We start from the raw sequence: 144,179 nt of genomic DNA, 5'->3' as shown, positions 1-144,179 counted from the left end.
TTGTGCCTTTTTCTCTAGAAAACTCTCCCCGGCAGAGAGAAACTATGATGTGGGAGATAGGGAGTTGTTGGCCATCAAGTTGGCTTTCGAGGAATGGCGCCATTGGTTGGAGGGGGCCAGGCACCCTATCACCGTTTTTACCGACCATAAGAATCTGGCGTACCTGGAGTCGGCCAGGCGTATGAATCCGAGACAGGCCAGATGGTCTCTGTTCTTCTCCAGATTTAATTTTGTTGTTACTTTCCGCCCTGGGATCAAGAATGTGAAGGCTGATGCTCTCTCTCGCTGTTTTCCGGGAGGAGGAAACTCCGAGGACCGGGTCCCATTTTGGCGGAGGGGGTAGTTGTTTCTGCTCTATATTCCGATTTGGAGGCCGAGGTCCAGGCTGCCCAGTCTGAGGCACCTGCCCGTTGTCCCTCCGGGAAGTTGTTCGTGCCTCCTGAGCTACGTCACAAACTCTTTAAGGAACATCATGATACAGTTCTTGCTGGTCACCCCGGGAGTAGAGCCACGGTAGATCTCATTGCTCGGAGATTTTGGTGGCCGGCTCTTCGTAAGTCTGTGGAGGGTTTTGTGGCGGCTTGTGAGACGTGCGCTCGCGCTAAGGTCCCTCGTTCACGACCTTCAGGTTCCCTTCTCCCGTTACCCATACCTTCCCGTCCTTGGACACACCTGTCCATGGACTTTATCACGGATCTTCCTCGTTCCTCGGGGAAGTCGGTGATCCTGGTGGTCGTGGACCGTTTTAGCAAGATGGCTCATTTCGTTCCTTTCCCTGGTTTACCCAATGCTAAAACGTTGGCGCAAGCTTTTGTCGATCATATTGTTAAATTGCACGGCATTCCCTCTGAGATTGTTTCCGATAGAGGCACGCAGTTTGTGTCCAGGTTCTGGAAGGCTTTCTGTTCTCGCCTGGGGGTTCGGCTGTCCTTCTCTTCTGCTTTTCACCCGCAGTCGAATGGTCAGACTGAGCGCCTCAATCAGAATCTGGAGACATATTTGCGCTGTTTTGTGGCAGAGAACCAGGAGGATTGGTGTTCATTTCTCCCTCTTGCTGAGTTTGCTTTGAACAACCGTCGTCAGGAATCTTCTGATAAGTCACCATTTTTTGGTGCATATGGGTTCCATCCGCAGTTTGGGACATTCTCGGGAGGGGCTCTTTCTGGTTTACCTGAGGAGGAGAGATTTTCCTCGTCTTTGTCTACCATTTGGCAAAAGATTCAGAGTAATCTCAGAAAGATGAGTGAGAAGTATAAGCGTGTGGCTGATAAGAGACGTGTGCCTGGTCCGGACCTGAATGTGGGTGATCTGGTGTGGTTGTCTACAAGAAATATTAAACTGAAGGTTCCCTCCTGGAAATTGGGCCCCAAGTTTATTGGGCCTTATAAAATTTTGTCAGTCATCAATCCTGTTGCCTTCCGCCTTGATCTTCCACGGGTTTGGAAGATACATAATGTTTTTCACAGATCTCTCTTAAAACCATATGTCCAGCCCACGGTACCCTCCTCTTTGCCTCCTCCTCCGATTTTGGTTGATGGCAATCTGGAGTTTGAGGTTTCCAGAATTGTGGACTCTCGCATTGTCCGCGGTTCTCTTCAGTACCTCGTTCATTGGAAGGGTTATGGTCCTGAGGAGAGGATGTGGGTTCCGATGTCGGACATTAAAGCCACTCGCCTTATCAGGGCATTTCATAGGGCTCATCCTGGGAAGGTGGGTCCTGGGTGTCCGGAGTCCACCCGTAGAAGGGGGGGTACTGTCACTACCAGAGCTTTGAGACGTTCTCAAAGCTCTGTGTCTCCACCCCTGTGATGATGTCACTTAGGGTTGGAGGTTTTCTCACTGTTCTGTTTCTCCGCCCCTGTGATGAGGTCTTACTCCCAGCTGTCTCTCCTGCGTTTGATTTCTCTGCCTTTAAATCACCCCTCCTCCTATTGCAGGGCGTGGATTATATTTCTTCTTTCAGTTGTAGCTCTGCCTTGAGTATCTTCACTCCTTTAGCTACTAGTTCTCTGGACCTGTGTTCTGCTGCTGCAAGCACTCCGGATATTGCCAGCGGTCCTTGGATCCGTCTTCTCTACGGCTGCAGCTCCATCAGCTAAGTGTGCAGACTTTGTTATGTACCTGGTGATTTCCTGACTGGATCTGAGGTGGCCCCGGTTCCCTCCTTATTCTGTGCAGGGCATCGGAGGCCGTGCCCCTTCCACTATTGTAGGGGTTACAGGGCTCATCAGTCTAAGGTACGCGGGCATGCCTCGTTCCACCATTTGGATCCGGGCATGTGCTTTAGCAGCAATAGGGAGAGTGTTGAGGGTCTGACAGGGGTCACCCTTTCTCTTCCCTAGTTTGGGTCCGGTCAGTAGCTCTTTTTACTGTGTATACTCTTGTTACCCTTAAACAGCCGTGACATAGACTGGATGACCCAAAAGGTTATAAGTACGCCCCACAGGAAAAGCACAGTGTGCAGCACCAAACTGCACGCAGATTCCTGACACTCGTCCAGTATTATTAAGTAAGCTCCGAGTGGTGAACTGCTCCACTGATGATGGCTTTACACAGGAGTCTGTTCACATTAGGAGCAGACTGAGCAGCCGCGGCTATCCCTCATGGATGCTAAATAGAGCAGAGAACATAGTGAGATAACATTGAAGGGATTGGTTATATTCCAACAGATCAGTCACTGCACAGGACGGTAAGACTGCTAGACCGGTGCATTTCTCCACCCCATACAGCTGTGAATTTAAAGCAATCAGTGGTATTGTGAAGAAATATCTACCGCTGCTAAACATGGATCCTGGCTTCTCAGAAGTCATCAAAGGTGGCGTTCAATGTATCCCAAAAAATCTAAATCTCTGGCCCAGATACCGTCCCCCATCTGTTTGTAGACAGGGCCGGTCGCTCTGCTTAGCCCACCTGGTTACAATACAATGGCTCCTGTTTCCTACCATATTCTCCATGTGAAGGTAACAGTTCACACTTGGAGGTGCAAGGTATTGAAAAGGTGACTCTGCCGGTCAGAGGTGGAGATGCACACCGCAGACCAATAAATGCTGAGGCCAGAGGGATATTCAAACTGCAAACCCGTGCCCCTAATGGACTGAACCCCAAGCAAGATTGTATATTACATTACTGAGTTTGTTTGACCTGTTTTGGTGTGTTTTTGTTTTTCCTCACTTTAGTTTTTCCTATGTATATGGCTGGTTGTGTCCGCTGTACCTGAGGTTAGTGGGGGTCATTCACTGTGAGCTGTTGTCACACATGTATTACATTTTCTAATTAATTGAATTCAGCTCCACCCCAACCCCAGATATAAGCAGCACCAGTATTCACACCACCGGCCGTGTGCTCCCCGCATCACGGATGCGGACCCATTCACTTGAATGGGTCTGCAATCCGGAGCTGCGGTGCAGAACGGAGGCACGGAACCCCACGGAAGCCCTACAGTGCAGTGCGGACGAATCACGGACCCATTCAAGTTGGGCTGCCCGCATGGATGTTGCCTGTGCAAATTGCGGTCCTCAAAGCACGGAACGGCCACACAACGGCCATGTGCATGAGGCCTAAGGGTGTTATATACATCCGAAATGTGTCACATACCTGGTTTTTGTTACTATTTTTAATAAAGAATTCTTATTTAGTTTTCTCCGTTTTATCTGGAATGAACTTTTTCTTCAGCATGCATTTGTTAGAGTGCCATGCAATTCCCTCACCTGGACCCCTGCATTGGAGCTGGATGTGATTATATTTTGCAGTATTATAGTAGAAATTTTCTTGTACATAGGAGGCAGTATTATAGTAGTTATACTCTTGTACATAGGAGGCAGTATTATAGTAGTTATACTCTTGTACATAGGAGCAGTATTATAGTAGTTGTATTCTTGTACATAGGAGGTAGTATTATAGTAGTTATATTCTTGTACATAGGAGCAGTATTATAGTAGATATACTCTTGTACATAGGAGCAGTATTATAGTAGTTATATTCTTGTACATAGGAGCAGTATTATAGTAGTTATATTCTTGTACATAGGAGCAGTATTATAGTAGTTATATTCTTGTACATAGGAGCAGTATTATAGTAGTTATATTCTTGTACATAGGAGGTAGTATTATAGTAGTTATATTCTTGTACATAGGGGCAGTATTATAGTAGTTATATTCTTGTACATAGGAGGCAGTATTATAGTAGTTATACTCTTGTACATAGGAGCAGTATTATAGTAGTTGTATTCTTGTACATAGGAGGTAGTATTATAGCAGTTATATTCTTGTACATAGGAGGCAGTATTATAGTAGTTATACTCTTGTACATAGGAGCAGTATTATAGTAGTTATATTCTTGTACATAGGAGCAGTATTATAGTAGTTATATTCTTGTACATAGGAGCAGTATTATAGTAGTTATATTCTTGTACATAGGAGCAGTATTATAGTAGTTATATTCTTGTACATAGGAGGTAGTATTATAGTAGTTATATTCTTGTACATAGGGGCAGTATTATAGTAGTTATATTCTTGTACATAGGAAGCAGTATTATAGTAGTTATATTCTTGTACATAGGAGCAGTATTATAGTAGTTATATTCTTGTACATAGGAGCAGTATTATAGTAGTATATTTCTTGTACATAGGAGCAGTATTATAGTAGTTATATTCTTGTACATAGGAGCAGTATTATAGTAGTTATATTCTTGTACATAGGAGCAGTATTATGGTAGTTATATTATTGTACATATTAGCAGTATTATAGTAGTTATATTCTTGTACATAGGAGCAGTATTATAGTAGTTATATTCTTGTACATAGGAGCAGTATTATAGTAGTTATATTCTTGTACATAGGAGCAGTATTATAGTAGTTATATTCTTGTACATAGGAGCAGTATTATAGTAGTTATATTCTTGTACATAGGAGCAGTATTATAGTAGTTATATTCTTGTACATAGGAGCAGTATTATAGTAGTTATATTCTTGTACATAGGAGCAGTATTATAGTAGTTATATTCTGTACATAGGAGGCAGTATTATAGTAGTTAGATTCTTGTACATAGGAGGCAGTATTATAGTAGTTATATTCTTGTACATAGGAGCAGTATTATAGTAGTTATATTCTTGTACATAGGGGCAGTATTATAGTTATATTCTTGTACATAGGAGCAGTATTTAGTAGTTAATCTTGTACATAGGAGCAGTATTATAGTTTATTCTTGTACATAGGAGCAGTATAGTAGTTATATTCTTGTACATAGGAGCAGTATTATAGTAGTTATATTCTTGTACATAGGAGCAGTATTAGTATATTCTTGTACATAGGAGCAGTATTATAGTAGTTATATTCTTGTACATAGGAGCAGTATTATAGTAGTTATATTCTGTACATAGGAGGCAATTTTTATTAGTATAAAACAAGCAAAAATACAATAGTACATTCCGAAATGAGAATGAACAAACAATTATTAACTGAAATCATACATATCATCAAAATAATAAGTTTATAATAACTTTAACTTAAGAGTCCATTGCAAATAAATGGGAGAAAAGATGAATAATAAACATAATTCCAGGATACATGAACCAGAAATTACTCCAAATATACATTCTTCCATAATTTTTCATTCTCGCCCTTTCTCCTAACTTCTATAGATCTGACCCACCTTAGCTCCGACAGGATGAGGTTTACGGCTTTCTCATGATTGAAGGGCTCACTGTGGATGGACACTCTTGTTCTTGTCTGCCAGTGATAGTATTTAACGATGGTAATAATCAAATGCAAGGTCCCCCGGTCAATGTCAGCTACCTGTGATGTCACACCATATACAATGTCTGGGTAGGTCAGAGACTGCAGCCTTGGGATTTTTAGCTTGCTGGCTATCTCCTGCCATATCTGTCGCCCTCCCCAGCACTCGGTTATAAAATGTTCCATAGTCTCCTCCTGCTGACAGCCCAAGGGACACATGCGATCTAGAACACTCAGGAACTTTAAATTGCCTCTGACAAAAAGCTTCCCATGGAATGACAGCCAGGCAATGTCAAACAACTTTGCAGGAAGCCTTGGTCCGTTGAGGAACCTAAGACTTCCCTGCAAGGTGGCCGTTGTACAGTCTCTCAGTGCTGGCTGCAAGTTATAGAAGGCCCTACAGATCTTTATATAGAGATCCTTCCTGGTCTTAGTCTCCAGATACACCTTGTCTATTCCCCATTTCTTCACACACTTTAGACCATATTCCAGGTACTGGGGGAGGAAGCCACGAGTAAACCGACCCCTCTTGAGACTGCCGCCTCGCACCCAAGACTCTGCAAAAGGCAATATCCAGTCCCTGACACTGTTCGCCCACAGGGAGCTGCTGTTTGAGTCCAGGCAACCAAAATTAACTTTCAGAAACATGGAGTCAAAGAACACCCTTGGATTTAACATATCCAGCCCACCCTCTCTCCTCTGTAGGTAGGTGATCCCTCTTTTTATTGGGTTCAACCTGTTCCCCCACAAAAGTTGGAAGAACAGGCTAAAGAGCCTAGCCGAGAAAGGTTCTGGCAAAGGAAAGACAACAGAGACGTACAAGAAGACGGGGACCAGGTAAGTCTTCAACATAGTAACCCTTTCTCTATAGGTCAGCCTCCAGTTCTTCCATCGCTGAACCTTTGCATTTCCGGAATCCAACTTTTCTTCCCAATTTAGTTTGGCATTATCTTCCCTCCCAAATTTGACCCCAAGGATTTTAATATAGGTGGAGGCCTTTGCAAATTGTGGCAGATCAAAGTCTGGATCAGTACTTAAAGTCCAGAGAGCTTGACTCTTCTCAAGGTTGACTAGAGACCCCGAGGCCTCCGAGTAGCTTCTGATGGCTGCAGACAACATCTGCACCTCACGAGGCTCAGATATCACCACAGTCACATCATCCGCATAGGCAACTACTTTCAAAGGCAAGCAGTGGGGGACCGGCACCCCCTGAAAATCGCACTCCTGCAGTGACCTCAGGAACGGGTCCAAGGCAAACACATACAGCAGTGGACTCAAAGGGCCTGTCTCACCCCTGCCTCTACTTCAAAAGTGTCCCCTTGCCAACCATTGATTAGAGGAAAGCTCTTCGCCTCACAATATAAAGTTTTCAGCCAATCTACAAATTGTCCTGGAATACCGTACTTTGACAAAGTGGCCCATAGATACTCGTGATCCACTCTGTCAAAAGCTTTAGCCTGGTCCAGACCTACAACATATCTCCCACACCTCAGAGCTTTACATCTCTCAAACATCTCCCTTATCGAGATGACTGCTCCAGAGATGTTCCGCCCTTTTACTGTGCCAAACTGACAGCCTGCCAACAGTGCCCGGGACAAACAGACTAACCTAGAGAACATGATTTTTGCCAGAATCTTCCTGTCAACATTCAAGAGGGCAATCGGCCTCCAGTTCTTGATGTCACTAGGCTCCTTACCTTTAGACAGCAGAATTAGCGAGGACACCCTCATGGACGGAGGCATCAGGTGATTTTCTAGACAATTTTTGTACACGTCCACGAGGATTGGGGCCAAGTGGTCTACGAACTTCTTATAGAATTCTGCTGTTATACCATCTGGACCTGGTGCCTTCTTCAGATGTAACTGATCAATGGCCACTTTAACTTCCTCCACCGTTAATTCTGCTGTCAAAGGAGAAAAGTCCACATCATTAGTATCAGGACCTGGAGTTGCCTCCAAGAATTGAGTCATCTTCTCTTTATCCAAAACCTTCTTCTGAAATAAGCCAGCATAGTAAGATCTCACCACCCCCAGGATACCCTCCCGAGATTCCTGCAAAACACCCTGGGAGTCAGTGAGACCTGCCACCGATCTATTATCCACACGTTCCCTGCAATTCTCAAAGGGATCAGGAGCCCCTAAGGTCCCATAATCCCGTTCCAGAACCAGGGAGGTGTACCTGCTGTACTGATACTGACTTATCTCAGATTTCAGTTGGTCGATCTTTTGTTTTTCATCCCCACCCGCCGAATACAGTGACTCCAATTCTTTCCGCAGCCTGAGATACTGGCTATACTTACTCTTCCCTCTTTTAATTGACAGTCCCTGTAAGAGGGATCTGATCTGCACCTTGACATCCTCCCACCAGTCGGCCACGTTGTTATAAAAGTCCACTCTCTGAAGCTGAACCTGGAAAAGAGAGTGGACACAATCCTGGACATAGACATCATCCAGGAGGCTAGAATTAAGCCTCCATAGCCCTCTACCAATATCAGAGCGTCTAGTGGCTCCCAAGCAAAAAACCAAAGCCAGGTGGTCAGAGTAGGGGACGACCTTCTCACTTATCCCGCTAACAGTCTCTGTGGGGTTCACAAACGCCATGTCAATTCTACTGCTTCTGTCAGCACAAGAATATGTGAAGTTTGGCTTTCTGCCACCCCATGTGAAGACATCACTTAGGCCAGCCTGCGATATTATATTACTTAAGACTCTGGAGTCTCTGACCACCGCCCTGCCCGAGGACCGGTCACCTGATGACAAAGTGACATTAAAGTCCCCCGCCATTACTACAGGTATAGAGGTGAAAAGATACTGCTTCACATCATTAAACAGCTGGATTCTCTCAGCCACTGTCTGTGGGCCGTAGATGTTAATAAAGCGGAGCCGTCTACCATGGATGGTCACTTCCAGCACCAGGCACCTTCCCATAGCTACCTCCGTTAACCTGTGCACAGTCACGTCATTTGTGTTAAACAATATGGCCACCCCGGCATAAGGCTCCACAGCCAGCGACCAGCAAGAAGGACCAGACCGCCATTCACTCTCAGCCTCACGTAGATGCCCCAAGGTGTTCAAACGTGTCTCCTGCAGAAAGATGACATCTGCATCCAGGTATCTGAGGTGATCGTATACCGCGTGTCTGGTCCTTCTTACTTTGATGCTGTTCACATTGCTCGAAGCAACTTTTAGAAAAAACCCAGCCATCACAAGACAACATAGAAAGAGCAGATAAGTGACTCCCATCAACATAGGTCAGGATCAGAGGCTTCCTGCCTACCACCGGTCTCCATATCTGACTCTACAAGGGCTTCTACAGGAGGGGGCTTCTTCTTTGTTGGGGGGTCCCCTGTGTCTGCCTCACACTCATTATCTATTCTCTGTTGCTCTTCCTCATAATCCCCATCAGACTCTGATAACGCCTCATATCTGTTTGATAGGACCATGACGCCTGCACCGGTACTGACTTTTTTCCTGGTGTTTTGGCCCAGGTTATGTTCCTCCTCAGACTTACGGGAAGACTTATCTTTTTTCCTCCTTTTGTTCCTCTTGGCCTCTTCATATACAGACGGTGATACAGAGGCGGCTGCCTGAGACTGGTCCTGAGTGACCACCTCCATGGTGCCCTGTGTGCTCTCTGAAGGCTGAGGTTCGGGTGTTGTCTCACTTGACCCCTGTTGTACCTCGTGCCTCGTCAGTATGGTCCCTGACATCAAAGCCTCCTCCTCTATAGCGTCTGCGACCTCCACTTATTCTTCATCTGGAAGCTCCCTGCATACGTTATGCCAGGCATCTGGGCAATCCTTATGTGAGTGGCCAATCTGCCCGCAGAGATTGCACCTAACGTTCTTACATGTGGCACTCAGATGGCCAAGCTCACCGCACAGGTTGCACTTGAACACTGTGCACACATTTGCCACATGACCGACTTTGCCACACTTGAAGCACTTTCTAGGTTGCCCAGGATAAAAACAGACGCCCTTCTCTCTACCGATAAAGAAGGAGTTAGGGAGATGTAAGGTGATGTTATTGTGCTGGCGCAGCTTCACCAGCACCTTCCACCCTCCAGTCCAGACACCATCATCGTCCCTGTTCTTAGTGAGATCGGACACGAGGTCACAGTGCCTCCGGAGCCACACCACAATGTCCTGGGGAGGAACAGATTCATTCCAGAAGATGACATTCACAATAACAGTGTCTGGCTTGGAAATGGGAATGAAAATGAACTTATTCCAGCCCTCGGTGTCTCTAACCCTGGCAAAGTTTGCCCAGAACCTATCCAGACTAGACATAAGCTTAAAGCTGACATCATAGCCCTGCCTGTCTGGTAGATTTATCACCGCCAGGATGTCTTCTGGAGCAAACCCCATCTGGTGGCACAGGAGTTCCCTCACCACAAACCTCCTATCGGGGAGGTCTTCTTTGGTGCCTCGGTGCTTAAACCTTACCACGTTCCTCCTCTTAAACGCCTGGCCTGTATAGCCTGCACTGGAGGTGAAGGATGGAGCGCCGCGGCTCCAGGCATTTCTGGGAGGATCCTGACGGGGCTCACTACCTTGAGTATTGGGCCGCGCGTCTGCACTAGAGAGGACAGTCTCATCCGACGTGGGTTGTGTTAAGGGGGGGAAATTACAGACATCATTCCGTACACCCTCCTGACCACCATCCACCTCTATATCCCACACAGACTGTACAGTATCCCCAGCCCCCAACCCCTCAGGTACAATATCAATGTCCCCGGTCTGTGCCCCAGTAACAGAGCTCTCCTGCGTCACCGCATCACCCTGACCCATGGATACATGTCCACTGTCCTGCTGTTGGGCTGGCTCTGCTGGGACTTGTGGTGCCACATATCCAGGATGTTGCTCAGGGACAGCTGAAGGTTCTTGCTGCTGCACTTGCCCACCTCCCTTCTGGAAAGAGAAACTTTCAGGCTTCAGTATTGGTTGTGTCACTCGCCGGGCCTCATCTGGGGACACGGACCCTGATTGTGCTCCAGAGTCACTGTTCTGTCTCTGCTGTGAGAAGCGTTCCTGGTTCCCGTAGGACTCGGCCAGGGGCCCCATCCTCTCCAGGACACAGTCCATCTCCTTCACCACCTGTGCCAGCTCTATGCCCAGTGAGTGCAGCTTGGTATCATACAAGGTGTTACTATCGGGGTGTGCAGTTTTCAGGTTATATATACAGTCTATCTGCATCTGTAGCAGTTGTTTGTGATGCTTTAACTCCCCCATTCTCCTTACCAGTGCCGGGATGTCCTCCGCCATCTGCAGCTCAGGTGCTCTCGTGGTTTCCTTCACCTGCTGTCCTGGTCGGGGCAGGGGTCCAGGCTGTTTGGATTCACCGGTCTCCTGCAGCTTTGCCTTCCCAGCTTTACTGCTAGTACTTGCGGTTGCATCTGCTGAGGCCTGTTCACACTTTGCAGTGTTTGTAGACATGGCATTCCTGGTTACCTGTAGAGGCATTGCTGCAGATCTGGTGCGGCCCTGACAGGCCATGCTGGAAGCCACAACTTGCTGTTTCAGGTTTTCTTGCAGTGTTTGTTTCTCCAGTGATGTCCGTCTCTGTCTGTGTGCAGGATGGGGGAGCTGCTCACCTGCTGCACGGCCTGTGCTCATCACCCCTGCACCTTGCTGGCCGGACTTGGGATCCGCTTGCATCTTCACTGCACTCACCTTCCTCTCTTCTTCTTTCTTCAGAACAACAATATTTCCTTCATCCTGCTGCTGACTGGAAACTTTGGGATTAGTATCCACTTTAGGAATGGTTTGGGAGTTTTCTCCCAGTGTAGGCCTGGAAGCCTGGGCCTTGCTGAGGGAAGTTCCCCGCCCGGGCTGGCCACACCCTGGGCTCTGGACAGACATCCACAGGCTCAGGAGAGCTACTCACACACGTCCTCACAGCTAGGAGGCAGTATTATAGTAGTTATATTCTTGTACATAGGAGGCAGTATTATAGTAGTTATATTCTTGTACATAGGAGGCAGTATTAATGTAGTAATATTCTTGTACATAGGAGGCAGTATTATAGTAGTTATATTCTTGTACATAGGAGCAGTATTATAGTAGTTATATTCCTGTACATAAGAGCAGTATTATATTAGTTATATTCTTATACATAGGAGTAGTATTATAGTAGTTATATTCATGTACATAGGAGCAGTATTATAGTAGTTATATTCTTGTACATAGGAGCAGTATTATAGTAGTTATATTCTTGTACATGGAAGGCAGTATTATAGTAGTTATATTCCTGTACATAAGAGCAGTATTATATTAGTTATATTCTTATACATAGGAGTAGTATTATAGTAGTTATATTCTTGTACATAGGAGGCAGTTTTTTAGTAGTTATATTCTTGTACATAGGAGCAGTATTATAGTAGTTATATTCTTATACATAAGAGCAGTATTATAGTAGTTATATACTTGTACATAGAGGCAGTATTATAGTAGTTATATCTTGACATAGGAGGCAGTATTATAGTAGTTATATTCTTGTACATAGGAGGCAGTATTATAGTAGTTATATTCTTGTACATAGGACCAGTATTATAGTAGTTATATTCTTGTACATGGGAGGCAGTATTATAGTAGTTATATTCTTGTACATAGGAACAGTATTATAGTAGTTATATTCTTGTACATAGGAGGCAGTATTATAGTAGTTATAATTCTTGTACATAGGAGGCAGTATTATAGTAGTTATATTCTTGTACATAGGAAGGCAGTATTATAGTAGTTATATTCTTGTACATAGGAGCAGTATTATAGTAGTTATATTCTTGTACATAGGAGCAGTATTATAGTAGTTATATTCTTGTACATAGGAGCAGTATTATAGTAGTTATATTCTTGTACATAGGAACAGTATTATAGTAGTTATATTCTTGTACATAGGAGCAGTATTATATTAGTTATTATTCTTGTACATAGGAGCAGTATTAGTAGTTATATTCTTGTACATAGGAGCAGTATTATAGTAGTTTATATTCTTGTACATAGGAGCAGTATTATAGTAGTTATATTCTTGTACATAGGAGCAGTATTATAGCAGTTATATTCTTGTACATAGGAGCAGTATTATAGTAGTTATATCCTTGTACATAGGAGGCAGTATTATAGTAGTTATATCCTTGTACATAGGAGGCAGTATTATAGTAGTTATATTCTTGTACATAGGAGCAGTATTATAGTAGTTATATTCTTGTACATAGGAGCAGTATTATAGTAGTTATATTCTTGTACATAGGAGGCAGTATTATAGTAGTTATATTCTTGTACATAGGAGCAGTATTATAGTAGTTATATTCTTGTACATAGGAGCAGTATTATAGTAGTTATATTCTTGTACATAGGAGCAGTATTATAGTAGTTATATTCTTGTACATAGGAGCAGTATTATAGTAGTTATATTCTTGTACATAGGAGCAGTATTATAGTAGTTATATTCTTGTACATAGGAGCAGTATTATAGTAGTTATATTCTTGTACATAGGAGCAGTATTATAGTATTTATATTCTTGTACATAGGAGGCAGTATTATAGTAGTTATATTCTTGTACATAGGAGCAGTATTATAGTAGTTATATTCTTGTACATAGGAGCAGTATTATAGTAGTTATATTCTTGTACATAGGAGTAGTATTATAGTAGTTATATTCTTGTACATTGGTGGCAGTATTATAGTAGTTATATTCTTGTACATAGGAGCAGTATTATAGTAGTTATATTCTTATACATAGGAGCAGTATTATAGTAATTATATTCTTGTACATAGGAGCAGTATTATAGTAGTTATATCCTTGTACATAGGAGGCAGAATTATAGTAGTTATATTCTTGTACATAAGAGCAGTATTATAGTAGTTATATTCTTGTACATAGAAGCAGTATTATAGTAGTTATATTCCTGTACATAAGAGCAGTATTATAGTAGCTATTTTTTAACATAGGAGACAGTTTTATAGCAGATTTTCTATGAGCTTCATCTTTAGACATGATAAATGGGAAACTTGAAAGAAATATACTCTCTTGAAATTGTGCCGTCGGTCTTTTGTGGAGGACAAACTTGGTTTAACAGATTTTACAAGTTTTGGACTTTTTTCCAAAGCTGGAATGGATTTTATAGACATATAAATGTTATTTCTTAGTTACTTCACAAAATTGTGTGTCCTTAAAGTAGTGGCTTTCTTTTATGACTTAGGAAGATTGAACATGTTTCTTTATACAAGATGCCCCCTCCTGGATGATGGAGACCTGGTGGTTATAGCATGAGGAGTATGTGTATAAGATAAAATATATATCCGCTGCATCTGAAGGCCATAAAACTCAGTATAAACATCTCAATTTTTACTGTAAATAGGAAAAAAGCTTTTTAAAGGTTACATCGAATTTCAGATTTCAGCACATTTCCAATCGGCCAAACCTTCGTCTAATTACAAGAAGAGGGAATTTGGAAAGATTTTTTATTTCATTTAATTTAAAGGTCTGTCAGTAGTTACGACCGGTGGAGATTCTCTGGGAGATGGATGGTGCTGATCTCACACTACGTGCAGGATGACGGGGCCTCCATAAAGGGACCTTGTTGTCCTTACAAAACACCAATTAAAATCATAAAAGAATTAATGAACGGTGCACGGGACAACAAAGCCATTTCACAGAGACGACCCTCATGTATTATTCATAAGAAAGATATGGCAGGTATCAAGAGTCAAGAAGTGAAACTACCAAATGCAATAATGCAAATATGGTACCAAACAGGCAGGCAGTGGGGATACTGTGGGGCCCCTGGAGATAGGAGTCCACCTTTACTTAGGACCATCTTCTTTCTCTAATGACGAGGTGCACAGCGCTGCCCTCGCTAAGGGTTAAAAATGAGCAGAAGATAATAGCCAGATTAAGGTTGGTGAAAGCCCTCTGGGACTCCCATTCACTGCATGCATGTATGTGAGAGGTTGGAAATCAGCCTCGTCCCTGGTAGAAGGAAACCATATCTTTTACAGTAACTGTTTCTGTAGGTTTCCACTTGACCCTGTTCCGTGGCGATGCCACCTAGCTGAGCTTTTAAACTGCAATATGACTGTTGCTATAACCTTGCATTGCAATGCTATGTCCGCACATGCTATTATATGTCCCAGCACTTGCAGCTACAATGATATGATATGTGATTTACTATATACTGTGGATTTAAGCCTCTGCGAGAATCCAGCGAGATAATGGTGAATGTGTGTGCACTACTGCGGGCGAGACACCCCAGAAGTATCGAGATCATGGCAGGAATATAAAGTGACGATGTCACACTCTGATGGAGTCATATATCTTGGACAGGATGTGTTAGGCATTACAAAAAAAATTAAAACTAATATATATATTGTGGGGATTCGCTCTGGTAGTTGGGATAAGCGGGTGCAGCACAGAGGCAAAGTACAAGTTCGTAATTCAAATGTCCGTTTTTATTCACACAAAAGGTCAAACAAAAACACTCTTTGCAGGGCTGGTGTTTGTTCACACTGAGTAGAAAGTTCGTGCATAACAAAAAACGTCACCTTGTCGGTGGTTCTGCCTCCAGCAGTCCAAATGCAGGCTTTACAGACTAGCACACGGCTCAGTACCCACACCAGCGATTGCCAGAGCTCCTCTGTCAGCGAGAGGTAATCACTCACAGCTGACACTGCCGGCTGTTTTTATTATAGGCCAGTCAAGACCCGGCCTGGAACGTGGGGAGTAGTCACCCACCCAGTACTTCGACTACTCCCAGTAAGAGCCGTCCCGGATCAGCTATACAGCCATACTAAAATAGCAAAGTGTCAATCAGCATTAGCAGCCGCTGACACCTGAAAATACCGGCGCTTACTTCCCTGAGGCCAGGAACATTGGTGACACATGCCTTCTGTCAACGATGGACCCTTGTGCCTACTATATATATATATATATATATATATACTGTCTGTATGATAACTTGCATGTTTGTATTCTGAAAGTATGTGTAACACTGAAGCTCTGCTGCCATTTATTCAGTAATTGTTTTATCACAGTTGAATAATACTACAAGGGATGATGCAATGCATTTCTATTCACCGGTAGCATGAGGTCTTTGTGCTGTAACATTGTTACCAATCCAAGGAGGCCAGCAGGGGTGGATTAGGAACTTAAAGTGGCCTTGGAAATACTGCTGCCCTCGACACATCGGTCCACCAGGACAGGAGCAGTATTATAGTATTTATATTGTTGTACATAGGAGCAGTATTATAGTAGTTATATTCTTGTACATAGGAGCAGTATTATAGTAGTTATATTCTTGTATATAGGCGCAGTATTATAGTAGTTATATCCTTGTACGGAGGAGCAGTATTATAGTAGTTATATTCTTGTACATAGGAGCAGTATTATAGTAGTTATATTCTTGTATATAAGAGCAGTATTATAGTAGTTATATTCTTGTACATAGGAGCAGTATTATAGTAGTTATATTCTTGTACATAGGAGGCAGTAATAAAGTAGATATATTCTTGAACATAGGAGACAGTATTTTAGTAGTTATATTCTTCTAAATAGTAGCAGTATTTTATTAGATATATTCTTGTACATAGGAGCAGTAATGTAGTAGTTATATTATTGAACAGGGGAAGTATAATACTAGTTATATTCTTGTACATAGGAGCAGTATTATAGCAGTTATATTCTTGTACATAGGAGCAGTATTATAGTAGTTATATTCTTGTACATAGGAGCAGTATTATAGTAGTTATATTCTTGTACATAGGAGGCAGTATTATAGTAGTTATATTCTTGTACATAGGAGCAGTATTATAGTAGTTATATTCTTGTACATATGAGCAGTATTATAGTAGTTATATTCTTGTATATAGGAGCAGTATTATAGTAGTTATATTCTTGTACACAGGAGCAGTATTATAGTAGTTATATTCTTGTACATAGGAGCAGTATTATAGTAGTTATATTCTTGTATATAGGAGCAGTATTATAGTAGTTATATTCTTGTACACAGGAGCAGTATTATAGTAGTTATATTCTTGTACATAGGAGCAGTATTATAGTAGTTATATTCTTGTACATAGGAGCAGTATTATAGTAGTTATATTCTTGTATATAGGAGCAGTATTATAGTAGTTATATTCTTGTACACAGGAGCAGTATTATAGTAGTTATATTCTTGTACATAGGAGCAGTATTATAGTAGTTATATTCTTGTATATAGGAGCAGTATTATAGTAGTTATATTCTTGTACACAGGAGCAGTATTATAGTAGTTATATTCTTGTACATAGGAGCAGTATTATAGTAGTTATATTCTTGTACACAGGAGCAGTATTATAGTAGTTATATTCTTGTACATAGGAGCAGTATTATAGTAGTTATATTCTTGTACATAGGAGCAGTATTAAAGTAGTTATATTCTTGTACATAGGAGCAGTATTATAGTAGTTATATTCTTGTACATAGGAGCAGTATTATAGTAGTTATATTCTTGTACATAGGAGCAGTATTATAGTAGTTATATTCTTGTACATAGGAGCAGTATTATAGTAGTTATATTCTTGTACATAGGAGCAGTATTATAGTAGTTATATTCTTGTACATAGGAGCAGTATTATAGTAGTTATATTCTTGTACATAGGAGCAGTATTATAGTAGTTTTACAGCAAGACACGGAGGCTCATATTGCTATCTCCTTCTTTACTTTCCACCAATAGCAGCAAAGAAGAAATTTACATAATCATAACAATAAAGGCCCCTCCCCTGACAGATCCTATAATAAGCAGTGTCCTCTTTAGTAACTTCCTCTTTCTTTGCTGCTTCCACCAAGATAAGTGACTCTGTATTTTATGGCTGTTTATCGCTTGTTTGATGTGTCACAGTGGGTTTTATTACCCTGTGTTTTATTACTACTCGCCTATGCTCTCATAGCTTGCTGGCCGTATTTGCATGGTTTCTTCCCCTCGTTTTATTAGTGTTCTTCCTGGACCGTTTTGTTACCCCTAACGCATAGTGCGTTTCTCCTTTGGGGGTCGCCCCCCCCCCTTGTTTCCCCCCTTCCCTCCTTCCCTCCTGTGTTCATCCCCTGCGTTCTTCTCCTCATTGCTTCGTTGTTTTTTCCTCTTGGGGTGTGCTCTGCGTCCCCCCTCCTCTCCCTCCTCGCTTTACCTGCGATCCTCTGCTGTTTCCTCCCCGCTGGCTCCGGCGGTATAGGTTTGTTACAGGTCCCGCTTGCGCTTCCCGCGGCTCCGAGGTCTCGCGAGATCTCGGCGGCCATCTTGGGGAGCTCCCGCCCGTCCTCTCGCGGGATTTCGGAGGACACTCAGTACAGCTTCGGTCTCGCTCGGCTCCGGATCGGCTCCTACCCTGCGGCGTTTGGGGTGATTAACCCCTCGTTAGGTTAGCTTCTGCCCAGCTATAATAGCCCTTACTTTAATAGGCACCCCTATTAGGTTCTCTGCCCTAGAGTATTTAGCTATATATTTTATTACTACTCTGGATCATGTCTTCTGACCGCTCCCCCTCTGGGCCTAACCCCCCCCATCCACTGGGGACCCCAGCATACCAGCTATTAATGCGCAGGCCCTGGAGCTACAACGCTCGGTCTCTAGCGCTATTATTGAGGCAATGGGATCCATGTCCTCTATGATCTCCCAAACCATCTCTCAGGCCCTAGCTGCCCATGCCCCTGGCCCCTCTACTCAATCGCCTGTGATTACTAGACCGCAGCCTGCCATTGAACCTCCTGCACCCCAGGAGACTATGATTGGTGTGATTCAAGCCATCCATGATAGCGCGCTTAGATCGCGCAAAAGAGCCTTGCCGCGCCAGGCAGAAAGGGCGCGAACGTGGAAATGTGCTAGAGCACAAACTAGCGATGTGGATTCGGAAATAGAATCCGATATGGAGGCTTATGCGGAGGCGAGCGGCCACTCTGAGGGAGAGATAGAGATGGAGATGGAATCTTGTCTTCCGGGTACCTCTGGCCCTAGGCCTTCCACCTCGGGGTCCGTGGGCGCATCCGCCACTGCCCCTACCACGGCTTCTACCTTAGTGGACCCCTCAGGTAACCTGTGATTTGGGGATGCGTGGTACAGGCAGAAGTTCGGCACTGCAATGGGCACGCCAGTGTCATGCACATTTGCAAACCTTTATTTGGCCAAATTTGAAGGTAGGTATGTATATACTGTGTTAGTGGCGTCGCTAGAGGGGGGCGAGGGGGGGCAATTGCCCCCCCTATGTTGTTCCTTGCCCCCCCAGGTGCCCCCCCGCTGATTCCCCCGAGTGAATACTAATGAGCGCTTCCATTATGGAAGCGCTCATTAGTACAGAAGGACCAGGAAGTGGTGAACGCTCTGTACTCACCACTTCCTGGTCCTCGGCTGTCGGCTGTGCAGGGCTGCGCACAGCGTGAGGTCGCTCTGTGACCTCACGCTGTGCGCGCCAGTTTAGAGCACAGTCGACTGAGGAGGGAGAAAATGGCAGGCGGCGTCCGTCCAGGAGCAGGAGAGGTAAGTGTTTTTTTATTTTATTTTATAAAAAATGTGGCTGCTGGGGGCATTATGGGGGCTAATAGGAGGCATATGGGGGCTAATAGGAGGCATATGGGGGCATTTGGAGGCATATGGGGCTAATTGGAGGCATATTTGGGGGCTAATTGGAGGCATATTTGGGGGCTAATTGGAGGCATATGGGGGCATTTGGAGGCATATTTGGGGGATAATTGGAGGCATATTTGGGGGCTAATAGGAGGCATATGGGGATAATAGGAGGCATATGGGGCTAATAGGAGGCATATGGGGCTATTTGGAGGCATATGGGGCTAATAGGAGGCATATGGGGCTAATAGGAGGCATATGGGGGCTAATTGGAGGCATATTGGGTCTATGGGGCTAGTTGAAGGCATATGGGGGCTAATTGGGGGCTAATTGGAGGCATTTGGGGGCTAATTGGAGGCATATGGGGTCTATGGGGCTAATTGGAGGCATATGGGGTTAATTTGAGGCATATGGGGGCTAATAGGAGGCATATGGGGGCTAATTGGAGGCATATGGGGGCTAAATGGAGACATATGGGGGCTAATTGGAGGCATATGGGGTCTATGGGGCCAATTGGAGGCATATGGGGCTAATTGGAGGCATATGGGGGCTAATTGGAGGCATATAGGGGCTAATTGGAGGCATATAGGGGCTAATTGGGGGCTAATAGGAGGCATATGGGGGCTAATTGGAGGTTTATGGGGGCTAATTGGAGGCATATGGGGGCTAATTGGAGGCATATGGGGGCTAATTGGAGGCATATGGGGGCTAATTGGAGGCATATGGGGTTAATTGGAGGCATATGGGGGCTAATAGGAGGCATATGGGGCTAATAGGAGGCATATGGGGGCTAATAGGAGGCATATGGGGGGTAATTGAAGGCATATGGGGGCTAATTGGAGGCATATGGAGCTAATTATAGGCATAATGGGGGCTAATTATAGGCATAATGGGGCTAATTAGAGGCATAATGGGGGCTAATGAGGCATAATGGGGGCTAATGGGGCATAAGGGCTTATAATGGGGGCTAATGAGTAGGGATGAGCGAACTCGAACTGTATAGTTCGGGTTCGTACCGAATTTTGGGGTGTCCGTGACACGGACCCGAACCCGGACATTTTCGTAAAAGTCCGGGTTCGGGTTCGGTGTTCGTCGCTTTCTTGGCGCTTTTGTGACGCTTTCTTGGCGCTTTTTGAAAGGCTGCAAAGCAGCCAATCAACAAGCGTCATACTACTTGCCCCAAGAGGCCGTCACAGCCATGCCTACTATTGGCATGGCTGTGATTGGCCAGAGCACCATGTGACCCAGCCTCTATTTAAGCTGGAGTCACATAGCGCCGCCCGTCACTCTGCTCTGATTAGCGTAGGGAGAGGTTGCGGCTGCGACAGTAGGGCGAGATTAGGCAGATTAACTCCTCCAAAGGACTTGATTAACTGATCGATCTGCAGCTGTGGATCATTGAGCTGCTGATCCTCAATTGCTCACTGTTTTTAGGCTGCACAGACCGTTTGTCAGTCTCATTTTTCTGGGGTGATCGGCGGCCATTTTGTGTCTTGTGGTGCGCCAGCACAAGCTGCGACCAAGTGCATTTAACCCTCAATGGTGTGGTTGTTTTTTGGCTAAAGCCTACATCAGGGTGAAGCTGTCACACCAAGTGCATTTAACCAGCAATAGTCTGTTTATTTTTTGGCCATATCCCAGTCTAATTCTGTCACTAAATCCATACCGGTCACCCAGCGCCTAAATACTAGGCCTCAAATTTATATCCAGCTAAATCTGTCCCTAGTGCTGTAGCTGGGCGAGTTATTTAGTGTCCGTTCAAGCACATTTCTTGTTCTGGGTTGAAATACAATTCCCAATTTAGCAATTTCATAATTTAGTGGTTCCTGCTATATCAGAGCTATTTGAAATCTATCCCAAAAAGGGTATATAATATTGAAGGTGCACATAGGGTCATTCAGAATAACTTCACACACACGCTTCTGTGCATTTCCAAGTCTAATTCTGTCACTAAACCCATACCTGTCACCCAGCGCCTAAATACTAGGCCTCAAATTTAAATCCCTCTAAATCTCTCGTTACCGCTGTACTGTTGTTGCTGGGCAAGATATTTAGTGTCCGTCAAAGCACATTTTTTGTTCTGGGTTGAAGTACAATTCCCAATTTAGCAATTTCATAATTTAGTGGTTTCTGCTATATCAGAGCTATTTGAAATCTATCCCTAAAAGGGTATATAATATTGAAGGTGCACATAGGGTCATTCAGAATAACTTCACACACACGCTTCTGTGCATTTCCAAGTCTAATTCTGTCACTAAATCCATACCGGTGACCCAGCGCCTAAATACTAGGCCTCAAATTTAAATCCCTCTAAATCTCTCGTTACCCACCGCTGTACTGTTGTTGCTGGGCAAGATATTTAGTGTCCGTCAAAGCACATTTTTTGTTCTGGGTTGAAGTACAATTCCCAATTTAGCAATTTCATAATTTAGTGGTTTCTGCTATATCAGAGCTATTTGAAATCTATCCCTAAAAGGGTATATAATATTGAAGGTGCACATAGGGTCATTCAGAATAACTTCACACACACGCTTCTGTGCATTTCCAAGTCTAATTCTGTCACTAAATCCATACCGGTCACCCAGCGCCTAAATACTAGGCCTCAAATTTATATCCCGCTGAATTTGAATACAATACATTGGGCCAAATAATATATTTGTTGTTGTGGTGAACCATAACAATGAGAAAAACATCTAGTAAGGGACGCGGACGTGGACATGGTCGTGGTGGTGTTAGTGGACCCTCTGGTGCTGGGAGAGGACGTGGCCGTTCTGCCACATCCACACGTCCTAGTGTACCAACTACCTCAGGTCCCAGTAGCCGCCAGAATTTACAGCGATATATGGTGGGGCCCAATGCCGTTCTAAGGATGGTAAGGCCTGAGCAGGTACAGGCATTAGTCAATTGGGTGGCCGACAGTGGATCCAGCACGTTCACATTATCTCCCACCCAGTCTTCTGCAGAAAGCGCACAGATGGCGCCTGAAAACCAACCCCATCAGTCTGTCACATCACCCCCATGCATACCAGGGAAACTGTCTCAGCCTCAAGTTATGCAGCAGTCTCTTATGCTGTTTGAAGACTCCGCTGGCAGGGTTTCCCAAGGGCATCCACCTAGCCCTTCCCCAGCGGTGAAAGACATAGAATGCACTGACGCACAACCACTTATGTTTCCTGATGATGAGGACATGGGAATACCACCTCAGCATGTCTCTGATGATGACGAAACACAGGTGCCAACTGCTGCGTCTTTCTGCAGTGTGCAGACTGAACAGGAGGTCAGGGATCAAGACTGGGTGGAAGACGATGCAGGGGACGATGAGGTCCTAGACCCCACATGGAATGAAGGTCGTGCCACTGACTTTCACAGTTCGGAGGAAGAGGCAGTGGTGAGACCGAGCCAACAGCGTAGCAAAAGAGGGAGCAGTGGGCAAAAGCAGAACACCCGCCGCCAAGAGACTCCGCCTGCTACTGACCGCCGCCATCTGGGACCGAGCACCCCAAAGGCAGCTTCAAGGAGTTCCCTGGCATGGCACTTCTTCAAACAATGTGCTGACGACAAGACCCGAGTGGTTTGCACGCTGTGCCATCAGAGCCTGAAGCGAGGCATTAACGTTCTGAACCTGAGCACAACCTGCATGACCAGGCACCTGCATGCAAAGCATGAACTGCAGTGGAGTAAACACCTTAAAACCAAGGAAGTCACTCAGGCTCCCCCTGCTACCTCTTCTGCTGCTGCCGCCTCGGCCTATTCTGCTGCTGCCGCCTCGGCCTCTTCCTCCGCCTCTGGAGGAACGTTGGCACCTGCCGCCCAGCAAACAGGGGATGTACCACCAACACCACCACCACCACCTCCGTCACCAAGCGTCTCAACCATGTCACACGCCAGCGTTCAGCTCTCCATCTCACAAACATTTGATAGAAAGCGTAAATTCCCACCTAGCCACCCTCGATCCCTGGCCCTGAATGCCAGCATTTCTAAACTACTGGCCTATGAAATGCTGTCATTTAGGCTGGTGGACACAGACAGCTTCAAACAGCTCATGTCGCTTGCTGTCCCACAGTATGTTGTTCCCAGCCGGCACTACTTCTCCAAGAGAGCCGTGCCTTCCCTGCACAACCAAGTATCCGATAAAATCAAGTGTGCACTGCGCAACGCCATCTGTAGCAAGGTCCACCTAACCACAGATACGTGGACCAGTAAGCACGGCCAGGGACGCTATATCTCCCTAACTGCACACTGGGTAAATGTAGTGGCAGCTGGGCCCCAGGCGGAGAGCTGTTTGGCGCACGTCCTGCCGCCGCCAAGGATCGCAGGGCAACATTCTTTGCCTCCTGTTGCCACCTCCTCCTTCTCGGCTTCCTCCTCCTCTTCTTCCACCTGCTCATCCAGTCAGCCACACACCTTCACCACCAACTTCAGCACAGCCCGGGGTAAACGTCAGCAGGCCATTCTGAAACTCATATGTTTGGGGGACAGGCCCCACACCGCACAGGAGTTGTGGCGGGGTATTGAACAACAGACCGACGAGTGGTTGCTGCCGGTGAGCCTCAAGCCCGGCCTGGTGGTGTGTGATAATGGGCGAAATCTCGTTGCAGCTCTGGGACTAGCCAATTTGACGCACATCCCTTGCTTGGCGCATGTGCTGAATTTGGTGGTGCAGAAGTTCATTCACAACTACCCCGACATGTCAGAGCTGCTGCATAAAGTGCGGGCCGTCTGTTCGCGCTTCCGGCGTTCACATCCTGCCGCTGCTCGCCTGTCTGCGCTACAGCGTAACTTCGGCCTTCCCGCTCACCGCCTCATATGCGACGTGCCCACCAGGTGGAACTCCACCTTGCACATGCTGGACAGACTGTGCGAGCAGCAGCAGGCCATAGTGGAGTTTCAGCTGCAGCACGCACGGGTCAGTCGCACTGCGGAACAGCACCACTTCACCACCAATGACTGGGCCTCCATGCGAGACCTGTGTGCCCTGTTGCGCTGTTTCGAGTACTCCACCAACATGGCCAGTGGCGATGACACCGTTATCAGCGTTACAATACCACTTCTATGTCTCCTTGAGAAAACACTTAGGGCGATGATGGAACAGGAGGTGGCCCAGGAGGAGGAGGAGGAGGATGAGGAAGAGGGGTCATTTTTAGCACTTTCAGGCCAGTCTCTTCGAAGTGACTCAGAGGGAGGTTTTTTGCAACAGCAGAGGCCAGGTACAAATGTGGCCAGCCAGGGCCCACTACTGGAGGACGAGGAGGACGAGGATGAGGAGGAGGTGGAGGAGGATGAGGATGAAGCATGGTCACAGCGGGGTGGCACCCAACGCAGCTCGGGTCCATCACTGGTGCGTGGCTGGGGGGAAAGGCAGGACGATGACGATACGCCTCCCACAGAGGACAGCTTGTCCTTACCCCTGGGCAGCCTGGCACACATGAGCGACTACATGCTGCAGTGCCTGCGCAACGACAGCAGAGTTGCCCACATTTTAACCTGTGCGGACTACTGGGTTGCCACCCTGCTGGATCCACGCTACAAAGACAATGTGCCCACCTTACTTCCTGCACTGGAGCGTGATAGGAAGATGCGCGAGTACAAGCGCACGTTGGTAGACGCGCTACTGAGAGCATTCCCAAATGTCACAGGGGAACAAGTGGAAGCCCAAGGCCAAGGCAGAGGAGGAGCAAGAGGTCGCCAAGGCAGCTGTGTCACGGCCAGCTCCTCTGAGGGCAGGGTTAGCATGGCAGAGATGTGGAAAACTTTTGTCAACACGCCACAGCTAACTGCACCACCACCTGATACGCAACGTGTTAGCAGGAGGCAACATTTCACTAACATGGTGGAACAGTACGTGTGCACACCCCTCCACGTACTGACTGATGGTTCGGCCCCATTCAACTTCTGGGTCTCTAAATTGTCCACGTGGCCAGAGCTAGCCTTTTATGCCTTGGAGGTGCTGGCCTGCCCGGCAGCCAGCGTTTTGTCTGAACGTGTATTCAGCACGGCAGGGGGCGTCATTACAGACAAACGCAGCCGCCTGTCTACAGCCAATGTGGACAAGCTGACGTTCATAAAAATGAACCAGGCATGGATCCCACAGGACCTGTCCGTCCCTTGTCCAGATTAGACATTAACTACCTCCCCATAACCATATATTATTGGACTCCAGGGCACTTCCTCATTCAATCCTATTTTTATTTTCATTTTACCATTATATTGCGAGGCTACCCAAAGTTGAATGAACCTCTCCTCTGCCTGTGTGCTAGGCCTAAATATATGCCAATGGACTGTTGCAGTGGTGGGTGACATGAAGCCTGATTCTCTGCTATGACATGCAGACTGATTCTCTGTTACGGGACCTCTCTCCTCTGCCTGTGTGCTGGGCCTAAATATATGCCAATGGACTGTTGCAGTGGTGGCTGACGTGAAGCCTCATTCTCTGCTATGACATGCAGACTAATTCTCTGCTGACATGAAGACAGATTCTCTGTTACGGGACCTCCCTCCTCTGCCTGGGTGCTGGGCCTAAATATATGCCAATGGACTGTTGCAGTGGTGGGTGACGTGAAGCCTCATTCTCTGCTATGACATGCAGACTAATTCTCTGCTGACATGAAGCCAGATCCTCTGTTACGGGACCTCTCTCCTCTGCCTGTGTGCTGGGCCTAAATTTATGAAAATGGACTCTTACAGTGGTGGGTGACGTGAAGCCTGATTCTCTGCTATGATATGAAGACTGATTCTCTGCTGACATGAAGCCAGATTGTCTGTTACGGGACCTCTCTCCTCTGCCTGGGTGCTGGGCCTAAATATATGCCAATGGACTGTTGCAGTGGTGGCTGACGTGAAGCCTCATTCTCTGCTATGACATGCAGACTGATTCTCTGCTGACATGAAGCCAGATTGTCTGTTACGGGACCTCTCTCCTCTGCCTGGGTGCTGGGTAGTGTTGAGCGCGAATATTCGAAAAGCAAATTTTTTTCGCGAATATCGCAACTTCGCGATTTCGCGAATATTTCGAATATAGTGCTATATATTCGTAAAAACGAATATTCGTTTTTTGTTTTTTTCCCCCCCCCCACAAAATTACAGTACACATATAATTGATTGTTTCCCAAAGGTCCAACAGCTCAGATCTTACTCACATTGCCTAGAAAGTGATTGAGGCGCGAATCTTCGTAAGGCGATTTTATTAGCGCACATGCGAATATCGGCACGTCCCAGAACAGAGGCAAAGGGCTTTGCATTCATACATTAGTGAATTGAGTTGCGAATCTTCGTAAGGCGATTTTATTAGCGCACATGCGAATATCTACACTTGTCCCAGAACAGAGGCAAAGGGCTTTGCATTCATACATTAGTGATTGAATTGAGCTGCGAATCTTCGTAAGGCGATTTTATTAACGCAAATGCAAATATCTACACTTGTCCCCAGAACAGAGAGGCAAAGGCCTGTGCATTCATATAGTATAGCACCATATTCGCGAATACGTAGAACTTCGTAAAATTCGATTTACGAATATTCGTATTTTTTATTTTACTTTCCACCTTACAGATTACATTGATCTGTACTCTGTCAACTACTGTCATCACCCCCCACTGTATCTCGATTGATTCCCAAAAGTCTTACATTCCCTAGAAAGTGATTGAGGTGCGAATCTTCGTAAGGCGATTTTATTAGCGCACATGCGAATATCTACACTTGTCCCAGAACAGAGGCAAAGGCCATTGCATTCATACATTAGTGATTGAATTGAGTTGCGAATCTTCGTAAGGCGATTTCATTAGCGCACATGTGAATTTTGCATAGCATATGTATTATGCGATGCGAAAATTCGAATTATCGCATATGCGAAATAATAACGAATTTGAATAATGGCGAATATTTTACGAATATTCTTTCGAATATTCACAAAATTTCGCGAATTCGAATATGGGACATGCCGCTCAACACTAGTGCTGGGCCTAAATTTATGACAATGGACTGTTGCAGTGGTGGGTGACGTGAAGCCTCATTCTCTGCTATGACATGCAGACTGATTCTCTGCTGACATGAAGACAGATTCTCTGTTACGGGACCTCTCTGCTCTGCCTGTGTGCTGGGCCTAAATATATGCCAATGGACTGTTACAGTGGTGGCTGACGTGAAGCCTCATTCTCTGCTATGACATGCAGACTGATTCTCTGCTGACATGAAGCCAGATTCTCTGTTACGGGACCTCTCTCCTCTGCCTGTGTGTGTGCTGGGCCTAAATATATGCCAATGGACTGTTGCAGTGGTGGCTGACGTGAAGCCTCATTCTCTGCTATGACATGCAGACTAATTCTCTGCTGACATGAAGACAGATTCTCTGTTACGGGACCTCTCTCCTCTGCCTGGGTGCTGGGCCTAAATATATGACAATGGACTGTTGCAGTGGTGGCTGACGTGAAGCCTCATTCTCTGCTATGACATGCAGACTGATTCTCTGCTGACATGAAGCCAGATTGTCTGTTACGGGACCTCCCTCCTCTGCCTGGGTGCTGGGCCTAAATATATGCCAATGGACTGTTGCAGTGGTGGCTGACGTGAAGCCTCATTCTCTGCTATGACATGCAGACTAATTCTCTGCTGACATGAAGACAGATTCTCTGTTACGGGACCTCTCTCCTCTGCCTGGGTGCCGGGGCCTAAATATCTGAGAATGGACTGTTCCAGTGGTGGGTGACGGGAAGCCAGATTCTCTGCTATGGAACCTCTCTCCAATTGATTTTGGTTAATTTTTATTTATTTAATTTTTATTTTAATTCATTTCCCTATCCACATTTGTTTGCAGGGGATTTACCTACATGTTGCTGCCTTTTGCAGCCCTCTAGCTCTTTCCTGGGCTGTTTTACAGCCTTTTTAGTGCCGAAAAGTTCGGGTCCCCATTGACTTCAATGGGGTTCGGGTTCGGGACGAAGTTCGGATCGGGTTCGGATCCCGAACCCGAACATTTCCGGGATGTTCGGCCGAACTTCTCGAACCCGAACATCCAGGTGTTCGCTCAACTCTACTAATGAGGCATAAGGGCTGATATGGGGGCTGATATGGGAGTGATGAGAGGCATAATGAGGGCTAATGAGAGGCATAATGTGTCATCCACAGATCCCCCATAACAGTGTGTCTTCCACAGATCCACCATAACAGTGCGCCTGTGCACTGACGAGAGACAGAAAGAAGGGGAACGAATCCGTGGAAGCAAGCAGAGGATGGCACAGCAGATGACTCAATAGCTTCTTTTGTAAGTAAATTGTTTTATTATAACTGTATCCCTGCAGACCGCAACTCTCTCGTATTTTGTAATCTTATTTCTATATACTTATTTTGTTTTTGCCCCCCCATTTTTGACTGTGGTATCTTTGTGCCCCCCCTATATATTGTTCCTAGAGTCGCCACTGTACTGTGTCAAATCCTTTTGTCCAGTATATCCACACTTACCTTAGGTATATTGATGATGTACTGATTATATGGACAGGGACAGAACCAGATTTTTTAAGATTCGTAAAATATCTCAACGAGGTGAATGACATGAATATGTCATTCACATATAAATTTGGGGGGGATCGTTTGGAGTTCCTAGACATGGAGATCTCAGTAAGGGATGGTGAGTTGGTGTCCGAGGGCTATCGTAAGCCCACGGCCACCAACTCTCTGTTACATTATTCCAGCTACCACGACCCAAGTGTCAAGAGGGCGGTACCCTATGGCCAGTTCGTGCGATTACGGCGCATAAATAAGTTTGAAATCGACTATCAGCGCCAGGCCCAAGATTTGAAAAACAGATTGCTGGCAAGGGGGTACCCCCTCAGATTACTTAACCAGGCCATGAAGAAGGCCGCACGAGTAAAACCACAAATGTGCCCTATACCCAGTGATAATGGAGGCCCGCAACAGACGCCCATAGGGAAAGCACACCCCTTTGTCTTCTCTTTCAAGTATGGACCAATGGCCCCCCTCATCAAGAGGGTTATAAGGGACAGTTGGTCCATACTTGAGGGAGACGAGATTTTAAAAGAGGTGTGCAGCACGATGCCCATCATAGCCTTCAGAAGATGCCACACCTTGCGAGACAAGCTAGTCCGCAGTAGATTTATAGAAAAAAAAACCGCCACATGGCTGGAAAACTGGGGCCCAAAAGGCAATCGCAGGTGTGGGCATTGTTCCTGTTGTAAATTTAACCCCCAATGGAAGGTCTTGGAATTTGGTGGGGTTCAACATAAGGTCACTTCTCTCATCACATGCAAAAGTAGGTATGTTGTATACCTCCTGAAATGCAGTTGCGGTAGGTTCTACATAGGAAAGACGATTAGGGGCCTTCATGAGAGAATTAGAGAACATCTAAATTCACTGGCCCAGATTCAAGAAGCACTTGCGCGGGAACAAGTGTGATTTGCGCCGCGCAAGTACTGATTTGCTCCTATGCAAATTTGCGGCTGATTCTGTAAACCAGTTAAGCCTGAAATGCGGCCATTTTCCCGCGCACGCAGCCTAGCTGTTCCTGCGCAATTTTCGTGCAATTTTGCGCGGGGTGTAAGTTGCGCCTTCATGGAATTCCCTCAGCGAATATGCAAATTAGGTACTGCCGATGATTCAGAAACATGCGCGTGTGATGCGCATCTTGCGCTGGAAGCGTGCAAGCTTTTTTCCCTGGGCAAACTTGCTCCTGTTAAAAGCAGGGGCAAGTTAGCAAAAGATGGCCAAATGTCATCTGAAGGAGCGCGCAACTTCAGCAGCACCTAGACAGACGATCTGAACAAGCAGAGCACCCACATGGGCACCATATAGGCAGGGCCGGTGCTACCATAAGGCAGACCAAGCGGCCGCCTTAGGGCGCACCCTGGGGGAGGGCGGAAAAATGTGACATGGAGGGGGAGAAATGTGACATGGGGGTCTGATGGCTGACATTGGGGGCTGATGGCTGGGGGATGATGTCTGACATGGGGTTCTGATCTGAGGTCTGATTAACATTGGGGGTCTGATTGGGGCTGTGAGCTGAGGTCTGATTAACATTGGGGGTCTGATTGCTGGTCTGACCTGAGGTGTAATGAAAAATATTTTTTTCTTATTATCCTCCTCTAAAACCTAGGTGTGTCTTAGAGGGCGAAAAATATGGTCCTTAAACCAGCCATTGTCTGAAGCAGACAGAAGATACCAGGACCACAGAGAGGAGAAGCGTGGGGGGGGGGGGGGGCGCCAAAATGTAGCTTCGCTTGTGTTGGCAAAAATCCTTGCACCGGCCCTGCATATAGGACTTCCTTATGCTGCTGGAGTGCAGCAATCAGGATGTCCATCTCTGCAGCCACAAAGTTGGCCTTCCTTATTTTGGTCCCTTTGGGAGGTGCCATGTCTTGCAAAAGGGCTGAATTTCCTTGCTCGGGGGGGGTAGGAAAAAGCAGGATGAAATTCAGCAAAGAACCTGCGCAAGTCTGCTCCTATTTATTTGCTCAGTGCAAGCAGCTGAGCAGGATTTGCCCTGAAATTATGCTAGCAAACCTCTGCTGAGCCGAAAATTCCTCATTTACATAGGGGCACACCCACTTTGACTTGCACGGCCTTGCGCCCTCAGCTTTGCCTTAAACAGGAGCAAATTAAATGAACAAACGATTCCTGAATCAGGTGGCAATTTGGCAAAATTGCTCCAGCGCAGAGAAATTCAGCTGAGCGGCTCAGGTGTAAGTAATGGGCAAATCTACCTGAATCTGGGCCACTGTCTACAGGGAGAGGTTGCATGCGTTTAATAGAACATATGAGAGAAGAGCATGCAGGGGATAGCGCAGCGTTAAGCTTTGCAGGTATAGAAATATTATGTAACTTACCACAGGGAGGTGACAAGCAAAAAGAACTCCTCAGACGGGAGAGCAGATGGATTTTGCGCTCCAACGCAATGGGACCCCTAGGGTTAAACGACAAGATTGACATGAGCATATTCCTGTAAATATCTGATGCTCATTTAATATGTGTTACATATGGCTATAGTATTGAAACATTGTTTTTAATTGTTACATGTGATTCACTCACTCAGTTGGGACGTGGCTAGTAATGACGCATACTGGTAAGCGCCGTTAAGGTGTAATGCCGGTCAGGCGCATACATTTCCACGTCACTCACCTGATTGTTTTAAAAAGACCAGGTGAATTGAGCACATGATTACGGGCCAGAGGAAGCACTTCGGTGCGAAACGGCCGTCGCCCATTCACCTGGTTGCATTCCGATGTCTGTGTCCGCTCACCACTGCTAATAAAGAAGTCTTGATTCAGCGCAAAGAAGGGGTGAGTGCCGTCCTTTTCTCTTACTTGTATTAACCCGTTATTTGACCCTGATGCCCTCCACCACCCTAGGTCGGCGGAGTGGCTGCCGGTGGCTCATGTGAGCGATTACCTTGAGCATTGGGTGCGCCGTCCTCTGAGCAAAGAGGCGCGCAGCAAGCTCCGATCTAAATGCCCCAGACCATTGATCCCCAACAAGGTCTGTGAGACGCCATCTGTGGATCCCAAAATGACACCGTTTTTGGCTAAAACCGTCTGGAATCCCCGTAAGGGGTTGGATTCCGAACTTAAGAGTTGTCAGGATAAACTCCTTGACATATTTGGCCCTCTCGCCAAGATCTTCGAAATGGCCAAATCGGCCAGAGCGGACGGCTCTCCAATAGATCCGGAGGAGCTTACGGGCTGGATTCAGAGAGCCATTTGCATTGCTGGCAGCACCAACTCCTCCCTGGCCATTGAACGGCGTAAAGCCATACTTTTCAAGATTGACCCGAAATTGGCCAACCTAGCTCTCACTGAGGCAAGGAAGGATGCACAGGGTCTGCTTTTCGGGGATTCCTTCATTAAGGACCTCAGCAGATATGTTGGAGCATTTACTGCCCTGGACAAGGCCCAGTCCTCCATGCGTAGGGTCTTTCAGGGACGGGTCTCCATTAGGGCTGGCAGTAGTAGGGGCCGCCTGTCCGGCCGTTCCAGTTTCCAGGCCCGCAGCTCGGGCAGAGGCTCCTTCACCCAGAGACCACCCTTCCAGGACCAAAGGAATCCTCCTCCGTTCTTCCCGGCCAGAGGCGGTCAATGGCGGTCGAGATCCGTTCGAGGAAATCCCAATTTCCGAAAGTCCTTCGGTAAGTCCTTCCCCAGTGGGGACTTCTTTGGTTCCTTGTGTAGGGGGCAGACTCCGTCTTTGTTTCCACGTTTGGTCCAGCATTACATCAGACCCATGGGTGCTGACCACTGTGCGGGGATTCCACATAGAGCTCACGGAATCGCCAAATCGCGTCCCGTCTCCCCCACCACTGCCCCTAGCCCTGCCAGACAGGGAGCTCGTGGACTTAGAGCTGTATTCCCTTTTTCAGAAAAGGGCGATAGAAAGGGCCCCTCCCACTCCAGGGGGCGTGCTCAGCAACATCTTTCTAGTTCAGAAGAAAGGTGGACAAATGCGTCCGGTTATAAATCTCCGGGCCCTGAACTCCGTGGTGCGCTATCGCCACTTCAAGATGGAGGGTATTCACCTCCTTCGGGACTTACTGATCCCAGGGGACTGGATGGTGAAACTGGACCTCAAAGATGTCTATCTGACGGTCCCAATTGCCTGTTCGTCCAGGGACCTCCTGCGTTTCCTGTGGAGGGGCGAAGTGTGGCGCTTCACTTGCCTCCCGTTCGGCCTTACTTCGGCGCCATGGTGCTTTACCAAGCTCCTGCGCCCGGTCGTGGCCTGGCTGCGGAGTCGGGGTGTACGTCTAGTCATCTATTTACACGACATCCTCATCATGCATCAATGTCAGGCGACGCTGCTTCAACACCTCCAGTGGACCTCGACCCTCCTTTCGGCTCTTGGTTTTCTGCTGAACCCCGAGAAGTCCTGCCTCACGCCGTCCTGACGGATGGAGTTCCTGGGCTTCACGGTGGACTCTGTGGCGGAATCTCTCAGTCTCCCATCGGAGAAGTTGCGGACGATCCGCAAGGAATTGAGACATGCCCTCTCGGCTACATCCCTATCCCTGCGCCACCTGGCTCGCATCATTGGCCTGCTGGCCTCCTTTATCCAGGCGGTGTTTCCCGCCCCTCTCCATTATCGAGCCCTACAGCGCCTGAAGATTGCCCACCTTCGTGCCGGGGCCTCATTCGCGGACGCGGTGGTTCTGGATCAAGAGGCTCGGGAGGAACTTCGTTGGTGGATATGCAACTTGGAAGCCTGGAACGGCAGAGCGATCTTCGGATTTCAACCGGAATTTACGGTTGAGTCGGACGCGAGCCTCCAGGGCTGGGGCGCCCACTGCGAGGGTATTTCCACAGGGGGTCGATGGTCGGAGGCCAAGAGCCATCTTCACATCAACGCTCTGGAACTCCTGGCGGGCTTGTTTGCCATCCGCAGTTTCTCCAATGGTGTTGCGCATGCATGCATCCGACTACGCATGGACAATGTGTCGGCGGTCCGCTATGTCAATCACCTGGGCGGCACCCAATCGGCTACCTTGGCTCGACTGGCGAAAGAGTTCTGGTCCTACTGTCTTTCCAGGGACATCATGGTGCAGGCGGAGTACCTTCCGGGTCTACACAACTTCCGGGCGGATCGGAGTTCCCGATGCTTCGCGGACGGCAGCGACTGGAGGCTAGCACCGGAGATGTTCTCCACGATCTCGGACACCTGGGGTCCTTGCGCCATAGACCTCTTCGCGTCGCGGCTCAATACTCACCTTCCCACGTTCTTCAGCTGGCGCCCGGATCCGGAGGCGGAGGCGGTGGATGCGTTTCTCCAGGACTGGTCGTCGGCTCTACACTATGCATTTCCACCTTTTGCCATGATTCCGAGGATGCTGCTGCAGGCTCGTCGTCAAGTTGCGGAATTGGTGGTGGTGATCCCCTTCTGGGGGACTCAAGCATGGTACCCGATCCTCCTGGAACTCCTGACGGACGTGCCTCTCCTCCTTCTGGGTCGGACAGATCTCCTCCAGGGCCCTCTGGGTGTTCCTCACCCCCTGCTGGTCAACGGCTCCCTTCAACTTCTGGCGTGCCGGATCTCCGGACTCCCGGAGAGGTCGAGGGCATTTCGGAGGCAACTAGACGCCTCCTGGACAACGCTTGGGCTCCCGGCACCCGAAAATCTTACCGGGCAGCTTGGGGATCTTGGGTTAGCTGGTGCGTGGAACGAAACCTTTCGGCGCCTGTGACCCATTTATTGCAGTTCCTTACGTCCCTTTTTGAGGCGGGAAAGGCTTATCGGACCATTAATTTGTTCCGTTCGGCAATTTCTTCAACTCATCAAGGTTTAGATGGCGTTCCGGCGGGTCAACACCCTTTGGTGTCACGCCTACTACGTGGATCACGCTTGGCTCGGCCTCCTCGGCCACGCTTCACCACTACGTGGGACGTTTCCCTGGTCCTCTCTTTTCTCTCTGCGTGGCCTGAGAACACGGCTCTTTCCCTCCGGCAACTGTCGGCCAAGTTGTTGACCCTCTTTTGTCTCATTTCTTGTAAGAGGGTTTCCGATGTCAGGACTTTGGATCATGACGCTAGGTCCTTTTCTCCCGAGGGCGTCACATTTAACATTACGCGGCGCACTAAGACTAATATTCGGTCTGTCTCTTATCCCTGTTTCCCGTCTTCCCCGGCGCTCTGTCCGGTAGCCTGCTTGCGGGAGTATGAGTCGCGTACTCGGACTCACCGCTCTGCGGACGTTCCACAGCTGTTCCTCTCCATTCGCCATCCTTTTGGCCCGGTGTCTAGTCCCACATTGGCGCGTTGGATGAAGTGGGTCATGTCCCTGTCCGGGATTGATACGGCGGTCTTTACCGCTCATTCGGCCAGGGGCGCGGCTGCCACTGCCCTGGCCGTTTCGGGGGCTCGTTTGGAGGACATTTTGCGTTTGGCTGACTGGTCTAGGGCCACGACATTCAGAGAATTTTATTTTCGTCCGCCCCCTCATGTGTTTTCATCGATTATTGATCAGCTTTGAACTTGCAATATGAGCCTCCGTGTCTTGCTGTAAAACTAAATGATTTTCCTATTTCATGACGTAAAGTCATAGTTTTATTAAAGACACGGAGGCGAGTATTGCCCGCCCGAGGTTTTTCCTGCCCGCCCCTTTTGTGGTTTTAATTTATTGGACTGTTTACATTGTCGTTTATGGTTATTTATTACGTATAATTGTATAGTTGTATTACTGACTGTTTATGGTTCTGTTTTCAGCGACCTTATAATGTACGACCGTTTTCCTGGGTCGGTTTTGTTCAATTTCTGCCTGCCTCTTACACTGGCTATATTATTTGCTTTGTTTCAGGCTGAAGGTTCCACGACGTATGGACTTCTGCGTTGTTCCCGTTTTCCGGAGGTGTTAGCCATGTTGGTTTGAATTCTACAGTGTGATGGACCAGATTGTTTGTCGTTCTCGGGTCCAGTTCCAGTTTCCGGTTGCGGTTCCAGTTACGGTTGTGCAGTTGGTGTCTCGGTTACAAAGAAAGAGGAAGTTACTAAAGAGGACACTGCTTATTATAGGATCTGTCAGGGGAGGGTCCTTTATTGTTATGATTATGTAAATTTCTTCTTTGCTGCTATTGGTGGAAAGTAAAGAAGGAGATAGCAATACTCGCCTCTGTGTCTTTAATAAAACTATGACTTTACGTCATGAAATAGGAAAATAATTTAGTTATATTCTTGTACATAGGAGCAGTATTATAGTAGTTATATTCTTGTACATAGGAGGCAGTATTATAGTAGTTATATTCTTGTACATAGGAGCAGTATTATAGTAGTTATATTCTTGTACATAGGAGCAGTATTATAGTAGTTATATTCTTGTACATAGGAAGCAGTATTATAGTAGTGTCAAGGAACCATGAACCAGACGTACAACAAGAGATAGTGGAAATAAGAAGGCTTTATTGAAAGTCAAGCCGTAAGGCAAAAGTCCAAGCGGATGGCTAAACCGAAGCAGGGTCTTGCGAAGCCAGAAGTCGGGAACCAGAAGGGTAGTCAGACGAAGCCTGGATCAGGAACCAGCAGGGTAGTCAGACGAGGCCAGGATCAGGAACCAGAAGGGTAGTCAGACGAAGCCAGGATCAGGAACCAGAAGGGTAGTCAGACGAAGCCAGGATCAGGAACCAGAAGCAGCAGCAGTCTTAGAAGCATGTGAACACAGGAGGACCAAGCAGGGAACTGAAGCCACAGACCTCCTATATATGTGAGCTAGGCATCCAGCTCCTCCCAGTGGGAAGGAGAAGCCGCAGGGTGGGAGGCTACAAAAAACCCAGAAACCAAGATGGCCGCCAGCACATGTCAAACGAAGGAGGACAGCAAGAAGGTAAGACCATGACAGTACCTCCCCCTCAAGGGCCCCTCCTCCGTGGAGTAAAGAACGGTTTCTGAGGGAAGCGTGCGTGGAAGGCTCGGAGCAAGGCAGGAGCATGGACATCTGCGGAGGGAACCCAGGAACGCTCCTCTGGACCATAACCACGCCAATGGACCAAAAACTGCACCCGACCGCGGACCAGGCGTTAGTCCAGGATATTGCTCACCTCATACTCCTCACGATTGCCCACTTGGACCGGACGAGGCCGAGGAACCGAGGAAGTGAAACGATTACACACCAGTGGCTTCAACAGGGAGACATGAAACACGTTGGAGATCCGCATGCCAGGAGGAAGCGCGAGGGCATAGGCTACCGGGTTTACCCTGCGAAGCACTCGGAAGGGACCAACAAAGCGAGGCGCCAGCTTGGGAGTGGGCACTCGAAGGTTGAGGTTGCGGGTGGACAACCATACGCGGTCTCCGACCTGGTAGGAAGGAGCGGGCGCTCGTCTGCGATCAGCCTGGAGTCTCTGGCGCTGCGCAGAGACCTCAAGGGACCTCTGGATCTGTACCCAAGAAGCACGTAGGACGGAAAGGTGATCCTCCACAGCCGGAATATCCTGGGGAGAGAATACCTCCGGTAACACGGCAGGTTGGAACCCATAATTGGCCATGAAGGGAGACGTCCCAGAGGAAGAGTTCACCGCCGTGTTCCTGGCAAACTCAGCCCAAGGCAGGAGGTCAACCCAATTGTCCTGGTGATCGGAGACATAGCAACGAAGGAATTGCTCCAAGGCCTGATTGGATCGTTCTGCGGCCCCATTGGACTGAGGGTGGTAGGCCGAGGAGAAAGAGAGATGAATCCCCAACTGGGAGCAAAAGGCGCGCCAGAACCTGGACACAAACTGACTCCCCCGATCCGACACAATCTCCTTGGGCAAACCGTGCAACCGGAAGACCTCCCTGGCAAAAATCGAGGCCAACTCTTGTGCAGAGGGTAACTTCTTGAGAGGAACACAGTGGCACATTTTGGAAAACCGATCCACAATCATGAGAATGACCGTATGGCCTCGGGATGCAGGGAGGTCCACAATGAAATCCATCCCCAGGTGTGACCATGGACGCTCCCCGGTGGCTATGGGTTGCAAAAGGCCCAACGGAAGGTGCCGAGGGGACTTACTCTGGGCACAAACGGAGCATGCCGCTACATATGCGGCGATGTCGGAACGTAGAGAAGGCCACCAGAACAGACGTGAAACAGCCCAGGACAGCTGATTCTTTCCAGGATGCCCCGCGGCCTTGGAGTTATGGTAGGTTCGCAACAACCGAGTGCGCAACTCCTCAGGCACAAAACATCTGCCGTTGGGTCTCCCAGAGGGAGCACCAGATTGAGCCGCCAAAATCTGCTCACCCAGGGGAGAGGTCAGGCTGGTGCGAATAGCGGCCAGGATCTGATTCGGTGGTATTACCGAAGTCGGAATCGACTCCTCCCCGGACAGCTCGGAGTACTGCCGTGATAAGGCATCCGCTCTGATGTTCTTGGAACCGGGTAGGTAGGAGACCACGTAATTAAAACGTGACAAGAACAGAGCCCATCTGGCCTGACGTGGTGTCAATCTCTTGGCCTCAGAGAGGTAGGTCAGATTCTTGTGGTCCGTCAGGATGAGAACCGGAACCACCGAGCCCTCGAGCAAGTGCCTCCATTCTTTAAGGGCCTGCACGATGGCCAATAACTCCCTGTCACCAATCTGATAGTTGCACTCCGCGGAAGACAGTTTCCGGGAGTAAAACCCACAAGGAAGCAGAGGACCCTCTGGTGTTCTACGCTGAGACAGGAGGGCGCCTACTCCCGTCTCAGACGCGTCCACCTCGAGGACAAAAGGCAACCCAGGGTTGGGATGCGACAGAATCGGAGCCGACACAAAGGCGGACTTTAGAGCCTCAAAAGCTCGGATGGCCTCGAGCGGCCAGACCTGGGGATTACTGCCCTTCCTGGTCAGATCCGTGAGAGGCTTGGCTAGCATGGAAAAGTCCCTGATGAACTTCCGATAATAATTGGCGAAGCCCAAAAAGCGCTGCAGGGCACGAAGCCCACTGGGCTGGGGCCACTGTAAGACAGCCGAAACCTTCTCAGGATCCATGGAGAACCCCTCAGCGGAAATGATGTAACCTAAGAAGGTTACCTGGGATCGGTGAAATTCGCATTTCTCAAGCTTACCGAACAGCTTGTTCTCTCGTAAGCGTTGCAACACTCGTCTGACATCCAGAATGTGGGCCTCCATGGATTCAGAATATACCAAGATGTCATCCAAATAGACCACCACACACTGCTGCAACAGGTCACGGAAAACATCGTTGATGAATTCCTGGAAGACTGCGGGCGCATTGCACAACCCAAAGGGCATAACCAAGGATTCATAATGACCGGTCCTGGTGTTAAACGCGGTCTTCCACTCATCGCCCGCCTTGATCCTTACCAGGTTATATGCCGCCCTCAGGTCGAGTTTGGTAAAGACCGTGGCCCCTTTGAGGCGATCGAACAGCTCGGAAATCAAGGGTATCGGGTAAGCGTTCTTGATCGTGATGCGATTGAGACCCCTGTAGTCGATGCAAGGCCTCAACTCACCGCCCTTCTTTTTCACAAAGAAAAATCCAGCCCCTGCCGGGGACGAGGATTTGCGAATGTGTCCGCGTGAAAGCGCCTCCCTCACGTACTCCTCCATGGCCTCATTCTCCGCTACCGACAGTGGATAGACTTTGCCACGAGGAGGAACGGCACCAGATTGTAACTCTATGGCACAATCGTATGGGCGGTGCGGAGGTAGGGCAACCGCACGCACCTTATCGAATACATCCCGGTACTCCTCGTATTCAGGAGGCAACAGAGAGTCCGAGGAAGTACACAGCAACTTGACAGGCCCATGGATGCAACTAGCCCCACACTGCGGTGACCACGAGAGGATCTCGGCCGATCTCCAATCGAAAGTCGGATTATGCTTCTGGAGCCAGGGGTACCCCAAGACCACCGAGTAGTGTGGAGACGAAATAACCTGGAGACAGACCGACTCTCTGTGAACGGCACCAATGGCCATCCCCACTGGAAGGGTCTCCTGAGTCACGTGTGGCGGCAGAAGGGGTCTGCCGTCTATCGCCTCAAGAGCCAGTGGGGAACCTCGAGGCTGCAGAGGAATGGAATTGGCGGCAGCGAACACACTATCAATGAACAAACCACCAGCACCAGAGTCCACCAACGCCTGGGTCGTCACCGAGCCCCCGACCCAGGAGAGGACAACAGTAATCAGTGGTTTGTCAACACGGGAAACCGGGGACCAGGAGACTCCACCCAAGATCTGCCCCCGACAGGATCTCAGGTGCGAGCGTTTCCCGGACGGTTCGGGCATGCCAACCGAAAATGCCCACCGAGACCACAGTACATGCATCGGCCCTCGTGTCTCCGGAGTACCCTCTCCCCCTCGGACAGGCGAGCAAACCCCAGCTGCATGGGTTCACCCCCAGACAAGTCATCCCCAGGAGGCGTGGGAGGAGAGGGAGGTACGGGTGGGACAGCAAACGTAGGCGCCAATCTGTTAGAAGACCTCCGCAGGCTTTCCTTAAAGGAAGGTCTCTCCCTGAGTCTGGTGTCAATCAAAATCAGGAAAGAAATAAGGGACTCGAGCTCCACTGGTAGGTCCTTAGCTGCAACCTCATCCTTCAAGGCATCCGAGAGACCATGAGAGAAAGCAGCGACCAGAGCCTCATTATTCCAGCCAACCTCTGCTGCCAGGGTACGAAACTCAATGGCGTATTCAGTTACGGATCGTGAACCCTGTCTGATGGACATAAGGAGCTTCGCAGCAGAGGCAGCACGAGCCGGCACATCGAATACCTTCCGAAGAGAAGCAACAAAACCGGAAAACTCGGCAACCACCGGATTGTTGTTCTCCCATAAAGGGCTGGCCCAGGCCAAGGCCTTGTCCGAGAGCAGCGAGATCAAGAAGCCCACCTTTGATCTCTCAGTAGGAAAGGCATGTGGCAGCAACTCGAAATAAATGCCTACCTGGTTAAGGAAACCTCGGCACTGAGTTGGCTCTCCCCCAAAGCGCTGTGGAAGGGGGGCAGAACCGATCATACCCCGAAACACCGCAGGCGCAGCAACAGGTGTCGAGGTAGACTCTGGCGCAACAACCGGAGCGGCAGTAGGAGCGGGCCCAGGAGCGACAACCGACCCATCGGCAACGGAAGCGAAATGAGCCGTGCGTTCAAGCAGGGTTTGCAACGCCACAGCGAACCGACCCAACAGGTGATCCTGCTGATCAAGTCTGGCAACCAGCGTAGGTAGCGAGGATGGCCCTGTACCGTCAGAATTAATGGCTTGGTCCTAATGTCAAGGAACCATGAACCAGACGTACAACAAGAGATAGTGGAAATGAGAAGGCTTTATTGAAAGTCAAGCCGTAAGGCAAAAGTCCAAGCGGATGGCTAAACCGAAGCAGGGTCTTGCGAAGCCAGAAGTCGGGAACCAGAAGGGTAGTCAGACGAAGCCTGGATCAGGAACCAGCAGGGTAGTCAGACGAGGCCAGGATCAGGAACCAGAAGGGTAGTCAGACGAAGCCAGGATCAGGAACCAGAAGGGTAGTCAGACGAAGCCAGGATCAGGAACCAGAAGCAGCAGCAGTCTTAGAAGCATGTGAACACAGGAGGACCAAGCAGGGAACTGAAGCCACAGACCTCCTATATATGTGAGCTAGGCATCCAGCTCCTCCCAGTGGGAAGGAGAAGCCGCAGGGTGGGAGGCTACAAGAAACCCAGAAACCAAGATGGCCGCCAGCACATGTCAAACGAAGGAGGACAGCAAGAAGGTAAGACCATGACAAGTAGTTATATTCTTGTACATAGGAGCAGTATTATAGTAGTTATATTCGTGTACATAGGAGCAGTATTATAGTAGTGATATCCTTGTACATAGGAGCAGTATTATAGTAGTTATATTCTTGTACATAGGAGCAGTATTATAGTAGTTATATTCTTGTACATAGGAGGCAGTATTATAGTAGTTATATTCTTGTACATAGTGGGCAGTATTATATTAGATATATTGTTGTACATAGGAGCAGTATTATAGTAGTTATATTCTTGTACATAGGAGGCAATATTATAGAAGTTATATTCATATACCACACATTAGGGCCCCTAGAATGCCAGGGCAGTATATTTACCCCACAAGTGACCCCATTTTGGAAAGAAGACACCCCACGGTATTCCGTGAGGGGCATGGCGAGTTCCTAGAATTATTTATTTTTTGTCACAAGTTAGCGGAAAATGATTTTTATTTTTATTTTTTTATTACAAAGTCTCATATTCCACTAACTTGTGACAAAAAATAAAAAATTCTAGGAACTTGCCATGCTCCTCACGGAATACCTTGGGGTGTCTTCTTTCCAAAATGGGGTCACTTGTGGGGTAGTTATAATGCCCTGGCATTTTAGGGGCCCTAATGTGTAAGAAGTACTTTGAAATCAAAATCTGTAAAAAATGGCCGGTGAAATCCGAAAGGTGCTCTTTGGAATGTGTGCCCCTTTGCACACCTAGGCGGCAGAAAAGTGTGACACATCTGGTATCGCCGTACTCAGGAGAAGTTGGGGAATGTGTTTTGGGGTGTCATTTTACAAATACCCATGCTGGGTGAGAGAAATATCTTGGCAAAAGACAACTTTTCCCATTTTTTTATACAAAGTTGGCATTTGACCAAGATATTTATCTCACCCAGCATGGGTATAGTGAAAGGTCCTCTTTAAGTAAGTTTCTACAATTTTGTTAAGTGCAATGGTTAAGTGCAATCATGGCAAACAGTACATAATTTCACATTGCGGCATCTGGAAGGATAATACACACAATAGGCAGGTTATCTTGAACGTTACAAAACATTTGTAAACTGGTTACTAGTGCATAAATTAGTAAATAGCATGAAAATTGTATGCAAGCTTTTATGTTGCAATAAAACATTTTTATAAAACAGTGCAAATGTCAATGTCAGGCGAGGCTCAACAATAACTTGAGTCCTGTTTCCTGAAAGTGCTTAAAGTTGTAGAGTCCTCTGGAAACTGTTAAACGTTATTTGCAAACCACAGGGCAAAGGAGTAAATTGTAATCCAAAGGGTTAAAATGTCATAAGAGCAGCAAAGGCTATCAAGTAACCTGAGAAAGGGGATAAAACAGTTAACTTGGACATGAGGGGGTTAAGTGCTGATGGGGGGAGTCCTTACTGACATGACCATCTGGATGAGGACAAACAGGCAACCTGGAACAAAACGGTTAAAAGCACACAAATGCCAAACAGGTCCTCACCCGTCAAGCAATCAGTCCATGGAGTGGCTCCCAAAACAATGTCACTGGATTTTTTTCCTTTACACCTGAGCGTTTTACAGTGCGTTCAATCGCTCTGTAAAACGCTCAACACATGAAAACCAATGCTTCCCTATGGCCCTGGTTCACACTTGAGCGTTTTACAGCGCGTTTGAATGCGCTGAAAAACGCCCTACGCTCAAAAAAGTTCTGGAGCTTCTTTGGGGCGTTTTGTCGCGCGTTCCCGTACATAGACTTTCGGGAACGCGCAACAATGGGCGTTCGCTTGTCTCTGTATGCGCGATTGCAAACGCCGGTACAATCGCGCATACAGAGCGCTCCTTTCAGAACGTTAGTGGGGACACCTTAGTGGGTTAGTGGGGACACCTTACAAGTAGGTGTCCAGCTCCTCATCGCTACTGAAGCTGCTGAACCTCATGAGAGGATGTTCCAGCCTCTGGTGGTAGCGCAGAATAGCGTTAGTGGTGGTGCGCCACCGCCCTCTACCGGTGACAGTAGGAATTTGCTGTGAGGACAGCCTGGACAATGCTGCAGTGACTCTCTGCAATCCGGGATCCACAGCCGTTGCAGGAAGGGGCAGAATTTCTGGCTGCAGGGGCTCGGGGAGAGCTGGACCAGCTGCCTGGGGCTTCTTCCAGGGCAACATGTAAGGTGGCAGAAAACATGGCTGGACCTTGGGATTGAAGGTCAGGACGCTGTTGTTGATCTGTCCCACCCTCATGGTTGGTGGCGGCGCCAGATCCGGTATCAAAGGAGCAGGTGCCGGCTGGACTTGTTCTTTGAACAGCAGGCGGCCATCCGGGGTTTCTTGAAGACAACGGGTCTTGCCCGCAGATCCTGGATCCTCCTGCTAGGAATCTGGGGTAACGGCAGGGGAGAGTGGCTTCTGCAACAGGGTGACTCCAGCAGCAAAGAGTCCCTGCATGGACCGCATGGGGGTGTATTCCACTTGGTCTCCCACATACAGATTGTGCCTTTCCTGGGGCAGATAATGTCTCTTCACAGACCGGCGGCCTACAAATACTTCAGTCTCAGAATAGTTATCCTGGAGGAATCCTACACCCCTCTCCACAGAGAACCATAGAACAGTTCCGGTCCTCCTAGTCAGCTTGGGGTCTCCAGGTTGGGGGCTGTCAATAACCTGTTTGACCCACTCTTCCACAGCTGACTTATATTCCCAGGCAGTCTGGGCGAATGCTGTGATCTTGTGTGGGACCTCAGGGTTCAGGCTGCGGATCTTCTCATAGCTGGGCGGCGGAGTGGAATCTCCAGCCACCTCCGCCGCACCAGTAGGCGGTAGTGGCGTTGCCGGCCTAAGGCTGATGGCCGGGACTGGGGTCTCTGGACGTGGCAGTGGGATGGACACGGAGCAGGCCTGGGCCTCAGGGAGCGGGGTTGCTCCTACCTGATATCGCGGCCGGGCAGCCGGTTCCGGTGTCTCCTGGTCACGATCCGCAGGCGCCATCTTCATCTGGGCAGCAAACCGGATACTGGCTGAGGTGGTGACATCCTCCGCGGGTGCATCAGAGAAGGCGGAGGGATTCACAGCCTCCGGTAATCACTTCAGGTCAGGAACTTTAGGAGCAAGGGCCGGGACTTTGTCAGTGGTGTTCTGACACCACCTAAAGTGGTGTAGGTGCTGCTGGGCTCTTGGGCACGGAGGGATCCACAGCCTCCGGTACAGTGGCGAATACAGAAGGACCCTTTTTCTTTAGGACCTGGGAAATATGAATTTCCGGCGGGCGCTCCTCATAGACAGGTTCGCCGCAAACTGCCATTTGGTTCCAGCGTGGCTGAGGGAACGCCATCTTCACTTCTTCCTCAGTCCACCAGGGTGTCAGTTCTAAGGGTGCGGCTAAGAGGGTGGAGCCTTTATCATCTCTGTCCACAGTAGGAGGTTCACAGGGGGCAGTCTCGATTTTTCCCGCTCCTGAAGGGGCGTATTCGACATCTTCGCGCCTTTCTGTAAGGGGTGTTGTTAGTTTTTCCCGCTTCTGGGGGGTGTAGACAGTATTTTCGCGCTCCTGAGAGGGCGTTCCTGGGTTCCTTTGTCTCTGAGTATGAAGACAAGGCGCCATCTTAAAACGAATATGGCGAATTTCCAAAATATCGAATTAACTCCTTGCATGCTGTAGCGCACGTCCAGCGCTTCTTGGCACAACAGTACAAGTAAGAAAGTCCGTTTTTCCAGCGATCTTTGCACAATCTTCAGCCCTTATTATTATACTGTGAAACATGCGATTTAAGTCAGTTTTTTGCGCACAATTATGAAACATGCGATTCTGTTGTTAGGGATGAACACACAATTCAATCCGATCCTGTTCGTGACGCCACTTATGCAATGAGCAGGACACTGGGTCAGTGGTGTTGCTATGCAGTGGGTCAGTTTATATGTGTAAAAGTTAGTGACGCCAATTGCAGCTTGCGCAGGTACTGTAGCAGGGCCCTTTTAAGATGGTACAGCTCATATACCAGGTGAGGAATGCCAGAGGGGGATAATGTCTCTGTGTAGTGTCAACGGTGTCTCCTACCTTGGTACGGCTGGACTCCTGTATCCCGGCTCACATGCAATAAATTGAGTGTTGTTAATAGGAGTTTTTATGGAATAATTAAGATCCAGACAGGAGATATCGTCCAACTCGTCATTACTTAATGGCAGCTTTAAATCCGTTCAAGTTACAGCTTCAGTCTTTAGGTCCCAGCAGGTATTGGCAATATGTGGCAGGAATTTATATCTATTCTGCTTCTGATACATACGCCTATAGATCTGGCAGGTATTAGTCTTCTGCTCTGTCTGTCTTCTGCTTGGTAGTGGGCCTGACTAGCTGAGGAGGAATTTGGCTTCTCCTGAACTTGGGAAATGTACTCACAGCTTGGCTCACAGGGTATGCTTCTTCCTGGAGGCTGGAGATGGCTGCTTCTCTGGTCGACCAGCTGAGGTAGATGACTCAGGCTGGGAGGATGGATCCGGGCCTCAGCCGAGGTTGGATCCAGGGTTGGGATCCCTTGTTCTGGGGTGGCTGGTACACTCACTAGAACGTCCTACTCCTCCTCATGATACGGGACATGGGAACGTCCCACTTCTGCTCATATAGGGGAGCCTAGACTGGAATGGACTATTCCGGTCTAGATATACTAAACTATTCTATAGACTGCCTGCACATTGCCGCCACCTACTGGTGTACACGGATAATTACAGCAATTTATATAAAACAGTCATAGGAAATCCATATAATGGAAAATGCAATGTAAGATTACACAGGATGATAACACATATACACTTAACATCATGTAGCTGGGGAACAAAGTTTTAGTGACATACTCTGGGATGTTACACAAGCAGTGAATGGAATGAGTTGCTGTTATATGAATGTTATGACGTTACTTTGCTCAGCTCTTCCTGCTCTATAGTCGGCTGCTCTATAGTCGGCTGCTCACAGCTCGGACTGCACTTTTCACAGCTCGGACTGCACTTTTCACAGCTCGGACTGCACTTTTAGCATTCCCTTCAAGTGTTTTATTCTTGTACAGTGCATGATTGTAACAGATAGGGGTCATTTGTGCAAATATTCTACTTTCTGTGTTTCTGTTATTTTTCTTTATTAGAATAAAATAGAGGAAGAAGCGGAACTTTTCTTTGCCGCTTGTTTACTTCTCGCACTCGGTTGATAACTGTTCCCTGGGCAGGAGATACATTGTTTCTTTGTATTTCCTGCATCTTTTGATCCTTGTATGTATCCGGAGTAATGAGGGAGTTATCAGTGTCAGACAGGCCTGTCCTATTGTGGTCGTCTCATCCACCGCTCGCTGGGAAAACTCTCTGCCTCTCTATGTGAAGGATAAAGGATTTCCATCATCTCAGTGGGGAGATCTTCTGAATTCATGTGTTGCGATGAAGATGATTTTTTTTCCATTTTAAAGAATTGATATCATTTATTGCTTCATTTAATCGTTCCAATTGTAGTGAGTTTAAGCGCCGTCTAGCATTTAATGGATTTATTGGCAATGAGTCTGAGCGCTCGTCATGAGCTGCATAATGCCAGGTTCACCCAGGGACACGAAATATCGCTGCGAGACCGCACTGTACCCCGGATATATTGGGGCAGAGCCAGGGCGATCGTTCATCAGATTTTAGCCAGGAGGGAGCCAATGGCGTTGAGATAGAGAGGTGGACATCGCCCACACAGGTAGGAGAGGTGGCCAAAAAGGGGCACTGATTTGGTGTAAAGTCACCTGTGGAAAGTTAGATAATGGAAGGGACATTTTCACCAGCAGCGCAAAGTATTTCAGGAGACAAAATGTGCTAAACATAGGTGATCACTAACGTGTTGATGTGAAGTCAGGATGTCGGGAGCAGACCAGAGGCAAGCCAGAGATCATTGACTGAGCATTGGGTTCACAGCGGAACAGAGGACTTCAGGAATGGAATGTTCAGGAAGATGTCAAACTGAGAGTTGCACAGTGGAAGAAGTAAAGTCTTCAGAAGCACAGAGTATTTCCGGAGATACATTGGAAAGTCACAGGCAGAACGATGTGTAGCTGAAGGTGCAGGAACCCAGCAGCACAGAGTATTTCAGGGGAGTATTATGTTGATCTTGTGAGAGGGCACAGACTGAGAGTTAGGCCTCATGCACACGACCGTTGCGCGCATCCGCGTCGGTTCCGTCATTTTTCACAGTTTAGCGGAGGTCCCATTCATTTCTATGGAGCTGTGAAAAAAAAATGATAGTTTTTTCTCCGCGTCCGTGATCCGTGATTCCAGTCCGTCAAAAAAATATAACCTGTCCTATTCTTGTCAGGGGAAAACGGAGGACGGACCCATTCAAGTCAATGGGTCAGTCCAAAAAAAAATGGATGCACAACTGGTATGTCATCCGTGTCCGCGTTTTTTTCTACAATACCTTGGTGCAATAAAATTACACTTTTCATTAACCTTCCTTTTTTCCCCCCTGTCAGACAAAAAAAAAGGAAGACACGAGGAAACACAACTGAAGCAAAATCGGACACGGACCACTGAAGCCAAATCACTGACAGTGAAAAAACATAGGCCTTAGGGTCATTGCACACGATCGTATGACCTCTGAGACATATGGTCCGTGAGCGGCATTGATCGTGCAAACGGGAGCGCACAGCACCATAGATTACATTGATGTTGTGGAGGTCGGGCCGCCCGCGGGGCTATGATCTTAGGAGTGCGGGACAATAGCCCCGCGGGCGTCCCGACGTGCACAGCATCATTGTTGTCTATGATGCTGTGTGCTCCCGTGCGCACGAACAATGCAGCTCCGGGACATATGGCCGCTCACAGAACGTACTGTATGTCTCGGAGGTCATACGGTCGTGTGCAAGGGCCCTTATATAGTAGATGGAGATCTCTTCTGCCTCCCCAGCATAGGCAGCCATCAGTCTTTACATGCAATCAGGTAGACCGTAAGAAGCTGATTTTGGTGGGTAGTGGGCCCCTTTATGTACTGGGCCCCTGGAGCAGCTGCACAGTTAGCACATATCGTGTGGCTGTTCTTGTTCTTCAGCAGCACAGAGTATTTTAGAGGAGGACTGTATTGATGTACATAGTTCCAAGAGCAGAGCTGCCTGTGGCACAGAAGTAGCGTCCTAATCTTCTGCGAAGTCACAGACGGGCAATTACATAGTGGAAGGAGCAGGGTCCCGAGCAGGACAGAGTATTTCAGGAGAGGAGTCTGCGGATCTTGTGGGAAGTTACAGACTGGCAGTTGGATCACTGGTGATTAGTGTTTTGTCTTATGTGCTGTCACAGACTGTGAAACATGTAGTGGAAGGGCAGGGTCACCAGCAGCACAGAGTATTTTAGTGGAGGAGTGTATTGATATACATAGTGAATGAGCAGGGTTTGCAGCAGTACAGAGTGTTTCAGGAGGGCAGTCTGTTGATCTTGTGGGTCACAGACTGGCAGTTTCATAGTGGAAAGAACAGGGTCTTCAGCAGCACAGAGTATTTCAGGAGAGGAGTGTTTTGACCTTCTATGAAGTCACGGACTGAGAAACATGTAGTGGAAGGGCAGGGTCACCAGCAGCACAGAGTATTTTAGTGGAGGAGTGTATTGATATACATAGTGAATGAGCAGAGTTTGCAGCAGTACAGAGTGTTTCAGGAGGGCAGTGTGTTGATCTTGTGGGTCACAGACTGGCAGTTACATAGTGGAAAGAACAGGGTCTTCAGCAGCACAGAGTATTTCAGGAGAGGAGTGTTTTGACCTTCTATGAAGTCACGGACTGAGAAACATGTAGTGGAAGGGCAGGGTCACCGGCAGCACAGAGTATTTCAGGAGTATGGCGACCATGTGATGATGATACTGTGTATATAAAGTGTTAATCTGCAGTATGCAGACGACATGAGGTGCCGCCACACGCGCTGTTTCAGAACTCGCTACAGATTTATTCTGCAAGTAGATTTGATTTCAGACGTGAGATGAGATACGGAGAGTTACATAATGTAATAAATTGAATCAGCTCAGGTAATATCCCTCATTCTCCTTCCCGCACCTTCATAAAATCAGGATTTCTTTAGTGTATTACTTTTTTTTCACTTGTCAAATATCACTTAGATGCTAATGCAGTTGTTCCCGGCTCCCTCCTCGGGCCTCCACAACGCAGCCAAATTACGACGCGGCCCATCCCCCACCAATACGCGTTTCATGGCTGAATCATGGCGGCAGGAGCCATTAATCAAAATATACATTGTAAAGTCCGTGTTTATTTAGCCAGAGCTCGGCAGCGAGAATATCCATATTTCTACAATCTACCCCTAAAGTTGTGATTAACGAACGCAGAATAAAATAAATGCCTGGATTCATGTGAGGGTGGTGGTGGAGGAGGACGGTGAGGGTGGTGGTGGAGGACAGTGAGGGTGGTGGTGGTGGTGGAGGAGGGTGAGGGTGGTGGTGGTGGTGGAGGAGGGTGAGGGTGGTGGTGGTAGTGGAGGACGGCGAGGGTGGTGGTGGAGGACAGTGAGGGTGGTGGTGGTGGTGGAGGAGGGTGAGGGTGGTGGTGGAGGAGGACGGTGAGGGTGGTGGTGGAGGACAGTGAGGGTGGTGGTGGTGGTGGAGGAGGGTGAGGGTGGTGGTGGAGGAGGGTGAGGGTGGTGGTGGTGGTGGAGGAGGGTGAGGGTGGTGGTGGTAGTGGAGGACGGCGAGGGTGGTGGTGGAGGACAGTGAGGGTGGTGGTGGTGGTGGAGGAGAGTGAGGGTGGTGGTGGAGGACGGTGAGGGTGGTGGAGGAGGGTGAGGGTGGTGGTGGTGGTGGAGGAGGGTGAGGGTGGTGGTGGTAGTGGAGGACGGCGAGGGTGGTGGTGGAGGACGGTGAGGGTGGTGGTGGTGGTGGTGGAGGAGGGTGAGGGTAGTGGTGGGGGGGGGGTGATGGGGGGCTAACTAATTAATATGTTTATGTTAATTATACAAATTCACAACAGGTTTGAGGACTCAGATCCCCTAATATCAGGCTTAGGACTCATGCACACGACCGTTGTTGTTTTGCGGTCCGTTTTTTACTGATCCGTTGTTCCGTATCTGAATTTTTTTTTCTCTGATTTAAGTCCTCTTCCGTTCCGTTATTGCACAAAACATATCCGTAGGGTTTCCGTATTTGATCCGTTTTATGCGGATCGTGTACAGAAACAGCAACTTATTAATCACCAAACACATGAGCAATATGGGCTGGGCGTAGCATTTCTACAGTATGGATCCGCAAAATACGGATGACATACAGATGTGTTCCGTGTGAGTTCCGTATTTTTGGCGGACCCATTGACTTGATAGGGGCCTCAGATCGTGATTTACGGACAATAATAGGACATGCACTACTTTTTTGCGGAACGGCCATGCGGACAAACGGAAACGGAATGCACACAGAGTAACTTCTGTATTTTCTACAGCCCCTATTGAAGTAAATGGTTCCGCATACGGTCCGCAAAAAACCCCCGAAACGGAAGCGGAAATAAAATGCGTTCATGTGCATGAGCCCTTACTCATATATTAATATTAGGGTTGAGCGAATCTGGTTCTTTTAAAAACCTACGTTAAGAATATCGGCTCCATCCTACTGTAAAATGTATTGCCTCTGGGGAGGTATTTCCGAAGTTTCATCAAATATCGCAAGACGTACTTTGTCTCACCTCTATCATGTGTCACTATGTTTATTCGCATATATTACTGTATCAAAATACGAAGCTTCGTTAATGATTCGCTCAACCCTAATTAATATCAGATCCCTAAATTCACTCCAGAACTTAGAGATGACAGAAATTCTTAAAATTTGTTTTGTGTCCGATTTGTCAAATAAAAATAAAATAAAAAATACATTTGTGGCTGAATTGATTCCACGCTAATCAAAAATGCTCTAATTGGCCTGAAAACTGGTGTATGATACTCGGAGGTCTTCTAGATATCTTGTCGCTCTCAATGTTTTTCTTTTTCATCCCCCCCCACCCACTAAGTACTGGAACACAATGACGTCAATAGTAAATGATGTCTGAGTGACACTGACATACAGCACTGTGGTTAAATGCATGTTTGACAGTGTTAACATACAGCGTGTTTAATATCACACCGTGCCGGCACATGTGTTATGCTTTTTCCATATTATAAAGCTTTCAAAAATTGTCCTTTATCGGGGCAGATAGTGTTTAAACACACACAGTGTTATGGGGGAAAAAACTGTTGTTTTATGGTATGGTTGAGCGAAGCGCACTTCAGATCATAGATCTGAAGTCACTTTGGTCAAAACTTCTTTTGAATGCTGTTATTCAACAAAGTCTCGCGCAACTTCGGAGATAACGAATTTCCCTTTGGTGGAGCCCACACATTTGAATGCTGTACGCCGTATAGATCTCCGTGCAGCATTCAAATGAAATTTTAACCGAAGCGACTTCGCTCAACCCTATTTTCTGGCCACGTATTCCAATATTGATGACAGACGACAAAGCAGAGGATGAGGCGGAGTCTGAGAGGGAGAACAATTAAATGATGAGAACGATGACAAAGTTGTTTCTGGCTGCCACAAAGAAGACCGGGAGAAAGAGGACAGACTTGTTCCGATTTCTGTCCAGTTCTATTTTGCCACTGGCTCTGGTGATGTTGTCTCAAGTAGTAATAGTATAGAACAGAATTAAATTTGGTTGAAGGAATGGAATGGTGCCACATTTACCACAACTAAGTGGTATGGCAGCAACAGCACTAGCAACTTGGCAAAGTGTGGTTTCTGCTTGTAAACAACCTAATTGCTGGTCGATAATAGTTTTCTCATGGTCACATATTCTGTTACGGATGTCTCACGATGGAGAACAAGAAGGAGAAGAAGTCTGAGCATGAGAAGAAGATGATGATGATAAGGACACTGTACTTGGGGATGCGGGCTGGCTGCCACAAAGAAGACCAGGAGGAGGAGGACAGACTGGGAATGCTGGCCAGTTATATTTTCCTACAGGATCCAGTGATGCCACCTCATGTGCTGCAATAGAGTTCTAGTACCTATGTTTGTGTTTGGACGCCCACGGCTCCTCAGCCTTGTGGAGAAAAAAGGCCATACGCGATTTGCTCACACCCAACCAAGAGGCAGTCGAGTTTGGCCTAGGAGTTTGGAATGTTTAAGCCTGCACCCACAATATTAGTTTCATCACCAGTTCCCGAGCTGACCACAATTGAAGCAGTTCTGGCTCTGACAGTTCTTTTGGAGGTTTTGGCCGTACGTTGCTTCTGCTCTTTATTGCCACCACCCTTCTCCTCTGATTAGACTGTGATATGTCATTATGAGCTCCTTGGCCTCCCTTTTGATTCTCTGCTCTGTATTTACCCCGAGAGCCACTGTCGATACCACTGCCCCTACCAACATCACGTGGTTACAGGTGCCATCAACACTACCACCAACACAGCTATGCATGGGGTCCCCCGCCTCCCCCTCAACCTCCTCCTTATGGTAGTCCAAACGCTGACTGCTCTTATACAAGTCATCAACAGGGAGACTCTCTGGACTATCGCCATAGTGTGTGGTGGTGTTTTGTTGCTTTCTCTAAGAAAAAAGAAGGCATCCCACTAGGATGGAGCCATGGTGACAGAGAGGATGCAACTGAGAGGCTTTTCTGGGGCTACAAGGAGGATGAGAAGGAGGAATGCTCTGATCCCTGGCTCCAAAACATGGTGTCAGATTGAGAGGTGACCTCCACTTCATCCTGCTTTTGCTGAGATGAGGAGTGAGCCATTTAGTCTGCAATCTCCTCCTCTCTGTCCCCAATAATAATGTGTCGCATATCAGCAGTGAGGGAGAGCTGTGGCCTACTACTACTACTGGACGGATGGCTGGTGCTTCTATTGCTGCTGCTACCCACATTCGGACACTGGGATGATGATGCCTGGGTATTATGTTTGGCAATCTTCCCTTTTACTATGAGGTCTTCAAATGGATACTAATGGGTTTGGTACACAGATTACTAAATAGTAGCAAAATCGCAAGTATTTTTTCTGTAATTTAATGACAGAGGCACAATTAAATGTCCTTCCCCTTCTACAAACACACTGCACACTGGTATTGACAAATTACATTCACTTAAACAAGTATACCACTGCAGTTTTTTTTTGTAAAACACCTTCAATAACACGGGTATAGTAATACAATTTTTTGTAGTAATAAGAGTTTTCTGTAATTGAACAGTTTCTTGCAGTAATACAACACATTCACTTACACAGGTTTATCGATGCACTTCTGTGAGCCGAAAATGCCCAATTACAAACAGTAAATTTAAGTTTTTATTAAAAAAAGGAGGGCAATTGCTCAGCATTTGCAGCAAAATGTATGCAATAAGCCTATGAACCGTAGAAATTTGAGTTTTTAGGTTTACAAAAAAAAGAAAGCTGGCTGGCTGTCCATATACAGAAATATAATGTTTTTTGGCAGGATTTTGTAATGCAGAACTCAGGGTGACCACACCTCTCTATGCTTTCCCTGTTAAAACCCTGAAATCTACCCTTTTACATCTCCTTGTTCTCTCCTTATAGTGCCCCTAGTTACATTACTAGCTAGTGTCGGCATTACGACAGTTTTTTGGCAGACCAGTACATGTTTTCAGGTCACAGAATGGCGTTCTATTGCGTTCTCAGCAGCAGGACCTGCCAGAATCCTGCCCCTGAATGGCATATCATGCGTTCAGCCTCTAAGTCCATCAGAGTATGTGTATGTGGTGTAATTTGCAGATGTCCTGCCTATTTCATCAGAGTTTAGATAAATAGTTGGGGGTTAAAGGGATTGCCCACAGTTAGAAAAACATGGCTGCCTTCTTCCAAAATCAGCACTACCCCTGTCCATAGGTTGTATCTAGTATTACAGCTCGTCTCCATTGAAGTGAATGGGGCTGAGCTGCAATACCACACACAACCTGTGGACAGGTATGGCGCTGTTTTTAAAAGAAAGCGGCCATGCTTTTCTGATCTGCTTTATGGAAGAGAATGGCTGGACTTGAAGCAGCAGCCAGAGCAGGGGTGGTTGGGATTCAGGAGAGATGGCATTCCGACAAACATGGCATAACTGGTCTGCAATTAGTTCTTTCTGTAGGGCAAGTGACCAGCGATTCTCCTGTGACATCATCATCAGGCGCCACTCTCATCACGATGCTTGCACAGGCAGTTCTGCTGCCTCGCTCACACGGATGATGGAGTTTGCTCCCCGCACGATGAGCATTGTTGTGTTCTCTGTAGTCACCGATGCAGTTTCCGCAATGTAGCAAATTGTTACCATGATGTACATTTCTCCTTCTTCAAGGAGCTATCAGTCAATCATTATGCGATGAGAGGAGTGTTTTTCTCCTTCTTCTTCCTCCAGACCCTTAAGCTTGATGTGATGGTGCAGAACTGGAATCATCAGCCCATTGGGCACCTGGAGGTTTCACTTTGTTGGCATCGGTGTCAGGAGCTCATTTATTTTACTTTTCCTAGAAATATGATTTGGGCATTTTATCTATTTTCTTTGTTTTGATAGATGGATAATAGGAATCTGACTGCTGGAGGGCGCGGAGCTCGCTGGAAAGATGACGGCACAAGAAACTACATTAAACTTATCACATTTCTATTGCTCTCGCTCAAGACAATCCTGAAAAGTGATAGAATAATATTTTACTACATAGAGGTTTCTTCCCCATCCGGGCCCCTCAGCTGTTCTGCTTTAATTTCAGCCATTTCTCAAATGTATTAAAAAAATCATATATTCCAAGAATACATACAGTGCATTCTGAAAGTCTTCACCCCCTTCACCTTTTCTGCTGCGTTTCGTTCTATCAGAGCCTTATTATTTTTCTCATCAGCCTTGAACACAACTCTCCATAATGACTGATGACAAATCAATATTGTGCAAAATAAATCTCTGAAAACTCAAATTTGCATAAGTATTCAAAGCCTCTTCTCCGACACCAGGTTGAGCTCCGGTGCATCCTGTTTCCATTGATCATCCTTGATTCTACAACTTCATTGGAGTCCATTTTCTGCAGCTTCAATAGATGGGACATGGTTTGGAAAAGCACCCCCCCCCCCTGTCTATAGAATGCCCCCCCCCCCCAATGGATAGGGACTAGGACTTTTGGTAGAGATGAGTACCTAGAAAAACGGATTCAGCAGAAGCTCCTTGGTCTGATGATCACTTTGACAGACCTCCATAGTTCCTCTGTGAAGATGAAAGGAATGTTCTCCAAAAGCACAAGTCTCAGTTTTTTTTTGCATCCTAATGGTAAAGCCAAAGACGATAAGGGCTTGTTTCATGATAGACAACCTCTTTAATTTGTAAGCCACCTTGGTGCTCAACTGGCTGCTGCAAGTCTGACCCCCAAAGAACTTTTTTTGCTGCAGAACCGATGGCTACCTGAAAAACTGATCAATTAGAACAGATACTCCTTGGTCTGATGGTAACTTTGACAGGGCCCCAGAGTTCCACTGTGGGGCTGGAATAAATGTTCTCCAGAAGGACAATTTTTCCCTGTTTGCATCCTAATGACCCAGCCAAAGAAGACCCCAACAAGTTTCACTACCACTTAAAGGGCATTTTTGATCACAGACAACCCCTTTAATTTGTAAGCCACCCCAGTGCTCAACTGATTGCTGACAGTCTGATGCCCAAAGAGCTGGTTTTGCTACAGGAACCCTCAACAAGCCAGACATTTCCCGACAGCAGAGATGCATGGGAGGAGTAGTATTGCACCGTGGGGCATTTAGATAAATGATATGTCTTTATAAAGTGAAAACCTTGGCTCCTTTAATTTCCTCTGCCTTTGTCAAAATCAGATTGGCACTTTGCAGAACCTTACATAATGCACACATCAATGGGGTGACTGAAAAAATAGCGAAAAACCCAAAACATTCTCAACCATAAGTGATAAAAATGAGACAGATCAAGGTAACAATGTAATAGAATCCGGATGTCATGTATCAGATGTCACCATGTCACCTGAGATTAAGAAAGAACAGTTTTATTCTGCTGCTCAAACGATCCAGCGCTGTAATAAAACAGAAGGTCCCATCCTGCAGAATTATGACCTAACAATGGGATGAGCGATGTGACCGGGAGATTAATTACAGCCCCGTCATTTAACAGATTTACTCCATCATCATTTGTCACAGTAATGTGACCTTTGAACACGTCCAATCGCTTCTGCCAATCAAATCTTACAAAGTGTCTCTGAAGACAAGGAACTATAATACCGTGATCTATAGAGCTGTCATGGCGTGCATCTATAACTGTCCACCAATACTCCTGAAGGATTAAACATTTTGAGTCATTATCCATTGGCATTATAGATTGGGTATGTGCGTCTGTCATTTTACCATCACTGCATATTGTCTTTGATGTCCCCTGTGGCTTTGTTTGCTTGAGTGAGGAGTACATGTGAATGTATGAAACTTTGTAATATATCTTATTGGAGGACAAATTCATCTTCCTCGGCTTCTAGCTGCCTGTATTTTGCCTTTCTCTGCCTGTATAATCTCTGTGAATGTTTGAAGACCTCCTTAGTCAGGTGGAAACTGAAGACAGGAGAGGAAGGGGAGGAGGGGGATGATACTGCAGTCTCCTGGCTTCAGCTTTTCTGTGCTATTTATGCTGTGAGAGGGGAGAGCGAGCAGAAGGAGGAGGTAGAAGATTGGCTTAGAGCATAACGCACAGCACCTATATTTCAATACTGAGACAATATGGACTTTAGAGTTTAAAGAGGACCTGTCTCCACAAAATTGTGTTTTTTCCTTTTTCCAGTTTTCCAGTTTGGCATGAACAGGACAGGTCACTTATGCTGCCCAGGATGGAGGAGTTGCTGTGGACTGGGCCAAAACCACTGGCGAATGCGCAGATGAGGTGGATGCAGGAGTTTGCCCAGTTCTGGCCCTGTTCACAGCATTTTCCCCATCCTGGACTGCAGAAGTGATGTCCTGTCCTTAGCCCAGGTTGAAAACCTAGTAAAAGATGTGACGAAATAGGATTTCTTAGGTGAGGAGCATCATGAGACCTGGTTTCCAAAAGGCAAATCCAACGTCGGTACTGTAAGTCAATTACAAACTTTCTTCTACAGATGTAATTAAGGTGGGTTTGTGGGATCCACAGAGTCCAGGAAAAAAAGGTTAAAAAAATATACCCTAGATGGAAATAATTTAGCAATATCACAACTTAGAACTTGCTGAGGTATGCCATTACAAATTATTACATGATTCAATATTCTAGGAATAGTCAATGGTGTAAAGGGCATCCAGCCAGGGATGGCTCCATGTATATAATTACCCTTGGTTGAGTTGGCAGAGTTACAATGGCTCCCTAACTACCATACACTTGGCTTGACCAGCATACAATATCTTTGGCCAGATTATAAGGGCCACTCCAGACCTGGGCTCCATGGTATCTGGTTAGGTTTGGGTCCACTGAACCTTGTATCTCAGAATTTAATAAATAAACAGATAAAACACAAAACAAATGCCAAGAAAAAGCATCTATAAATACCCAACAGTAGGAAAGAACCCTACATATATAAGAGAAAGTAGTAGTTGTGATATCTTCTCATTCAGCGAGGAATCAGTGCCGGAAGGCAGAATGATGCAGATACAAAAGATGAAATCTTTGCTTGCTCCCCTGTAACATCTCCATTGTGATTGACAACAACTTCATCTGATATTCCACCTGAAATATGAAGATATTACATCAGACTTCAGTGGGTACTGGTAGAAGAAGGTCATAGGCGCATGAGACTGTTTTGTGTTAAAATGTTTGAAGGCTTCTCTAGAACCGTAGGCTTTTTTTTGAACACATCAAAATATTTTTCATCTTGTTCTTAAATATTCTAAATCACCATCAGAGAATGTGACATGATTGATCTTAATAACCTTAGTATGAGGTAGAGGGTGGAAGAGTGTTAGATGAAGACGACCCTTAAAGGGGAACTAAACCCCAAATAAATCATACAAATACATTTAACACATAGTGCACACCTAGCTATATCTACAAGGTGCTCCCCTTGTAGCTGTCATAAGCTTGATGTTTTTACCTGAAGAAGTGGTTGGTGTAACCCTGAAACGCATTGTTTTACACCAATTAAAGGAATTACTCTAAAGTTTACAAGTGCCTCTTCACTATCCTTGCAGCGCTGCATGAAAAAACCTCCATTGTTTGATGTCTTGAATCTTCAGTTGTGGTCCGGTAACTCTGTACCGGTGGGAGGACATTCAGCAGCGAGGATCCCAATACCTGACATTTACTTTTGGTAGCTGTGCACCCAGCACAACTCCATCAGGTGAGACACTGTCTTCTCTCCCCCTCCAATATTTGTGCATTCATCTGGTCCCGCACAACGTGCTCTCCTCTTTTCTATTTTACCCTACAGTCTCATAAGCAGTTTAGGATAGATCTTGCAGACAAAGAACTTTGTCTTTCCACTAGTCTTCTCCCATCTTCAGCTAGAGAATGGCAGAGTGAACACATCTAATGTCACATACAGTGAATAGGAAGTTCAGGTGAGGGGCAAGGCTTACGTTTGGTAGTCAGGGACATAGAACAACTACAAACCAACGAATACCATCGTTCGAATCTGTCCCACTCGGAATTTCAAGCTCTAAGGAACTTAGAGAAAAACAAAAACTTGATTATCAAGCAATCCGACAAAGGTGGCAATTTGGTACTCCTTGACCACTCTAAATATCAACATATGTGTCTGTTATTATTAAACGATAAAAATAGTTACAAAAAAAGATTGCAACTTTTTATTGTCTGCCTAAGATACATAAAGGGGTGCATCCTCTCAGGGGCCGTCCCATCTTGTCCGGTATAGATTCTCTGACACATCACAGCGGAATCTATCTTGATAAAGTGCTCCATGAATTTGTATGGACGCTACCATCCTTCACTAGAGACACAATGGATTTTCTCTGAAAAATCGAAACCCTTACCATCAACCCCAACAGCATCATGGCGAGCATAGACGTGGAATCACTTTACACGTCTATCCCACATGATAGAGGAATTGGAGCTACAGCGTACTTTTTAAACACGCGAGGGACCCAGTTTTATCCTCATAATGATTTCATTCTACGCCTTTTGGAATACATTCTAACACATAATTATTTCCTGTTTAACAGTTCTTTCTACAACCAGCTCAGGGGGACGGCGATGGGGAACTCCTGTGCGCCAACTTACGCCAATCTCTTCCTGGGCTGGTGGGAGGATAAGTATGTCTTCCCAGATCAGCATTGATGGTGGAACGACAACATCACCTTTTGGACTCTGTACATTGACGATGTCTTCCTGATCTGGGAGGGCACTATGCCTGCCTTTCATGAATTCATGAATTTTTACTCGGAATCCTACAAATTGAAAAAAAGACTCACACAGAGAGGCTACCCATTGACCCTTCTGAAGGAGTCGTTTCAATTTGCCGAGTCCAAGAAGAGGGAAGACCTACTGATACTAAGGTCGAGAGACAAGACAGACGAGGGTCTGATACGTCTGATCTCCACCTTTGACCTCCATCCTGAGAGCGCACTGGCCGAAACTCCTGATGGACCCAGACCTTGCACAAGTAATCAAGGAATTACCCCAAGTTACATACCGTAAAGGTAGGAGCTTGCGGGATAGACTGGTTCACAGCCACTACGAGGGCCCTAAAAAAGAAGGTACTTGGCTAGATCGGAAGTCTCTGGGGGTTTTAAATGCGGATCCTGCAAAGCCTGCAAGTATATTAACATCTCGAAGACGGTTACCTGTTCCGTCACACAAAGTCCTTATTTTATCCGAGACTTTGCGAATTGTAAGACAAAGGGTGTAGTATATATTTGCCAATGTTCATGCCCATTTGATTACATAGGGAAAACGAAAAGAGAACTTAGAAGAAGGATTTGCGAGCATATCAACGATATAAAAAAATGGAAGGATACCCCATAGCTCAACAGTTTAATAACTGCCACACGGGCGACCTTGACTCCGCACGCTTTTCAGTCCTGGAGGTGGTCCCCCTCCCCGAAAGGCGAGGCGACTGGGACAGGAAGATCCTCAAGAAAGAAACCGCTTGGATCTATAGATTCCAGTCCCAGTCCCCTCTCAGCTTAAACGAAAGATTAAACTTTACTTGTTTCATTTGAAAACTAAATTTCCGGTCCTTTAAATTTTTATATATATCCTCCTTCAGTGATTTTTGTGGATGTATGGCCCTTTAACTGGCTCTTTGATCAATGCGAAAAGCATCCTCTAAGTGGTGAACAAATATGAGCTCACCTTATCTTCTGTTTTAATTTGGTGCCTCACCTCCTCTCTTATACCATCAGGGGGAGGTACCACATTATATATTATTATCTCTTGTTTATCTGTTTTATCAATTCATGGGAGACATCTGTCAGTCCCTCATTCATATTTGGCCCTCTCTGTAATTGCGGACTTTTTCTATAAGAAGCATCATGAGAAATATGGGCAAAATTCCTTCGCTAACATACGCTTATTATAGGATCCTGCCTTATGCAGAACATGCCTCCCGAGCGATTCTTACTATTCATTTGCGTCCCACGATGCCATTCCATTTGAAACCGGAAGTGATGCGAGGGTACTTCCGGTCCCTGGGATCGGCATTCATTTAAATGCCCAGTGCGTTCCATTCAGGTGCGTTCCACCTGATGCGCTCCACGCCACCAGAAATGACCCGGGGAAGCAGGCATGCGGTCCAGGGTGCGTTCCAGATGCCGGAAACATGTCTTCTGGCGTCCGGAAGCCACCCCTGGGCGGCGCGCTTTACAAGATGGGTTGGGTTCCTGGAGAACTGGGCCGATTTTTCTATTGGCTACAGGCTCTATCGTAGGGACGGGCTGCACCTCAATGGGGAAGGGGCAGCTGTGCTGGGGAGAAAGATGGCTAGAAGGTTGTAGGAGTGTTTAAACTAGGGACTGGGGGGAGGGAAATTACGTTATAGGACGGGAAGATAGCGCAGATAGAGACCGGGGGCAAGGTAATGGGACTGGGGGAGGAATGGAATGAGGGACTAGAACAGTTCAGAAGGAAAGGTGTAGGGTAAAAAATATACATAAACCTCTCAAATGTATGTATACTAATGCCAGAAGTCTGACTAATAAACCGGGGAACTGGAATTAGTGATGTGTGAGGAGGACTATGACATAGTGGGAATAACTGAGACATGGCTGGATGATAGCTATGACAGTGGGAATAACTGAGACATGGCTGGATGATAGCTATGACTGGGCGGTTAATGTACAAGGTTCCAGTCTGTTTAGAAAGGATTGTCAAAACCGGAGAGGGGGGGGTCTGCCTTTATGTAAAGTCCGGTCTAAAGCCCACAGTCCGAGAAGATATAAGTGAGGGACATGAACATGTGGAGTCTCTGTGGGTAGAGATACATGGAGCTAAAAACAACAATAAATTACTAATAGGAGTTTACTATAAACCACCTAATATACCAGAGTCCACAGAAAATCTACTACTAAACGAGATAGATGAGGCGGCAAATCATAATGAGGTGGTTATTATGGGGGACTTCAACTACCCAGATATAGACTGGGAAACTGAAACTTGTATATCTCATAAAGGAAACAGGTTCTTGGCAATAACCAAAGACAATTACCTCTCCCAACTGGTTCAGGACCCGACTAGAGGGACGGTCATACTGGACTTAGTATTAACCAATAGACCTGACAGAACAACAGACGTGCAGGTTGGGCGACACCTGGGAAATAGTGACCATAAAGTAATAACCTTCCAATTATCATTCAAAAGAGCGTTTCTACACAGAGGAACAAAAATACCAACTTCAAAATAGCTAAATTTAGCCAACTAAGAGAGGCAATAGGCCAAACTAACTGGGACAAAGTCCTCAAAAATAAAAATACAGCCACAAAATGAGATATCTTTAAAAGCATCCTAAAATCTCATTGTGAGAGGTACATACCGTATGGTAATAAAAGGTTAAGGAACAAAAAGAAACCAATGTGGATAAATAGAACTGTAAAGAAAGCAATAAATGACAAAAAGAAAGCATATAAATCACTAAAACAGGAGGGTAGCACGGAAGCACTGAAAAACTATAAGGAAAAAAATAGAACATGTAAAAAACAAATAAAAGCGGCCAAAATAGAGACCGAGAGATTAATTGCCAAAGAGAGTAAAACTAACCCTAAAATGTTCTTCAATTATATAAATGTTAAAAAGTATAAATCTGAAGGTGTCGGCCCGTTAAAGAGTAATGAGGGGGGAGTCGCAGAGAGCGACGAGGAGAAAGCAAAGCTGTTAAATATTTTTTTCTCCACTGTATTCACTGAGGAATATAAACTCTCAGATGACATGCCGAATGTTGAAATAAATTCCCCATTAAAAGTGTCCTGTCTGACCCAGGAAGAAGTACATCAGCGACTTAAAAAGATTAAAATAGACAAATCGCCAGGACCGGATGACATACACCCCCGTATCCTAAGGGAATTAAGTAATGTCATAGCCAGACCCTTATTTCTGATATTTGCAGACTCTATACTGACAGGGAATGTCCCACAGGATTGGCGCATGGCATATGTGGTGCCAATATTCAAAAAGGGGCCAAAAACAGAGCCTGGAAACTATAGGACGGTAAGTTTAACATCTGTTGTGGGTAAACTGTTTGAAGGTTTTCTGAGAGATGCTATCTTAGAGCATCTCAACGAAAATAAGCAAATAACGCCATATCAGCATGGCTTCATGAGGGATCGGTCATGTCAGACTAATTTAATCAGTTTCTATGAGGAGGTAAGTTCTAGACTTGACAGCGGCGAATCAATGGATGTCATATATCTGGACTTCTCCAAAACATTTGACACTATACCACATAGAAGGTTAGTATATAAAACGAGAATGCTCGGACTGGGAGAAAACATCTGTATGTGGGTAAGTAACTGGCTCAGTGATAGAAAACAGGGTGTGGTTATTAACGGTACACACTCAGATTGGGTCACTGTCACTAGTGGGGTACCTCAGGGGTCAGTATTGGGCCCTATTCTCTTCAATATATTTATTAATGATCTTGTAGAAGGCTTGCATAGTAAAGTATCAATTATCGCAGATGACACTAAACTGTGTAAAGTAATTAACAAGATGAGGACAGTATACTGTATATATATACTACAGAGGACAGTATACTGTATATATAGTACAGAGGACAGTATACTGTGTATATATACTACAGAGGACAGTATACTATGTATATATACTACAGAGGACAGTATACTACTACAGAGGGATCTGGATAGATTGGAGGCTTGGGCAGATAAGTGGCAGATGAGGTTTAACACTGATAAATGTAAAGTTATGCACATGGGAAGGAAAAATGCAAGTCACCCGTACATACTAAATGGTAAAACACTCGGTAACACTGACATGGAAAAGGACCTAGGAATTTTAATAAACAGCAAACTAAGCTGCAAAAACCAGTGTCAGGCAGCTGCTGCCAAGGCCAACAAGATAATGGGTTGCATCAGAAGGGGCATAGATTCCCGTGATAAGAACATAGTCCTACCACTTTACAAATCATTAGTCAGACCACACATGGAGGACTGTGTACAGTTCTGGGCTCCTGTAAACAAGGCGACATAGCAGAGCTGGAGAGGGTCCAGAGGAGGGCATCTAAAGTAATAACTGGAATGGGGCAACTACAGTACCCTGAAAGATTATCAAAATTAGGGTTATTCACTTTAGAAAAAAGACGACTGAGGGGAGATCTAATTACTATGTATAAATATATCAGGGGTCAGTACAGAGATCTATCCCATCATCTATTTATCCCCAGGACTGTGACTGTGACGAGGGGACATCCTCTGCGTCTGGAGGAAAGAAGGTTTGTACACAAACATAGAAGAGGACTCTTTACTGTAAGAGCAGTGAGACTATGGAGCTCTCTGGCTGAGGAGGTGGTGATGGTGAGTACAATAAAGGAATTCAAGAGGGGCCTGGATGTATTTCTGGAGTGTAATAATATTACAGGCTATAGCTACTAGAGAGGGGTCGTTGATCCAGGGAGTTATCTGATGTCTGATTGGAGTCGGGAAGGAAGTTTATATTCCCCTAAAGTGGAGAAGATTGGCTTCTACCTCACAGGGGTTTTTTGCCTTCCTCTGGATCAACGTGCAGGATGCCAGGCCGAACTGGATGGACAAATGTCTTTTTTCGGCCTTATGTACTATGTTACTATGTTACTATAAAGACCGCAATAACGGCCTCTCTAACTTAGCCCAAGCTGTGTGGCTTCTTGCTGGGACTTTATCTTCTGTCCCTATGTAAGTAGACCTGGTTTTTCTTCTGTTACTTGATGGATTTATGCTGTAACAATGTAAATATAGATGCTGGCCTCAAACTAATATGAGCTAATATACTCTCTTAGGTACCTACAATAGGACAGCATTATTCTGGGTAATCAGAAAAACCATGTGTATCCGGCTTAGGAGCTAAGTATCATACATGCATATATATTTTTGCTTTGTCTATCCTGGACTTTATTTTGAGATCATCCCCTGATGAGCCTAGTGTGTTCTAGGCGAAACGCGTTGGGGTCTCGTTTGTCCTATATTTGGTGAGTCTCAGTGACACCCAACCCTTGGAATAGCCACTGACACTCTTTTTTGTCGATCGGAAGGGTCTCAGAGGTACCTACCTCCTCTGGGAGAACCGCTGATACCCTCGACTTAGATATCTCCCCTTTCTAGGGTTCCCTTGAGTAGGGATTAACAGGGACTTGATAGTAATAGGTTCGGGGACAGGGAACCTCCACAATCAGGGGGTCGCCCTGGGCTGAGCAGGCTAGGGGGCAAATTAGGGTGAGATAACTCTGCCCTTGTCCGGTTCATAAGACTCTGCTCCTCCCTCCCCAGTTTTTTCCTTTTCCTTGCTATCCTGTTACTGTGGATTTCTTGCCAGAGGAAATACTCCCCCATAGGAAATTCAAGTACTCACATGTCTCTCTGCACTACAGTGGTATATATATATACCAATACCCTTCTTTGATAGAATAATAAAGGTACTTTTTAAAAAGTCACCTTTTTTTCAGTTGCTTCTCTCTTTTGATACTCTGGTGACAGTAACATCCTAGTTCTAATCTAAATGATTGTTAATGTTTTGCTTAACCAAATTGCAATGCTGGTAGATTGATGTGCCTGCAGTGCTATAGGAGTCACTGCCCTTGGTCCCGACAGCCACTTTCTCTCCCACTCCCCTGAGATCATCTATCATCTGCCACCCTGCCTTTTCATCTTGCTCATTCCACTCCAGCGAATTTCATTTCACCCCATTTACCCATTGAGACAGAGCTCAGCAGTGCAGAGAAGTGGTGAAGGAAGTGTAAGTACCTGTGTGATGTCACCAAGTGGGCGGAGCACCTGTGCTGTGTGTGTGAGGTTAGTGTTAGTGTGTGAGGCAGCCAGTAAATGTGTCACGTGTATACAGTTGCAGTGAGCCCCTGAGGAGCTGGTGTAGAGGATGGGAGTGGTAGTGGCCCTGATGAGATGTTGTCTCACAGTGTACGCCCTCTGGCCGTTGCGCACGAATAAAAGACTCTCTTTACTCATAGCAAAAGATTACTTGTAGTACATCCAGTACTAGTTTGGACAAAGTGCAATTTCTATCCTCAGATGATGAGGTATGATGGCGAGAAAAGTGGCAGTTAGTGGTACCCATGAGGTGCTATCTTACTGATGTCTCTCTCTTGAACTTCTGGCTAACAGCTGTAAGCTGTCACTTATGGCTATGGTTGTCCACTGTGTAATGCAGGCTTTAAATTGGTGTGGCCTGGATGTAATCTAGGTGATGGGTGTCTGTGCTGTAGTCCCTTACCTGGACCTGGGTCTGTAAAGGTGTGTTTGCTTGTCAATGCTGACGGCAAACACTGTAGCTTTTCAGGGATCTGTATCTTTGATATTCGTGTAGTCTCTCTGAAGTAGTGGTATCACAGAAGAGTGGGAACAAGAATTGGTCCCTAAGACCCTTGGAGTAGGAGCTCTAGCATGTGCTTCTAGACACCTCACTAGTCTACGGGAAGGACGCAGGACCAGTACATTCTTACCAAGAAGGGAGGTGTGGGATGGATAGTCCCATTCCTAACGCCAACCATACTTTATCTGCTGGAGTACAGGGTATACAAGAACATAGCAAAAACCTAAATTATACAATTGCAGATACCCCCAGGTGCGCGGTACTACATATTAAACATAGGACAGAAATATGGTGTGAACAAAGCCTTAGAATTCTGAGTAGTATCAACCGTCACTAGGGAGGAAGATCTAATAGATTTCTAAGAGATGGGGAAGGTTTCCATCAGAACAGGCATTTTCTCTAACTGACTGTCACTACAAATTATGTTTTATGGGAAGGGGGGGGGGGGGTTGGATTCTGGCTTTAGTTCCTCTCTAAATCATACAAAGAGTTTAGACAATGTATTCCCAACAATGGATCACATTTTGTCATGGTCTTACCTCCTTGCTGTTCCCTTCGTTTGACATGTGCTGGCGGCCATCTTGGTTTCTGGGTTTTCTTGTAGCCTCCCACCCTGCGGCTCCTCCTTCCCACTGGGAGGAGCTGGATGCCCAGCTCATATATATAGGAGGTCTGTGGCTTCAGTTCCTTGCTTGGTCCTCCTGTGTTCACATGCTTCCAAGACTGCTGCTGCTTCTGGTTCCTGATCCTGGCCTCGTCTGACTACCCCGTTGGTTCCTGATTCCGGCTTCGTCTGACTACCCCGTTGGTTCCCGATTCCGGCTTCGTCTGACTACCCCGTTGGTTCCTGTTCCTGGCTTCGTCTGACTACCCTTCTGGTTCCTGACCTCTGTCTCCGCAAGACCCTGCTTCGGTTTAGCCATCCGTTCGGACTTTGCTTACGGCTTGCTCTTCAATAAAACCTTCTTATTTTCCACCTATCTCTTGTTGTACGTCTGGTTCATGGTTCCTTGACATTAGGACCAAGCCATGAATTCTGACGGTACAGGGCCACCCTCGCTACCTACGCTGGTTGCCAGACTTGATCAGCAGGATCACCTGTTGGGTCGGTTCGCTGTGGCGTTGCAAACCCTGCTTGAACGCACGGCTCATTTAGCTTCCGTTGCCGATGGGTCGGTTGTCGCTCCTGGGCCCGCTCCTACTGCCGCTCCGGTTGTTGCGCCAGAGTCTACCCTGACACCTGTTGCTGCGCCTGTGGTGTTTCAGGGTATGACCGGTTCTGCCCCCCTTCCACAGCGCTTTGGGGGAGAGCCAACTCAGTGCCGAGGTTTCCTTAACCAGGTGGGCATTTACTTCGAGTTGCTGCCACATGCCTTTCCTACTGAGAGATCAAGGGTGGGCTTCTTGATCTCGCTGCTCTCGGACAAGGCCTTGGCCTGGGCCAGCCCTTTATGGGAGAACAACAATCCGGTGGTTGCCGAGTTTTCCGGTTTTGTTGCTTCTCTTCGGAAGGTATTCGATGTGCCGGCTCGTGCTGCCTCTGCTGCGAAGCTCCTTATGTCCATCAGACAGGGTTCACGATCCGTAGCTGAATACGCCATTGAGTTTCGTACCCTGGCAGCAGAGGTGGGCTGGAATAATGAGGCTCTGGTCGCTGCTTTCTCTCATGGTCTCTCGGATGCCTTGAAGGATGAGGTTGCAGCTAAGGACCTACCAGTGGAGCTCGAGTCTCTTATTTCTTTCCTGATTTTGATTGACACCAGACTCAGGGAGAGACCTTCCTTTAAGGAGAGCCTGCGGAGGTCTCCTAACAGATTGGCGCCTACGTTTGCTGTCCCACCCGTGCCTCCCTCTCCTCCCACGCCTCCTGGGGATGACTTGTCTGGGGGTGAACCCATGCAGCGGGGGTTTGCTCGCCTGTCTGAGGGGGAGAGGGTACTCCGGAGACGCGAGGGCCGATGCATGTACTGTGGTCTCGGTGGGCATTTTCGGTTGGCATGTCCGAACCGTCCGGGAGAACGCTCGCACCTGAGGTCCTGTCGGGGGCAGATCTTGGGTGGAGTCTCCTCGTCCCCGGTTTCCCGTGTTGACAAACCACTGATCACGGTTGTCCTCTCCTGGGTCGGGGGCTCGGTGACGACCCAGGCGTTGGTGGACTCTGGTGCTGGTGGTTTGTTCATTGATAGAGTGTTCGTTGCCGCCAATTCCATTCCTCTGCAGCCTCGAGGTTCCCCACTGGCTCTTGAGGCGATAGACGGCAGACCCCTTCTGCCGCCACACGTGACTCATGAGACCCTTCCAGTGGGGATAGCCATTGGTGCCGTTCACAGAGAGTCGGTCTGTCTCCAGGTTATTTCGTCTCCACACTACTCGGTGGTCTTGGGGTACCCCTGGCTCCAGAAGCATAATCCGACTTTCGATTGGAGATCGGTCGAGATCCTCTCGTGGTCACCGCAGTGTGGGGCTAGTTGCATCCATGGGCCTGTCAAGTTGCTGTGTACTTCCTCGGACTCTCTGTTGCCTCCTGAATACGAAGAGTACCGGGATGTATTCGATAAGGTGCGCGCGGTTGCCCTACCTCCGCACCGCCCATACGATTGTGCCATAGAGTTACAATCCGGTGCCGTTCCTCCTCGTGGCAAAGTCTATCCACTGTCGGTAGCGGAGAATGAGGCCATGGAGGAGTACGTGAGGGAGGCGCTTTCACGCGGACACATTCGCAAATCCTCGTCCCCGGCAGGGGCTGGATTTTTCTTTGTGAAAAAGAAGGGCGGCGAGTTGAGGCCTTGCATCGATTACAGGGGTCTCAATCGCATCACGATCAAGAACGCTTACCCGATACCCTTGATTTCCGAGCTGTTCGATCGCCTCAAAGGGGCCACGGTCTTTACCAAACTCGACCTGAGGGCGGCATATAACCTGGTAAGGATCAAGGCGGGCGATGAGTGGAAGACCGCGTTTAACACCAGGACCGGTCATTATGAATCCTTGGTTATGCCCTTTGGGTTGTGCAATGCGCCCGCAGTCTTCCAGGAATTCATCAACGATGTTTTCCGTGACCTGTTGCAGCAGTGTGTGGTGGTCTATTTGGATGACATCTTGGTATATTCTGCATCCATGGAGGCCCACATTCTGGATGTCAGACGAGTGTTGCAACGCTTACGAGAGAACAAGCTGTTCGGTAAGCTTGAGAAATGCGAATTTCACCGATCCCAGGTAACCTTCTTAGGTTACATCATTTCCGCTGAGGGGTTCTCCATGGATCCTGAGAAGGTTTCGGCTGTCTTACAGTGGCCCCAGCCCAGTGGGCTTCGTGCCCTGCAGCGCTTTTTGGGCTTCGCCAATTATTATCGGAAGTTCATCAGGGACTTTTCCATGCTAGCCAAGCCTCTCACGGATCTGACCAGGAAGGGCAGTAATCCTCAGGTCTGGCCGCTCGAGGCCATCCGAGCTTTTGAGGCTCTAAAGTCCGCCTTTGTGTCGGCTCCGATTCTGTCGCATCCCAACCCTGGGTTGCCTTTTGTCCTCGAGGTGGACGCGTCTGAGACGGGAGTAGGCGCCCTCCTGTCTCAGCGTAGAACACCAGAGGGTCCTCTGCTTCCTTGTGGGTTTTACTCCCGGAAACTGTCTTCCGCGGAGTGCAACTATCAGATTGGTGACAGGGAGTTATTGGCCATCGTGCAGGCCCTTAAAGAATGGAGGCACTTGCTCGAGGGCTCGGTGGTTCCGGTTCTCATCCTGACGGACCACAAGAATCTGACCTACCTCTCTGAGGCCAAGAGATTGACACCACGTCAGGCCAGATGGGCTCTGTTCTTGTCACGTTTTAATTACGTGGTCTCCTACCTACCCGGCTCCAAGAACATCAGAGCGGATGCCTTATCACGGCAGTACTCCGAGCTGTCCGGGGAGGAGTCGATTCCGACTACGGTCATACCCCCGAATCAGATCCTGGCCGCTATTCGCACCAGCCTGACTTCTCCTCTGGGTGAGCAGATTTTGGCGGCTCAATCTGGTGCTCCCTCTGGGAGACCCAACGGCAGATGTTTTGTGCCTGAGGAGTTGCGCACTCGGTTGTTGCGAACCTACCATAACTCCAAGGCCGCGGGGCACCCTGGAAAGAATCAGCTGTCCTGGGCGGTTTCACGTCTGTTCTGGTGGCCTTCTCTACGTTCCGACATCGCCGCATATGTAGCGGCATGCTCCGTTTGTGCCCAGAGTAAGTCCCCTCGGCACCTTCCGTTGGGCCTTTTGCAACCCATAGCCACCGGGGAGCGTCCATGGTCACACCTGGGGATGGATTTCATTGTGGACCTCCCTGCATCCCGAGGCCATACGGTCATTCTCATGATTGTGGATCGGTTTTCCAAAATGTGCCACTGTGTTCCTCTCAAGAAGTTACCCTCTGCACAAGAGTTGGCCTCGATTTTTGCCAGGGAGGTCTTCCGGTTGCACGGTTTGCCCAAGGAGATTGTGTCGGATCGGGGGAGTCAGTTTGTGTCCAGGTTCTGGCGCGCCTTTTGCTCCCAGTTGGGGATTCATCTCTCTTTCTCCTCGGCCTACCACCCTCAGTCCAATGGGGCCGCAGAACGATCCAATCAGGCCTTGGAGCAATTCCTTCGTTGCTATGTCTCCGATCACCAAGACAATTGGGTTGACCTCCTGCCTTGGGCTGAGTTTGCCAGGAACACGGCGGTGAACTCTTCCTCTGGGACGTCTCCCTTCATGGCCAATTATGGGTTCCAACCTGCCGTGTTACCGGAGGTATTCTCTCCCCAGGATATTCCGGCTGTGGAGGATCACCTTTCCGTCCTACGTGCTTCTTGGGTACAGATCCAGAGGTCCCTTGAGGTCTCTGCGCAGCGCCAGAAACTCCAGGCTGATCGCAGACGAGCGCCCGCTCCTTCCTACCAGGTCGGAGACCGCGTATGGTTGTCCACCCGCAACCTCAACCTTCGAGTGCCCACTCCCAAGCTGGCGCCTCGCTTTGTTGGTCCCTTCCGAGTGCTTCGCAGGGTAAACCCGGTAGCCTATGCCCTTGCGCTTCCTCCTGGCATGCGGATCTCCAACGTGTTTCATGTCTCCCTGTTGAAGCCACTGGTGTGTAATCGTTTCACTTCCTCGATTCCTCGGCCTCGTCCGGTCCAAGTGGGCAATCGTGAGGAGTATGAGGTGAGCAATATCCTGGACTCACGCCTGGTCCGCGGCCGGGTGCAGTTTTTGGTCCATTGGCGTGGTTATGGTCCAGAGGAGCGTTCCTGGGTTCCCTCCGCAGATGTCCATGCTCCTGCTTTGCTCCGAGCCTTCCACGCACGCTTCCCTCAGAAACCGTTCCTTACTCCGCGGAGGAGGGGCCCTTGAGGGGGAGGTACTGTCATGGTCTTACCTCCTTGCTGTTCCCTTCGTTTGACATGTGCTGGCGGCCATCTTGGTTTCTGGGTTTTCTTGTAGCCTCCCACCCTGCGGCTCCTCCTTCCCACTGGGAGGAGCTGGATGCCCAGCTCATATATATAGGAGGTCTGTGGCTTCAGTTCCTTGCTTGGTCCTCCTGTGTTCACATGCTTCCAAGACTGCTGCTGCTTCTGGTTCCTGATCCTGGCCTCGTCTGACTACCCCGTTGGTTCCTGATTCCGGCTTCGTCTGACTACCCCGTTGGTTCCCGATTCCGGCTTCGTCTGACTACCCCGTTGGTTCCTGTTCCTGGCTTCGTCTGACTACCCTTCTGGTTCCTGACCTCTGTCTCCGCAAGACCCTGCTTCGGTTTAGCCATCCGTTCGGACTTTGCTTACGGCTTGCTCTTCAATAAAACCTTCTTATTTTCCACCTATCTCTTGTTGTACGTCTGGTTCATGGTTCCTTGACACATTTTTGGCATGTTCCATCTCATGCCATATTATGCCTGTATTTTCTTCTTCATTTCTTCTCCACTCCACTCTGACCAGTATACTGTAGTTCAGGCTTGCAATGCCAGGGCTTTCAGGGCCACCACCCTTCCACTATAGCTCCTTGCTAGTCTCCCACAGAACTGATTACATCACATGCCTGACTGGACCCCAGCTTTGTGGACAGTAACGTTTACCTCACCATGGTCACTTTGCTAGCTCACTGTCTACTCTGTATGCACATGCTTCAGGCCCTGCTTGGAGAAGCACTCCAAACTCTTCCCTCTAAGAGCTCACTCACTCTCTGACTTCCTTCTCAGCTCTTCAAAGCCAAAGGCAAGACTGAGAACCTATGGTCACCTCTTCTGCTACTGCAACTTTGCATCTTCCCTGTCTCTGTGCCAAGGGACAAGTTAGGTCCCTCCATCAACCAGGTCATGAACTTTCACTTGCACAGATACACTTGCACTTCCAAAGCATTCAGGTCTAGGACCTCGTGTGGATTGTCCAGTTGATGTGAAGAAAATTCGGGCAGGTTCTGACTAGAAATATTTAGGGCTGCTCAGCCAGGGCCTACAACCCAAAGGCTTTGTTCAGCAGGTTCCCCTCACCTACCATATGGCAAACACAGCAGACTATTCTCACTTGAAAATTGCAAATCACCCCCCAGGGAATGAAAACACCCTCTGCAAAAGGACACGCCCCTGAGGTGCCAACTTGAAGCAAATCTAGCAGAGCAATTGAAGCAATGAGTTGGAGCTTGTTCTAGCTTTACTTTAAAGAGATTGTCATGTATTATGTCAGATTTTTTATTTTTTGTACACTAATCTTGGGATAGCCCCTTTAATTTGAATAACACAGAAAATAATATAAAAGTAGAGTGAATTGTGTAACTGCTGCATCAGGAAATGTACTACAGAGGCATAAGAAATATCTGCGTTGGTAAGGATCTGATGGCAGACACGCGCGTGACAGAACATAATAACAGTGAAACACGACTTCAATATAACGTAATATACTGCAGCAAAAACACACACGTACAAGCTGAAGAACATATTGCAATTATTGATAACTAGCCACGAAAGGAAGAAATATTGATGTATTTATGATGCACGGTCGACCGTGTTCTACATATGTACAATGAATGTCGTTTTTCCAATAGGTGAAGGATATTTAATACAATTTTTGCTACAATATTTCAGTCTGCTCCCATGACGGCGCTATATTAAACATGAAAAAGTATATCCTTTTTATATCACTACCTCCTCACTTCAAAGCTCATAGGAAATTACCTTGTATATTTAAGGTATGGAAAATCAATAACTATTTCACCAGAAGCATAAGTCATTAGATTACATTGTTCAAGGATGGATCCCAGCCTGGATGTGTTTGTTTCATTTTTCTTTTTCTATATCTTTTCAATAATTTATTTTGGTATTTTTTTCTTTAATTTATTTTTGTTCATTTTATTCAGTCATTTGTTTTTCTTCTTGCATTTCTTATTTATTTTCTTATTTTTCCTACTCTTTTTTTCTGCAATGTCATTTGTGCTTTTTTAATTTACGGTATGTATCAATTTATTTCTTATTTTTAGGTGTTTTTTTTACTATCCATTTCCTTGTATCGTGAGCATTTTTTCTTTTCTTTTTTTTTCTTTTCTTTTATGTTTTAATTAATTTCTCTGTTTATTATATTTTTTAAGTTACTTTTCTTATAGTTTCTTTTATTTCTTTTTTTCTAGGTTTCTTTTATTTATTTAGTTTTGCCTTTTCATTGTTCTTTTGGTAACATTTTTTTTAATTTGATTATAATTTCTGTATTTTATTCATAAATTTTTTGCATGAATTTTATTATCTTTCTTTTGCTTTTCCTTTTTTACCTTTTATTTATTTATTTTTTGGATTTTCTTCTTTTTTTGTAACTCTTAATTTCATTTTTTATAATAATTTCCATCTTTTATTATTTTAGTTTTTCCTATTATTTCTTTTTATGTGATGATTTTCCAATTTTTCTTGGATTCTCTTTCTGTATTTTTGTATCCTTCTAAATTCTGCTCTATTACTTTTTTCTTTTTCCTTCTTTGTGTGATTTGTTTTCAGATTTTTCAGCTTTTCTTTCTCTTCTTTTTATTTTTTCTTCTTTCAGTCTTTTTATTTTTTTCTACCTTTTATTTTTTTATATCATTTTAATATATTATATATTTTATTATTTTTCCTTTTGTGTAGCGACTTTCCAATTTAAATTTTCTTCTTTTTCTACATTTTCTTTTATTAATATTCACCTCTATTTGATAATTTTTTCCCCTTTATTGTGATCATTCTTTTTTCCGTTTTTTTTCAGATTTTTCTGTTCTTTCTTTATTTTTCATTTTATAATTTATTATTTGTTTTCTTTCTCTTTTTTCCGAGTAGTCATTCCTATGATTATCCTACAATTCTTGCTCATTAATGGAGATATATGTGTTTTTCTCCAAGCTGCGGCAAGGGGATTTCAGTGGAATTGTTTTCTCAGCACAACGGGTGTTAAATGTAATTGAGATGACTTGACAAGCTGACAAGGTACAGTTCCAGCCTGGAAACTCATCAACCAGTCAATAAAACATAATGTGCATCGTTCAGGCTGTAATTCAACAAAATAAAAAAAATAAAAAAAATAAAGTAAAAAAAAAACTTGGACTAATAATCCAGAGAAGAGCTAGAAGAGCCAATTATCCTTCCTTGCTGGAGGGGTCCATATTATTGAACCTTTCAGTGCACGGGGCCCGAGCCATTCATCAGGATCATTTAAATGAGTGTAATGTATGCAGTAAAGTGAGCGGATGACAGAGAGGCCAAACAAGTCTTCATTATTCCCTCGTTTTGCAGCCGTTACCAGATTTAATAAATGTTTGATAGCGTTTCCTTGATGCGGATTTGACTTCAACAACTTTATAGCAGAGTTAAGCACTGTGCGGGGAGGAAATTCCGCATCGCCTCGCCAAGATTTATTTTGTGTGTCTGGATAGGCGCAGCTCACACTCCATCATCTCATGGCAGAAATGAACTTTTAAGAAGGGAATAGCCACTTTCATCAGAAAACATTTTTATGTTAATGTATTGTACAGCCGGAAATATTAGGACTAACGAGCAGCAAAAGCGATGTCCACCTAGCTGCGGGCTGGTGGGATTTAGAAATAGCTGGTGCAGAGGAAGCAGCTGGAGCAGGTGCTGGAGCCTAAAGAGGTCCAAACCCCCTCTACAAAATGAAAAAAAAAACAGTACTATAAATGGCACATGGGGACCTGTTACAGATTTTGCACTGAAGTCGAGGAGCTTCAAGATGCTCCTCTGGGGCAGGTCAAGTTCTTTTACGATCAAGGTTTATTCCTGCTATGCAGTCAAAGTAACACTCCCACAATTTTTTTTATTCTGTGACCTAATAGAAAGGTACATGATGTAAACTGTAGGGAAGATAATCTTCTTACCAATGACTATATTTGTGAGTAATCCCCTCCCTTCTGATCCTCAGCTGTGTCATGTGACTGACACTGACATTCCAAATAACACAGCATCTTATATGTGGGCAGGAAGTCAGTTTCTCTATTCCTATGGGATTCTCAATGTCAGTCTCATAGTAATGAATAGAGAAGTAACTGACTTTCTGTCCTGAGTCAGTGAGAGATCAGGGAGTTGGTCACATGACACAGCTGAGGATCAGAAGGGAGGTTATAACTCACAAATACAGACTTTAGTAAATAGATTACCTTCACTACAATTTACAGGGTGAGTCAAAAGTCTCAGGACACCCTTTTATTTAAAAAAAAAAAAATCTGAATACTCCAGCAAGTAATAGGTAAGGGTGGCCTATCTTTTAGGCTATGTCTTAAATATGGCCTCCATCTAGAAAGCCACGATATTGGATCAAGGGCAAATGTTTCCAATGGGAAGTGGGTCATGTAGCATATCAAAGACGACCAGAATTTTCTCAGAAATCGATTGCCACAATCCGATTTGCAATATCTCTTGTGGTTCAAAAATTATCAACACAGAAATTTGCAGTAACAAAAACCTTGAACATTCCCTGTGATGCATAGCTATTTGACTTGTTCAACGTGTTGTTCCTGGTGCTGAACACAGGACTTTGAGCTTTCAAGTTTTAAACTTTCTGTGTTGATAACTTTTGAACTGCAAGACATATTGCAAATCTGACTTCTGAGAAAATGTTGGTCTTCTTTGATATGCTACATGACCCCTTCCCATTGGAATAATTTGCCCTTGATCCAATATGGTGGCTTTCAAGGTGGAGGCCATGTTTCAGACATAGCCTAAAAGATAGCCCTACCTCACCTATTACTTGCTGGGGTATTCAGATATTTCATTTTCCCTTCTGTTTCTGAATTAAAAGGGTGTCCTAAGACGTTTCACTTTTGACTGCGGTATATCTAACCTTTCTAACAGGTCAGAGATTTTTTTGGGGTTTTGTACGAGTGCTACTTTAAGATTTGGGTTTAAATAGTTTTCCAAAAATATTGGGTTCCTGTAGAGCCTAGGAAGCTTATATAGACAATTTATAGAATAAATCTGTAAGGCTTATTACAACAGATGACTGGGCCACTGACCATGGACACCCCATCCAGATGGCCTCAGCAATCAGCTGGAAAACTATGGCCGGGCCAATATTTCCCTGCAGCAGCCACTGGTTACAATGTTGCGTTGAGTATGCATTCTTAATTAGGCCCTAGTGCCTGCCCCATACAGACCTAGCAATATAATATAGGGCATGTGGGGGCCTTGTTACAGGTTGTAACATACATTAAATGGGGCTTCAGAGTCTGCTGGAGTGTGACACATTTATTAACAAAGCAGCAAAAAATAAAGGTTCAAGCCAATATATTTAGCCCATGACTCATCAACAGGTGCATTGCATGGGGAGATACTGGAGCACCGATCGCATGATAAGCCAGTAACATCAAATCTCTTGTGGGCCACAGTTCTTCTGATAATTTCATGAACAGTGCAGTGCTTGGCGTGTGCCACATACAGTTGTGTTCAAAATAATAGCAGTGTGTTTAAAAAAGTAAATAAAGCTCAAAATCCTTCTAATAGCTTTTATTTCCATACACACAAATGCATTGGGAACACTACACAATTTTTCCCAAATCAAAACATGAAGAAAAATATATCAAATTTGTGTTGTTCCTCAAAAAAAATTGAAGAAAAGTGAATATTAGACTGTTCAAAAAATAGCAGTGTTTGTATTCTTCTTTATAAACTCAAACATTCACTATTTTGCTTTCCTCTGAATCACTTCACTGATATTCAGTTGTATAACCGCTGTTTCTGAGAACTGCTGGACGTCTGTGCTGCTCGGAGTCACCATCTTCTGGCCCCTGTGAACAGGTATTCCAGCCCAGGAGGATCGGACCACATTCCACAGTTCTTCTCTATTTCTTGGTTTTGCCCCAGAAACTGCATTTTTGATGTCACCCACAAGTTTTCTATTGGATTAAGATCCGGGGATTGGGCCGGCCGCTCTTTAACGTCAATCTTGTTAGTCTGGAACTGAGATGTTGCACGTTTACTGGTGTGTTTGGGCTCGTTGTCTTGTTGGAACACCCATTTCAAGGGCATTTCCTCTTCAGCAGCAGGCAGCATGACCTCTTTAAGTATTCTGATGTCTTCAGACTGATCCATGATCCCTGGTCTGCGATAAATAGGCCCAACACCGTAGTATGAGACACATCCCCATATCATGATGCTTGTCCACCATGCTTCACTGTCTTCACAGTGTACTGAGGCTTGGATTCAGTGATTCGGGGTCGTCTGACAAACTGTCTCCGGCCACTAGACCCAAAAAGAACAATCTTACTTTCATCAGTCCACAAAATGTCTCTTTAAGCCGGTCAATGGGCTCTTTGGCAGATTGTCACCTCTTCAGCACATGTCTTGTTTCCACCAGTGGGACTTTGCGGGGGCCTCTTGCAGATAGCTCGGCTTCACATAGGCGTCTTCGCATTGTAACAGGACTCACAGGTAACTTTTCACCTTCTTTCATCTTCCTGGAGATGATTGTTGGCCTTGCCATTTCGGCTATTATTCTATCCATTCGAATGCTAGTTTTTCGCTTTCTTCCACGTCTTTCAGGTTTTGGTTGCCATTTTAAAGCATTTGCGATCATTTTAGCTGAGCAGCCTATCATTGTCTGCACTTCTTAATATGTTTACTCCTCTCCAATCAACTTTTTTAATCAAGGTACGCTGTTCTTCTGAACAATGTCTGGAACGACCCATTTTCCTCAGAATTTAAGAGAGAAATGCACTGTAACCGGCATGTACAACATTTTCTGCCTTCCTTCTTTAAGGGGTTGTCCGGGTTCAGAGCTGAACCCAGACATATCCTTGTTTGCACTCAAGCAGCCCCCCTGAGGCTAGCATCGGAGTATCTCGTGCTCCGATGCACTCCCTTGCCCTGCGCTGAATCGCGCAGGGCACGGGCTCTTTTGTTTAGTACAACACACTGCGGGTGGAAACTTTTGCCCGGCAGTGTGATCTGTGACGTCACGGGCTCTGATGGGTGGGCTTTAGCGCTGCTCTAGCCGTTTTACTGGCTAGGGCAGCGCTAAGTCCCGCCCATCAGTGCCGGTGACGTCACCGGGCTTCCTGGCAGCCCCATGGAGAGCCCCGGTATGTCACCGGATCTCCAAAAAATGCCTGTCACAGCCAGTTCTGTGAGAAGGTGTCACGGCCATAGCCATGGTCGTGACTCCCGAACCGCTTGCTGTTGCCTGCGGTTTGGTTGCTTGTTCAATCACAGGTGAGGGCCGCTAGTTTGTTGCCTCACTTGTGGTTGCTACTGGCAACATTAGGTATGTGGCAGTAGAGCAGCTGGAGCTGGTTGCTAGGCTGCTCGCTGTCATAGCAGGCGGTTGTCTCTGGCAATTTGTGTGATAGGTGTGCACTTTCCATGTTGGGTGTGCACGGGGTTGTTTGTGTGTTCACTTCCCCTTTAAGTTGCTGTCTTCCCTTGTCTGGTGTAGGAAGGGTTAAATCCCTTCTGTGTGTGTGAACACTGGGTGTGTCTGTGTGGGTGTGGCTACTTGGGCCTGTATAGCTTCTGTTGTGATTCAGAAGCTGAGGGGTACTCCAGCCTTGAAGTAAGCTGGAGGCACCCTTCTGGTCTCTAATACCATCTGCAGTGAGGGCCACCCTTGTGGTCATAAATGTTGTTATGTGATGTTAAGTTTATGTTTATGTACTGTCTGTATTATTGCAGCTATGGTTCTGGCTTCCTGTGTGTCTATGTGTGCTCTGTCCTTTTATGTCTGTGTGTGGGCTCCAGCACTTGTGTCCAGGGATCCAGTCAGTGTGTCTGTGGCAGGTAGGGGTGGAAGTCTTTCACTCTCCTGCCATATCCATAGTCTGTTTCTGTTTATATCCCCTTGCAGCTCGGCCAGTTTAGATTCCTGTTTCTCTGCATCCAGGAGGAACGGGTGGTCTACCCAGCTCCTAGTTCAGGGATCGGCGGAGGATGAGTAGGGTTCCGAGGTTCCTGAGCATGAGCCCTCCTACCATTAAGGTTGGCTCATGCAGCTAGGAGTCAGGGTCAGATTAGGGATGCGATAGGAGGTGACCTGCTCCCTTATGCTGTTGTCCTGGCCGAGCAACGACTTACATCACGTGGCATTGCACGGCTGAGGGTTTTCCCCATCTTCAGCCGTGACAGAAGGTCTGACAGACGTCCCTCTCTACCTCTTGCATGATGTTCTTTGTTTTGGTTTCACTTTCTCATCTCATTTCCTTCTCCCAGGTGTCACCTATTTAGACTAATCCTCTTTCCTTTATATTCCCTCCCATACTGCCTCACTTTGCGGTTTATACTACTTCCTGGATTGAAGTGTTCACTGCTGGAGGCTTCTGCTTGTTCAGATAAATCCTTTCATGTATTGTGTTTACTTGCTGGCTTGATTCTAGGTGACCCTCACCTTCGTGTCCCCCCACTATTATAGGGTTTTCAGGTGTCACACAGTATTAGGTACGTGGGCATACAATCGTCTACCTTTGAGACCCTTGTATGTGCTTAGCAGTCAGGGTGAACTCTTAGGCTTTTATAGGGGTCACCTATATGCTCCTTAGTTTGGGATCAAGCCAGTCGGACGTTTATTCATAACTTCCAGCTATCTGCAACATCATCCGTGACAATACAAGGAACAAATCACGTCCTGGTGGGAAGTGCAAAGTCTGGACAATTATATTAAGAACAATATTGTCCCTAGGGGGTTGCAGATTTCCCTTCTCCCAGCAGCTCGCTCATGACATCCTGTTTTTTTTTAACAAAATGGGAGCAGGAAGCTACCAACAGTTCCCTTGGATTGATGAAGCTACTGCAGGAGGAGGAAAAAAGCTCACTAGCCACTCTTAACCAAATACTGACAGAATATACGGAGGTGGTGCAGACCTTCTCTCAGGAGGTAGAATTTCAAAACAAAGAAAAACAGCTACAATTAACTTTGGAGAAGTATCAATACCACCTGAAAGAGAGAAAACACCAGCAGTTCATTAGGGATCTCTCCACCTGAATCTCATATACTCCTCCCTGAACAACGTTAAGAGGGAGGCGATACTAAGTAATTCCAAGAGATCCTCTACGGAAACTGAGCTGTCAGACTCTGACAAAGATATAGGTCCCAAGTAGAGTTAAGCGAACCCGAACTGTAAAGTTCGGGTTCGTACCGAACTTTAGGTTTTTCGGCACCCGGACCCGAACCCGAACATTTAAGTAAAAGTTTGGGTTGGGGTTCGGCGCTTTCTTGGCGCTTTTTGAAAGGCTGCACAGCAGCCAATCAACAAGCGTCACACTACTTGCCCCAAAAGGCTATCACAGCCATGCCTACTATTGGCATGGCTGTGATTGGCCTACTGCAGCATGTGACCCAGCCTCTATTCAAGCTGGAGTCACCTAGCGCCGTCCGTCACTCTGCTCGGATTAGTGTAGGGAGAGGCTGCAGCTGCTGAGAGGGAGAGATCAGGGAGGAATCTTATCAAGAACTGGTTTATGTACTCAGCGATCTACAGAAAAAGTGTTTTGTGGGTGCAGTGCACAATTATTTTAAGCCTGCCCTGAGCCAACTACTGCTGAAAACGAACTTTTTTTTCTTCAGTTAGTCAATATCAATACATGATCGGCAGCCATTTTATGCAACGATAGTGCACCAGCTCAGGCTATCTGCAAGTCCAGAAATACAGCTTTGGCATACTGGGGTGAAAAAACCCTCTGATATACTGCACATCTGGGATAAGAAGTGCATAAGTGAGTGTCACATTTAGGCCACAAATATCGCTATCATATAGAGTAAAAAAAGAATAATTTTGTGCAATACCCTACATCAGGGTTTTGTATTGGCGGTTAATTATTTTTAACATACTTAACCACTTTTTACTTTTGCTTTGTGAACGCTAACTGAGGGAAACATCTAATAAGGGACACGGTCATAGTCGTGGTGGTGGTGTTGGTGGAGCCTCTGGTGCAGGGAGAGGATGTGGCCGTTCTGCCACAGCCACACGTCCTAGTGTACCAACTACCTCAGGTCCCAGTAGCCGCCAGAATCTACAGCGATATTTGGTGGGGCCCAATGCCGTTCTAAGGATGGTAAGGCCTGAGCAGGTACAGGCGCTAGTCAATTGGGTGGCTGACAGTAGATCCTGCACGTTCACATTATCTCCCACCCAGTCTTCTGCAGAAAGCGCACAGGTGGTGCCTGAAACCCAAGCCCATCAGTCTGTCACATCACCCCCATGCATACCAGGGAAACTGTCTCAGCCTCAAGTCATGCAGCAGTCTCTTATGCTGTTTGAAGACTCTGCTGGCAGGGTTTCCCAAGGACATCCACCTAGCCCTTCCCCAGGGGTGGAAGACATAGAATGCACTGACGCACAACCACTTATGTTTCCTGATGATGAGGACATGGGAATACCACCTCAGCATGTCTCTGATGATGACGAAACACAGGTGCCAACTGCTGCGTCTTTCTGCAGTGTGCAGACTGAACAGGAGGTCAGGGATCAAGACTGGGTGGAAGACGATGCAGGGGACGATGAGGTCCTAGACCCCACATGGAATGAAGGTCGTGCCACTGACTTTCAGAGTTCGGAGGAAGAGGCAGTGGTGAGACCGAGCCAACAGCGTAGCAAAAGAGGGAGCAGTGGGCAAAAGCAGAACACCCGCCGCCAAGAGACTCCGTCTGCTACTGACTGCCGCCATCTGGGACCGAGCACCCCAAAGGCAGCTTCAAGGAGTTACCTGGCATGGCACTTCTTCAAACAATGTGCTGACGACAAGACCCGAGTGGTTTGCACACTGTGCCATCAGAGCCTGAAGCGAGGCATTAACGTTCTGAACCTGAGCACAACCTGCATGACTCAGGCCCCTCCTGCTCCCTCTTCTGCTGCCGCCTCGGCCTCTTCCTCCGCCTCTGGAGGAACGTTGGCACCTGCCGCCAAACAAACAGAGGATGTGCCACCAACAACACCACCTCCGTCACCAAGCATCTCCACCATGTCACACGGAAGCGTTCAGCTCTCCATCTCACAAACCTTTGAGAGAAAGCGTAAATTCCCACCTAGCCACCCTTGATCCCTGGCCCTGAATGCAAGCATTTCTAAACTGCTGGCCTTTGAAATGCTGTCATTCAGAATACGGAGGACGCAGATGATACGCCTCCCACAGAGGACAGCTTGTCCTTACCACTGGGCAGCCTGGCACACATGAGCGACTACATGCTGCAGTGCCTGCGCAACGACTGCAGAGTTGCCCACATTTTAACGTGTGCGGACTACTGGGTGGCCACCCTGCTGGATCCCTGTTACAAAGACAATGTGCCGTCCTTAATTCCCTCACTGGAGAGTGATCGAAAGATGCGCGACTACAGGCGCACGCTGGTAGACGTGCTCCTGAGAGCATTCCCGACTGATGCCGGGGGACAAGTGGAAGCACAAGGCGAAGGCAGGGGAGGAGGAAGAGGTCGCCAACGCAGCTGTGTCAGCGCCAGCACCTCAGAAGGCAGGGTTATCATGGCCGACATGTGGAAAAGCTTTGTCACCTCGCCGCAACAACCGGCCCCAACTGCTGATATGGAGCGTGTTAGCAGGAGGCAGCATTTGAACAACATGGTGGAACAGTACCTGTGCACACGACTACACGTACTGACTGATGGTTCTGCCCCATTCAACTTCTGGGTCTCCAAATTGTCCACATGGCCAGAGCTTGCCCTGTATGCCTTGGAGGTGCTGGCCTGCCCTGCAGCCAGTGTATTGTCTGAACGTGTGTTTAGCACGGCAGGAGGCATCATCACAGACAAACGCAGCCGCCTGTCCACAGCCAACGCGGAGAAGCTCACGTTCATTAAAATGAACCAGGCCTGGATCCCTCGGGACCTTGTGCAGAATAGACATTTATACCACCATCAAACATACATTCTTGTACGCAAATCAAGTGCAATGATTCTTTGTTTTCTTTTTTTTATTTGTCCCAATATTTTGGGGTCTACCTACCCCAATAAAAAATAAACATTGTTGGCTACCTCCTCCTCCTCCTCCATTGCTGCCTCCACCTACAACACCACATTCACCGCCTCCTCAACCTCCGACTCCGTATCCACCTCCTTCTCTGAGTTGCAGGTTAATAATTTGTAATTTTTAGTTATTTTATTTCATTTTAAGTTATTTCCCTATCCACATGTGTTAGCGGAGCAGTTGCCAGGCTCTATAGCACATTTTACTGCCTTTTACATCCCTCTAGCCTTTTCAATGACTATTTTAGAGCCATTTTAATGCAAGAAAGTGCCAATTTTAGTGACCGAAATTAAAACAAATCGTATTTTCAATTGTCAGGTGACATTTTACCATTTTTGGCGCATACAAACCCCTGCTGTGCCTGGGTGACAGGGGCCTAAATCTCTCAATATCCTCTGTTGTATTGCTGGGTGACATGAACCCCCTTTTGCCGTGAATGAACCCCTGCTCTGCATTGCTGACAGGGAACTAAATTTAGTGAAAACATCTGTTACTGATGCGCGACTACAAGCGCACGGTGATGATAGCATTCCTACCTGACAGCGGGGGCACAGTGGAAGCACAAGGCGAAGGCAGAGGAGGAGGAAGAGGTCACCAACGCAGCTGGGGCACCGCCAGCACCTGAGAAGGCAGGGTTAGCATGGCCCAAATGTGGAAAAGCTTTGTCAGCCTTGGAGGTGCTGACCTGCCCTGCAGCCAGTGTATAGTGTGAACGTGTGTTTAGCACGGCAGAGAGCATTATCACAGGCCGCAGCCAATGTGGACAAGCTTACGTTTATTAGAATGAACCAGGCATGGATCCCACAGGACTTGTCCGTACCTTGTGCAGAATAGACATTTATACCTCAACCATCAATTCTTGTACTCAAGTGCACTTATTCTTAGTTTTATTTTGTTATATGTCCCAATATTTAAAAAAAAAAAATGACACAAATCAGTGTTGGCTACCTATTCCTCCTTCACCGCCGCTTCCACCTACATCGCCACGTCAACCTACACCGCCACATCCACCCATCCACCGCCTCCTCAACCTCCTACTCCTAGATCCAGATTGTTATTTTAAATGTTTCTGTATTTTATGTTATTTTAAGTCATTTCCCTATCCACATTTGTTTGCAGAACAGTTGCCATGCTCTTAAGAACATGTTGATGCCTTTTGCAGCCCTCTAGCCCTTTCCAGAACTATTTTAGAGCCATTTTAGTGCCCAAAAGTTCGGGTCCCCATTGACTTAAATGGGGTTCGGGTTCGGGGTCAAGTTCGGGCCGAACCTCCAGGTGTCGCTCAACTCTAGTCCCAAGGCGAATAAGTACCCCAATAGGGGCAACTCCAGAAGGGGTAGAGCTCGGGGACTGCACCAGCAGAATAGTGAGTGCAGCTCTGGAGTATAATACAGGATGTAACTCAGGATCAGTAATGTATGTACACAGTGACTGCACCAGCAGAATAGTAAGTGCAGCTCTGGAGTATAATACAGGATGTAACTCAGGATCAGTACAGGATAAGTAATGTATGTACACAGTGACTGCACCAGCAGAATAGTGAGTGCAGCTCTGGAGTATAATACAGGATGTAACTCAGGATCAGTACAGGATAAGTAATGTATGTACACAGTGTCTCCACCAGCAGAATAGTGAGTGCAGCTCTGGAGTATAATACAGGATGTAACTCAGGATCAGTACAGGATAAGTAATGTATGTACACAGTGACTGCACCAGCAGAATAGTGAGTGCAGCTCTGGAGTATAATACAGGATGTAACTCAGGATCAGTACAGGATAAGTAATGTATGTACAAGGTGACTGCACCAGCAGAATAGTGAGTGCAGCTCTGGAGTATAATACAGGATGTAACTCAGGATCAGTACAGGATAAGTAATAAAGGTACATATTGACTCCATCAGCAGAATAGTGAGTGCAGCTCTAGAGTATAATACAGGATGTAACTCAGGATCAGTACAGGATAAGTAATGTATGTACACAGTGACTGCACCAGCAGAATAGTGAGTGCAGCTCTGGAGTATAATACAGGATGTAACTCAGGATCAGTACAGGATAAATCATGTATATACATAGTGACTGCAGCAGCAGAATAGTGAGTGCAGCTCTGGAGAATAATACAGGATGTAACTCAGGATCAGTACAGGATAAGTAATGTATGTAATCAGCGACTGCACCAGCAGAAAATTGAATTCAGCTCTGGAGTATAATACAGGATGTAACTCAGGATCAGTATAGGATAAGTAATGTGATGTATGTACACAGCGACTGCACCAGCAGAATAGTGAGTGCAGCTCTGGAGTATAATACAGGATGTAACTCAGGATCAGTACAGGATAAGTAATGTATGTACACAGTGACTGCACCAGCAGAATAGTGAGTGCAGCTCTGCAGTATAATACAGGATGTAACTCAGGATCAGTACAAGATAAGTAATGTATGTACTCAGTGACTGCACCAGCAGAATAGTGAGTGCTGCTCTGGAGTATAATACAGGATGAAACTCAGGATCAGTACAAGATAAGTAATGTATGTACATAGTGACTGCACCAGAAACATAGAATGTGTCGGCAGATAAGAACCATTTGGCCCATCTAGTCTGCCCAATATACTAAGTACTATGGATAGCCCCTGGCCCTATCTTATATGAAGGATGGCCTTATGCCTATCCCATGCATGCTTAAACTCCTTCACTGTATTTGCAGCTGCCACTTCTGCAGGAAGGCTATTCCATGCATCCACTACTCTCTCAGTAAAGTAATACTTCCTAATATTACTTTTAAACCTTTGCCCCTCTAATTTAACACTATGTCCTCTTGTAGCCGTTTTTCTTCTTTTAAATATTCTTTCCTCTTTTACCTTGTTGATTCCCTTTATGTATTTAGCAGTTTCTCTCATCTCCCCTCTGTCTCGTCTTTCTTCCAAGCTCTACATGTTAAGTCCTTTAATCTTTCCTGGTAAGTTTTATCCTGCAATCCATGTACCAGTTTAGTAGCTCTTCTCTGAACTATCTCCAAAGTATCCATATCCTTCTGGAGATATGGTCTCCAGTACTGAGCACAATACTCCAGATGAGGTCTCACTGGTGCTCTGTAGAGCGGCATGAGCGCCTCCCTCTGTCTACTGGTAATGCCTCTCCCTATACACCCCAGCATTCTGCTAGCATCTCCTGCTGCTCTATGACATGGTCTGCCTACCTCTAAGTCTTCTGAAATAATGACCCCTAAATCCCTTTCCTCAGATACTGAGTTTAGGACTGTATCACTGATTGTATATTCTGCTCTTGGGTTTTTACGCCCCAGGTGCATTATCTTGCACTTATCAACATTAAATTTTAGTTGCTAGATTTTTGACCATTCCTCTAGTTTTCCTAAATCCTTTTCCATTTGGTGTATCCCTCCAGGAACATCAACCCTGTTACAAATCTTTGTGTCATCAGCAAAAAGACACACCTTACCATCGAGGCCTTCTGCAATTTCGCTGATAAAGATATTAAACAATATGGGTCCCAGAACAGATCCCTGAGGTACCCCACTGGTAACAAGACCTTGGTCTGAATATACTCCATTGACTACAACCCTCTGTTGCCTGTCCCTCAGCCACTGCCTAATTCATTCAACAATATGGGAGTCCAAGCCCAAAGACTGCACTTTATTGATAAGCCTTCTGTGTGGGACAGTATCGAAAGCCTTACTGAAGTCTAGATAAGCGATGTCTACTGCACCTCCACCATCTATTGTTTTAGTCACCCAATCAAAAAAATCTATAAAATTAGTTTGACATGATCTCCCTGAAGTAAACCCATGCTGTTCTTCATCTTTCAATCCATGGGAATTTAGATGTTCCACAATCCTCTCCTTAAGTATGGTTTCCATTAATTTCCCCACTATTGATGTCAGGCTTACTGGCCTACAGTTGCCCGATTCCTCCCTACTACCTTTCTTGTGAATCGGCACAACATTTGCTAATTTCCAATCTTCTGGGACGACTCCTGTTGCCAGTGATTGGTTAAATAAATCTGCTAATGGTTTTGCTAGTTCACCGCTGAGCTCTTTTAATAGCTTTGGGTGTATCCCATCAGGCCCCTGTGACTTATTTGTATTAATTTTAGACAGCTGACATAGAACCTCTTCCTCTGTAAAGACACGTGCATCAAAAGATTAGTCTTCCTTCCTAACGGAGGTCCTTCTCCTTCATATTCCTTCGTAAAGACTGAACAGAAGTATTAATTGAGGCAGTCGGCTAGTTCTTTATCGTCTTCCATATACCTTCCTTCTTTTGTTTTTAATTTTGTAATTCCTTGTTTTAGTTTCCTTTTTTCATTTATGTATCTGAAGAATGTCTTATTGCTTCTTTTTTTTTTTCTGACTGAGCTAATTTCTCTTCTGCCTGTGCTTTAGAAGCTCTTATAACTTGCTTGGCCTCTCTCTGCCTAATCTTGTAAATTTGCCTGTCATCCTCGTTTAGATTTTTTTTTATAATTCCTAAATGCTATCTTTTTGTTCTTAATGATTTTGGCCACTTCTGCTCAGTACCACAGTGGTATTTTCCTTTTTTTGCTTTTACTGACAAGCCTAATGCAATTTTCTGTTGCCTTCAATAGTGCCACTTTTAAGTAGTCCCATTTCTCCTGGACTCCAATGAAACTGTTCCAATCTGATAGGGACTCGTTTTGTTTTTGTGTGGTGTGACTCAGTCACTGTACTTATAGTAAACCACACTGACTGGTGATCACTAGATCCCAAGCTTTCCCCTACAGCAGGGGTGCACAACGTTTCCTGGTTGGGGGCCACATTGCCAGACTGAACCAATGACGAGGGCCGAAATTAAAATGTAAAGGTGTATTAACAACTGAAATATTGAACTTATGGCATATTGAACACACATTATATAACATTAATGTCTAGTTACACTTCCAGGACTCCCATCTAATGGGAGAAATACATGAAAAATACATGTGAGCAGCCACAAGAGATAGGCATACATGTCTGTTACCAGATGGTTGGGGGCCGCACAGAATGGTATCAAGGGCCGCATGTGGCCCCCGGGCCGCAGGTTGTGCACCCCTGCCCTACAGTAATATCAGATACCAAATTCCCATTTGTGAATACTAAATCTAAAATGGCCTCCTTCCGGGTTGGCTCCTCAACTACTTGTTGTAGAGATAATCCCAGTAGGGAATTTAGAATATCTGTACTCCTGGCAGAACTAGCTATTTTGGTTTTCCAGTTTACATCAGGAAAATTGAAGTCTCCCATAATGATAACTTCCCCCTTCAATGTCATTTTAGTTATTTCCTCAACTAGTAGATCAGGATGTATCTCAGGATCAGTATCGGATAAGTAATGTATGTACACAGTGACGCCACCAGCAGAATAGTGAGTGCAGCTCTGGAGGATAATACAGGATGTAACTCAGGATCAGTACAGGATAAGTAATGTATGTACACAGTGACTGCACCAGCAGAATAGTGAGTGCAGCTCTAGAGTATAATACAGGATGTAACTCAGGATCAGTACAGGATAAGTAATGTATGTACACAGTGACTGCACCAGCAGAATAGTGAGTGCAGCTCTGGAGTATAATACAGGATGTAACTCAGGATCTGCACATGATATGTAATATAGACTCCTATATGAAGAATCAGCCGCCTTTCCTTATGCTCCTCTCCGTCAGAAAGACACCAGAGCAGTATATAGAGAATACGCAGGTTAATAAGCCATCCTTCCTGCCATTTATTTAATGGACCTTGACTACGACCACTGCTGTAGGGGGATGTAAGGATTAGTGCACCTGCCAATTACATATACAAATGATTGTAGGGTTAATTAAGACTTAATTGCCTTGTTGTAATACAATTTAATAATTACAATTTTCCTGGCCAGGGGCTGAGCCCAGTGGGAGAACCGAGCGCTGAACGTCAATTACAGTATATATTATGGAGGCCGTGGAATTACACTGATTTATATTCATCAACAGAAATGTACTGAGGGGATGTAAGAAATTACAATCTATGAGAATTAAGCAGTTACGCTACCTCCGGGTATGGTATAGCAATGCCGAGTGCTCTGACCATGGAGCAAAAATAGTCAAATAACAAATAAAAACTACAGTAGTTAAGAATAAATGAAGAGTTGGATAAAAATCAGATGAATATATTTATTTACCGTTTTATAACCATGAGGGGAATGACTAAAAACTTCAAACAACTATAAATCCCATTCATAGACATAAGATAATCGAATAACAAAATATATAATGTAGTGTCCCCCATAGATCTTGGTCAAAAATACAAGCCGCCGGTCTGACCGCTGTTATCATGAACGTAATAAAGTAAGGTACAGTTTATAATGGCTTCTATGGTGGGAAACATCGCATTTGCAGTCGCTGTATATTCTAATTAATGAAAGTCTGCGTTCTGTAGACATTTTCTTGTACATACGTGTATCATTTTGTACAGCATTCCTATGGTTGGAAATGATGCAGTAGAATCCACCTTTTTAGGGTTTATGCACACGACTGTAGTTTTAGTATTTAGCATTATAGTAGTTATATCCCTGTACACACGGCGGTATTATAGTAGTTATATTCTTGTATATAGGAGCAGTATTATAGTAGTTATATTCTTGTATATAGGAGCAGTATTATAGTAGTTATATTCTTGTATATAGGAGCAGTATTATAGTAGTTATATTCTTATACATAGGAGACAGTATTATAGTAGTTATATTCTTATACATAGGAGGCAGTATTATAGTAGTTATAGTCTTGTACATAGGAGCAGTATTATAGTAGTTATATTCTTGTACATAGGAGCAGTATTATAGTAGTTATATTCTTGTACATAGGAGCAGTATTATAGTAGTTATATTCTTGTACATAGGAGCAGTATTATAGTAGTTATATTCTTGTACATAGGAGCAGTATTATAGTAGTTATATTCTTCTACATAGGAGTAGTATTATAGTAGTTATATTCTTGTACATAGGAGGCAGTATTATAGTAGTTATATTCTTGTACATAGGAGCAGTATTATAGTAGTTATATTCTTGTACATAGGAGCAGTATTATAGTAGTTATGTTCTTGTACATAGGAGCAGTATTATAGTAGTTATATTCTTGTACATAGGAGGCAGTATTATAGTAGTTATATTCTTGTACATAGGAGCAGTATTATAGTAGTTATATTCCTGTACATAGGAGCAGTATTATAGTAGTTATATTCTTGTATATAGAAGCAGTATTATAGTAGTTATATTGTTGTACATAGGAGCAGTATTATAGTAGTTATATTCTTGTACATAGGAGCAGTATTATAGTAGTTATATTCCTGTACATAGGAGCAGTATTATAGTAGTTATATTCTTGTATATAGGAGCAGTATTATAGTAGTTATATCCCTGTACACAGGGGCGGTATTATAGTAGTTATATTGTTGTACATAGGAGCAGTATTATAGTAGTTATATCCCTGTACATAGGAGCAGTATTATAGTAGTTATATTCTTGTACATAGTAGCAGTATTATAGTAGTTATATTCTTTTACATAGGAGGCAGTATTATAGTAGTTATATTCTTGTACATAGGAGGCAGTATTATAGTAGTTATATTCTTGTACAAAGGAGCAGTATGATAGAAGTTATATTCTTGTACATAGGAGCAGTATTATAGTAGTTATATTCTTGTACATAGGAGCAGTATTATAGTAGTTATATTCTTGTACATAGGAGGCAGTATTATAGTAGTTATATTCCTGTACATAGAAGCAGTATTATAGTAGTTATATTCTTGTACATAGGAGCAGTATTATAGTAGTTATATTCTTGTACATAGGAGCAGTATTATAGTAGTTATATTCTTGTACATAGGAGCAGTATTATACTAGTTATATTCTTGTACATAGGAGGCAGTATTATAGTAGTTATATTCTTGTACATAGGAGCAGTATTATAGTAGTTATATTCTTGTACAAAGGAGCAGTATGATAGTAGTTATATTCTTGTACATAGGAGCAGTATTATAGTAGTTATATTCTTGTATATAGGAGGCAGTATTATAGTAGTTATATTCTTGCACATAGGAGCAGTATTATAGTAGTTATATTCCTGTACATGGGAGCAGTATTATAGTAGTTATATTCTTGTACATAGGAGCAGTATTATAGTAGTTATATTCTTGTACATAGGAGCAGTATTATAGTAGTTATATTCTTGTATATAGGAGCAGTATTATAGTAGTTATATTCTTGTACATTGGAGCAGTATTATAGTAGTTATATTCTTGTACATAGAAAGCAGTAATATGGTAGTTAAATTATTGTACATTGGAGCAGTATTATAGTAGTTATATTCTTGTACATAAGAGACAGTATTGCAGTATTATAGTAGCTAATTGCTTTATTCTTTTACATAGTAGCAGTTTTATTGAAATTATATAATTGCACAGGCAGTGTTATAGTAATCGGTGAGCAAATTGATTCTACAGAAATCAGTTTATTTTTTCTTCTCCCAAAGGTTTTCATATTTTAACAAATCAATAGATTCTTGATTTGTCCCGCATGAGTTGCTTAACCTCTTCCAAACCGGGCCATTTGCCCCCATCCTGACCAGGGCTAATTTTAGAAATCTGACATGTGTCACTTTATGTGATAACTTTGGAATGCTTTTACTTATTCAAGCCATTCTGAGACTGTTTTTCATTACACATTGTACATCATGTTAATGGTTATTTTGAGTCAATATGTTTTACCTTTATTTATCAAAAATAATCCAATAGTTTATGAAAATTTTAAAAAAATCACTGTTTTCTAAATTTGAATCTCTCTGTTTTTAAGACAGATAGTGATACCTCATAAAATACTCATTAATTAACATTCACCTGATGTCTACTTTATGTTGACATCATTTTGGTAATGTTATTTTATTTTTTAGGACATTAGAAAGTTTAGAATTTTAGAAACAATTTTTGACATTTTTAAGAAAATTTTCAAAATCAACTTTTTTAAGGCCCATTTCTGAAGTCACTTTGAGGAGCACACATAATCGAAACCACCCATAAATGACCCCATTTCAGAAACTACAGCCCTCAAATTATTTAAAACTGGTTTTAGAAATGTTGTTAATCCTTTAATTATTCCACAGGAATTAAAGCAAAATAGATTTGACATTTCAAAATGTTACTTTTTTTTGCACTTTTTCCATTTTAATTATTTTTTTTCTGTAACACAGCAAGGGTTAACAACAAAACAAACCTCAATATTTATTACCCTGATTTTGCAGTTTACAGAAACATCCCATATGTGGTCGTATACCGCTGTATGGGCACACGGCAGGGCTCAGAAGGCAAGGAGCGCCATATGATTTTTGGAGGGCAGATTTTGCTAGAATGGTCTTAGGGTACTATGTTGCATTTGAAGAGACCCTGGGGTAACCCCACAGTTAAAACCCCCAAAAAGTTGCCACATTTTGTAAAACACACCATCAAAGGAATTTTTAAGGGGTGTAGCGAGCACTTTGAGCCAACAGGCGTTTCATAGAATTTATAATACTTGGCTGTGAAAATGAAAAATTAATATTTTTTTTTTTTTACAAGAAAATGATGCTTCAGCTTCAAACTTTCTTTTTCACAAAAAATAACAGGAGAAGATCCCCCCACAATTTGCTACCCATTTTCTCCTGAATACAGTAACACCCTAATTGTGATTGTAAACTGGTTTTTGGGGATATGCCAGGGCTAAGATGGGAAGGAGAGGCATCTGGATTTTTTAACATGGAATTTTTAGTCATTGTTTTTAATATCGATAACATTTTTTATTTTTTGTTGACTGAGCTGCGTGAGGGCTTATTTTGTATGGGACAAGCTGTCGTTTTTATTGGCACCATTTTGGGGTTACATTTGGCTTTCTGGTCGCTTTTTATTTCATTTTTTGGGAGGTGAAGTCACAAAAAAGCAGTTTTAACACCGTAAACTTGATGGGGTATATCATGTGACATTTTATAAATCCGGTCATTACGGATGCAAAAATACCAAATATGTATATTTTTTTTTATTTTTACGTTTTACACAATAAAACATTTAAAAAAAAAAAAATCATATTTTTGTGTTGCCATTTTCTTAGTGCCTTATTTTTTGTAATTTTTCTGGCTATGGTCTTGTGTGAAGGCTTATTTTTTGCGGGATGAGGTGACTTAATTGATATTATGTTTTTTGGGAGGTGAGGTGACTAAAAAAAGTTGTTTTGGAGTAATTTTTATTTGTTTGTATTTTTTACGCCGTTCACTCGATCATGTGATATTTTTGTAGAGCCCGTTGTTATGGACGTGGCAATACCAAATATGTCTATATTTATTTACTTTTTACGTATTTTCCACAATAAGAGCATTTTTAGAAAAAAAAATCATGTTTTTGTGTTGCAATTTTCTTAGAGCTTATTTTTTTTCTATAAAACCCTTTTTTTATGTTTTTATTTTACACTTTGTCATACAAGACCTCTGGGGGACATTTAACTTTCTTTTTTTTGTTCCCATACACCAGTTTTGTTACCCTGTGCATCAGAGTGAAATGCTCCTAATTAATTGCATGATTTTCCTATTTTATGATGTAAAGTCATGATTTTATTAAAGACACGGAAGCGAGTATTGCATAACTCCTTCTTTACTCAAATCCATAGTAGCAAAGAATTTACATAAAAAACTAAAGACAACCCCAAATGAACCCCTTCCATTAGCCAGTCCATAAATAGGTCCTCCCCTGTAATCTCTTCCTCTTTCTTTGATGTGACTAGCAGACCCACACTCGAACACCGGACCGAACTTCTTCTTTAGCGGAAACTCCAACCGGAAACCACGAACCGAGAACCTGGAACCAGAGCTCAACCGGAGCAGAAGACAACCGGAACTAAGAACTTCTTGGAAAAACCCACCTTTTGGTGCACTCAGAGATAACGGATCAGGAATCAACCTACTGAAAGAGAATAGGAGAGTACGAGGTAATCCACAGGATCTGAAAGATCATCAAATCAAGTGGAAAAATAAGAGCATCAAGTATAAAATATCATACAATACAATCATATGGTCATTAAATAAACACAGCCACTTAAGAAGGGAGGGGACAGCACGGTGGGCAATACTCACCTCCGTGTCTTTAATAAAATCATGACTTTACGTCATAAAATAGGAAAGTCATGCAATTTTATAACAAGACACGGAGGCTCGTATTGCAAGTTTAAAGCGACGATATCACAGAAAAAAAAGCATGCGGAGGAGGTCTGAAATAAAACTCCCTAAAAGTCGAGGCTCTAGACCAATCTGCTAACCATAGAACATCCTCCAGGCGGGCCCCTGAGACGGCCATGGAGGTAGCCGAAGCTCCCCTAACCGAATGTGCCGTGAACACCGACGTATCAACACCGGCCAAGGATAGAACCCATTTCACCCAACGGGATAAGGTGACACTAGTAACCGGAAGGAACGGCCTGCGAAAAGAAATGAACAATTGAGGAGCAGAAGCGGAAAGCAGAGTGGCCATATGGGTTAAGTATTCCTTCAAACACTCCACCGGGCAAAGTGCCTGATTATCAGGGAAAGCCGGGTAGGACACCAACCGAATGCTGGTCTTCGTGCAGCGAGAGATGTTAAAGGAAACACCACCTGGGGTGAAAGACAGAACATCGAAATCTAAGGCTCGCACATCCGAAACCCTCTTGCAGGAAATCAGACACAGCAGGGTGACCAGCTTCGCCGAAAGCTGGCGGAGAGACAAACTTGAATTGAGAGGCCATCCAGAGAAAAATTGAAGGACCAACATAACATCCCAGGAGCTAGTGAAACGGGGTCTAGGAGGACGAGACAGCCGTGACCCCTTGAGAAGATGATACACCAAAGGATGCTGGCCCGCCGGTCAGCCCGCAAAACCCTGGTGACGAGAAGATATAGCCGATCGGAAGAGATTAATAGACCAATAAGCCTTACCCTCATCAAAGAGAGACGACAAGAAGTCGAGCATATCTTTCACAGGAGCCGTAAAGGGATCCAAACCCCGCACCCACGCACCAGCCAGACCAACACCCCCAGGCTGACTGATATGCTCGTCTGGTGCCGGGGGCCCACGCACTCTCCAAGAGGATTCGAGCCGTTCCCGATAATCCTGCGACGTCCCAGCGCTCCCCGAAACTCTGCACGCGAGGAGACGAAGAGAGCCGTCCGTCACCAGTGGATGATGTTGGCCCAGTGGTCCGCAGAGGAGATCCGGAAACAACGGAAGAAGTCTGGGGTCCTCCACCAGGAGCTCTTGAAGCTGAGGGAACCATGATTGGGCTTGCCAAAAAGGAACCACCAGAACCAACTCTGCCACCTGACGACGAACCTGCGACAGCACGCGAGGAATAAGCGCAAACGGAGGCAAAGCGTAAGCCAGCTGACCCGACCAATCCTGAAGCAGGGCATTCACAGCCTCCGACAGAGGGTCCGGCCTCCAACTGTAGAAGCGCGGAAGTTGGGCGTTCCAACGTGAGGCGAAGAGATCCATAGAGAGGGGTCCCCAGACCGACACGATGGAGGAGAAAACCGCAGGATCTAATCTCCAATCGCTGAAGTCCGACTAATGACGAGAACTCCAATCCGTGAAAGTATTGCGCAGGCCCGGAATATATTCCGCGATCACCGTGAAACCCCTGTCCAGGCAAAATGACCAAAACTCCTTCGCCAGATGGGTTAGTATCGATGAATGAGTGCCCCCCATGGCATTGACATACCGCACGGCTGACACGTTGTCCATCCTGAGCCTGATGCACGCCGAGATCCTGTCGTTGGTAAAGCTGGATCCTGGAAGGCATAGGGTCTGTTCTCTGGAGTTCACCACAAACTTCGAAATTCCATCGACCTCGGAGGCTGAAGACAGGACTTCTCGGTGTTGATGACAAATCCAAGCCCGGTAATAAGAGACATTGCCGACCGTAGGTGAAGTAGAAGTTCCGGGGGAGACCGAGCCATGAAGAGGATATCGTCCAGATAGATCACTAGACGAATACCCTGGCTGCGGAGCCACGCCACCACCGGCCTCATCAACTTGGTAAAACACCAAGGAGCTGACGAGAGGCCAAACGGCAGGTGACCGTGCCAGCGAAACTGGAGGAACAGCCGGGACTGGGGGGCCACAGGTACAGTCAGGTAAGCATCCTTCAGGTCCAACTTCACCATCCAGTCCCCCGGAAGCAGAAGGTCCCTGAGTAAATGAATACCCTCCATTTTGAAATGGCGGTAGCGAACAAACCTGTTTAGGTTCCTTAAATTTATTACCGGCCGGAACTGGCCTTCTTTCTTCTCCACAAGGAAGACATGGCTGACAACCCCTACAGAGCGGGGTGGAGCTCTCTCTATTGCCCCTTTGTCCAAAAGGGATCGGAGTTCTTGGTCCATACAAGACCGAGCCGGCTCTGATAGCCCTAGCGGTTGAGATTCTGGAAGAGATAGATGGGAATCTATCAGATCTATCTGAAAGCCTTGAACCGTGGCCAGCACCCACGGATCGGAGGTGACACGGTTCCAAGCAGGCAAAAAATTTCGGAGTCTGCCCCCGATACAAAGGTTGGAAGAAAACCGTAGGTTTGGGAGACTTACCGAGTGGCCGTCTTGATCCAGAATTGCCTCTGAATCCTCTAGAGCGATACGCTGGACCTCTGGACGGGAAGAAAGAGGACTGCTGCCTCTGGTCCTGGAACGAGGAGCGTTGATTAAAGGGACCTCGACCGTTCCCACGCGTCTGGAACTGGACACGGCCGGACAGTCGGCCCCTGAAACTGCCGGCCCTAGTAGAGACACGCCCATGGAACACTTTGCGCATCGAGCTCTGGGCCTTATCGAATGCAGTAAAGGCCCCTACAAATTTGCCCAAATCTTTAATAAAACTGTCACCAAAAAGGAGCCCCTGAGCCTCCTTACCCGTCTCAGTTAGCGCCATGTTTGACAGCTTGGGTTCTGATTTAATGAGAATCGCCTTCCTCCGTTCAATAGAGAGCGAGGAATTGACGTTCCCTACCAAACAAATGGCGCGTTTTGCCCAGCCACTGAGCTCTTCTGGGTCTATGGGTGTGCCCTCTGTCCTGGCTGTCTCAGCCATCTCAAATATTTTTGTTAGGGGTCCCAGACTGTCTAAGAGCTTGTCTTGACAAGCCCGAAGAGCGGAATCTAGGCCTTTACGGGGATTAAAACCCGTCTTGGATAGGAATTGTTAGGCGTCTCACACACCTTGTTCGGCACTAAGGAACGGGGGCATTCCGCCTTCAATTTGTTGCGGGTCTCTTTAGAGAGTGGTTTCCTGACCCTATCCTCCAAATAGCGGGCCACATGTGGGATGGGTAGCCACTCAGCCGACGTTGGATGGTGCAGACTGTCTGGGTCAAACAAGGGGTCGCCCTGTGGGTCAATAAGGGAGTCAGATCCCGGGACATTGGCTTCAGGGGCCGCACTAAAAGTGGGGTGAGACGGCGGAGAAACCCCTTCCAAGTCATCAGCTACCCGGACCCCATCAAGGTCTACATCCGAGGTATAATGACCTTCACTTAAAACCTCCTCCTCAGACTCTATTTCCGAGTCAGAACTGGGTTCGGGCCAAGCACGAGCGGATTTCCAGGGGCGCGCTTTTTCCGCCTGGCGTGGGCAGGCTCTTTTAAGTGACCTAGGCACGCTGTCTTTTGATAGAACTAAGCTATCAGTACCAATATTTCTGGAGGCATCAGAGACCGGGGCAATAGCCGGGGTAGCGACAGGGTTTTGCGCTCTGAGCGCCTGGGTAATAGACTGAGAAATTATAGAAGACATATTGCCCATGGCATTAGCAATGGCCGCAGAAATAGAATGCTGCAGATCCACAGCTTGAGGCTCAGTCTGGCAGTGACCTGACCCCGTAGGGACCGGGGTAGAGCTAGTGGTGGGGGCCATCAGGGCAGAGGGAACAGAGGGGACATCACCAGAAAGGGACATGACTGAAGGAGTTAGTCACTCCTGAGCAAACACTAGGGCGATTTGAAAATTAAGTTCCCAGACCAATGCAGGCAACTAAACTAACAAGACACCTAGCTGTAATAATCTAAGCGCTGGGCAGAGAGCAGGTTACCGACGTCTGGCGTGTGGTGATAAGATGGCGCCGCCGGCAACAATAGGAAGAGGTGGAGGGAGGGAATAAAAGACCGTCCCTTACACCCACAAGCCAGGGGAGTAAGCGGGGTACCAAGATGGCGCCCGAGATTTCCGGTCTCGGGCGCCCTAGGCTCCAGTTACACACCAGCCGAGATCCAAGAAGGTGCCCGAGATTCCCGAACCCGGCGCCCTAACCGCGCGCGATTGCCGCCGAAATCCCGCGAATCGTGAGATTTTGGGGCGGCAGGTAAAGGATAGGGAAAAGGAGGGGGGGTGAACGGTGGAAACCGTAACCTACGATACTGTGGCAGAACAATGGCGAACTGACCCCACACGGAAAAACAAAAATAACAACACTGGATAGAGAACGGACAACCTAAGCAAAAACCCAGGAAGCAATAAAATACCAAATCTATAACACAGAGACAAAAGTATAATGATAACAATAATATCCCAAGCCTATTAGACAATGAAACAATAATAATATAACTCAAGATAATCCTAAAATAGGAACAAGATAGCCACTAATCTGCTGTGGGCAGCAGCAAAGAAAGAGGGAGAGATTACAGGGGAGGACCTATTTCATTTGGGGTTGTCTTTAGTTTTTTATTTTAAATTCTTTGCTGCTGTGGATTTGAGTAAAGAAGGAGTTATGCAATACTCGCCTCCGTGTCTTGTTATAAAATTGAGAGTTAGATGCCTCCACAAATTAGCTGCAGTTCTGGCAGTTTGTGCACAAAACACTGAATCTGCACAAGACAGTGTCTGGCGTAAGAGATAGGAAATCCGGTGTGCCACGGTCTAGCCCACTGGGTCTTAATCCTATACTGTACCTCTCAGCTGGGAATTACAGCCACCATTGCCAGCCTTAGATTCTGTAGAGCATACATGGACAACCTGCGGCTCCCCAGCTGTTGTAAAACTGCAATTGCCACCATGCCTTGCTGCAGGCTGATAGCTGTAACCAGTCTGGGCATGCTGGGAATTGTAGTTTTGCAACAGCTGGAGAGCCGAAGGTTGGCCATCCCTGCTGTAGAGAAAGTGACTTCGGAGAGATTGAGGATAGGAGTACTACATACCCTATCTGGGCCAGTGGCGTTGCGAGGGGGGTGCGGCGGGTGCGGGCCGCACCGGGTGACACCAGTCTGCAAAAGTGCAGAGCGCACAGGGCACTGACATCACACGCAGCGCTGCGGGAGGAAGACAGACTCTGAGGAGCACTGCCAAGTGCCGAATGCGCAGGTAGTAGTCGGCTCGAGCCTCGTAGTACTAGCTGACTGGCCAAGGCCCAAGACTGTGCTGTTGCTGTGGCCGGGCCAGGGACTAGGGGAGGGAATGTATTTATTGCTGAAACTGAAAAGGGGGAAGGAAGTCTGCTGTGATTGTGAAACTTGAAAGGGGGGAAAGACTGTGGATGGCTACTGGGCTGGCGCTGCTGAAAGGGGTTAATTATAACTACTGTGGAAGCAAAGGGGGAATAAATAACTACACTGAAGAGGGGACTGAAAGGGGTTAATAAATACTGTGAAGGGGACTGGTGAAAGGGGTTAATAAATACTGTGAAGGAGGGACTGCTGAAAGGGGTTAATAACTACTGTGAAGAGGGGACTGGTGAAAGGGGTTAACAACTACTGTGAAGGGGCCTGCCCCTATAATATACATGCCAGCCATTGGGTCCTGCTTGACATCCAGGTGCTTTACCTTCTTTAGGCAAGTGAAGTGCCCAGAACTCATGGAGGCAGCGAGGAAAGGAGTGAAATATCGAAAGTAGAAGCTAGGTTTGGTGAGTACAACCTTTCTTACTGATTTCTTGTTTTATTTAGCTGATACTGTAATATAGATTAATGTTATCATTCTGTTGATAATAGTCATAATCTGCATAATGTAGTATCTTGCATGGTGTAGTATTGAACTACTGTGCGCCACTGTCCCCGGTACAATGTCCTCCTTTTTGGGGTTCTGCAAGTGGCCACCCTAGGTGAGTGACGTCACCCGCCGCCAGACCCAACACTAGCACCCCCCCGGTAAGCGATCTGACTGCTAACACCCCCCCATTGGCGATCTGTCTGCTTAGCCCCCCCCCCATGTCAGCAGACTGTTTACTATCCCTCCCCCCCCCTGTTACCGCTTGGGTCGGTCGGCAGGCTCAGTGAAGGACGTGAAGGGACGTCAGTGGCGGTACGGCGGCAGGGAGGAGCTTGATGGAGGACGTCCCCTACGTGACTCGTCCCGTCGTCCGCCAGGTCAGAACACGATGACCACACAAAGAAGCGGTCACCAGAAGAAATTGAACAGCATTTGGTGTCTCGATCAGCCGGCCAGCAAAAGTGGGGTGCACCTGACCTAGGTGAGCTGCTGCCAGCAGGGGAAAAAGGGGGTGCTGGAGCTCTAAGCTTCGGGGAGGGGGTCTGCTGAGCTAATGGATGCCCCCTACGGCAGTAGCCCCCATCATCCACCAGAAACACCCCCCAGAATAGGTCCCAGAACAGATTCTGGTAACAAGACTATGGTCTGAATTTACTCCATTGACTACAACCCTCTGTTGTCTGTCCCTCAGCCACTCAACAATATGGGAGTCCAAGCCCAAAGACTGCGATTTATTGATAAGCCTTCTATGTGGGACAGTACTTACTAAAGTCTAGATAAGCGATGTCTACTGCACCGCCGCCTTCTTTTATTTTAGTCACCCAATCAAAAGAAAAATATATATACAATGACCTTTCCAGTTTTACCACAACAAAAATTGCTGATGCCACAAAGTTAAACCAAGGGACGGTATTATATGGTTTATCCATACCGTTAGCAACATATGAGAAGCACAAGAAACAAATTATATGTTTTCCTTCTATCCTCTTTTTTTCAATTGGGTTTCAGAAAGCAAAGTCTGAATTGCTAAGGGAATATTCCACCATGCCACATGAAGTGCATAAGTCAAAGAGGCCAAGTGGATACCAGCAAAGGAGAACAACAGAGGCAAACATTTAATCAATCAAAACCCTTGCTGGATCCATGTCTAAAGACCAGATGATGGCCAGGGTTCATCAAAAGACACTGTGCCAATTGATCAAGCTGATTCTTTTGATGCTTTTGCTAGAAATATTTCTGCAGAGGAGTAAGAAGTGGAAATGGCAGAATCTGAAGAAGAGCAAGGAGGGGAAATAGAAGAATTTCTAGCAGAAGAGCAAGGAATGGAAATGACAGAATCTGAGGCAGAAGAAAGTGCTGAAAGTGACTCAAGCCATGGTCCTGATACTATGGAAGACATGAGTGCAGTTAAGGAGAAAGATTTGACAATTTTATCTGATGTGTCCTTCTGGGAGATACCGCTTCCATATAATTTTCGGACAGAAATTGTGAAAAGGGGAAGTGCTTCTTTCCAGAACCAAGATGGTCCTTTTAGTGTCACAAAAAAGGCCCGATGCAAAAGCTGCAGCAAAGGGAGAAGTGCGTCAACTTTCAAAAGTGTGGTCTTACAAGGTCATGCCAAACGGAGAGAAAATTCTGAGGACATGGATGGCTTACTCACCTGTCAGCGGGAGTTTATATTGCTTTTGTTGACGACTCTTTGCCATCTGTACTACAGATACAACATGCAAATTTGTCACTGGGTTTCAGAAGTGGTGGAAACTGAGCCCATGAGACATCCGAAGAGCACTTATACTGTCTGGAAAAGTGGAAAACGTTGGCAGCAGGACTGAGGCTGCATGAAACCATTGATGCCCAAACTCTTTCTAGGATGGAGACTGAGAAGAAAAAGTGGAGGGACATTTTGCACAGATTGTTGGATATCACATTGTTTCTTGCCAAGCAGAATCTGGCATTCCGTGGCCACAAGGAAGATGAGTCTTCTTTGAATAAAACAAACCTTCTTGAGATGGTTGAGAAGAGATGCTTTCCAAGTATGATCCAGTACTGAAGGAACACCTAATTAGGTTAAAGCGGCACAACCTTAACGTGTCTGTCTCCTATCTCCTATCTAAGTTTATAAGTGTCCTGGCAAATCATGTGAAGGAGAAGATTGCAACGGACATAAAGTCTGCAAAATACTTTGGCATCATGTTTGACAGCACTGTCACCGCCAGATATCTGAGAAGCTCTGACAGACGTTCTTCAGAACCTCCTGCTTGAGGTTCTTTTGTTTTGTTTTCATTTTGTCATCTTGTTTCCCTCTCTCAGCTGTCATCTAGTTGCACTGATTGCATCCCTTTAAATCCCCTCCCATACTGCATCACTTTGCGGTTTATACAACTTCCTGGAGTGTGTGCATGCTGGATGCTGCAACTGATGCTTCTACAGATAAGTCTGTTCATTTATTTGTGTTTTCCTGTTTGCTTGATCTTAGGTGACCCTGACTCCCTCCGTATTAAGTGTAGGGAGCCAGTGGCTGTATCCCCTCACTATTATATTGTTTTCAGGTGTCATACAGTCGAGGCACGAGGGCATGAAATTATCTATCATAGAGATCTTTGCATGGGCTGAGAAGTCAGGGAGAGTGCTAGGGCTTTTACAGGGCTCACCCTTATGTTCCTTAGTTTGGGATCAAGTCAGTCGGATCTTCGTTTGTTGTCTTTTAGTTTTCTGCAACACCATCCGTGACGAGCACACCTGATGTATCGCATACTGATCAGATGTGTACACATCACCAACAGGAAAGTTGAGGGTTTTTTTTTTGGATTTTTCCCTTTAAAGAGGGAAAAAGCTGCTAACCTCAGTTCTGACATTCTTAAAAAAACTAGAAAGTGATGGACTAGACATAATGATGTGCCGCTCTCAGGGTTATGATAATGCTGCTACTATGGCTGGAATCCATGGAGGTGTACAATCCATTCTGAAGGAAAAAAACATGAAGGCTATTTTTTTTTTATAATTAACAATTTTTATTGTTTTCACTAGATAGTCACAAATATCCATGGGTAGAAAACGTACATACAATCTTGTATAGACAGGTTACAGATATAAGTGCAAGAAGCGAAATTGAACCTATGACCGTCATAAGACTGGTATATAGGTATTATACTTATTACAATTAATAACTTAACCGTAACATAACTGTTAGAACAAGAAGTAGACATGAATGGCACCAGTAGATTTTTGTCAGGGTTAGAGTTTTTGGCTCACAATTTATCAATAATGTTGCAGCCGAGGATATTTAATGTATGTAGATAAACTAAGAGAATTCCCTATATTTTCTCCAGGGTGACCATATTTGAAGGAAGGTCTGTCTTGATCTTAATTCCCAGTGGGAGATCTCTTCTAGTCTGCATATCTGATCAACTTTGTTGATCCATTGTTAGATCTTTGGGATTTCAGGGGAGAGCCAGTGAGAAGGCAGTAGGATTCTGGCTGCTGCTAGAAGTATAGAGAAGAGGGAGGTTGTATGTTTATTGCTGCCTTCCATTCCCAGAGTGAGTAGAACCAGTTCTGGGGTACAAGGGAAGGAAGTTTTGCATATCTGGTTGCTGACTTTAACTATCTCCGACCACCAAGCACCTATTAATTTGCAGGACCACCATATATGAAGAAAAGTGCCTTTCTCCTCCTGACATCTCCAACAGGAATCCGAAGAGCCAGGTTTATACAGGCACGTTTTGTCTGGGGTCTTATACCAACGTAACAGTACTTTGTAGCTGTTTTCCTGTATGCGGATACATCTAGAAATCTTATGAGGCGTAATTAGTATCCTCTTAATTTCAGGAGTTGATAAGGATCGATCCAAATCTCTCTCCCTTAATCCAATTGCGGCAGGTTTGGAGGTGGAAAGGAGGGACTTAAGGGATTTATAAATTGTTGATATTAACTTGGGAGGAGGGTTTAAGCTGGCTATCAACTTTTCAAACCAGTCTGTGTCTTTTGGACGGGGAGTGTTTTTTGTGAGGCTGAGAGTTTCTTTCTTAATAAAGTGTATCAACATATAGTTGTGAGCAGACAATCCCAATTTTTTGAGAAGTTCAGGTTCGGAGGGAATACATCCCTCAGAATCCAGGATATCCGAAACAGGGAGTTTAGATTTTCTCAGGGTGGTAGGACAACTATCTCTAAGTTCCTTGGGAGCCAGATCCAAGATGTCTTTTAGCAGTAACAGGGGGGATGGCAGCGCTAGAGCCCGACTATTGGCCAGGAACCACCCCCAAACCTTCAGCGTGCTACGTATCATGGGATTAGGAATAGAACTGAAGTTCGGAGGTGATCTATCAGCCAGCAGCAGGGCCTGAGCTGGGAAGGGTAAAAAGGTTTTTTCCAGGGCGATCTATAATTTGTGGGGTGGACTCCTTATCCAGTCAACTGCCCTAGAGAGCTGGACAGCCCTCATATACATTTTAGGGTCAGGCAACCCAATGCCACCCTGCTTTCTGGGTTTAGTGAGCGTGAGAAAGGAGATATGCGAACTGTTCCCTTGCCATATCAATTTGCGAATTATTTTGTTTAGGGAGATAAAGAATGCCTTAGGAATCTCAATAGGTAGTACCTGCAACAGGTAAGTTAACCTTGGGATGACTAAGGACACAAGCATGTTCTTCCGCCCGAACCACGATAAGTAGGGGAGGTCCAATGAGTCCAGCTGAGTAGTGATGGTTTATAGTTAAGGTTAAATAACTCTGGTAGGGAAGGAGCAAGTGTCACTCCAAGATAGGTTAATTGTTGCGAGCGCCAGTTAAAGGGGGAGTTCTTTTGAAGAGAGGAAAGAGTCAGGGGAGAGAGGCCAACATGAAGAACCTGGGACTTGGAAGGGTTAATTTTAAAGTTTGACAAAGAGCCGAAATGGTTTAGGGTTGACAGGATAATACTTATGGATTTATAGGGATTGGTCATGAAGATCAATAAATCGTCGGCAAAGGCAGCGAGTTTAAGTTCTATGCCCCTCACAAATAAGCCTCTGATGTCCCTCTCCTCCCTAAGTGCCTGCAATAAGGTTTCCATAACTATTACGAAAAGAAGGGGGGAGAGGGGACATCCCTGCCTCGTACTATTCCTGATCCGGAAGGGGGAGGATAGAGTTCCGTTAACAGACACGGATGCCGAGGAGCAGCAGTACATGGAGAATACCGCACTGATATAGGGCTCAGGGAACCCGAATTTAGCCATGGTTAGCCTGATATAGGTCCAGTTAACTCTATCAAATGCTTTCTCGGCATCCGTGCCCATCAGAACCAGGGGGATGAATTTATGGGAAGCAAAAAATAGGGCATCAAGTACTTTCATAGTGTTATCTTTTCCCTCGCGTCCCTTGACGAAACCTACCTGGTCAAGACCAATTAAATGGGGTAAAAAGTTCTGTATTCTAGAGGCTAACATTTTAGCCATTAATTTGAGGTTAACGTTAAGTAATGAGATCGGGCGGTAACTAGTGCAGGCCGAGGGGTCTTTCCCTTCTTTAGGAATTACTGTAATAGTGGCTCTAGTCATATCTGCAGAAATGGGATTGTTTTGCATAGCTAAGTTACATATAGGGAGCAAGAAAGGGAGGAGGGAATTTTTAAAGGTTAAGTAATAGGATATGGGGAGGCCATCTGGGCCTGGGCATTTACCTTTGGGGTGGAGTTAATGGCTCTTGTCAATTCTTGAGTGGTAAAAGGTTTCGTTAGGGAGTTACGCTGGGTCAGAGTAAGGTCCGGCAGGTGGATAGAATCAAGGAACTTGTTAATATCGGCCTCTCTTCCCAGGGAGGGATCAGGTAGAGCAGAGGCAGGCAGATTGTACAGCTCCGCATAAAAAAGCTTGAATTGCTCAGCAATCTCTTCTGCTTTGAAAACCCGATCTCCATTGGGAGCCTTAATGGATTGGACATATCTGGAGTCCCTTCTTTGTTTTACGCTCTGCATCATAAATTTAGAGGCCTTATTTCCATGGGCATAAAACTTTTGCTGTGCAGATAAAAAGAATTTAGCTGAGCGTTCATTTAAGAGGTTCTTAAGTTCCGTCCTGAGAGAAGTGAGTTCATCTAATTGTTGAGCAAGAAGAGATTGCTTGTGAGCTTTTTCCAATATGTGAATCCTTGCTAATAAGGAAGTATATTTTTTTTCGAATTCCTTCTTTAAAAAGGAGCAAAGTCCAATCAACCTGCCTCTGATATATGCCTTATGGGCATCCCATAGTGCATGGGGGGGGGGGGGGGGGAATATCTGGAGTGTTGTTAGTTAAAAAATATTCATCTAGGTATGAGGTGATCCGAGATACACATTCTGGATTTCCCAGCAGAGAATCATTGAACCTCCAGTTGACAAGTTCTGTTTCCTCCACCAGGTGGTTGAAAGTCACAGAAAACCGGGGAGTGGTCTGAGATAGTGATATCTCCAATCCTAGCTAAAGTACAAAACTGTAAATGCTCCCTAGAAATGAAGATGTAATCCAGTCTACTATAAGAATTGTTTGGCACTGAGTAAAAGGAGTAATCAATTAAGTTAGGGTTAATACAGCGCCAAGTGTCTAGTACCCCTAGCTGATAGAGAGTGGACTGAAGCGATTTTAGGGCTTTAGTAGATATAGAAGACTTCTTCTTAGAGGAATCAATGAGGGGGTTAATAGGTAAATTTAAATCTCCTGCAATTATTAATATCCCTTCTCTATGCGACTCTATTAGCTTAAGGAGAGAGGATAACCAGGAAATTTGGTTTGAGTTTGGGGCGTACAGATTTACAAATGTGTATAAAGATTGCCCTATGAGGCCTTTAAGAATTAAGAATCTACCTTCTGGGTCCTGTCGATGGGTCTTATATTGGAAGGCCAAGCCCCTGTTAAAACCAATGCTCACACCTCTCGAGGCGGCACCCCCAGCTCCACAGTGATACCAGCTAGGGAATTTGGAGAAAGAAAGATTAGGGAAATTACCCTGTTTAAAGTGGGTTTCTTGTAAAAAGGCAGAGGAGCATTTCTCTTTATGTAGCTAGGAGAAAATTTGGCATCTTTTGGAAGGGGATCTCATTCCCTTAACATTGTAGGAAACAATTTTGAGTTTATTCATGTTGGATTATGTTGAGAGAGGGAGAGGGGGATAAGGAATATTCTCACCTTACAGGTATGAGTAGCTGACAACTGTGGAGGGGGAGCACCGCCTCGAGGTAGAGCAACTACCAGCATTTTATCTGCAGTATGGTGTATTTGCCTGTTGTTGGACCAATCATGTCTAAGAACCAGAACATAATTAAAGAAAAAGAACACATTACAACAAAACAGTAAATACACTGACTTAAGGAAAGTCATCCCCAGAAGCCAGAGAGTGTGGGTTAGGTTTGAGTAAAGAAAGAGGGAAGAAATTTTTGAATAAGGAAAGAAAAATTAGATAAATAGATAAGTAAATGAGGGGGGAAGTTATACAATAAAAAAATTTCTGTCATCCCAATTATGTCACCCAAAATGGAATATGGGATCCAAGACGGGGTCCATCAGGAGACATCTAGGAGAGAGACAGCATGGAAAGATATTGCAGCATAAGAGGGAGGGATTATAGAAGACATTAGGGGAAATATATGAGATGCAGTCCATATGACAAGGGTCTCGCTATATGGATTCTTCTCGCTCTCCCAGGGCAAGTCTTCTTGGCTTAGCTTTAGAGGTTCCTCTTCTGCCCCTTTGTGCTTTAGGGGTCTGTTGCTTTTCCCAAGATTCCAGGAGAGGAAGGGCTGGAAGATCTGCCAGATCTTGGACAGTGTCCCAGTTCTGTATATCTAGAGGCTTAATCCCCAGGGTGGTGTAGGCTTGGTTCAGGTCTTGCAGAAACAAATGAAAAGAGAGCTCATATTACCAAAAATATATAAATTTTATTGTCATATGTTAAAATAACAAAAAAGAAGAAAAATAAATACATAAGATGCCGTAAAGCAAGGTGATGAGGGCGGAGAAAAAGCAGAGCGCCACCCTGGGAGGAAAAGTACACACGGAAGGAAACATAAAGAAATCAAAATACAGTCATGTCTAACATGGGACAAAGGAATCCTGGGTACAGTGCCCAACCCATGGAATGAATATATAGATAGTAAAATGCAATATCAGGTAGAGCAAGGTCAGCTCCTGCATCCCCACTGGAAACAATTTGCAGAAGTAAGTGGCATAAGAAACAAAGTGTAAGTGGACACAAATGACCACACAACCAGCGGGGGGCAGGGGGGACCAGAGCTCACCTGAAAGAACCGTGTGCAAAGAGACCCAGGGTGGCGCTACCCCAACGCGCGTTTCGGCGTGCCTTCGTCAGGGGGATCTTGGACAGTGTCCCAGTTCTGTATATCTAGAGGCTTAATCCCCAGGGTGGTGTAGGCTTGGTTCAGGTCTTGGAATGAAGAGATGCTGACCCCGCGGCCCTCATGTGTAAATGAAAGGCCAAAAGGGAACGACCACCTATATGGGGTGTTTCTTGATCTGAGCCATTCTGTAAGGGGCTTTAAGGAGCGTCTCTTTTTCAAAGTAGACTGTGCCAGATCTTGAAATATCAGAATGTCATGTTCATCCCATGTGACAATTCTTGCCTCCCTTGCTTTATTCATTACTGCCTCCTTAACTTGAAAATGCAGGAACTTGCATATGATGTCCCTAGGAGGTGCTGTGGGTGCAGGTTTAGGCTTTAGGGCCCTGTGGGCTCTCTCCAGGAGCACTTTGTGTGCCGAGTCAGGACCCAGGAGGGAGAGACAGATCTGGACAATGGTGTTGGGGATGTCCCCAGGGAGGACAGATTCAGGTATCCCCCTGAACCGCAAATTATTCCGTCTCCCCCGATTCTCCTGGTCTTCTACAGCCTCATATAGAGAATTGATGTTAGCCTGTATCTTGTGGAGGGAGTGCTGCACAGCGCTCTGGTGCTGAATGATCACTGCCTGCGATTCCTCCAGTGTCTCCACGCGGCGTCCTATGTGTCGGACATCTTGCTTAATGACCAGGAGGTCAGAACTCAGAGGCTCCAGCACCACAGCTAGTGAGGATGTGAGGGCATCTCTAAGGTATGTGCGCAAGATAGGGAGAGAATCTAAATCTTCCTCACCTCTATGAGAAGCGCTTAAGGGATCCGTTTGCTTATGAGCAGCAGCTTGCGGTGAGGTCGGCGCCATCTTGGTTTCTCTGGCCACATAAGCAGAGGCTGCTTTCTTGATAAACTTATCCAGATTTCCATCAGTTGTTGAGGATTTGTGCTGGTTAGAGGGTTCGGCTGCTTTAGAGCCTCCTATCTTGACCATCTTGAATCCGACAGGCTTTAAAACCAAGCTGTTAGGGTAACATAAAGACCGGAGCTACTACTGCATGCGACCGAACGGTTCAGGCGCTAGCTCCGCCCCCCCATGAAGGCTATTTTTAATGGATGTGTGGACCATTCCCTTAACTTGTGTGGTCAGCACTCTTTTGCTGAAAATGCATCTTGCGTGAACTTTTTTGGAACTCTGCAGACAATGTTTTCTTTTTTTGCTGTTTCCACCCATCGATGGGATGTGTTGATTGACCATGCTGGAGTGTCGGTAAAAAGACTATCCACAACACGCTTCAGTGCTCATTATGCTGCAGTTAAGCCAGGAAAAGAAAAATTTGACATGTTTGTGTCGGCACTTGGAGCTCTTTGTGAACCTTGTGAAAATATGGACACGAGGAGCAGCACAAGGTCTTCTACCTGCTGTCTGTGACTTTACTTTTCTATGCTACCTTCTGGTCTGATGTACTGAGGGAAGTCGATGATGCACAGCACTCCCTGCAGACTAAGGGCTTAAGTCTCGAAAAAGTGGTGACAAAGCTTGAGACACTAAGACTTTTTCTGTGTGAGGAGCGCAGTCACCTAGTCGAAAATGCAATTCAGCAGGCGATCAATGCACTCAAGCATCGCCCTCTTATTTTCTTCTTGGAGACTTGTTCCCCTGCCATCCTCTTCTTGAACCTGGCCCTTCTTTCTACTGCAATGAATATGGAATTGCAGTAGAAAGAAGGGCCAGGTTCAAGAAGAGGATGGCAGGGGAACAAGTCTCCAAGAAGAAAATAAGAGGGCGATGCTTAAGTGCATTGATCGCTTTCATTTGGAACTCCAGTCCAGATTAAGAGCCATCATGGAGGTAGCAGGCATGTTTGAGGCTGTTCAAGCAAAGAGTCTCATATCTGCCACTGAAGGAGAATTAAAGGTGTCCATTCCAAAACTGACCAATTTCAATGATGAGGTATCCGAGAGTGAGCTGTTACTGGAGATACCAAGGTTGAGAAGAAGACACCTAACAGCAGCAAAGTTGGACCTAGAAGAAGTCACAGATTGGGCAGCTTTACAAGTTTTGACCTTCATAGCTGAATGGGACTTTATTGAATCTCTCCCACACCTTTCACTATGTCTAAAATTATTTCTCTCAATCTGCGTATCTGTTTCTTCCTGTTGATTGAATTATTTATGAAAAAATTTCTGTTAAATTTCGTGTTGTAAAAATGTTATTTGTTCAGTAAAGGTTGAACTGAAAATAAACGTTATTTTTTTAAAAGCATTAACTTTGATTTTTTTCAACATATTTTTTGTTATATGGCAAAAAAATTATTGCTTGGGGTGACACCATTTTCTCCCGCACCGGGTGACACCAGCCCTAGCAACGCCACTGATCTGTGCCTATATTCATACATTGCTATCTGTGAATATTTGCACTGTCAATTCTTTGGAACTGTGTTTTGATACTGTTGGATGTACTACAACTCCTACTGTGCCCTTTAGTAAAGAGCAACTTGTTAATTTTCTACAACTGCCCTGGTAACTGACTTTAGCACCGCACCTACATCTCCTGCCTTGCACCCGTACAACACTCATAACACCAAGGGCATCCCAACTACCATTAGACAGGAGCCCCAACATCAGGGTTTGCCCTGGGGGAAGAAAGGGTGTGTCCTCCTATCACTGCACTGGCCCTAGGGAGCATTGGTGTGGGGATTGCCACTGTGAATAACTTTTGAAACATGAGGCACTACCACTCCTATCCTCTGCTCCGCTCTTCCAGGGCTTGCGCATAATCCCTGCCTCCACTGTCCATTTATTCACAGGTTTTCCTGGGACTTGTGCTACTTCAATGTTACAGTGTGCATTTATCCACTCCTGGCTGGGTTGTGCTGTGCCGTTTAGTTCCTCAGTTTTGCAGTGTGCATTTATGCATTAAAGGTTTCTCATTGTTGTTGCGATATGCAGGACGTGTTGTGTGCCTCTGCTTTGTATGTCCACCGTCAGTCCATGACTGTAGAGGGATGGCGGGCCGCTGTAAATACAGTTATGCTAAGTTATCCTTTCATGGTTGCTTGCCACTAAGACACATGGTTGCAGACGAAGGTTCCAGAATCTGCGTGAGCCAAGACTGAGCCCAAGGCTGACATGGTAGGAGCATTATGCAACTGAGCATGAGAAGAAAACTTCTAAAAGGAAGGGCCATTCAGAACATGTTTTGGGATCTGGGGTCTGTGAGCTCAAAAGGGAAAACCTTGAGGTGCAGGAGACCCCCCCCATCATGGATACAGATTCTGCTCATTTTAATTAGATTGCTCCTAGAGGAGAATCTATATAAAATACTTTTTATTTCTCACTGTTGGAGATTCATAATTACAGAACCATAATTCCCCTTCTAAACTGAGGCTGCTCAGGTGATCACCACGTCTTTGTCTTCTAAAAACCACCAGCGTTTAGATGTGGAGGTGATGGTCCTCAGCCGTGTAGGTCTGCAGAGTTCTTTGCTCTCAAAAAAATTGTTGATAGTAATTAGTGTTGAGCGTAGCAAACTTCGGAATAAAACTGTATTACAATGTATGGGCTCTGACTAGTACCTCGGAACCAAATCCAAGTTCGGTTTCAAGTTTTAAAGTCGAATCAATTACCAATGTTATTCAACGAAGTCACGCGCAACTTTGCAAATAGCTTACTTTGGGTGGGTTTCATATGCTTACCTTTTAGGCCTAGTTCACATGAACGTATGGCTTTTATAGTTTTTTGCGGTCCGTTTTTCACGGATCCGTTGTTCTGTTTTCGAGTTCCGTTGTGTTTCCGTTTCCTTTCCGTTTTTCCTTTTCGTGTTTCCGTATGCCATATACAGTATACAGTAATTACATAGAAAAAATTGGTCTGGGCATAACATTTTCAACAGATGGTTCAGAAAAAACGGTACGGATACGGAAGACATATGGATGCATTTCCGTATGTGTTCCGTTTTTTGTGCGGACCCATTGACTTGAATGGAGCCACGGAACGTGATTTGCAGGCAATAATAGGACATGTTCTATCTTTCAACGGAACGGAACCGGAATGCATACGGAGTACATTCCGTTTTTTTTGCGGAACCATTGAAATGAATGGTTCCGTATACAGACCGTATACGGAACACAAAAAAAACGGCCCGTACACTAGCAAAAAAAAAACGTTCGTGTGAACTAGGCCTTATTCTGATGGTTTATTACTTCCCAATTATTGATGTTTTTTTCTTCTAATATTATCTGTAGAAAGAATGGAATCAGATGAATTACATACATTTTGTTTACACACAATGTGCACTTTTAGGTAAAGACATTTATGACAAGGGTGGATCTAATGCATACAGGTCTGGGGTTGAAGGATTCTCGTGTTGGGGGGATTGTTTTTTTTGGAATACTTACATCTCAGTTTGATGTTGTTATTCATTTTTTGGTGCTTTGAAAATCAGCAATGAAAAACAAAGGAAATAGATAAGGAACAGTGCAACTTACACATCTAGAGAAAGCCCAAGGGCGGCCATTGTACTACTGAAAGTGTGCAATGTTCTTGTCCGGACTCTTCAATCTTTATCATGGTGATTCTCCGAGGGCCATTCGTAATCTCAAGGGGGTCATTTTTTTCTCGTTGTAATCAATATGTAGTCAATTGGCGATGGATCAAATAAAGCAACATAAAAGCGTTAACCTTGAGATTACATCTGATTATTAATAAAACAACAGTAAGTGGAAGATGTCGAGCTGCTCCTGATGTGACTGAGGATATTTACCTATCTATATAAAACCAACAGCAGGGGGAACACCTATGAATGTAATAAGGGAGTGCTGGTATCAAAAAACGAACATGAACTAAACCAAGCAAAGAAATACCACAACTAGACCGCACGTCCAAAAATAAAACATGATTTATTGAAACATACTCATTAAAAACATCGATACATGGATCAAACCCCACTAATGGGTAAAATCATGTACAAAATTTCATCTAGAGCCACCATTGAAACAATCAATGTGTATACAATCATCAAAGATATAGCAACAAATGCCTACAATCTCTTCAATAATATACTTATTAGTATAAGTGGTGGCACGAAGAAAATGTGGACCCATGGGGGGGAAGCAAAGAACCCTCACGCGTATCGCTAGTGCATGGACTAGCTTCCTCAGAGGTCCATGTGAATATGCATTGGCGTTTCAAAGTTATTATAGTCTTTGTAATTAGTCAGTAATCAAGTATGGCGGTGGTCAGATAAATAAAACAATGGAGGAGGGAGGAATAAGGGGAGGGCGCACATCGGTGTTACCTGGATTCTCCCCAGCGCAGTGAAGGCCGGCGTGCTGGACAAGCAAACGCGCATGTGCAAAATGGCGCCCGAGCGGAAGTCGACGCCGCGATGCATTCCAAAGGGCGGAAAACACATCACGGCCTTGATAACGCTACAGAGCGCCAAGCCGCACAAATACATCCCCCAATGGATCACCGAAACAGAGGAGGGTACTATTGGTTCCGGTATGTGAACAGGGCACAACAATATGAAGCAAATGTCAATCAGAAGACCAATTCGTAAAATTGCAATAGTGTCAAAACATGATTCAATATTATATACAATTTAATAAAAATGGCTCCATGATCATATATAAAGTGCAATACTGAATAAACAAAATTTGCACATCGTTAACAATAAAACATAATCAGAAAATATGTTATACATATATGCCTGTGATATACAGTGCATGATCAAACAAATAAAAATGATATAATAAAGTCAATCACCTTTCTCCCTAACATGATTACACAAACAAAGCAGATCATGGATAATTACATAATTACATAAATAAATAAAACATATCATAAATGTTATTATTATTATTTGTTTATTTGTTTTTATTTTTATTATTAACCTCATTGTGCCCTAACCACACCGTACCTATATTCTTTTACCCTAAATATTGAGTTGTCCTTATTCAAAAAATCTATAAATCAAACTATATAGTTTTTTATAATCAATAAAGGGTACAAATAATCAATCCAAACTCATATCCTCTGACCCAAAGTTTCGGTGAGCCAAGAGCATGACGGACCATGCACCAGGGAGGAAGAGGCCAAAAAAGCAAGCGCAAAATAGGAAGAGAGCAATTCAATACATGTATAAACATCATATAAGTAATCAATAAGTGATGCAAAAGGGAAAAAATATATATACTCCATCATAATAGTATGTAAAAATATACAGTTCCATAAAATATAAAAAATATCAAAAATACCCAAGTAGGAAATAACGACCATAAGGTTGTGTGTGTACAAATAACCAGCGGTTATTAAAGTGCTGAGTGCCATTCTATATAAGTTTTTTGACAAGCAGTGAACAATTATATATATAAAGGAAGAAAAAAAATATTTACCTATCTAGTAGATATGCACAGTCCCCCAAGGAGAACTACATGGGGAATGAAGAGAAATATAATCTACAGATGTGGCCACTCTGTTCTTATGATACAAATTCAATACAATGTTGCAACCTGCTAGCAAAATCCCTTGACAGGTTGCAATTTACATCACAACCACTGGGCGGTCGCATGTAGACACATATACACTGTATATCTTGTGACAAAGTATCGGAACATATATATTTTTTTTTAACAAAGCCGCTCACTTTTGGGATATGCTGAGCCAATGGAAGGACACATCTGAACATCATGGCCTCATCAGGTTGTTGATAGAGAAGCTGCTGGTGGATTTGGTCTTTTCACAATAATGGGCTCCAAATATTGAGCAGAAGACAACCCAATGGGAGCTGGCTAGAGCTAAACATTAGAGATGAGCGAATCGAAATTGACGAAGTGGAATTCGATCCAAATTTCAGGAATAATTTGATTTGCACCAAATCCGAATTTCCTCACGCTTCGTGGTAAGGAAACCGATTTTTTTACTAAAATGGCTGCTGCACGTTAGGACACGGAGCAAAGAACTCTGGGAACGAGGGATCACCCACAATGCCATGCATGCAGCCAATCAGCAGCCAGACAGCCCTGTGATGTCACTCAGCCATTTTGGATTCTGCTATTTTTACAGCGTACTTAGTGCAGGGAGAGACGTCAGCAGGCGCTAGGGACAGTGCTAGGAAAGACTTTTTTGTGCTGAAAAAACGATTTACAAGTTCAGGGAAAGATTAGTCTAGGTGTAGGGAAAGAATAGGGAGGAATTATTCCGCTGCTTTCAGGTTTGCAGTAGATGATACCTCTGTAATTCCAGCAAACCTTGCTTGTTATTGGGGTGCAAGTGCTGTGTGATACAGCCATTAACAGGGATTATTACTAGGAAATGTTTCTACATCTTATTAGCCCTTGTGCGGTGCAGTTATATGTTCTAAAGCCTTTTTTGGGGTGTATTAGTAGAAAAAAGGGTTTATTTGTCGTTCAGTGGTGCAGTTTTATGTTCTAAAGCTTTTTTTGTGGTGTATTAATTTCCTTTTTATTTACTTATTTGATCTAACAGTATGTCAGACAGAGAACTGCCAGGAACTGCACAGCGGAGGGGCAGAAGCCTAAATGTTTCTGGCGCAGGCAGAGGTCGCAGCAGAGTAAGGGGTCGTGGCAGCAGGAGTCGCAGCGAGAGGCCTGAGCTCCCCGTGTCATCTAGCAGTCGTGTCTTGACCAGCAACCCAGCGGTTCTTGAATAGTTGACTCAGTCATCCACTTTGTCCCAAGTGACATCAGACACCCCCAGCCAAGAGTCGGTGGGATCCTCTGACACGGCGCTTAGTTGGCATGGCCGGGGAGCAGGCCCTGTGCCCCCACCTGCCTGCCTTTGTCCTTTTCTGTTCCCTCAGCCAGAGAAGTATTATATGCTGTGGGCTCAGCCCCTCTATACAGCGAGGACGAGCTACTAGAGGACAATCAGCAGCTACTGGCCAGCCAAGATGTGGAGGAGACATCCGCAGCTTCCTCCGGTAGGCAGGCAAGTAGTGATGAGGAGAATGGTGTGGGAGCTGGTGTTGCGAGCGGTCAGGCTCCTGGCTCAGAGACCGTTGAGGAGGAAATCAGTGACATGCAGACAGTACTCGAGGATGATGTAGCTGATCGCAACAGGGAGCCGGGTGATGAAGGGGCTTCATCATCATCAGGAGAAGAGGGTGGCAGCTTGTGCATGAGGCAGCGGCGGAGTCAGCAAGTCAGTAGTGTGGCCCGAAGTCAGCAGGATGGCAGCAGTGGGAGGTTGGGAGCCAAACGTGCCCGGGATAGACCACCCACTTCTCAGGAGCCTACCTTCCTGGAAAGTAGTAGTGCAGAGGTTCACGGAGGCAGTGGCAGTAGCAGTCAGCCAGTGCAGAGTGTTGGGGGTAAAATCACCCACTTGGCAGTGTGGCTGTTGTTTGTTAAGCCGCTGGAGGAGGTGAACATAGCCATTTGCCGAATCTGTGGGCAGAAGGTGAAGCGTGGCCAGGGTGCCAAATTTGGCACCATGGCCCTGCATCAACATATGCAGCCTCACCATAAAGTGGCCTGGGAGAACCGTGGCTCCGATGTGGTGGTCCAGCCTGCCTTAGCAACCGCTGCATCACCCAGTGGATTACCCAGTGGCACATGCCCGATTTCTGGCAGTCAGGCTCCACCACCTCAGTCGAAGGGAGCTGTCTGTCCTTCCCATCATCTACCGGTCCTGATGCTCCTGCTCCTCCTCCTCCTACTCCTCGTCACGCATTTCGTCAGCAGTGGATCAGCGAAGCGATTGGCAAGAGACGGCAATATGCATATGGTCATCCAAAGGCGCAAAGGCTGAATGTGCTTCTGGCCAAGTTGCTGGCACTGCAGTCCCTCCCTTTCCAGAGAACTGATGGCTTGTGCCGAGCCGAGTGTCAAAACCAGACAGCTGAGAAGCTCTGACAGAAGCCTTTCAGAACCTCCTCCTTGAGTTTCTTTGTTGTAATGTTCAGTTCCTCATCTCGTTAGCCTCTCTCAGCTGTCATGTAGTTGGACTGATTGCATCCCTTTAATGCATTACTGGGCGGCTTATACTACTTCCTGGAGTGTGTGTGCATGCTGATCTTGTTTTCCAGTCTGCTACAAAGTTAAGTGCTGAATAGGGATGAGCGAACTCGAACTGTATAGTTCGGGTTCGTACCGAATTTTGGGGTGTCCGTGACACGGACCCGAACCCAGACATTTTCGTAAAAGTCCGGGTTCGGGTTCGGTGTTCGTTGCTTTCTTGGCGCTTTTGTGACGCTTTCTTGGCGCTTTTTGAAAGGCTGCAAAGCAGCCAATCAACAAGCGCCATACTACTTGCCCCAAGAGGCCGTCACAGCCATGCCTACTATTGGCATGGCTGTGATTGGCCAGAGCACCATGTGACCCAGCCTCTATTTAAGCTGGAGTCACATAGCGCCGCCCGTCACTCTGCTCTGATTAGCGTAGGGAGAGGTTGCGGCTGCGACAGTAGGGCGAGATTAGGCAGATTAACTCCTCCAAAGGACTTGATTAATTGATCGATCTGCAGCTGTGGATCATTGAGCTGCTGATACTCAATTGCTCACTGTTTTTAGGCTGCCCAGACCGTTTGTCAGTCACTTTTTTCTGGGGTGATCGGCGGCCATTTTGTGTCTTGTGGTGCACCAGCACAAGCTGCGACCAAGTGCATTTAACCCTCAATGGTGTGGTTGTTTTTTGGCTAAAGCCTACATCAGGGTGAAGCTGTCACACCAAGTGCATTTAACCAGCAATAGTCTGTTCATTTTTTGGCCATATACTACATCAGGGGCAAGCTGCGCCTGTCACCAAGTGCATTTAACCCTCAATGGTGTGGTTGTTTTTTGGCTAAAGCCTACATCAGGGTGAAGCTGTCACACCAAGTGCATTTAACCAGCAATAGTCTGTTCATTTTTTGGCCATATACTACATCAGGGGCAAGCTGCGCCTGTCACCAAGTGCATTTAACCAGCAATAGTGTGGTTATTTTTTGGCCATATCCCAGTCTAATTCTGTCAGTAAATCCATACCGGTCAACCAGCGCCTAAATACTAGGCCTCAAATTTATATCCCGCTAAATCTGTCGTTACTGCTGTACTGTTGTGGCTGGGCAAGTTATTTAGTGTCCGTCAAAGCACATTTTTTGTTCTGGGTTGAAATACAATTCCCAATTTAGCAATTTCATAATTTAGTGGTTTCTGCTATATCAGAGCTATTTGAAATCTATCCCTAAAAGGGTATATAATATTCAAGGTGCACATTGGGTCATTCAGAATAACTTCACACACACGCTACTGTGCATTTCCAAGTCTAATTCTGTCAGTAAATCCATACCGGTCACCCAGCGCCTAAATACTAGGCCTCAAATTTATATCCCGCTAAATCTGTCGTTACTGCTGTACTGTTCTGGCTGGGCAAGTTATTTAGTGTCCGTCAAAGCACATTTTTTGTTCTGGGTTGAAATACAATTCACAATTTAGCAATTTCATAATTTAGTGGTTTCTGCTGTATCAGAGCTATTTGAAATCTATCCCTAAAAGGGTATATAATATTCAAGGTGCACATAGGGTCATTCAGAATAACTTCACACACACGCTACTGTGCATTTCCAAGTCTAATTCCGTCAGTAAATCCATACCGGTCACCCAGCGCCTAAATACTAGGCCTCAAATTTATATCCCGCTAAATCTGTCGTTACTGCTGTACTGTTCTGGCTGGGCAAGTTATTTAGTGTCCGTCAAAGCACATTTTTTGTTCTGGGTTGAAATACAATTCCCAATTTAGCAATTTCCTAATTTAGTGGTTTCTGCTGTATCAGAGCTATTTGAAATCTATCCCTAAAAGGGTATATAATATTCAAGGTGCACATAGGGTCATTCAGAATAACTTCACACACACGCTACTGTGCATTTCCAAGTCTAATTCTGTCAGTAAATCCATACCGGTCACCCAGCGCCTAAATAGTAGGCCTCAAATTTATATTCAGCTGAATTTGAATACAATACATTGGGCCAAATAATATTTTTGTTGTTGTGGTGAACGATAACAATGAGGAAAACATCTAGTAAGGGACGTGGACGTGGACATGGTCGTGGTGGTGTTAGTGGACCCTCTGGTGCTGGGAGAGGACGTGGCCGTTCTGCCACATCCACACGTCCTAGTGTACCAACTACCTCAGGTCCCAGTAGCCGCCAGAATTTACAGCGATATATGGTGGGGCCCAATGCCGTTCTAAGGATGGTAAGGCCTGAGCAGGTACAGGCATTAGTCAATTGGGTGGCCGACAGTGGATCCAGAACGTTCACATTATCTCCCACCCAGTCTTCTGCAGAAAGCGCACAGATGGCGCCTGAAAACCAACCCCATCAGTCTGTCACATCACCCCCATGCATACCAGGGAAACTGTCTCAGCCTCAAGTTATGCAGCAGTCTCTTATGCTGTTTGAAGACTCCGCTGGCAGGGTTTCCCAAGGGCATCCACCTAGCCCTTCCCCAGCGGTGAAAGACATAGAATGCACTGACGCACAACCACTTATGTTTCCTGATGATGAGGACATGGGAATACCACCTCAGCATGTCTCTGATGATGACGAAACACAGGTGCCAACTGCTGCGTCTTTCTGCAGTGTGCAGACTGAACAGGAGGTCAGGGATCAAGACTGGGTGGAAGACGATGCAGGGGACGATGAGGTCCTAGACCCCACATGGAATGAAGGTCGTGCCACTGACTTTCACAGTTCGGAGGAAGAGGCAGTGGTGAGACCGAGCCAACAGCGTAGCAAAAGAGGGAGCAGTGGGCAACAGCAGAACACCCGCCGCCAAGAGACTCCGCCTGCTACTGACCGCCGCCATCTGGGACCGAGCACCCCAAAGGCAGCTTCAAGGAGTTCCCTGGCATGGCACTTCTTCAAACAATGTGCTGACGACAAGACCCGAGTGGTTTGCACGCTGTGCCATCAGAGCCTGAAGCGAGGCATTAACGTTCTGAACCTTAGCACAACCTGCATACCCAGGCACCTGCATGCAAAGCATGAACTGCAGTGGAGTAAACACCTTAAAACCAAGGAAGTCACTCAGGCTCCCCCTGCTACCTCTTCTGCTGCTGCCGCCTCGGCCTCTTCTGCTGCTGCCGCCTCGGCCTCTTCTGCTGCTGCCGCCTCGGCCTCTTCCTCCGCCTCTGGAGGAACGTTGGCACCTGCCGCCCAGCAAACAGGGGATGTACCACCAACACCACCACCACCTCCGTCACCAAGCATCTCAACCATGTCACACGGCAGCGTTCAGCTCTCCATCTCACAAACATTTGAGAGAAAGCGTAAATTCCCACCTAGCCACCCTCGATCCCTGGCCCTGAATGCCAGCATTTCTAAACTACTGGCCTATGAAATGCTGTCATTCAGGCTGGTGGACACAGACAGCTTCAAACAGCTCATGTCGCTTGCTGTCCCACAGTATGTTGTTCCCAGCCGGCACTACTTCTCCAAGAGAGCCGTGCCTTCCCTGCACAACCAAGTATCCGATAAAATCAAGTGTGCACTGCGCAACGCCATCTGTGGCAAGGTCCACCTAACCACAGATACGTGGACCAGTAAGCACGGCCAGGGACGCTATATCTCCCTAACTGCACACTGGGTAAATGTAGTGGCGGCTGGGCCCCAGGCGGAGAGCTGTTTGGCGCACGTCCTTCCGCCGCCAAGGATCGCAGGGCAACATTCTTTGCCTCCTGTTTCCACCTCCTCCTACTCGACTTCCTCCTCCTCTTCTTCCACCTGCTCATCTAGTCAGCCACACACCTTCACCACCAACTTCAGCACAGCCCGGGGTAAACGTCAGCAGGCCATTCTGAAACTCATATGTTTGGGGGACAGGCCCCACACCGCACAGGAGTTGTGGCAGGGTATAGAACAACAGACCGACGAGTGGTGGCTGCCGGTGAGCCTCAAGCCCGGCCTGGTGGTGTGTGATAATGGGCGAAATCTCGTTGCAGCTCTGGGACTAGCCAGTTTGACGCACATCCCTTGCTTGGCGCATGTGCTGAATTTGGTGGTGCAGAAGTTCATTCACAACTACCCCGACATGTCGGAGCTGCTGCATAAAGTGCGGGCCGTCTGTTCGCGCTTCCGGCATTCACATCCTGCTGCTGCTCGCCTGTCTGCGCTACAGCGTAACTTCGGCCTTCCCGCTCACCGCCTCATATGCGACGTGCCCACCAGGTGGAACTCCACCTTGCACATGCTGGACAGACTGTGCGAGCAGCAGCAGGCCATAGTGGAGTTTCAGCTGCAGCACGCACGGGTCAGTCGCACTACAGAACAGCACCACTTCACCACCAATGACTGGGCCTCCATGCGAGACCTGTGTGCCCTGTTGCGCTGTTTCGAGTACTCCACCAACATGGCCAGTGGCGATGACGCCGTTATCAGCGTTACAATACCACTTCTATGTCTCCTTGAGAAAACACTTAGGGCGATGATGGAAGAGGAGGTGGCCGAGGAGGAGGAGGAGGAAGAGGGGTCATTTTTAGCACTTTCAGGCAAGTCTCTTCGAAGTGACTCAGAGGGAGGTTTTTGGCAACAGCAGAGGCCAGGTACAAATGTGGCCAGCCAGGGCCCACTACTGGAGGACGAGGAGGACGAGGATGAGGAGGAGGTGGAGGAGGATGAGGATGAAGCATGGTCACAGCGGGGTGGCACCCAACGCAGCTCGGGTCCATCACTGGTGCGTGGCTGGGGGGAAAGGCAGGACGATGACGATACGCCTCCCACAGAGGACAGCTTGTCCTTACCCCTGGGCAGCCTGGCACACATGAGCGACTACATGCTGCAGTGCCTGCGCAACGACAGCAGAGTTGCCCACATTTTAACCTGTGCGGACTACTGGGTTGCCACCCTGCTGGATCCACGCTACAAAGACAATGTGCCCACCTTACTTCCTGCACTGGAGCGTGATAGGAAGATGCGCGAGTACAAGCGCACGTTGGTAGACGCGCTACTGAGAGCATTCCCAAATGTCACAGGGGAACAAGTGGAAGCCCAAGGCCAAGGCAGAGGAGGAGCAAGAGGTCGCCAAGGCAGCTGTGTCACGGCCAGCTCCTCTGAGGGCAGGGTTAGCATGGCAGAGATGTGGAAAACTCTTGTCAACACGCCACAGCTAACTGCACCACCACCTGATACGCAACGTGTTAGCAGGAGGCAACATTTCACTAACATGGTGGAACAGTACGTGTGCACACCCCTCCACGTACTGACTGATGGTTCGGCCCCATTCAACTACTGGGTCTCTAAATTGTCCACGTGGCCAGAGCTAGCCTTTTATGCCTTGGAGGTGCTGGCCTGCCCGGCGGCCAGCGTTTTGTCTGAACGTGTATTCAGCACGGCAGGGGGCGTCATTACAGACAAACGCAGCCGCCTGTCTACAGCCAATGTGGACAAGCTGACGTTCATAAAAATGAACCAGGCATGGATCCCACAGGATCTGTCCGTCCCTTGTCCAGATTAGACATTAACTACCTCCCCATAACCATATATTATTGGACTCCAGGGCACTTCCTCATTCAATCCTATTTTTATTTTCATTTTGCCATTATATTGCGAGGCTACCCAAATTTGAATGAACCTCTCCTCTGTCTGGGTGCCGGGGCCTAAATATATATGCCAATGGACTGTTCCAATGTTGGGTGACGTGAAGCCTGATTCTCTGCTATGATATGAAGACTGATTCTCTGCTGACATGAAGCCAGATTGTCTGTTACGGGACCTCTCTCCTCTGCCTGGGTGCTGGGCCTAAATTTATGAAAATGGACTCTTACAGTGGTGGGTGACGTGAAGCCTGATTCTCTGCTATGATATGAAGACTGATTCTCTGCTGACATGAAGCCAGATTGTCTGTTACGGGACCTCTCTCCTCTGCCTGGGTGCTTGGCCTAAATTTATGACAATGGACTGTTGCAGTGGTGGCTGACGTGAAGCCTGATTCTCTGCTATGACATGCAGACTAATTCTCTGCTGACATGAAGCCAGATTCTCTGTTACGGGACCTCTCTCCTCTGCCTGGGTGCTGGGCCTAAATTTATGAAATTGGACTCTTACAGTGGTGGGTGACGTGAAGCCTGATTCTCTGCTATGATATGCAGACTGATTCTCTGCTGACATGAAGCCAGATTCTCTGTTAAGGGACCTCTCTCCTCTGCCTGGGTGCTTGGCCTAAATATATGCCAATGGACTGTTGCACTGGTGGCTGACATGAAGCCAGATTGTCTGTTACGGGACCTCTCTCCTCTGCCTGGGTGCTGGGCCTAAATTTATGAAAATTGACTCTTACAGTGTTGGGTGACGTGAAGCCTGATTCTCTGCTATGATATGAAGACTGATTCTCTGCTGACATGAAGCCAGATTGTCTGTTACGGGACCTCTCTCCTCTGCCTGGTTGCTGGGCCTAAATATCTGACAATGGACTGTTGCATTGGTGGCTGACGTGAAGCCTGATTCTCTGCTATGATATGAAGACTGATTCTCTGCTGAAATGAAGCCAGATTGTCTGTTACGGGACCTCTCTCCTCTGCCTGGGTGGTGGGCCTAAATTTATGACAATGGACTGTTGCAGTGGTGGCTGACGTGAAGCCTGATTCTCTGCTATGACATGAAGACTGATTCTCTGCTGACATGAAGCCAGATTGTCTGTTACGGGACCTCTCTCCTCTGCCTGGGTGCTGGGCCTAAATTTATGAAAATGGACTCTTACAGTGGTGGGTGACGTGAAGCCTGATTCTCTGCTATGATATGCAGACTGATTCTCTGCTGACATGAAGCCAGATTCTCTGTTAAGGGACCTCTCTCCTCTGCCTGGGTGCTGGGCCTAAATATATGCCAATGGACTGTTGCACTGGTGGCTGATGTGAAGCCTGATTGTCTGTTACGGGACCTCTCTCCTCTGCCTGGGTGCTGGGCCTAAATATCTAACAATGGACTGTTGCATTGGTGGCTGACGTGAAGCCTGATTCTCTGCTATGATATGAAGACTGATTCTCTGCTGACATGAAGCCAGATTGTCTGTTACGGGACCTCTCTCCTCTGCCTGGGTGCTGGGCCTAAATTTATGACAATGGACTGTTGCAGTGGTGGCTGACGTGAAGTCTAATTCTCTGCTATGACATGCAGACTGATTCTCTGCTGACATGAAGCCAGATTCTCTGTTACGGGACCTCTCTCCTCTGCCTGGGTGCAGGGCCTAAATTTATGAAAATGGACTCTTACAGTGGTGGGTGACGTGAAGCCTGATTCTCTGCTATGATATGAAGACTGATTCTCTGCTGACATGAAGCCAGATTGTCTGTTACGGGACCTCTCTCCTCTGCCTGGGTGCTTGGCCTAAATTCATGAAAATGGACTGTTACAGTGGTGGGTGACGTGAAGCCTGATTCTCTGCTATGACATGAAGGCTGATTCTCTGCTGACATGAAGCCAGATTGTCTGTTACGGGACCTCTCTCCTCTGCCTGGGTGCTGGGCCTAAATTTTTGACAATGGACTGTTCCAATGTTGGGTGACGTGAAGCCTGATTCTCTGCTATGACATGCAGACTGATTCTCTGCTGACATGAAGACAGATTCTCTGTTACGGGACCTCTCTCCTCTGCCTGGGTGCCGGGGCCTAAATATCTGAGAATGGACTGTTCCAGTGGTGGGTGACGTGAAGCCAGATTCTCTGCTATGGGACCTCTCTCCAATTGATTTTGGTTAATTTTTATTTATTTAATTTTTATTTTAATTCATTTCCCTATCCACATTTGTTTGCAGGGGATTTACCTACATGTTGCTGCCTTTTGCAGCCCTCTAGCCCTTTCCTGGGCTGTTTTACAGCCTTTTTAGTACCGAAAAGTTCGGGTCCCCATTGACTTCATTTCGGCCGAACTTCTCGAACCCGAACATCCAGGTGTTCGCTCAACTCTAGTGCTGAACATTTATCTGTTATTTTCTGTTTGCTGGATCCCAGGTGACCCTGACTCCCTCCTTGTCTGGTGTAGGGAGCCGGTGGTCGTGTCCCCTCACTATTGTAGGGTGTTCAGGGGTTATATATTCGAGGTACGTGGATATGCAACCATCCACCTCTGGGATCTTTGCATAGGCTGAGCAGCCAGGGAAAGTCTCAGGTCTTGTGCAGGGGTCTCCCTTTTGGTTCCTTAGCTTTGGATCCAGTGAGTCATATATGCATGTTGCTTTGTCTTGTTTCCTGTACACCGTCCGTGACACCGAGATGGAGAGTCCGAAGTTTGATTTCTTTGCCAAAAAGGCAGTACCAGCCCTGCACACATATGTAGAACAGACGGTGGGCCAGTCTTTGAGCCTGTCGGTGTCTGCCAAAGTGCACGGCAGCTCAGACATGTGGAGCTGTAACTACGGGCAAGGACAATATATGTCCTTTACGGCCCACTGGGTAAATGTGGTTCCTGCACAGCCAAACCAGCAACTTGGCCAGATGACGCCGCTTCTGCCTCCTCATTCTCAAGCCGTTGGTCCAGCGACAATGTCCGCCTCTGCCTCCTCATCCTCCACCGTGTCCTCAGCCTCCACTGCAGGGACAATTCACAGTGCCCCTCCAGCATACCACATGTGCAGGGCACGGGGGTGTCACTCTGTTCTACACCTCATCTGCCTGGGCGAACGGAGTCATACAGGGGAGGAACTTCTCCACGTCCTTAATAAAAAAATATAATCCTGGCTTTCTCCGCGACAACTCAAAATCGGAACCATGGTGACCGCCATAAATGATTTCTTGATGATACAGGTGGACAGAGGTACTCCCCTGTGTAACTTCGATGTTAGCTAGTGGCAGCTCATGCGTGCCACCTGCCGTTTGCTCCTTTGAGGAGGCCACGTTATTTGTCAGTCGCCAGGACTACAGGATGAACAACGTAATTCCACTGCTTCATGTCCTGGAACAGATGGTGGTAAATCTGACTGGTCAGGGGACTGGAGACGTGGCGCCTACATCTCACAGCCACATGAGCCCTGTGGGGGCTGAACTGGAGGAGGAGGAGGACATTGGAGCACAAGCAATGTGTAGCTAACTGGGTGGTTTTTCTACACAGGTGACAGGAGAGGAGGAGCAGCCAGAGGAGCAAGAGGCAGATGACCCAGACACACTGTGGCAGTATGCAGTAAGGATGGATGCAGGGAGTCCCTCCGAGTCACTTGCACAAATGGCCTGCTGCATGCTCACTTGCTTGGGTAGTGACAGCCGAATTGTCACCATTCGGCCAGTGGCGGATTATAAAAGGGACGTTCGGGTCAGTAGCTCCGGGCCCAGCATCGCTGGGGGGCCCAACGCCGAACCGAACGCCCACATACTGCGGCGGGGCACAGGAGCACATAGTTCCCTGCCCCACCACCTATCACCGCCCTAGGCTTCAGGCCTAGTAGGCCTGGGGCCTATGTGGTAGTAAAAGCCCGGCGCAGGCTTTTACTACTTAATGAGGGCAGTGTGGGGGGTAAATTACTTAATGGGGCAGTGTGTGGGAAAATTACTTAATGGGGGCAGTGTGGGGGGAAATTACTTAATGTGGCAGTGTGGGGGGCAAATTACTTTGTGGGGGCAAACTACTACATGGGGGGCAGTGTGGGGGAAATTGCTATATGGGGCAGTGTGAGAGAAATTACTATATGGGGCAAACTACTACATGGCGGGCAGTGTGGGGGAAATTACTGTATGGGGCAATGTAGGGGAAATTACTATGTGGTGTGTGGGACGTTGCTATTAGGGAGGCACTATAGGGGCCTTTCTATTACAGGACATATTAGGGGACATTATTTTTGGGGACACTATTCAGGCATTATTACCTGGAGCACAATATAGGATGTTATTATTACTGGGGGTCTCTAGGGGACATTATAATTGCTGTAGACACTATAGGGACATTTGAGATAGTTTATCAAACTGGTGTAAAATAGAATTGGCGCAGTTGCCCATAGCAACCAATCAGATTCCACCTTTCATTTTTGACAGCTCCTTTGGAAAATGAAAGGTGGAATCTGATTGGCTGCTATGGGTAACTTAGCCAGTTTTACTTTACACCAGTTTAATAAATGACCCCATTATGTCTACTGGGGTCACTCATTTTTCAGCAGTATAGTACCTGGGACATTAGGGGGCACCATGGGCACAGTATTGGGGGTGGCAGCAGGATGACATTGTGGGGACACCAGGATGGGGAGGTTGATGGAGAAATTGATAAATCTAACGTGTCTGTGTTACAAACTCCGTAGAGACGAGATGCGGCTAAAATAATTTGTCATGGCGGTCTGGGTCTAACGGAGGAGAAGAGGAAAGAGAAGGTCTACATGACAGGAGATGTCCCTGGATGTAAGAGGTATGTGGTGCTGTATTCTCCTCCAAGTCTATTTTATTATAATCATATGTATTTTAAATTTGGCAAATCTGTAACAGCCCAGATAACAGCGATAACTTTCTGTGTACAGATAAAGTAGTAGATGTTCCATGCAGTCCTATGTAGCACCCCACATAACACAATCATTCACTGTATTATGTGGAGTGTTACATAGGACTGCAGGTAACATCTATGACATCTGTACTCAGAGAGTTATGAGATGCTGGGGGTATGACTCCTGGCACCCCCGCCAATCCCCTGTTTGAGGAGACCGCGATGTTCCACTGAGCGCCGCTGCCTATTTGCTCCTTACCAAGCACAGCGCTTTCCACTCAGATGGGACAGAGCTGCACCAAGACCATGTGAACGATGAATGTGATGTCATATGGCCGAGGAAGAGACCGTGGCGCTCACGAAGCACTGCAGCCTCTTCATACAGATTTTTTTTTAAACTAAAATAGAGGGAGGGGCCCGAGTTGGATAGACAGGCCCGGACCTATCATGCACTTAATCCGCCCCTGCATTCGGCAGAGGGATGACTTTTGGCTCTCGCTACTGGTCCAAAATGTGGGCCTTTCTTACACCCGCTGAGAGGGAGGACAAACTGAATTACTATAGAGACATCCTATGTAGTCAGTTGGCCGCTGCCTATGTGCACCATTGCTCATTCTCTCATGGGTCTGACCGGGGGGGGGGGGGCCCTCTGCTCTCACGTTCCACTGCCATGGCTGCGGTGGCGGGGATGGGGGGTAGGAGCAGTACCAGCTCCATCAGCAGCAACTTGAGTCTATAGTCGCTGTTGAGCAGCTTTCTTCACCCGCCTAGTGAATAAACTACTCACTATTATTATTATTATTTTTTATTAAAGCGCCATTCATTCCATAGCGCTGTACATATGATAAGGGGTGCACATACATAATACAGACAATTGCACTGATCATAAACAAGACGAGTTACAGACTGGTACAGAAGGAGAGAGGGCCCTGCCCTTGAGGGCTTACAATCTACATGGTATAGGAGAAGGACACAGTAGGTGCGAGTGAAGTTGATCATGGTGGTATGGAGGCCGCAAGATCACTGGTCGTAGGCTTGTCTGAAGAGGTGGGTTTTCAGGTTTCTTTTGAAGGATTCCACTGTAGGTGATAGTCTGATATGTTGGGGTAGCGAGTTCCAGAGTGTGGGGGATGCACGGGAGAAATCTTGGAGTCCATTGTGGGAAGAGGCGATAAGAGGAGAGGAGAGAAGGAGGTCTAGCAGCTAGAACTAGAGCAGAACCTGAACCAGCAGGTGGTGGCATACTTGGACAGTACCCTGCTATCCCACATTGAAGATCCGCTGGACTACTGGGTAGCCAAACTGAATTTGTGGCCGCAACTTGCCGAGTTTCCCTGGAAAAGCTGTCCTGCCCGGCCAGTAGTGTGGCATCAAAGCGAGTGTTTAGTGCGGCGGGGGCCATAGTTACCCCAAGGAAACTTGCCTGTCCAAAATGTGGAGAAACTGACCTTTGTCAAGATGAATCAGGCTTGGATCAGCAAGAATTTTCAAACACCAATGCCTGATGCATCAGACTAGATTATCCATGGTGCCACACCAACACTTTGACAAAAGAGACCGGTTTCTTCTGGCTACCTGCCTCAGCTACTATTCTGATGCTGCCACCCGCCTGGTGCCACACATCTGATGCCAAGTGCTCCTTCTTACACCCACCATCGTCAGCGGGAACTGTTATTACCATCCACCTCCCCACTCTGTCTCTGGGCCACTCTGTGGTCTCCTCATGCTGCTACCACCTCACCACTATGTCACTGGGCCATTTTGTGGTCTCCACATGCTGCTGTCAACCTCAACACTATGTCACTGTGCCACTCTGTGGTCTCCTCATGCTGCTTCCACCTCACCACTATGTCATTGGACCACTCTGTGGAGTTCACATGCTGTTCCCACCCTTCCCACTCCATGATTGGGCCACTATTTTGCCTTTTTGGCCTAGTTGACATTATCATTTATTTGACCTTTCTGCTGATCTGTCAGAAGGAAGGAAAAATGAGACGCACAATAGATCCAGTCTGTGTAGCAGCTGTAAGGCCTGTATGGTCCCCAGGGGCGGATTGGGAACTTAATGTGGCCCTGGAAAAAAAAATGAAATAAAGTTGAATTCAGGAAAGCACCTATGACTGCTGCTCAGGTGCATAAGTGCCTGATGCTCTTACATTAATGCAGAAAATATATGATCTTTATTACCTGGTTTTCAACCATTAAGGAAGGATAGGGCGGCCCCCTGGGCACCGGACCACCAGGAAGTTTCCCTGTAGGGTCTATGGCCAATCTTCCCCTGATGGTCCCATCAGAATTGGCTTATGATTTAGTAGCCAAAAGCAGCAGTGGGTACAAAACACAGAAGACATGCAAATATTCCATTCACGTGTCATCTCTGTTTTGGATCCACTCCTGTTTTTTATTGGTTTTAGCAATACTGATGGATTACTGACCAAATGCTGACCGAGTGAAGGCGGATGCTCCACAGACAGGATCCGTTTTTTGGGGGTTATTGTTCTGACGAATCAGAGGAAGGGCAAAATAATCAGTGACATCAACACAAACTTACTGCTGACACCCTCTCCACTATGTCGGGGGGCTCTACTTGTATAAACATTTAAAGAGGACCTTTCATGGGTCCAGACATTATAAACTAAGTATCAGGCTACGTAGGGGATAGTGCAGGGATCTAACTAGGCTTACTATTTTCTCTGGGCGCCGCTCCATTCACCCGCTGTGGCCCCTGTTGTATTCTCCCATCTGGTATGCTAATCAATAGTATCGGAGCAATGGGGAGGAGACGCAGTCTTTCTCAGTGGGGGTCTCTTTCTTCCTGGCTGTAGCGCTGTCCAATCGCAGCGGAGAGCGTCAAAGCCAGGGAGAAAAAAAAACTCACCTTCTCCCTGCGCTGCGATTGGACATCTCTACAGCCAGGAAGAAGGAGACCCCCACGGAGAAAGACTCAGTCCCCTCCCCATTGCTCCGATGCTATTGATTAGCAAACCAGATGGGAGAATCCAATGGGGGCCACAGCGGGCGAATGGAGCGGCGCCCCCAAAAAATTGCAAGCGCAGTTAGATCCCTCAACTATGCCCTACGTAGCCTGATATACTTAGTTTATAATGTCTGGACCCATGAAAGGTCCTCTTTAATAGAACAGGTTCTGTAGACATCTATGTGGAATCAGCTGACGACGGTGTAAAAGGAGTGCGCTTCTTCTTGATGCTAACATCGACCTGTAAGGCTGAGTTCATACTTGAGTTATTTGGTCAGGTTTGACCCCGTGACTGCCCAAATAAGTGAAGTGTGCAGTGATTCTAAGAGCGACGCCTGTCATCTGCATGTCATACGGACTCACAGTATTATTTCACTACCACAGCGGACTCCCTATGTGTGTTAATGCAAGGCACAGTGTTCTACGCCCCTATAAAGGCTCTCTGCAGCCAGGAAATAGACGTTTTTAATGCGATTGCCACAAATTAATTCGGATCGAATCTTTTAAAAAAATTCAGCAAACTGGCCGAATTGCAATTTTGAGAAATTCGCTCATCTCTACTAATCGCATATCACTAGGGTCTTGGGATTATTCACAAATAACCTATTAGCTCTTACTGATGACAGGTCACGCTGGATGCCAACTCATAGAAAGCCTGTAGTCGTTAATGCATTAATCATCATACAGAATTCGTATGTTCTCCCTGTGTTTGTGTGGGTTCCCTCTGGGGTCTCCTTACCTTACAGGTAGGTTAATATGCAATTTAGAATAATGACAATCTCTGTACATCGCTGTCGAATATGTAAACGCTATAAAAAAGGGAAAAAATAGTTTTAGGTGAACCTGTTATTCTTTATTATTAGGACCCATCTGTAAGTATATTGTGCAGGTATGTACATACAGTGGGATGCGAAAGTTTGGGCAACCTTGTTAATCGTCAGGATTTTCCTGTATAAATCGTTGGTTGTTACGATAAAAAATGTCAGTTAAATCTATCATATAGGAGTCACACACAGTGATATTTGAGAAGTGTAATGAAGTTTATTGGGTTTACAGAAAGTGCTATAATTGTTTAAACAAAATTAGGCAGGTGCATAAATTTGGGCACCACAAAAAAGAAATGAAATCAATATTTAGTAGATCCTCCTTTTGCAGAAATTACAGCCTCTAAACGCTTCCTGTAGGTTCCAATGAGAGTCTGGATTCTGGTTGAAGGCATTTTGGACTATTCCTCTTTACAAAACATCTGTAGTTCATTCAGGTTTGATGGCTTCCGAGCATGGACAGCTCTCTTTAAGTCACACCACAGATTTTCAATTATATTCAGGTCTGGGCACTGAGATGGCCATTCCAGAACGTTGTACTTGTTCCTCTGCATAAATGCCTTAGTGGATTTTGAGCAGTGTTTAGGGTCGTTGTCTTGTTGAAAGATCCAGCCCCGGTGCAGCTTCAGCTTTGTCACAGATTCCTGGACATTGGTCTCCAGAATCTGCTGATACTGAGTGGAATCCATGCGTCCCTCAACTTTGACAAGATTCCCAGTCCCTGCACTGGCCACACAGCCCCACAGCATGATGGAACCACCACCATATTTTACTGTAGGTAGCAGGTGTTTTTCTTGGATTGCTGTGTTCTTTTTCCTCCATGCATAACGCCCCTTGTTATGGCCAAATAACTCAATTTTAGTTTCATCAGTCCACAGCACCTTATTCCAAAATGAAGCTGTCTTGTCCCAATGTGCTTTAGCCCACCTCAAGCGGGCGGAGAAAAGGCCTCCTCTGCATCCCTCTCGCATACAGCATCTCCTTGTGTAAAGTGCGCCGAATGGTTGAACGATGCACAGTGACTCCATCTGCAGCAAGATGATGTTGTAGGTCTTTGGTGCTGGTCTGTGGGTTGACTCTGACTGTTCTCACCATTCGTCGCTTCTGTCTATCCGAGATTTTTCTTGGTCTGCCACTTCGAGCCTTAACTTGAGCTGAGCCTGTGGTCTTCCATTTCCTCGATATGTTCCTAACTGTGGAAACAGACGGTGGAAATCTCTGAGACAGCTTTCTGTGTCCTTCCCCTAAACCATGATGGTGAACAATCTTCGTCTTCAGGTCATTTGAGAGTTGTTTTGAGACCCCCATGTTGCTACTCTTCAGAGAAAATTAAAAGAGGAGGGAAACTTACAACTGACCCCCTTAAATACTCTTTCTCATAATTGGATTCACCTGTGTATGTAGGTCAGGGGTCACTGAGCTTACCAAGCCAATTTGAGTTCCAATAATTAGTTCTAAAGGTTTTGGAATCAATAAAATGACAACAACAGCGACCACATGTCTGCACCTGCCTAATTATGTTTAAACAATTATAGCACTTTCTGTAAATCCAATAAACTTAATTTCACTTCTCAGATATCACTGTGTGTCTCCTGTATGATATATTTAACCGACATTTTTTATCGTAACAACCACCGATTTATACAGGAAAATCATGACGATTAACAAGGTTGCCCAAACTTTCGCATCCCGCTGTAGTTCAGCATACTGGTGAAAGTGGCACCTCTAGAGCAGAGGTCAGCAACTGCTGTGAAACTACAACTCCCAGCATGTACAATTGTTTGCCTGTTCTCAGAACTCCCATGGAAGTGAATGGAGCAAGCTGGGAGTTGTAGTTTCACAACGGCTGGAATAAGTCGCTGACTGCTGCTCTAGAGGATCCTGAATTATCGGAGTTTTACCATAATATATGTATGTTGGGCTAAAAAATAAACTTAAATAGTTTTAGGTTGATCTCTTATTCTTTATTATAAGGATCCACTAGGCTGCTCCTCCACCAGTAAGTATGTGGTTCAGCACATTGGTGAATCGGGCCCCTCTGTACTCTAGAGCAGGAGTCAGCAGTCCTCCAGCACTACAACTCCCAGCATATGCACTTGCTTGGCTGTTCTCAGAACTCCCATAGAAGTGAATGGAGAATACTGGCTGTAAGGATAGTTTGGATATAGTCTAATCTCACACTCCTGCCACTTCATCAGTGAATTCCACTTCATGTTCAGTGCATTTAACCTACGAAGCTTCCACCTTAGGTGAATGATAGCAGATTTTATTTTGGAATAGTTCTGCATAAAGCCGATAAGGGGAACATACTCCTCTAAAACAGAGGACACCCCTCAGCCATCACGCCACGGCGTGCTATCTCCAAGCGCACAGAGGGCCATAACAGGAGTTATTCCTCCATCATCCAAGCCCTGCCGAACGTCTGACGAAAAGTGACCAATTTGTTACTGAGATCAGGGCAGAACTGAGGCTTTTTGTTCCATATTTGCAAAAAACATTCAAGAGCTGAAAACATCATCTAAAACATTTGGAAAAATGACCGAGGGGGAAAGTTAATGCCCTCAGTAATGGAATAGTGAAGGAAGTGACCGGGTCGCCCCTTCTATTTAAGGCTGGAAGGACCAAGCCCCGGTCTCCTGTCCTCTCCGATGGTATGTGCTTTCTTCATGGAACAATAAATGCTGCAATTAAGATGCCTTCTTCATTCTGAAAACGGCCAGGCGGCTATTCTCCAGTGTTTTGTTGCTCTCGCTACCAATGTTTTCCGAGCTCTGAATTAGTCACCGGAATTAGCTCATGTCTCCACAGCGAAGAGTCACGGATGAGAGCAAAGTTCAGTCTCAGTTAAAATGTTGCAGATGGAGGACGGACGGATTCTTTTATTGACTTCCAGTCCAGCACTTTTTTTGTAACATACAAACCGATCAGATGGATTTAAAGGGCAACTCCAGGCAGACACAAAATTTTTCCTACTCATTCATATCGGTAGTCTTTGCTTTCTGGGGGCTTGTGTTCCTCAGAATGACTGAGACATGGCAGATGAACGCAGTGGCGGATCCAGGGGGGGGGGGGCAACGGGGCAATTGCCCCCCCCCGAGCTGGCGGCGGGCAGCGGCGGCTGGGCACAGGGAGATGAGCGCTTCCATTGTGGAAGCGCTCATCTCCAGTCATCTGTATCGCCGTCCTCAGGACAGCGATACAGATGCCTTCCTGTGCTGCGGTAGGGGAGGGAGAGGCGTGTCCCTTTCCCTTCCTCTGATAGGCTGCCGGCCTAGTGCTTGCAGCCTATCAGAGGCCGGCGCAGGCGGCGCGATGACGTCATCGCGCCACCTGAGCCATACAGCGTGGGACACAGGCCAGAAGAGGCTGCATCGCATCACTGACATGGAGGTAAGTATAAGTGTTTTTTTTTGTTTTTTTTTATTATATACAATACTTTTACTGGCGGGGGCTGTTATTACTGGCAAAGGGGGGCTGTTATTACTGGCGGGGGCTGTTATTACTGGCAAAGGGGGGGCTGTTATTACTGGCGGAGGCTGTTATTACTGGCAAAGGGGGGCTCTTATTACTGGCGGGGGCTGTTATTACTGGCAAAGGGTGGCTCTTATTACTGGGGGCTGTTATTACTGACAAAGGGGGGGCTGTTATTACTGGCGGGGGCTGTTATTACTGGCAAAGGGGGGGGCTGTTATTACTGGCGGGGGCTGTTATTACTGGCAAAGGGGGGGCTGTTATTACTGGCGGGGGCTGTTATTACTGGCAAAGGGGGGCTCTTATTACTGGGGGCTGTTATTACTGACAAAGGGGGGGCTGTTATTACTGGCGGGGGCTGTTATTACTGGCAAAGGGGGGCTCTTATTACTGGGGGCTGTTATTACTGGCAAGGGGGGGCTGTTATTACTGACACAGAGGGGCTCTCATTACTGGGGGCTGTTATTACTGGCACAGAGGGGCTGTTATTACTGGGGGCTGTTATTACTGACACAGAGGGGCTCTCATTACTGGGGGCTGTTATTACTGGCACAGAGGGGCTGTTATTACTGGGGGCTGTTATTACTGGCACAGAAGGGCTGTTATTACTGGCACAAGGGGGCTCTTATTACTGGGGGCTCTTATTACTGGGGGCTGTTATTACAGGGGGCTGTTATTACTGGCACAGGGGGTCTGTTATTACTGGGGGCTGCTATTACTGGCACAGGGGGGCTGCTATTACTGGCATAGGGGGCTATTATTACTGGCACAGGGGGGCTGTTAATACTGGCACATGATTGGGGGCACTATAGGGGCATCTACTGAGGCCACAAAGAAGGGGTATTTTATATGGGCTCTCTGTACAGTACAATTTTATACTGGGACACATTATGGTGGGTACTATGGGGAAGGGGGGAGAGGAGTACTATGGGGTCATCTACGGGGGGCACTAAGAAGGGGTATTTTATACTTGCAAATTATGGGGGACACTGAGGGCATCTACTGGAGCATTTTATACTGGTACATTATGGGGGGCACTAGGAGGAAGAAGGGTGTGGAGCACTATAGGGTCATTTACTAGGGGCACTATATAGGGGTATTTTATACTTGCACATTATGGGGGCACTATGGGGACATTAGCTCAACTGGGGGCATTACAAGGGGGTATTTTTTGCACTGTCACATTATAAGGAGAATTATTTCTACTGGGGGGGGCATTATGGTGGGCTTTATTACCCCCCATGGTATGACCCCCTAGTAGCAGCACCAGCCTCTCCCTGCTCTGCTATCCCTCTGCCCCTTCTCCAAATCCTTATTATGAAATCTTTCTCATTAGGATAAAACACAACATCAGCCCCGCCGAGCCCCCGGCCAAAGTGTGGAAGTGGTGTCCGAGATCCCCAAGGGCCAAGCCAAGTAACTGTATATTTTTATGTGAAATATGTTTGTTATACACATATAGCCTACACTGTGCCACACAATATACAGTATACCGCTACACTGTGCCACACAATATACAGTATACCGCTACACTGTGCCACACAATATACAGTATACCTCTACACTGTGCCACACAATATACAGTATACCGCTACACTGTGCCACACAATATACAGTATACCGCTACACTGTGCCACACAATATACAGTATACCGCTACACTGTGCCACATAATATACCTCTACACTGTGCCACACAATATACAGTATACCGCTACACTGTGCCACACAATATACAGTATACCGCCACACTGTGGAGTCTGTTCTATAAGCACCATTGTTTTGAGGCGGCGGACAGAAAAAAATCTGAAAGTGCCCCTCCCGAGACCAGGCTCTGGATCCGCCACTGGATGAACGGGTTTATTTGGAATCACATGGAATGACTGTACACTGTGACCCTTAAAGGGATTATTTTACCAAGAAATTGCCTTGTAGGGCTAATCAGTGTAACAATACCTTTCACTTAGCCATCTGTTCCTATATTCTGGAGAAGTTGTATTTTTATTCCATATACAAATGAGCAGTTATGTGCACTGAGGGCGGGGCCAAGCCACTCTGTGCACCCTTGCTCCTCCTCGAACTCTGTCATTTTCTATGGATTCTAGTGGCCACCATGCCACTACCTTTCAAGGACCCTATGAACATGCAGGCTGGCGCTGTAAAGAAGGATGACGGATTTAGGAGTAATATTCAGCAAATTTTGATGGGACACGTGCTCCGAGTAATTGTCACTTCCCTTTCGCCACAAAATCATAGAAATTGTCCTCAGAGTCTAGATAGGATTTACAGGGGTAACACAGTGCACGAGTCTAGCCAGCCACTAGCTCCTCAGTGCTCCTGCTCTGGTCAGACGGACAGTTTTAGGACATTTTCAATTTCTTTTTGCAATTCCAACTTTTCTGAGCCCCGAGCATTGGCCTGGATTGGGTTCTTTAGACACACAGCATCAACAACTCCTACCAGAGTATCATGAAATTACATCTTGGCCATCTCGAGTCACACATCTCAAGATATGTCGAGCCAAGAGGACAGGTAAGGAAGGGTTAATCTGCAGGTCCGCACTCAAGTTCAGTAAGAGCTCCTATTATGGAACAGTATTCGTGATGCTGCAGAAGAACCTTACTGTGGACCTCATCAGGCAAGGCACAATCTGTCTAAGAAGTATATTGAATACTGTTTCTGGGGTGGTCCTCTCCAACAAGGAAGAATGTAGAAAAACTGACAACTGAAAGGCTAACATCAACCAGGAGCCAGGGAGGATCTACCACCATAGCAGCTGCGGGGGGTACTAAGGAGGCATGATTACTATGTGGGTGCACTATTGGTGCATGGCCACAGTGTAGAGGCACTAACCACATAGAGATACAGGATTTTTTTCTATGCTTATAAGCTAACACATACAGTCCTGATCAAGAGTTTAAGACCACTTGAAAAATGGCAAAAAAATCTTATTTTACATTGTTGGATCTTAACAAGGTTCCAAGTAGAGCTTCAACAAGCAACAAGAAGAAATGGGAGTGAGACAAAACATTTTTTGAGCATTCAATTAATTGAAAATAACGATTAAACTGAAACAGGCTGTTTTTCAGCTGATCCAAAGTTTAGGACCACATGCCTTTAAAAGGCCCAATCTGTGCAAAGATGTGGATTCATTGTCATTTTCTGTCAGGTAGTCACACGTTGTGATGGCAAAGGCAAAAAAACTCTCCCTTTTTGAACGTGGTCGGGTTGTTAAACTGCATAAGCAGGGTCTCTCACAGCGCGCCATCGCTGCTGAGGTGGGACACACTAAGACAGTCATTTGGAATTTCTGAAATTATCCTGAGGGTTATAGAACAAAAAAGTCAAGACCCAAAAAAATTACCATAACCATCAGACGGCATCTGAGGCTGAAGGGCTTTAAAAACAAAAATCGTCTTCAAAGACCTCGTCTCCTTGAACGCCACAAAACTGCTCGTTTGGACTTTGCAAGAGAACATCAAACATGGGACAATCAAAGGTGGAAGAAAGTTTTATTATCTGATGAGAAAAATGTAACCTTGATGGTCCAGATGGTTTCCAACATTACTGGCATGACAAGCAGATCCCACCTGAGATGTTTTCTACGCGCCACAGTGGAGGGGGCGCCATAATGGTCTGGGTGCTTTTTCCTTCAGTGGAACAATGGAGCTTCAGGAAGTGCAGGGGCGTCAAACGGCCGCTGGCTATGTCCAGATGTTGCAGAGAGCATTCCTCATGACTGAGGGCCCTCGTCTGTGTGGTAACGACTCTGTTTTTCAACAGGACAATGCTACAATACACAATGCCCGCAGGACAAGGGACTTCTTCCGGGAGAATAACATCACTCTTTTGGCCCATCCTGCGTGTTCCCCTGATCTAAATCCAATTGAGAACCTTTGGGGATGGATGGCAAGGGAAGTTTACAAAAATGGACAACAGTTCCAGACAGTAGATGGCCTTCGTGCCTCCGTCTTCACCACTTGGAGAAAAGTTCCCACTCACCTCATGGAAACGCTTGCATCAAGCATGCCGAAACAATAACGGCGGAGCTACTCATTACTGAGTTCATGTTTGGAAGTTGGATTTCTGTTTTTTTTTTGGGGGGGGGGGTTATTTGTTGTTTTCATTAAATTGAATGCTCAAAAAATGTTTTGTCTTCCATTTCTCACTCTCATTTCTTCTTGTTGCATGTTGAAGCTCGACTTGGAACCTTGTTAAGATCCAGCCATGCTAAATAAGATTTTTTGCCGTTTTTCGAATGGTCTTAAATTTTTGGTCAGGACTGTATCATAATTCAAGGTAGCCCATTTATCTTGTCGTCGTTCAGACAGTTGGGTATTGATTAGAATACAATGTTTAATAAAATCATCCAAACCCAAAGGGGCCTCTGCACAAGCAAGTACATCTTTTAATGCGCTGCATAGTTCCAATCGGTATCGACAGCCCACCTCTTGAACTCCATTGCATACTCTGTGACAGGGCGTCTGCCCTGGCCCAATGCTAGTAATGCTGCTTCAGCTGAAGCACCTCGATTGGGATCATCAAACATTTGACTCATGGCATCTATAAAGTCCTCTAAGTGATTTAGCCGGGTATCTTAAGTCTCAATCAATGGATTAGCCCAGCCAATGGCTTTATGTGTCAGCAGCATAATAATACATAAGACTTTAGATCTATCAGTAGGAAACTGAGTTGAATTTGCATCAAAATATAGCCTACATTGATTAAGGAACCCCCGGAACTTGTCGCGGTCTCCGCCAAATCTGAATGGTGGTAACTTAGGGGTCATTGCGGGCACTATAGCGGGAGGTACAGAAACTTGATTCTCCAAGTGGACTATCCGGTCGGATAATGTCTGCACTGTACCACGTAGCTCATGAATCGTTTGTCCATAAATTTGGATGTTGTGGGAAGTCTGTCCTTCAAAGGCGTCATATTTATTTTTTAAAGTCTGCATCTCGGTGCGCATATTAGCCATAGCAGTCTGCAGTTGTTTGATGCAAACCTCTGAACTCCCAGTCCCGGCGGATTCCATTTTTGGCTCCAGTATTCTGTCAAGATACTAGTGGAATACTGCTGGAATCCAATGGCAGGGACAAGGACTGTACTCAGGAAACACTGGAGTCTTGAATAGGAGGTTGCAGGACTGAGGGATGTAGCAGAGCCAAGCAAGCGGAGCCGTAGCCAGTAGCAACGGTGCAGGACTAAAGGATGCAGCAGAGCCAGACAGGCGGAGCCGTTACCGCTAGCAATGGTGCAGGACTGAAGGATGCAGCAGAGCCAGGCAGGCGGAGCCGTTACCGGTAGCAGCGGTGCAGGACTGAAGAATGCAGCAGAGCCGAGGTCAGACGAGCAATGGGTCAGGGCAAGTGGCACAGGAACGTAGTTAAACAACCTGGGTCAGCAACAAGAGGTAGCAGGATCTTCACAAAGTAGCAGGGTAAACCGCAAGTAGGAGGAACAAACCAGAGAGCTAGTTCCAAGCAAGAGGACTGCATGAGCAGAAGGTAAACACAATACTCAAGCAATTAGTAACAGGCTAGAGAGGTTTAAATGTGAAACAGGAAGTAAGATGGTACCCAGCTGAGACACAATCCACCATTTTAACTGAGGGAGAACTTGAGGGCAAGAAAATCTGAACTAAACAGACGTAGCAGGATGATTCCTGACATGCAGAGAAAGCAAAGCCTCCAGGTGTAATGGTAACTTTCCTAGATGCTCCTAGGTACAAATCTGCTGACAAATGCCCTGGAAGGTACCAGCCAAACCCCATTATTCCACCCAAACTTTAAATTAGGTTAAAATGTATCTGACCTCTATATTTACCAAAGCAGAAAACACAAGTCTACACTAGCTGTGACTGTGATGGGTGCTGAGATAACAGTCACAGCCAGGTCCTGGTGCTCGAGGGAGCCCAAAATCCCATCAGCCACACAATAACATATCAGGTGCTTTGTGAACCCTTAAGAATTTTCTATATTTCTAAATTATATATTATATATACTAAATTGTATATACTGTATTTCACAAATTTAAGCTAAAACTACATCAGATTTTTGTGAGTGGTAAAAGCATGCAAAACCTTTGCTTTCAGTATCTGACATGACCTCTTTGTGCAGCAATAACTGCAGCTAAACGTTTCCGGTAATTGTTGATTAATCCTGCACATTGGCTCGGATGAATTTTAGCTCAGCCTGATGAGCATCAATAACTCTTCTTCTGAGGTCCTCAGAAATGTCCTTGGTTGCTGCCATGACACACTTTTACAAAAGTGTTTTAAAGATTAGACTTTAATTTTTACATAAAACAGGTCACCCCCTGAAAACCTGATTGTCATCCCATTGACTAACAACACCCGTCTCTGATTTCACCTTCAAATCATCTGCAAATCCTAAAGGTTCACATACTTTTACCACTCACAGACATGTCATATTGGATCAGTTTCCTCAATAAATAAGTGAAAGGTAATATTTTTGACTAATTTATTTTATGTGGTTATTAGTGTTGAACAAACTGAAGTCCATGAAGCACAATCACCGCTCCCTGTTGTTGGACCCACTACTTACAAAGAAATGCGCTTCGTGTCGAAGTAATTCATCACAAAGGTATTTATTTGGGAAAATTCTTTATCTACTTTTAGAGGTTGTGTGAAAATCTGATGTAGTTTGTAGCTCAAATTTATGCAGAAAAAAAGCTAATTCTGAAGGGTCCACAGATTTTCAAGCACCACTGTAGATAGATATGTGGCCCCATTTTCTAATGGGGCCCACGGGATGTAAGGTACACCTCTGTATATAGGGTATGTTGATATCTTATCTGCATACTGTGCCTGAATACTTCAAGCAACACACTTTAAACTTTTTTTTTAAACCAATTTTTTTTTTTTTTTTTTATTTACAAAAATAACTCATGCACTTTTTCTAGAAACTTTTGTTTACATTACACCTTGGTAAATACAAAAAATTTACAACACATGTCACAGAATATATAATCATGTCACAGAAAACATGTAACAAATAGTGTTGAGCGACTGCTGTTCGGCACGAGCATCGCTATGCTCGGCACATGGTTGTACTCGGCCGAGTACTGCATGTGCTCGAGCGCCATGCTCGAGTCTCCTCTCTGTACGTTTCTTGGCTGCTATAAACGTGCGGGTAAGTACTGCCCTTCACTGAAATGCTGTAGCCTTGTTGGCTGGCCGGAACACAGCTATATAGCACCCAATGTGTTCAGCTCATTATTAGTCAGGGAGAGCTGCGCTTAGGAAGGGACAGATAGTGTAGGGAGTGCGATCGCAATCTATTTAGTTGTAAAACGTTTCAAGGACCCAAAAGTCCTTGCCACATCTTGTGTGTCAAGCGTGCATATAACATTTAATATGAAGAAGGCGAGCATTAAGGGACGGGGCAATGGCCGTGATGCTGATGGTTCACGCAGAGGCCGCGGCCCTGGGCACGGTGAAACTGTGCCTGCTGCCAGAGCACAAGAAAAACAATCATCCATGATACCGAGCTTCATATCCCAGTTTGCAGGGCATTGCAGGACAAAACTCCTGAAGTCAGACCAGTGCGACCAGGTGGTTGGTTGGATTGCCACAGATAATGCTTCCAGTCGGTTAAGCACCACCATGTCTTCGACCAAGTCCAGTCTCAGTAGCAAAGAGTCTGGTCAACAGAATCCTCACCCTGATCCTCCTTCCTCCCACCATTGAGAGTCTGGCCAAACAAGTGATCCCACACTCAGATATTCCGAGGAGCTCTTTTCATCGCCATTACTTGATTTGGCCCTCTCGCCAAGCACGCTTGAAAAGGGACATGAGATCTTGTTCCCTGATTCCCAATGTCTTGAGCATCTACAGTCACAAGAACATGACGGTGAGGAATGGCAATTAGTGTTTAATGAGGTGGATGATGAGACACAGTTGCCAATGAGTCAACCGCAATTACTGTCTCAAGAGGTTGATGAAGCGGATGAGACACAGTTGTCAATAAGTGAGGATTTTGTTAGGTCAACAAGTCAGGAGGATGATCAGAGTGAGGAAGTGGAAGAGGAGGTGGTGGACGATGAGGTCACGGACCCAACCTGGGAAGGTGGAAAGCCGAGCAAGGACAGCAGTACAGAGGGGGAGGGATCTGCAGCACCGCAGCAGGCTGGAAGAGACGGTGGCAAATGGGAGAAGGTGGTCTGCATCACACAGGCCCACAACTGTTCCACGGAGCACACTCTTGCATAAATCTCCCTTGCCAAAGGGTAGGTGTTATGCAGTATGGCGCTTTTTTTTTGTCGTACTGCGGACGACAAAAGAAGAGTAGTTTGCAACCTGTGCCACACCAAAATGAGCCGGGACGTGAACACTAGCGACCTCACCACCACCAGCATGATCAGCCACATTGCATCC

Source organism: Bufo gargarizans, chromosome 6, assembly GCF_014858855.1.
Source record: "Bufo gargarizans isolate SCDJY-AF-19 chromosome 6, ASM1485885v1, whole genome shotgun sequence".
NCBI classification, from domain to species: Eukaryota; Metazoa; Chordata; class Amphibia; order Anura; family Bufonidae; genus Bufo; species Bufo gargarizans.
Note: the sequence above shows the minus strand (reverse complement) of the source record.